At 44.0% G+C, this 143,018-nt stretch overlaps 6 protein-coding genes across 12 annotated transcripts in view; 2 read left to right on the forward strand and 4 right to left on the reverse strand.

Moving 5' to 3' along the window:
- Positions 1-622: 622 nt before the first annotated feature.
- On the reverse strand, positions 623-44,812 carry abca5 (ATP-binding cassette, sub-family A (ABC1), member 5). 3 transcript variants are annotated; one of them, XM_061707635.1, is made up of 38 exons: positions 44,679-44,812; positions 35,957-36,126; positions 34,780-34,972; positions 33,825-33,998; positions 32,557-32,654; positions 30,510-30,736; positions 30,286-30,427; positions 25,447-25,635; positions 25,219-25,366; positions 24,963-25,140; positions 23,621-23,679; positions 23,258-23,544; positions 22,693-22,812; positions 22,483-22,621; positions 21,145-21,235; positions 20,840-20,979; positions 20,565-20,684; positions 20,276-20,477; positions 17,594-17,760; positions 17,386-17,513; positions 17,156-17,293; positions 16,964-17,077; positions 15,430-15,600; positions 15,243-15,356; positions 15,027-15,161; positions 12,840-12,908; positions 12,666-12,757; positions 11,729-11,852; positions 11,478-11,595; positions 11,228-11,319; positions 10,219-10,394; positions 7,320-7,395; positions 7,132-7,226; positions 5,727-5,846; positions 5,496-5,648; positions 4,182-4,261; positions 4,034-4,089; positions 623-3,003 (listed from the first exon to the last, which is right to left on the reverse strand). In XM_061707635.1, exons 1-38 carry the CDS (start codon positions 44,689-44,691, stop codon positions 2,863-2,865), a joined length of 5,049 nt encoding a protein of 1,682 aa, XP_061563619.1. In that variant the 5' UTR covers positions 44,692-44,812; the 3' UTR covers positions 623-2,862. The 3 variants fall into 3 exon arrangements, with proteins under 3 accessions (XP_061563619.1, XP_061563620.1, XP_061563621.1); XM_061707636.1 differs by having other exon boundaries at positions 44,675-44,789; XM_061707637.1 differs by lacking the exon at positions 44,679-44,812 and adding an exon at positions 39,556-39,666.
- A 407-nt stretch (positions 44,813-45,219) lies between these two features.
- Positions 45,220-51,502, reverse strand: asb3 (ankyrin repeat and SOCS box containing 3). Of its 2 annotated transcripts, none has more exons than XM_061707941.1 (10): positions 51,473-51,502; positions 50,728-50,932; positions 49,455-49,625; positions 49,238-49,350; positions 49,036-49,168; positions 48,178-48,355; positions 47,811-48,029; positions 47,416-47,718; positions 45,851-45,984; positions 45,220-45,778 (listed from the first exon to the last, which is right to left on the reverse strand). In XM_061707941.1, exons 2-10 carry the CDS (start codon positions 50,927-50,929, stop codon positions 45,561-45,563), a joined length of 1,671 nt encoding a protein of 556 aa, XP_061563925.1. In that variant the 5' UTR covers positions 50,930-50,932; positions 51,473-51,502; the 3' UTR covers positions 45,220-45,560. The 2 variants fall into 2 exon arrangements, with proteins under 2 accessions (XP_061563925.1, XP_061563924.1); XM_061707940.1 differs by lacking the exon at positions 51,473-51,502 and adding an exon at positions 51,412-51,433.
- A 40-nt stretch (positions 51,503-51,542) lies between these two features.
- Positions 51,543-68,833, forward strand: c19h10orf88 (chromosome 19 C10orf88 homolog). Of its 3 annotated transcripts, none has more exons than XM_061708494.1 (9): positions 51,543-51,708; positions 53,434-53,589; positions 56,736-56,942; positions 57,778-57,847; positions 57,964-58,155; positions 59,179-59,307; positions 62,219-62,309; positions 63,776-63,971; positions 67,950-68,833. In XM_061708494.1, exons 2-9 carry the CDS (start codon positions 53,441-53,443, stop codon positions 68,146-68,148), a joined length of 1,233 nt encoding a protein of 410 aa, XP_061564478.1. In that variant the 5' UTR covers positions 51,543-51,708; positions 53,434-53,440; the 3' UTR covers positions 68,149-68,833. The 3 variants fall into 3 exon arrangements, with proteins under 3 accessions (XP_061564478.1, XP_061564480.1, XP_061564479.1); XM_061708496.1 differs by having other exon boundaries at positions 62,222-62,309; XM_061708495.1 differs by having other exon boundaries at positions 56,739-56,942.
- Positions 68,834-71,358: 2,525 nt separating this feature from the next.
- LOC133419360 (neoverrucotoxin subunit alpha-like) lies at positions 71,359-79,228 on the reverse strand. The gene is made up of 4 exons (XM_061708493.1): positions 79,154-79,228; positions 78,343-78,438; positions 73,688-75,151; positions 71,359-71,992 (listed from the first exon to the last, which is right to left on the reverse strand). The coding sequence occupies exons 2-4, from the start codon at positions 78,431-78,433 to the stop codon at positions 71,439-71,441; spliced, it is 2,109 nt and encodes a 702-aa protein (XP_061564477.1). The 5' UTR covers positions 78,434-78,438; positions 79,154-79,228; the 3' UTR covers positions 71,359-71,438.
- Positions 79,229-107,993: 28,765 nt separating this feature from the next.
- LOC133419332 (neoverrucotoxin subunit alpha-like) lies at positions 107,994-117,353 on the reverse strand. The gene is made up of 4 exons (XM_061708445.1): positions 117,279-117,353; positions 116,413-116,508; positions 110,046-111,509; positions 107,994-108,630 (listed from the first exon to the last, which is right to left on the reverse strand). Exons 2-4 carry the CDS (start codon positions 116,501-116,503, stop codon positions 108,077-108,079), a joined length of 2,109 nt encoding a protein of 702 aa, XP_061564429.1. The 5' UTR covers positions 116,504-116,508; positions 117,279-117,353; the 3' UTR covers positions 107,994-108,076.
- A 5,668-nt stretch (positions 117,354-123,021) lies between these two features.
- The window catches only part of LOC133419028 (uncharacterized), a 44,076-nt gene continuing 24,079 nt past the window's right edge, over positions 123,022-143,018 (forward strand). Inside the window, exons 1-2 of one of the 2 annotated variants that reach the window (XM_061708016.1) lie at positions 123,022-123,207; positions 124,458-124,775. In XM_061708016.1, coding sequence (XP_061564000.1) covers positions 123,132-123,207; positions 124,458-124,775 — 394 coding nt within the window. In that variant the 5' untranslated portion in view covers positions 123,022-123,131. The remainder of the gene's footprint in view (positions 123,208-124,457; positions 124,776-143,018) is intronic. The other variant, XM_061708018.1, reaches the window with a different exon arrangement.

The raw sequence follows: 143,018 nt of genomic DNA on the forward strand, positions 1-143,018 counted from the left end.
GCCCCACCCACCCATATGATCTGGATTAAGGAGGTGCTTTACTTTCTTAAACTGGAGAAGATCAGACTGACCCTCTCTAATAGATCTGATTCATTTGATGGGACTTGGAACTCCTTTGTGTCTTATGTGAACAGCACGGAATGTAAGATCTCTTTAGACTGAAAGGGGACTGTCAACATTTTATTTTGCATGATGCGCATACTATTATTCATGTATTCTATTTTTGCTAAGTAACTCTTCATATTTTGTTTTTCTTGTGCTTGAATAGGGTAGGTGCCAGGGGGGGTGGGGGGAGGGATGGAGAGGTTGAGTCTTGTTTTACGGCTCTGTTATTTTTACAATTGTTGATTTGAACTTGTGAACCATCGTATTTTTATGTGAAAAACCACAATAAACAGATTGTTAAAAAAAAAGAAAGAAAAAGTCCATTGAGAGCTATTGCAGGTGCAACAGTATCGTGGCAAGTCAGACATGCTGACACAGGGCTACTTCCTGTGGAGCATTTCAAAATAAAATACTAGCTTCTGTACAATTAAACACTGATGCGTGGGGTCGTTAATTCAAATGCTTATGTTAAGCAAGTATGGCATGCTTATTTAAATAATTAAATACATGTCAGAAATAATTCCAATATACATTTATTAATGAAAAGGTCGTTCAGTGACCACAAAGTTCTTCACAGACGAGTGTCCGTCCAGACATGGAGATGATACAAGAGTCAAAACACAGCACATGACACCACATACTTTAAAAAATAAAAATCAGTGCACAGAAAATCTTACAAAGATTGCATAATATGAATAACAGTTACAAAATTTCCCAGAAATAGTGCAATTTCACCACCAACCCCAGGAAAATCAACTGAAACTGATTCTCCACCCGTCACCTGATCGCTCCACTTTCCCACAGCGGCTTCGTGTATTTAGCTCATTTTGAAGTGACAACATATTGAACTAAAACACAATTCTGCCGATCTGTAAACAGAAGTTAGAGAAGTGCAATGACAAGGGAGCGGTTGTGTTGTGGACGGGTGCGAGTGGGACCGACGCTTCGGCAACGCCCTGCATCGCATTCACAAAGGAAAAATTAAGTATATACACGAGGAAATTAAAATAAAAGCACTTAATGTTCAGCAGAACCAGTGTTTGCTTGTTGTAGGACGAAAACAGCTTCATGTGTGTAAAAAAAACTTCCATAGAGTGTTTTTAAGGACGCAAATATATTTGTGACGGAAAACAATGTCAGTTGAAGACAAGGGGAGGCTGCAGATGAACGGAGGAAGGCGACTCGTCCCTGACGGTCTGAACGACTGAAAAACCCACCGCCAGGTTTTATTCAAGACTGAGTTCAGACGAATCTGATCCAGTTGTGTCTCACGGACGTGAAAAACACGACTCATTAATACCTTAGTCATTAAATATCCCTTTAAACCAAGGTCGTCTCACCTGGACGTCACGGAAAAATTACAATTTGTTGATAGATATTGCACCGACGTCACCTGGTTTTATAAACACCGGATAATGTATTTACAGCAGACGCACACACGCAGGTAAATAACAGCGGATTAAACGTGGCACTGAAGAGAAAGCATCACAACGTTTGCAGCTTTTTACTCTGAAAAACTGCAGCGGGGTGAGGATTTGAAGCGTCGACCGTCCGAGATTTGAAAATTCAGACTTCAAATTAAACTCCAGTTAGTCGGATCAACCCAGCTGCTCACCGAGCCGAGCTGGATGTGAACATGGAGGTCGTCCGAGGAGGTGAAATAAAAAAAAAAAAAAAAACAGCTAAGCGAGTGTGATGAAGTAAAAAAAAAGTGTTTAAGTTGCATGAAAATCACAAAATTTACTTTTACAAATCTGCAACGATCCAGGAACTGACTTTAGGACGCGCAAATCTGAAAGCCAACAACAAAAACACCTCAACGTCTGACTTAAAAACACAATAAACCTTGAATTAGTGAATTATGAAAAGTAAAAAAAGTACAAACTTGTGGATTTTTGAAGAAAACGTTTTCATAGTTTTCATTTTCATTGACAAGCCGGAGGGTAACAAGAACGGTAAATAAAGAAGAACAAAGAAGTCAAACTTCACGGGCGAAAAATAGCAAATTTAAAAAAGTTGACTTCCTTTTCGGCGTTGAACTGCTAAATAACAAACGCTCCTCAAGGACGTTTATCTTCTCAATTATATACTGCCGTCGTCATGGCTACGGAGGCGTTGACATCCTTCCTCACAGACTGTTGTGCTGGTGAAACCTTGCGGCGCCTCCGGATCATAAACTCCTTCTACTGGTGCAGAAACAACAAACCTCAAACTGGACTAAAGAGGAGGAGGAGGAGGAGTAGGAGGAGAAGAATGCAGCACCAGCAGAGGTGGAGGAGAAGGAGAAGAAGAAGAAGAAGAATAAAGAATGCAGCGCCAGCAGAGGAGGAGAAGAAGAAGAACGCAGCGCCAGCAGAGGAGGAGAAGAAGAAGAACGCAGTGCCAGCAGAGGAGGAGGAGGCAACGGCGAAAGGAGGCGGAGCCTCACACGTGCTGCTTTGGTTCCATCACTGATTCATCTTCAGGTTGACGTTTAAAAACAGTTTCACAAACACGAGAAACAGAAACAGGCGACGGGACGGTGGAGCGTCTCCGTGGACGACGAGGGATAAATGAGTCCGAGGTCGCCGTGGCGACGGCCCGTGGGCGTGGCCTCAGCATGCTGGCGACCGCGTGTTCTCCATGTGACCGCCGGGGGGAGACACGTGCACGGCTCGGTCCTGAACACGCCGCCAGTCCCAGCGTGTGAGCCGCCGCCGTCAGTCCCGGGTACAGTACAGCGGGGGGCGGCAGCCGCGCCGCGGCAGGAAAACATCTTCACAGCTGGTGGACGACGCTGTCGGAGTGGTTGACGGAGGCGGAGCTGTCCGGCTGCAGGCGCTGCCACTGGAAGGTGGTGCTGAGGCAGCCGACCTCATCCTCCTCCTTCTCCTGCTCCTTGGCAAACTCCATGAAGACCTGCAGGAGACGGAGGTGGAGAGGAGGGCGGAGGAGGAGGAGATAGGAGGAAGTAGGATGTGGATGTAGGAGGAGGAAGTGGGAGGAGGAAGTAGTATGTGGATGTAGGAGGAGGAAGTAGGATGTGGATGTAGGAGGAGGAAGTAGGATGGGGATGTAGGAGGAGGAAGTAGGATGGGGATGTAGGAGGAGGAAGTAGGATGTGGATGTAGGAGGAGGAAGTGGGAGGAGGAAGTAGTATGTGGATGTAGGAGGAGGAAGTAGGATGTGGATGTAGGAGGAGGAAGTAGGATGGGGATGTAGGAGGAGGAAGTAGGATGGGGATGTAGGAGGAGGAAGTAGGATGTGGATGTAGGAGGAGGAAGTGGGAGGAGGAAGTAGTATGTGGATGTAGGAGGAGGAAGTAGGATGTGGATGTAGGAGGAGGAAGTAGGATGTGGATGTAGGAGAAAGAGGTGGGAGAAGGAAGTAGGATGTGGGAGGGGGAAGTAGAAAGTGGACGTGGAAGGTGGAAGGATGAGGAGATAGGAGGAGGAGGTAAGATGTGGAGGTAGAAGGAGAAAGTAGGATGTGGAGGTAGAAGGAGGAAGTAGGATGTGGAGGTAGGAGGAGGAAGTAGGATGTGAAGGTAGGAGAAAGAGGTGGGAGGAGGAAGTAGTAGATGTTAGGAGGAACCTCATAACTTGCAGTCATTTCAGATTTCAGCTCAGTTCCAGAAACAAACGCTCTCCGTCGGTTACGTTTATTTACAGGCTTATTCACACTTTTAACCTCAATTCCATAAAAGTTGGTAAAAAAACAAGGACTTTTAAATCTCATAACCCCATATTTTTAGTCAGAGAACAGAAACCATCAAACATATCACCATAAATGTGAACCACTTGCTACTGCCATCAAATTCAACATCTGGAATTTACATTTTCTTTTTCATTGTAGCAAGCTTGAAGCGTGTAGAAGGGTGTTTTCACAAGAACCTGAACTGAACGTGGTTCGGTTTGTGAGCCGGTGGTTCCAGGAGTCGTGGACTTACCTGCTCTAAACTGGACTGGGAGAAGCTGTACTCCTCGAAGTTGAAGCTTTGTTTGGCTGCAAACATTCAGAAGCAAAAACAAACATCGCTGTTAGCAGATGTGTTCCAGATGTTCACGAGTATCTGTGCGTCTCAAGCAGCGACTCACCGCTCTCCAAATCCAAGAAACACTTGGCCAGTGATCCGACGTCCTCCATCGGGATCTTGTAAACCATCAGAGTGGCAAAGCTGCACACACACAAACACACACACGCATTACACATTTTCTATCATCAAAACCTTTGGTTTTAAACCTCGCCACCGTACCGATCCACTTCTCCACTCTTTCATCCCATCGTTAAATGCGCTGTCATTGTTTGTTTGTTTGGACCGGACAGCAGTTTTTTCTATACATACAGGTCTCCTGTGGAGTACCCCAAGGGTTCCGTTTGGGCTCATTGCTATTTTCTTTGTACACGCTGCCCCCTGGTGTCAGAGCTTTGCATATTAAAATATGCAAATTTCTCTGCCAATAAAATCGAATAACTAGGGCCGGGGATTCAAATGTCAAGAATCGATTAGATTCCGATTCCGATTCTTAAGATTAAGAAAAAAGAATCGATCATCACGATTTTTTTCGCTCCGATCCGATATTGATTTGGGTTGGTGTTATTAAAACTGTTTTTTTTAGCTGTTGCATGAATAATATGACTAGTATATTAATACTAGTATTATATTGAGATTCAACAGCAAGTATTGCAGCTAATGATGCTGTAAGGACCAATCAGCTCCCAGAATGCTGATAGAACTGCTTTCAGAAACATCGTGTGGGGCAGAATTATCAAACAGATCCAGCGCAGCAAACAGAGGCCGTATGAAGTCGGTTGTATTTTTCCCCACATTCAGTTTTAATTTTTTTCCGTTTTCGGTGTTTTTCGATTTTCAGCATTTAATGCAAATGTAACCCCCAGAAAGTATGTAAAGTAATGAAATATAGACAATGTATGCAACTATAAAAGAAAATGTTAATGTTTTCATACTTTTAAACACATTTAAAGGCAAAACAAATGGCACTAGTTATTCTCGTCTCCAACAAAGCATTCCTTTTTTGGGCAAAAACAAAAAAATTCCAAGAGTTATTGTATTGTTAACGCTACCGTTACTCTTCGACGCCATGTTCATTGTTTGATAGTTTCACACCACGCGCATGTGCAAATTAAATGACGCGACTACTGGGATTAAAGTTCAGCAGGCGAAAATGTAATGATGAAAAAAAAAAAAAAAAAGATCTTTAAACATACAAATCGATTTTTAGGAATATGAGAATCGATTTAGAATCGGAAAATCGATTTTTTCAACAGAGGCCTACTTATAATCCTGATTCACTTCAGTCATTGATGAAGTGTACGAGTGGCTCCCTGCTGAGACGTAAACTGTGTCAGTATTTAATCTGAATAACGATGTGGCGTATCCCAGGCCTCACCTCTCCTGCCGGGCAGCGTGAGGGAAGATCCGGAGGATCTCCTTGTGCAGCAGCGCCACCTGCTGGAGCCCCGTCAGCTCCTCCCGGAGCTTCACCTCCAGACTGTAACCTCGACCGTACTTCCCTTTCAGATGCTGGATGGAGCCGATGCATCTGTGGGAGAGAGACGGGCACCGGTTAAGGAGCTGCAGCATCCAGAAAAAGCAGACATCCACATCTGTACGTGCAAACCTCAGCTGGCCAGAGACCACGATGGCGACGCGGTCGCACACGGCTTCAGCCTCCTCCATGTAGTGGGTGGTGAGGATGGCTCCCCGCTGGCGGTTCTTGAACGCAGCACGCATGGCCCTCCTGCAGAAAGGAAACGCAGCCAGAGACCCTTTCAGAATAAAACACAGAAGCAGCTCCGCTTATCAAGACCTGTACTGGTCCAAGGTTACTGATGAGGAACTAGAAGAACCTGTGGTTTGAGGAAAAGCACAAATATCCCCAAATACTCTTGAGATACACCTGGTCCTGTCACTTTAATGTTTACGGAGGTTTTTCTTTCAGAAAGTTTTTAATTACTCTGTAGGTTTAAAAAATGTTTGTATGGAGCAGTTTACTGCTGATTGTGACATAACTGAAGGAAGAAGAAAACCAGATCTTCAACTGTGCAGTTATTAATGAGACAGCTTAAGCTGAAAGGAGGAGAAGCAGAAGAAGAAAAAGAAGCTGGAGGAAGAAGTGAGGAGGATGAAAAGGAGGACAAAGAAAAGGAGGAGGAGCAGCAGGAAAAGATGATTTTTTTATTTTTAACTCAACTTTATTTTACACATTTACAGTTTTCGGTTAAATCACTATTTTAAAAACACTTATTTTTCAACAATTTAACTTTTTAAGAACTGAGTGAAATGTAAAAGGTGGTTGTCTTCAACAGTGCATGAAACATCATCATGGCACCAAGTATTTTTAAAAGTTTGTATGTCACAAAACCATGAATGACAAAAACCTTTTTTGAAAACTGTACATTAAAATAACTAAAAACTTGAGTTAAAAGAGTGTGGAAATTTAAAAGTCTCTCACACTTGATAAAAAAAAAAAGAAAAATGGTTTCAGGGTGACCACAAAACGGGCAGGCGTTTGAAACGGCTGGATTCATAACAGAGACCACAGCGTTGCAGGAAACAGCACCATGTAAAATCCTCCATTACAGGTCTGCAGTCTACTTTGATTGGGGGGGTATAAGAGAAGAAGAAGCAGGAATAGAAGAAGAGGGAGGGGGAAGTGAGGAGGATAAAGAAAAAATGAGGAAGAAGAGGAAAACTAGGAGGGTGAGAGGTCGAGGGGAGAGAATTTCTAGGTGTTCCTTTATGTGGAACGCTGGAGGAAGATGTGATAAATAAGGACTTCAGGACGCCACTGAGAGCAGCAGCAGAGCTCCACATCTCCAGGACAGCGACCCCCCCGGTGTGTCCCAGAGACATGCCCGAACACGAGCGTGGACAGTGTCGAGACCCTCTGAGCTAAAAAATAAACCGTTTGTGTGCATGGACGAGAGCAGATCGCCACCAGAACCGGACCCCGTGTTCTGGACTACGACGTCAGCACAGCGGGACCAGAAACTCTTGTTTCCATTGCATGAATCTAGCCTTACCACATGCGTTGCTTGGACTTTGGGTCCATCCCCGACGACGGCTCGTCCAGCAGGACGATCTGCGGGTTCCCGATCATGCTCAGGGCGAAGCACAACTGCAACACACGAAGCAGCCGTCGTTTCATTCGGACCCGATGACACGCGGTCGGTGAGGAGTGAAACAAACTCAGCGCGTGACGGGAACTCACCTTCCGCTTGAGTCCTGCCGACAGGTGCTTGGCCGGTTTGTTCAGGTGGTCCTTCAGCTCCAGAGCGTTCACCACGCTGGCAGGAAAACCAGACACTTTCACCATCAGAACCATTTCATCGTCATAGCACCAGCAGGTCAGACTGCAAATACTCTCATCTACTCTCATCTACTGTGATCCTGCAGTTTGATGGTTTTCTTCTGCTGCAAGTTGCTTCAGATAAAAACCATCTGCTAAAAGTTATTTAGTAAAACTAGTGTTGTTGTTGTCAGCCTGTTTCAATTTTACAATTCAAACAAGGTTATCTTATTATTATATTATTGTTACCTTATAGACTCAAGAATACATTCATTCCAGATACAGAAGACTCTAATTTGAGTTTACAACATGTTTATTTTTCCGCATTTCTCCCCTTTTTCTTTTTCGACGACACATTGGGTTTTCTTTTCCACGTCTATGTAATGACTACCGCCCTGTGGCACTGACCCCGATCATCATGAAGTGCTTTGAACGGCTAGTCATGGCTCACATCCAATCCACCCTCCCCCCCACCCTGGACCCCTTTCAGTTTGCATACCGAGCCAAACGCTCCACAGAGGATGCAATCTGCACTGCTCTCCACCCAGCCCTCACCCACCTGGAAAAAGCAGACTCATATGTGAGAATGCTTTTCATAGACTTTAGTTCAGCATTCAATACCATAATCCCACAACAACTCATCTGCAAACTGGACCAGCTGGGGCTCAACGCCTCCCTCTGCAACTGGATACTGGACTTCCTCAGTGAGAGGCCACAAGCAGTCCGAGTCGGCAACAACACCTCGAGCAGCAGCATCACACTCAGCACAGGGGCCCCACAAGGCTGCGTGCTCAGTCCCCTGCTCTTCACCCTGCTGACTCACGACTGCACACCAACCTTCAGCACCAATCACATGGGGAAGTTTGCGGACGACACAACTCTGGTGGGTCTCATCACCAAGAACGACGAGACCCACTACAGGAAGGAGGTCAACCTTCTGACCACGTGGTGCAGAGACAACAACCTCCTGCTGAATGTCAGCAAAACAAAGGAGATCGTGGTCGACTTCCGGAGAGGCCACACTGAACACCCACCACTGAACCTCGATGGTGCTGCTGTGGAGCGGGTCAGCGGGACCAAATTCCTGGGGGTGCATATCAGTGAGGACCTCTCCTGGGCCACCAACTCTGCATCACTGAAAACCCAGCGGCGCCTTTACTTCCTCCGCAAGCTCAAGAGAGCGAGAGCTGGGGGCACGGTGGCGCAGCAGGTAGTGCAGCCGTCTCACAGCAAGAAGGTCCTGGGTTCGATTCCCGCCGGGGACGCTGTGGGCGCTGAAGTGCGTGTTAGTTCCCCCATGACTTCAGTGCCCACACCCTGGGTGGGGTTGGCGAAAGGATCTTTCTGTGTGGAGTTTGTATGTTCTCCCCGTGTTCCCCTGGGTAGCAATGTGAGCTACCCTCACAAAAACATGCACACAGTCCTGGGCTATACATGCCCCCTCTGGCCAGCCGGGGCGCCAGATGGGGTGGGGAGGATCCGGCCGGAATAACGTGATCCTTCCACGCGCTACGTCCGGCCGGAGAAGCCCCACCCTGTCTGGTGAAAAGATGCAGCCTGCTCACTCCTCAGGTGAAGGAGGAGACCTGAGCTCAGTGTGGGGCCCTCCCGGGGTTGCCCAGGACTGTCAGTAGGTAGGAGCACTGGGTGATAAAATGGGGAAAAAACCGGGATAAAAAAAAAAATATTTTAAAAAGAGAGCGAGAGCTCCCACACCCATCCTGAAAACCTTCCAGGGCACCATTGAGAGCATCCTGTCCAGCTGCATCACTGTGTGGGGCGGTAGCTGTACTGAATACAGCAGGAAAGCACTGCAACGCATAGTGAACACAGCTGGGAAGATCATAGGTGCCCCACTCCCTTCCTTGAAGGACATTTATACCACCCGCCTCACCCGGAAAGCTATCGCGAGCGACACCAGCCACCCCGCACACAGTCTTTTCAGCCTCCTACCCTCAGGTAGAAGGTACAGGAGCCTCCGTTGCCGCACCACCAGACTCAGTAACAGCTTCGCATACCAAGCAGTCAGGAAGCTAAATTATCTCCCCTCACTCCCCCCAGCCAGACCTTCCAGACTGACAGGGAACTGAACTGAAATCCCCCCAAAAACGTCCTCTCGATTCCTTGTATGTCTGACATGTGATGAATCGATAAGGAAGCTACTTTTGACTTGTAGGAAAGTGTATCCAAAGATGGTTCTTCTTCTTCTTCTTCTCCCAGCCCCAGAGCAGATCCCCGCGTGGCCGGCCATCGGCCTCTTCCTCTCTTTAACTTTGTTTTTAATTGACGTGAACCTAGAGCTCTGCGTTAACGGCATCAGCCTCTAACTCTGCAGCTGCATCTTCTGGATCTGATTCCCCGCTGCAGCGTCTGGGATTGAGGACTAACGTCACCCAGCAGAACTAAACCAGAGGAAACTACTGAAAACATGGACATTAAGGATCTTTGGTAGAACATTTCGTCCCGTTTTGGTCAATGAAAATGAAGACACATTTTAGCAGAGTTTTTATTTTGTAATCTACATTTTAATCTCGTTTTTATTCCTCTACGATATTGCATTATATATTTAATTATGGTTATTGTCACATGACTCAGATTCAGTGGATGCACCTCTAATGCCGGCTTAAGAAGTTTCATCTCCTCGGGAGGATGATCTTGAACTTCTACACTGCCATCATCCCATCCTCACAAGACCAAGCTACAGCGTCATTCGGCTGCAACCTCCCATTTCTCCAGGACCCGGAGACATCCCTACAAATGTTTTTGTGACGATGCAGCAGCCATGACGGGGAAGCGGCCTATGAAGGAGCTGGAGACTCACCGTTTGACGATGCCGGGAACGTCCTGCCCTTTCAGACCCTTGATGGCGGCGTAGATCTCCAGGTGCTCCTGCAGAGTGATCCGGGGCCACAGGGGGTTCACCTGTGGACAGTAGCCCACGTGCTCCAGCGGAGCGTCCACTGGGCAGAACTCAGTGCTGTAATCTCCCATCAGCACCTGCACACGGAGCAAATACAGTCTGGCGGTGCAAAACTAGGTCTTATACAAAATAATACTGCAAAAAAGTTTATTTCACTATTTTACTGAAAGTTAACAACTGTGTGCATCTTCGTCAATCTCAGTTTTTCCTGATCTCACAGTGTTTGATAAATTGATTTATCAGGATCATTTATTTCTGTCTTACTTGGTGTAATAATACTACTTCTGATACAAAACATAACATAATAAATTAAGACAAAACCTGCTAACACCTGCTTAGGCGACTTATCTACTGTTTTATAACAATAAATTATCATCTTAGACATGAAAAATACTGGAGTTTTGAAGTTTTTCTAACGTCAGCCCTCTATGACATCACAGAGGGCGGAGTTTCCTTGTATGGTCATGTTCTCCTGGCAGCATCCGCAAGACCAAAAACTTCAGAGGTCCTTTTAAAAAGAAAATTATGACTGCAGTAAGGGTTGAGGGTATTTTGGATGCACTTTTAAGTATTTTTCACTTGTATCCAGGATCTCGGCCAATCACAGCTCAGTGGACCCAGTGTTTCTGTACGGAAGCGTACGAGCGGTGCTGCATCCGCAGAGCCTCCACCATCATTATGGGCCCCCGTCACCCCTCCCACCCCCGACCAACACTGACCTGACAGCATACAACTGGACTGGAGCATGGAAGTATGATTGGTTGCTCTTATTTATTTTTAATCTTCTTATATTTATCTTTAGTCTACAGTTTTTATTATGTTTTGTGCTCCACCTTCTGGTGTTGAACAATCATCCTCTTGTGTATATAACTGTGAAAGATGCAGGTTTGTCTGTGATTTAGAGTCTTACCTGTCCTGCAGTGGGGTCAGTGTCACCTGACAACATGTGCATGATGGTGCTTTTTCCCGACCCATTGGGGCCTAAAAGTCCCAGAACTTCACCTGAAAGAACGACAGGTCGGTTTCCCTCTAAATTAAGATGACGACTGAACGTTTTCCCGTTTGTTTCTCGTTTCTCAGAATGATTTCATTTTGAAATTGAAAACCCCCACCAGAGATGAGAATCTGTTTAAGTTAAGGGGCAAAAAGGGTAAAAGTACCTTTACGAACGCAGAAGGAGACGTTCTTTGTGGCCACTTTTGTCCTCTTGGTGAAGGGAAAATCTTCTTTTCTGCCTTTGTACTGCTTCCTGAGGTTACTCACAACCACCGCTGGTTTCTGGATGGACAGAATAAACGCCTTGTGAATGACCAGCGGAGAAAGATGTATTATGAATAAAAACAAAAGACTACAGATGGAAGTTTGTAAGTTTGTAAAAAGGTAGTTTAAAAGTATCAACGTATTTACTCACCTCCTCACAGGACTGACAGGTGAGGGCCTCCTTCACTCTGGCCTTCTCCATCTGAACATCCTCATCTTCGTTCAGACCTTCATCTGGGATCCGATCCAATTTGGGCTTCGCTTTGGATGAGATCCTGTAAAGGAATGTCATTGATACAGTTGATCAGAACATTATTTCACACAGACTACAACATGTAATCGGGATTAAAAGAACCACTTTATCTTGGTTCAGGTGTTATTCACCGGACAGATTCTAGTTTGGAGTCGAGGAGTCGTCCTCATTCACCAGAGACCGTCATGGTGTTCCACAGGGTTCTATACTCGGACAATTACTTCTGACTGATATACTTTTAATGGGCACAATCTAATCACTAATCACTAATACTACTATGGTCACAAACTATAACTTGACTGAACTGGATTATATTAATTTGACTATATTTAACTTTCCAATTCCCAAAATGAATGCATACAAACTAATTAAATTGAGTTAACGCTTCCATATTTTGCGGTGCAGGACGGCTCACTTGTTTGAGCCGGCGACTCATGTCCTGAGGCTAAAGTCCTCATGCAGGCTCGAGTCCTGGCCCGTGACACTCTGCTGCTAGTCTTTCATGTCTCTGTGCCCAACTTTCTGTCAAGCCATCGTCAATAAAAGCCACTACAGACACAAAATCTTATAAAAATATCCTGTTTGATAATCCCAGTTTTTTATGATTTATGAACATAGATGCGTAAACCCAGTAGAAGATTAGTTCACATGTAGGGATTCACATCGGTGATCATATGTGAAAAATGTTTTGAAAGTGAAAGTATAACAACCTTTGAGTTTTTAAATATTATAAAATGCAGTAAATGATTTTACATATTACGTTTTTTTAGTTTTTAAACTAACTTGTACTGCGGTTTCCCGTAATTCGAGTTATGACCTGAAACCTGACCATCACCTGCAGAGCTGATCGTCCTTCATCGCTCTCCCTCCGTAACGGATCTCCAGCCAGCGAAGCAGGAAAAGCAGCAGGATGCACTGCAGGTAGGGCTGAGCACAGAGGTGCAAACATTTTAGTTAAAACACGTCTCAGAAACTTTCAGCAACATTTTATGGTAAAGGAGGAACATACAGCTACGACTGAAATGAGCAGGTTTTTCCACAAGAAGTTCTCCTCGTAGGAAGACGGCAGGAAGGTCGCCTGTGAATGGATAAAGAAAACATTTTTATTTTAATTTTTTTTAAAAGGATCAATGAGGGAACTCCTGTTCGTCTTTCCATTCAATTCAATTTTATTTACATAGCGGCTATTACAAAATAAGTTGTTTCTAGGCGCTTTCAAGAGACCCGAGCAATTATTACATAAACAATGGCAGATAAAAAACTCCCCTAGTGGGAGAAAAACCTTAAGCCAAACAGTGGCAAGGAAAAACGCAAGGACCTGGCTTATTCAGTCTCATTCAGAACTTCCACATGAACTCCAACAAGCTGAGGAAATGTTTTTTATCCTGAGGACTTTGACTAGACACAAATGCAGAGAACAAGTCTTCTGCACTGGTAGTGAATGGTTAATGATGCAACGGGAGCCGCATCATTAACCTTGCTAAGACAAACAACAACATGCTTTCTTCATTGTGACATTATTTACTTAATAAAAACAAAGCATCATGGGGACAAGTCTAAGTACACCTGACTGCTTCCATACGATGTGGGAGGCTAAGTCACAGCCAGACGCCGTTGATCATCCATCCCCGATCGTCAGCAGCTGTTCAGGCCTCTATGAAAGCAGATGTTTCGGCCACTTACTGGTCTACAGGATTCAAATGTGTGGTAACACATTGGCAAGAGGGAAAAGACATCAGCAATGGTCTCCATCTAAAGTGATGAGACCATTTCAAGATTCTGCAGTAAGAAACATTATTCACGAGTGGCAAACATTCGAGACGGGTGTCAGTCTTCGCAGGAGTGGACGTCTCATCAGTCCAACTGTGTAACATCAGAGAAAGAACAAACTAAGACATAAAATGCTGACTGGGGTTCATAACACTACACCTGAATGGACCAAAAGACGTCTGAAATGTCTTCTGGACCTACCAACTACTGAATCATGGGGGCACTTAGTGTTTCTGGGATTTTCTCTATGCTATTTTCACCAAGTTAATAATTGCACCATGAAAACATTTATATCTTGTTTTTTTTTCTCCACCTGCCTGATCTGACGGCAGGTATCTTTAGACGACTGAATACGGCGTGTGTGATAGGAGAAAAGTGCTTCCCATAATTGATGAAAACAAAACTGCTGAGAGCAGCAGGATGAAGCCTTGGCAGACTACAGGTCCTGACTACTACTCTGCCCAAACAAAGATTAGCGTGGGAACACCAATGTTTTGTCTACTAGAATGAATCATCATCTACTCTTCAAAATCATTATGCTCCTATGTTTCATTGTCATTCTGCATCGAGACGCCTCATGTACCCTTTTCTGGATAATTTCTTAAGTCTTAGGGTGCTTTCACACCTGTGGCCCGTTTGTTTTGTTCCGGTTCAGGGGGTAAATCGATACAGTTGTCTCGTTTATCGTTTGTGGGGTTTGTGTTCACAAGGCAAACGTCTGTAGCGGTTCAAAGCTGTGAACAAATGCCATGCGCGAACCAACTGTTCTCTCATTGGTCAGAAATGAAAGCGGAAGGAGTTTCCTCTTCCACACTCCGGGATAAACAACAAGCCACTTTCACAGAGAGGGCGCAAAGCGCAGACAGCGGCCGTCTTTCCCATCCATTTATGTGCGACCGCAGCTCAGTGGCGGGCGAGAGGGCGTTTGCGCTGCGCAAACCCTGCCCGAATTGAACATTTTTTAATTTCACCGTGCAGCGCTGGGACGACATCTCGGCACGTCCAATAGGAGAGAAGGTGGTGGAGGCTGCACCGACTCTTCTCCTTGCGCCGCGGTTGCACATACACATGAATGGAGTTGTGTCGGTTGCTGTGTCGATTATGTTCTCACTACAAATAAAAAAAATTAACCGCCCCAGGTCTAGAATGGAAGCGAGCCGAGACCACCTCTCTTAGGTGATCTCGGCTCGCTTGTTTTTTGTGTCGCATCCGAGCGCGATTGCTGTGTTCACATATACCAAACGATCAGATTTTTAGAGGGAAATGCTCCCTGTTCCGGAACAACTGCTCCAAACGGGACAGGTGTGAAAGCACCTTTATTCTTGATAAGTTAGATGCTCAGTTTCAGTCCAGTAATTCACCTGGTTGGAAAGAACGTGTTAAAAGAGGTTTAGAAGGTTTTTCCACAACAGCGTGCAGCTCCTACCTTGGTGATGCAGTTGAGGCATCCCATGAGAGGGTACAGCGGGTTGAAGAGACACAAGAAGTTGTGCAGCGTCCTGGTCAGATCAGGGTTTTCATTCATAAACAACTGAACCGCCGAGGCCGACACCACACACACCTGGAGAACAGAACCGTTCAGTCAGGACCTGAAGCTGCTTTTCCCTCTGAACCATTTCACTTTCATGAGTTTCCACCTCACCATCATGGAGATGAAGGAGAAGAAGTCCCTGTTGCTCTGGACTCGTGTGAACCCGAAGGAAAACACGTACGTGAAGAGGATCATGGCGGGGCCGAAGCCAACGGTGCAGAGGACCTGCAGGAGGACAGAGACGGGTCATGAAAGGTCACCTGCATGCGTGCGGCTCATGTGAGGCGGCTGCACGGACCACGGCCGTCAGGTTGCTGGAAGTGAGCAGGTTTCCGGAGTGGAAGGAGAAGAGGACGATGCACATGCAGGACAGGATGAAGTAGTAGAAGGGGATGTCCACGGCGGCCTGGCCGCACCAGTAGGCCGACGGCACCAGACCAGAGATGCGCAGCGTCGAGCGACATTTGATCTAAAAATGACAAAAAAAACAAAAACCAGGCAAAAAAAAAAAGAGATCAAATTACAGGAAAACGTGGTTGACACTTACTGCATTATTCCTAGACTTTGTTTCAGTGTCCCGAATCCTTGAAAAGGCCGGTGGTTATGGGATATATGAAACCACGGAAGGTCCTTTATTTTGATATAATCTGGTGTTGATAAGTTAATAAAAACCCACAGCTCCTCTTGTGTTTGTGATGAACACAGCGAGTTCCAGATATGTGGACACTTAGACGTAACATCAGGCTGGTTGCCCTTGACGACAGTCACCAGAACAGCATGATTATTTTCTGCAGCATGAACGCGGCCGACCTTTACTGAAAACAAGAGACTTGACCGTTTGATGAACTAGTGTTGTTTCTGTCAGCCTGTTTCAATTTTAGTTTTAGTCTAGTCTTTGGGTCACGTTCATTCTCCTTTTAGTCGTGTCAAGTTTCAGTCGATTAAAAGTCTGAGCATTTCAGTCTTATTTTAATCAGAATTGTCCAGGACCATTTTAGTCTAGTTTTATTCAAAGATTGTATTTAGCCAAACCCATTTTACAATTCAAACTAGGTTATCTTATTATTATTATATTATTGTTACCTTATAGACTCAAGAATACATTCATTCCAGATACAGAAGACTCTAATTTGAGTTTACAGCATATTTATTTATCTGCCTTTCTCCCCATCTTTTTCTTTTTCGACGACACATTGGGTTTTCTTTTCCGCATCTATGTAGGAAAGTGTATCCAAACATGGTCTCTTCTTCTTCTCCAGCCCCGGAGAAGATCCCCGCATTTCTCTATGTAACTTTGTTTTTAATTGACGTGAACCTAGAGCTCTGCGTTAACGGCATCAGCCTCTAACTCTGCAGCTGCATCTTCTGGATCTGATTCCCCGCTGCAGCGACTGGGATTGAGGACGTGACGTCACCCAGCAGAACTAAAACAGAGGAAACTACTGAAAACATGGAGATTAAGGATCTTTGGTAGAACATTTTGTCTGGTTTTGGTCAACGAAAATGAAGACACATTTTAGCAGAGTTTTTATTTTGTAATCTACATTTTAGTCTCATTTTTATACGATATTGCATTATATATTTAATTATCGTCACATGACCATTATTTTTTCATTGTGTCTCGTCTCGTTTTCCTCAGGTGATAAAGGTTCGTTGATGACGATATTTAGTCATAATTTTAGTTGACGAAAGCAGCTTTACCTCCAACCGAGGGAACAGAAACATCTGCATCCTCTTCGTGGTCTTGGATGGTAAAATCTCTCCCCGTGTTACAGACGCCTGAAGTTAAACGTCTCAGTCAGAACTAGAGATGTCGGGGTGAAGGAAATTACCTCTCGATCTCGGGTGTGGTCCATGGCGAAGTAGGCGGGCATTCCCGCCGCCAGCATTCCCAGCATGACGGCCTCGATGTAGACCAGGGCGTAGGATGTGGCGTCGGGGATTTGCTGAGGGACGTGACAGTTCACGTTTACTCTCTTCAAACTGCAGCGGACAGACTTTGGCGCCAGGCGTCGGATACTCACGTAGTCAAAGGGTTTGGTCCAGGTCCGGATCTGCCCCGAGCCGTTCAGGCCTCGGAGGAGCGCGTTGCTCAGGATGTTCACGGCCATGGGTAAAGAGTGGACCGTGGTGCTGTTGAAAGCAATGCCGTATCTGAAGACCTGCGAGCACAAAAAACAGCCTGATGAATGACCTCTCTGGGATTTTAGCAACCTCCAAACATAAACACGTCTAGTCGGGGATCGGCGGGGACCTTGCTGGATCCCGACACGTTGATGGCAGCGCTGTGAGGCGCTGCGGACATGTAGTCGCCGTGCTTCATCAGCTCCACTCTGATGTCCTGAGATTCCAGGTTGTGAATGAAGTCGGAAATGTCGGAGTCTGCGGGTGCAGTGAAGCGGAGGGAGGAGCGTTAAACAGCGTTCTTCCATCGCAGCGGCACAACCGACGAAGGGTCTCACCTGAGGAGTTGTGAACCAGGAGGCTCGTGGCGTATCTCCGCGGCGCCTGATTCCTTCTCAGGAGGTAAATGGGCAGAAACTGGCGCTGTGGCGAGTTGATCTGGATGTTTCCCGTGACCAGAGACACGACGAGGACGGCGGCGACAAACAGCAGGAACAACACCAGCCTAAAACAGAAGAGACCCGTTTCACGATCAGGGGCCTGTACTACGAAGCAAGTTCAACATACCCAGGATATCTTTTCCTTATCCAGATTCACTAACCCGGACAATTGCAATCACGCTAAGCGGTCACACGACGGTGGTTATCAACTCGGTATATCAACCCAGGTTTCTCCAATCTGGATATGAGCGCGTGCACATAAAAGGGGCGGTGTTTTCAGCGCATGACCAATCGCAAGCATGGAGAAGTCCGCTGTCAGAGCCGCTTATTTCAGTAGCGAAGAGCAAAGGATAAATTACACTGTGATTTAACTTAATATTTAGACTTGAAATTAAAAGTTCATGTCGTGTTCAAATTAAACGAGGTCTGACATTTCATCCTCTCTCAAATGACTCATACCTTGTTTCTACAGCATATTTACAGTTTGTACATAAAGGTTTATTTGCAAAAGTAGTTTTCTTAGAAAGACGGAGTGAGGGTATCTACAGCAAAGACAAACTCGCATACCTCTCTGTCAGGAGAAAAGAAATGATAAAGTGTTGATACTTGGGTATGAAAGGAATTGCTTAGTTTCTTGACTAATTCAATTTTTGTTGAAAGTCAGCCCACTCTTTTTTTTTTCCTCTCACGATCCGCGCACCGAGCTCCACTGGATTCTCTTCGAAAGGGCATGCCATTTTCCAAGAGAGCTGATTGGTCAGTGGGCGGTGCTTTTATACCCGGCGATCTGTATCTCGAACATAACCTGCTCCGGAGCAGGTTAGCTGTTCAGCTCTAAGTTACCATGGCGATGTACCCCGGTAAGAAGTGAACCACCGTCGTAGTCCTGAAAACCCAGGGTTAAACCTGAAGTTACCTCGCTAACCCCAAATCCCGCTTCGTAGTACAGGCCCCAGTTCAGTCGGACATAAAACAGCTGAGCGGTGTCTCGCTGCGAGGCTCGCCGCTCCAACCCACGGGCCGCCGGAGCGCCGGCTGTCCTTCTGCTCCGTACACATAATAAAACATCTAAAGCGAACCTTTCCTCGTATGGGTCGCTTTTCCTTCAACCTGTGGGCCACAGGTCGATTTGATGTTGATGTTTTTGTGTTGACTTCCTGCCAGCTGTAGAGCGCGAGGACGACAACCGCTTCTAAAGGAGCCCACACTCAGCGACTGAAGCTCCGGGGGTAACGTTTAATACGTATCGCAACTCTTTAGTGTCGTCTCAAGCAATGACGTGATTGGTGTCAACAACCAATAGGAGCCCCGTTGTCCTTCGATTGACACATCTGGTTGGAGATGCTTCATCAGTGACGCCTCAACCAAACCTCTGACTTTTAGTCTTTAACCCTTTATGACCAGCTGGAGCGCCGGTGCTCCCATTTGCATATTGATTTTCACTTGCATATCCTGCATTTAGTGTCCCACAGTTTTAATCCATTGAATCGTTGAAAAAAAAAAAAGAAATCACATAATCCAGTAAAATTGCGGAAATCTTCATAACTGACATCCCGGGTTATTTATAGATCTGGTACGTGTTCAAAAGCACGTACTACGTTGACGTACGTTGACACGTACATCATCACGTTGTCAGCGTGTCGTCAGGTTGGTGACGTCAATCCTCCGGGAAACTAGTCGGTTTGAATTTGCGCTCTTGTTCGTGCTTTTTATCAGAGATTTTCACAAAAGATTACTCAGCGACACACACACCATACACACACTATACAAGCCCACACACACATATTACTGATCCACCAAAGTCCATGTGCTTGAAACGGTATAAACGGTTTACTGTGAGCAAAGCCAAGTTCAGCCCCGGATGAAGACGCGATATATAAATGCGATATATAAAAAATGATTTATCTCAAAAACTAAAGTATGAATTCATTTCCTGTGGAAAGGCTTCTGTGTTACTTTTTTCCATTGACAGTTTTGATGGATCTAGCTATGAGATTTCTGTATTTAGAATAATATGTCTAAAATTAAAAAAATTATTTACATTTTTTCGGTCGTAATTTGCACTTTTTAGCAATTTATTTAGTTAGTATGGACTTGTAACATACAGATTATTAAAGATTGGCTTATATGGGTTCTTTTGATGCATAGCAAATAAAAATACTCCATAAAATGGCAGTATAGCATGTAAAAATGTAAAAAATATGCTTAGACTTGTTCTATGGTGGGTCATAAAGGGTTAAGTGAGAGAGTGTCCTGTGTTAGTATTTTAAAAATCTTTGTATAGGTTGTCTAGTCGCCTGCGGTCGGCGTAAAAGATGTCAGAGGCTGTCAACCTTCGTTTTCGTCCTCTTAGCCTTCGTTAGCTTCATGCTCAGCGTGAGAGATGAGGTTGAAGAGGTGGATTAAGTTAGTTGCTTGTTGGTCCTTCGGGAGTTGTTTTGACCCGACTGGCTGCACGGATCGATACCTTAAAGTCTTCTGTACTCTGAACGCGTTTGACGTCTGAATTAACCAGCTTGGTGGACGCTCCTGGGTTTCTGTGTGACCGGCAGGCCGGAGGAGCATCTCCTGAACACTCACGTGTAGGCGAAGGCCTTCCACTCGCGGCGCATGTTGAGCATGTGCAGCCAGGCCACGGCGCTGAACTGCTGCCGCCACAGAGCGTGGCCCGACACCACGTCCGACTTGCCGGCCGGGAAGGTGAGCAGCCGCTGGTCCGTGTCGTCCAGGGAGACGTTGTCGCTCTCGTCCTCCGCCGTCTCTCGGTTAAAAACGCTGTAGTCTGGAGACAAACGCGGGTTTCACCCAACGTCCAACTTCACGTTTTGTAACTCTAAAAGCATGAGTGGGACCTCGTCGAGACGCTCACCAGCTTGATCTACTTCAGCCTCCGCCTCCAGACGGAGGAAAACATCTTCTAACGTTGTCATGGAAACCCCGTAGTTACTTATCCCCATCTCCGGCTTCGAGTCCAACTCCGAGAACAAACCTGCAGAAGAGAAACAGAATCATCCGGTCAAGTGAGTCGTGATGAAGTCGGAGGACAAGAACCGCGGGGAAGGTTTAAGCCCCAGGGAATTGTGGGAGTTTACCAACACTGAACCGAAGCGTTTGACGGAAACTGTTCAGGTTCTGTTAGCTGACCTGAAAAGGTGTTCATGCTCTCGAAGGGCAGCGTGAAGGTCAGCTCTGCTTCGTGCTGGCGGGACAACTGGGCTTTGGGGACGTGGTGCTGGACCAATGCGCTCATCTTCTCCGCATCACATCCCTCGCCGATGGACATCCTACAAAACAGGAGCACATCTGCTGACCAAAACCCGTCCGACCGACACTTAAACGGGTCGATGTTCAGGCTTGTTGCCGCGACAACCCCCCCAGCAGGTCAGAGCAGCATTTCTACCCACGGTATGTACTGTTATCCTGCATTTTGAAGAAGTAATTTTACTTGCCGGAGATGATATCCGACTCCACACTTGATCTTGAGGTAGAAGGAGGAGCCGACACATTTCAGTTGCCCCTGCGAGATCACAGCTTTACGATCTAGAGGGGAAAAACCGAGTTACAGACCCACAATCTGACAAAAACAAGACCACCTCTCCTCCTCCAGGACTCAAACTGGCTGTTACACACATCCATCCATCCATTATCTATACCCGCTTTATCCCTTGCGGGGTCACAGGGGTCTGCTGGAGCCTATCCCAGCTCATTACAGGTGAGAAGCTGTTACACACAATCCTATAAAAAGATTAGGAGGTTTTCATGTTCAAACATGACTTTTGATTGAATTTGAAGGAATATTTGGTTACTTTTGGTTCGAATCAACCATCCCCTGCCATCATCAGGAAGCAGAATTTTGTCTCGCATCATCAACGATGAATCGCCATGGCAACTGAGGCTACGGTCACACTGCAGGTTTTTATGCTGAAATCCGATTTTTTTTTAAAAATGCGGTTGTTATTTTAACGCGACATTCATCGCCTCGTAGCGTCTCGTAGCACGTAGCAGTGTTTCTCAGACGTAAACATGGACGCTTCACGTGTTCGTCTAGCAATCTGGAGGAACCTGAAGGTCGGAAGCAACAAGATTGAAGCAATGAAGGAAAGGAGGAGGGCGAGACAATGGAGGACAAAAAAGAAGATTGTAATTGACCCTTTGTCAGGTCGGACAGAACTGTCATCTCTCCCGTCCACTTCCACTGTAAAAATGGGGTTTTACATCACTTTATTTCTAATTATTGGACCAAAGAAAATCAACAGCAACTAGATATAAACATATCTAGTTGTCCACATAGCTTTATTAGAAATAGACATTTTTCGTAATTTTCCGTTGGTTTTGGGATGAAATGTATTCCTGTGATTCTCTCTGGGTAGTGGCTGTCACTTTTACAACTTTTAAACACCGCTTAACCATTGTAAGATAAATAAATAAATGCTTTTGCAGTCGTAGCTATGGGTTGTAGCTGCTGCCGATCCAACTTTGTTTTGGAAGTACGGATCGGATCTCTGCCAGTTTGGGGATAAAACTACGCTGCACTCTCACTGCACTGTGTGCAGTGTGTTCTCGAATGTTCCTTTTACTAATACGAAGTTTAAAAAAAATAATCCAGTGATTGAAATGTTGATACAAGGCAAGTAAAAACTAGGCTTTTTCCATTGATGTGAAGGAGAGAGACGGCTGTTTTGTCCAACTGGATATTCTGACCCGGATGGAGCAACAGAGGATGATGTTTCTGTTTGGTCAGTCAGGGACCAATCAGAAGGCTGACGAAGGGTCAGATGAGGTCGTACCAGCCAGGATGTCGGCCTCGTCCATGTAGTGCGTGCTGAGCACGATGACTCTGCCGGCTCGGCGAGTCTTCAGCAGAGACCAGACCTGGTGTCTGGAGCAGGGGTCCATGCCGGCCGTGGGTTCGTCCAGCAGCAGGATCTGTCACAAACAAACGTGTTGAAAGCAGCGCTGCAGCGGCGTCAGAACACTACAGTTAAACTGAAAACAACCTTGGGATCTCCGAGGATGGCGATGCCCACGGACAGCTTCCTCTTCTGGCCCCCACTCAGGTTTTTGGCCTGAGCACTCATGATCTTCTCCAAGTCCAGGTCCTTCAGGACTTTGGTGACCTGTCAACGAAACAAAAACCAACATTAAACCCCTCCTCTCAAGTTTTGTTTTCCGTGTGCATATTTAATTAATTTGTTTATTATCATATTTATTCATTTTAAAAAAACTAAAGAAATCTTTTCTTTCTAAAATATCACTTTTAAGGTGCTTGCTTATATTCACCGTTTTGTCTCAGAGTCGTCTGACGGCTCGGAATTTAAACACTCGTTATGTATGAAATGTATCAAAGACTCCTCCAAGACGCGGCTCAGATCGATTATAGATCACTGATGAACATTAAACAACCCAAAACATCTGGAGCCGACTCGTTTTCCACGCGTTTCGTTGATGTCATGGAGTTTTAGCCATCGGCCAGGTGACTGACCCTCCATCGGTGAGCGATCACATGATCACTTTTCCCGTAGAGGGGAAAAGACGGCAGACGGGTTCTGATCATCACTTCACCTCAGAGTCTACGTCCGCCGGCGGGATCCCTTTGATGGCGGCGAATATCCTGAGGTGTTCCTCCACGGTGAGGACGTCAAAGATGATGTTGAACTGAGGGCAGATTCCCACCAGCTGCTTCATCTCCGAGCCCTCGGCGATCTCCGCCACGGGGGAGCCGTAGATGCTGGCGGCCCCGTTGGTGGGGGGGCAGATGCCACACAGGATGTTCATGAGGGTGGACTTCCCGGCGCCGCTGTGCCCCAGCAGAGCCGTGATCTGGCCCTCGTAGATGTCGAACGTCAGGCCTGAGGAGGAGGAGCGGCGATTAAAAGACTGCGGAGGGACCGAGCAACCCGACGAAGCCGACGGCGTGGAACTCGCCTCTCAGAGCCTCCACCACGTTGTCCTTGTCTTTGTAAACTTTACGGATGTTGTGGATGCTGTCAGAGCAAGAAGACAAAGTCATCGACTAATCAAAGCTACGTTTCAGTCGCTGGATTCAGTTCTCAGCCCCGAAGGTTTTTAATGTTTCAACAGCCAGGTAAAAACCAGAACAAACCCTTTAATCCGGCCGCTCGCTTCACACAAAAACCCTCCGACTTAATGTCGTGATTAAGAAGGAAAAAAAAGTAAAGCATGACAAAATGAAGGGCCTTTTTTTATATTAAAGCACTTGAATCTTATCCAGTCGACCCACACAAATCATATCATGCTGTTATTGGACATAATATGAAAAAAACAATAATGTCTCACTTCCTCAGTGTTCGACTATATTGTGCACATTTATATCACTATGTTGTCAACATGTTCAGAGAAAGGTTATTGGCTATCATGGAAGTCCACTTCATTATTCCCATAATAGGAATCCAAAGTAGCTTTTGCTGTTTTTTTGCATGTTTTTACCTAAAACTATTAAAATATTCCTACAAATGGAAAAAAATAAAAATCTACATGTTGTGACTGTACATTGGCCTTGTTTAAAAACATCTAATTAGTCCCATAAACAGATGCATATAAATATGTAGGTTTTAATGTTGCGGCTGTTAGATATCATCTTTCACGGAGTATCGCGATCATTTAGTCGTCTTCTCCGGGAAAATGGGATTCCCGTCTGTTTATATCGATATCGATATATCGATTATATCGTTACCTAGCAACAGCGCTGCTGCTGCCGCCAATCAGTGCACTGGGGAGGCGGAGTTTCGAATAAATATAGTTCCTTAATGCATCCGTTTGTAGGATTGTTGCCTTGTTGTCTTATTTTATGTATTTATTTCTGTAGAAGTAAAAGTCCCATCATGTAATTAAAAACACACACTAAAGTGGAGACGATTGTTTTAAGAGACACGTCTTTTTTCTTCGTATTTGCTCTTTTAAAAAAAAACTAAAATCCAACAGTGAAGCATTGCGGGTTGTTTTGTTTTACAGATTATTTTGTTTTTATCGTTTATCCTGTAAAGCTGTTTGTATTAAATACTACTTTAGGAACTTTGGGTGGAATATCAGTGGAAAAGTGTTAAAGAGGTGTTTTGTATGTATGTATGTATGTATGTATGTATGTATGTATGTATGTATGTATGTATGTATGTATGTATGTATGTATATATATATATATATATATATATATATATATATATATATATATATCAGCGTGTCTTTTCGTCTGCAGCTCCGGTAACGGCTCGGAGCTGGCCCCGGGAGACCTCCGGGAGCGTGTTTTTACCGGATGGCTTCTTTGCCCCTGAACTCGGGGGAAACGGGTTCGACGGACTCGTCTCCAGCGGCGGCTCCATTCGACTCGGCGTCGTACACGGAGCTCACTTCAACGTAGCGCCTCCTTTGTTTGGACCAGTAGGACGGCTTCAGGAAGTAGACCAGGGACCTCCTCAGTCCGAACTCACCTGAAGGGGAAACGCGGGTCACACGTGACGACCACGGTCAGATTACAGAGGAGATGTGGAGGCTGTTTTTGTGCTCACCGGGCAAAACCTGGTCCAGGTAGACTGCCAGCAGGAGGTAGAGGACGCAGTCCACCACCAGCATGATCAGCGGGACGTACAGCGGATGAGGGCCGTTGACCAGGGAGGAAAACACAGCGCCGTCTCCCTGCGCCTCCAGGTAGACCACCTAACACACAGATCTGGTTTCAGACACTCGAGTGGGTTAAAGTGAAAGGAGACGTGAACTGAGCCGCGGCGTGGGGCGACCTGTGCGATGCCGATGGAGAAGGCGCTGGGGGACAGCAGGCAGAGCAGCCAGACCAGCGGCTGGGGGAAGTCCTTCATCAGCACGGTGAAGAGCGACAAGCAGCCGAACACCACGGTCAGCATGGAGCCCACGGTGCTGGCGAACTTGGGCTTCTTGAACAACGGAGTCAGCATGAAGGAGAAGAAGATCTGAGCAGGACGGAGACAGACGGAGGACAGAGTCTCAGGCTGAAATAAAAACCAGGAACAGTTCACAGAGCATATTTGATCATTTCAGAGAGTTGGTCAGGGTTCGACCTTCAAGCTCATTTATTATTTTCTCTGTAAGTCATCTTCCTTCCTGTCAAAACAAAAACTTTCATTTGTCTTCAGAGAGAAGTGCTAAATAAATCTCAGAGATGTAGAAGTCCAGTTCTGGGAAAATAAACACCACTGCTGAGCTGTATGGAGCTACAACCATGGGCGTCAGTTTGATTTCAGAAGTGCTGGGGACATTTACCATAAACCTGAGTAAGGTTTGAAAAGTGCTGGGTACGAGCTAGGTCCATTACTTCCGAATTGAGGTTTCATGATAAATAATAGGCATTGCATTAGATGATGCGTATTGACGCGATATTGTACCCATATTAAAAGCCATCTGCGCTTATTTAGGTCGTCGGAAACATCATATAAATATTGCAAGCCTTTTATTATTTTAATATTGCTGATCATGGCTTACAGTTTAAGAAAACTCAAATATCCTATCTCAAAATATTAGAATATTCTGGGAATCTTAATCTTAAACTGTAAGCCATAATCAGCAATATTAAAATAATAAAAGGCTTGCAATATTTCAGTTGATTTGTAATGAATCCAGAATGTATGACATTTTTGGACTCCAGAAAAATAAAGGACTTTATCACAATATTCTAATTTTCTGAGACAGTCCTGTAAACTTGTTTGTGTCGTTGTGCTGAACCACTTGGGAATATCCACGGTTACTTTGTGTTAACGGAGCAGCAGAGAGCAGTGTCTTGCTGGTGCAGGAAACTGCGCGCTGGAAGCAGATGAGTGACGGACACTGGCTGATTTATGGTTCCGCGTTGCACCAACGCAAAGCGTACGGCGTTGGATACGCAGGGTTGCGAACGTACGGTACGCGACGCTGCGTAGGCTACGCCGTCGATTTAACGCGGAACCATAAATCAAGCGCATTTGTCAGTTTTTTTAGACTTTTCGTCTTTTCAACTGAGCATGAAGACACATAAAATGAGGGTGCAATGCATGCTTATGCACCCTCGTAGAACCGGGCCTGCAGAACGCAACTTTTAATTCCCAATTCCCAACTCCTACCTGGAGGTGAAGCCTGAATCCTCCCCGCAGCGCTGTCTGGCACACACATAAAGATCTGGGCACAGACGCAGCAGGTTCTGTTGTCCCGCCACTAAGATTTTGCTGGCCTTAATGTTTCCTGTGTTTTATTTTGTTCATTATTGATAAATTTAGTGTTGATGTGTGTGTGTGTGACAGACGTGTGTATGGGGCGTTAATGAAAATACGGGACAAATCGCGTCTTACTTAATTTTTAATTTTTTATTTTTTTTTTTAAGTGGTGGGGACAAATCTGCTCGTCAGACAAAGTGGTGGGGACGCGTCCCCACCGTCCCCGGCGTAAATGACGCGCCTGGCTACAACAGTCTCAATAGTCACAAATGCACAGGATGATTCACCCCTGCGTAGGACAGGATACACAAATATATTTCTGACGCACAAACAAATATAATCTGATTTACAAATGGTTGGTGGTCTGTGGTTCGCTGCATTTGTGTGTGAATTTTAAGACTCCCCTGACTTGCCTCAATCCACAAACAATCTGCAACCAATCAGATATCTTCCTTGTTTCAGACAATCATCAGAACGCACCCCCCATGAGGGACAATATACTCATAAGCCAATCACATTATGCATGTGCATTTCAGTCAGTTCAACATGTCTTCCAGCAAGGACAGCGGAATGATGAGTCAAACATCTAATTTATCTTGTTTGCTATGAGAAATGTTTAGTTATTAATCTCAATCGCTTTAATTGTGCAACTCCTGTCCTGATACAATCCACAAATTGAAAAACAATTTAGAGAAACTGAGGCACTCAAGAAGATAGAAAAATATAAAAAGCCTTTATTTGGGCCCGAGCACTTACAGCGCAAAGGCCCTATTGTATCTGTAGGAATTCTTTATTCTTTATTATTCTTCTTTATCCTTCTAACGAAAGGAGGGCCTTTTTGCCCCCCTAAACGTGCCCCAAAAGTCACCAAATTTTGCACGCAAGCCAGGCCTGGCGAAAAATTTGATATTTAATGGTTTGCATTAATGGGCGTGGCAAAATGGCTCAACAGCGCCCCCTAGAAAACTTTGTGCCTCAAGCCCCACAATATGGTTTGACATACATGCACGAAAGTCGGTACACACCTGTAGTTAATACGGCCCGAACCGTAACGTGCACCCAGGTGTGTTATACATCAAAATGTGCATCTCCATCCTGTGACTACGCGCATTACTTTTCTCTATCAAAAGCGTTACGTGGCGACGCTAGACGCCAAAAAGCCCCTTCATCTGATTGGTCCATATTTGATAGTTCCCCAAAAGTCACCAAATTTTGCACGCAAGCCAGGCCTGGTGATAAATTTGATATTTAATGGTTTGCATTAATGGGCATGGCCTAATGGCTCAACAGCGCCCCCTAGAATACTTTTCTCTGCCATAACTTTTGAATGGGTTGTGATAAAGACATGTGTGTGGTGTCATCAGAATCTGTATTGAGTCCTTGACCTTCATTGGCCTGAATTAGCCCCGCCCCTTCTTCTGATTGGTTGTCCCTATTTTCTGTTATAACTTTTGAATGGTTTGACATAGAGTTGTGGGTGGTGTCATCGAACTCGGTTTTTAGTACTTGACCTTCATTGGTGCAAATTAGCCCCGCCCCTTCTTCTGATTGGTCGATATTTCATAGTTCCTATTTTCTGCAGTAATTTTTGAATGGTTGGACATAAAGACTCGTGGGTGGTGTCATCGGACATGGTTTGGAGTCCTTGGCCATAATTGGTGCAAATTAGCCCTGCCCCTTCTTCTGATTAGTCGATATTTCATAGTCCCTATTTTCTGCCATAACTTTTGAATGGTTTGACATAGAAAGTCGTGGGTGGTGTCATTTCTGATATGCTTATGGGGGGCGGTGGCCATGAGTGCGAGGGCCTGTTTATCGCTGCTTGCAGCTTTAATTTATAATTATATTTTTCTATCTTCTTCAGTGCCTCGGTTTCTCTAAATTGTTTTTCAATCTTTTTGATCCCCATGCCGATGAGCACCTGAAGTATACTTTTTTGTTTCTCACACCCAGCAGCACTCCATGCATTTGTAGTTAGACTTACAATCCACATATTATTGTAGTGGCAGCTGTCCATCCTCTGTCAGCTGGGATGGTGCAGGGACTCATGGGGTGCCATATTCCTTTGGAGGTGGTTTTATGTTTGTGGTTTTGCCATTTTTTGTTTTTTTATTGTTGTTTGGTCTCCCAGTTGCGATAGTTTTCCCAGGGGATGCTCTGGTTGCTGGTGCACCATGAGTGAGATGAAGGATTCAGGCAACGACAACACAGAGATATCGTGAGTTGCTGCACTCATCTCAGAGGAGGAGCTCCTCAAACCAAGCTGCATCGCTGGTTGGTAATCCCTCATAGTCCCCACCGGTGCTGGTCTGGAACCAGTATCTGAGCCAGAACCAGCTGAGGTGCAGAGCTGTGGGTTCTGGCACCAGTTTATGAACGCCAGCTGTGTTTCCTGACTGCGAGCCGGCGCTTCCGACAAGATGAACCGCCTCTGGACCGCAGAAACATTCACATCACAACCTCTACACAATAATCCTGTCAGTCGGCTTCACTAGTGACATTTAGAGCTCTTGTGTGAAGAGTTGAGCTTCACTCACAGGAGTTTCCTCACACGTGGCGAATACTATCGCTAAAGCTTTCAAAAAAACATTTATTTTAAGATTTAATTCCTTTTTCCACAGGAAAACTAAGGTTTATAGTTTACAATTTGTATCAACTCTAAGAGAGTGACATGTCTACTGTTGTCTGTGTTGGTGCACATGTTGTGTTGTACACATTTATTACCACGGGAAGGCTTAAGTTACATGAGTCTAAGACGTCCGTATATATAATACCGTATTTTCCGGACTATAAGTTGCGTTTTTTTTTCATAGTTTGGCTGGGTGTTTGCAGTGACACGGATGGTTTGGTAAACTTCTTAGCATGTTATTTATGCTATAATTATCTGAGTAACTCTTAATATGTTATGTTAACATACCAGGCACGTTCTCAGCTGTGTCATGTAACGTAAGCATACCGTACAATTATTCAGCCTGTTGTTGCCTCTATTCTATTTTTATTTTAAATTACCTTTCAAGATGACATGTCTGTTCTTGGTGTTGGATTTTATAAAATAAATTTCCCTCCAAATGTGACTTGTACTCCAAAGCGACTTATATATGTTTTTTCCTTCTTTATTATGCATTTTATGGCTGGTGCGACTTGTACTCCGGAAAATACGGTAGTCTCTAGAGTTTGAAATATTGCACTTTGCCTCAGCCTGCAATAAAACAGTCAATTCATGATACTTTCTCATCTCGTAATTTTGATACCTAATAATACGATGTCAGTGTTGTGTACATGAGACAACAATATTGAAGAATTTATGGATTTCACACTGTGATCGGCGACCGACAGATACTGCTTTTGGTGGTCGGTGATCGGCCCTCAAGATCCTGATCGGTGCATCTCTACAGAACATCAGACAACTCCACTTACAGATGATATTCCATAGAGGAATATGAGGAGGAAGATGACGAAGAAGTCGCTGTTGGGGAAGAGGGCTGTGAAGGTGGAGATGACGGCCATCAGGATGGACATGGCGGTGACCAGAGCTGCGTACAGGAGGCCCCACGATAACCTGCCGAACCACACAAACACACACGTTAACCAGGACGCGGATCCCTCCACGCACGCAAGCGGTTCGGGCGCCGGCTCCTCACCAGAAGGAAGTGTCATACAGCCCCATCATAGTCATGGTGTCCTTGAGCCGATGCTCCTTCTCGGCCGCCACGTTGACGATGAGGAAGGTGACGAAGGGCGTGAAGGCCAGGACCAGGTAGATGGAGATGAGGGCGTGGGGGAACTTGTGCACCTCCACGGAGCCCGGCTGACCCATCATCACCACGTTCACGTCCAGCTCGCTCCACACCGAGCGCTTGGTGTGCATCTGCACGCGACAGACGCACCGTCAGCAGATCAAGGGGTCTCAAAACAATCAGGAAGTAACATCCACCTCACTTTATTCTTTCAAAAACTGTTTCTCTAAGACGATTGCTTTTGTCTTTTCCTTTTGGCATTATGTTAACGAACCTTTCAGAGCAGAAAAAACATGTTTTTGTCTAAATCTGTTCTCTGATGATGATGATCACCAGGATTCAGGTTACCTTCTTAAATCCCAAGGAAGCAGTAAAGGGGAACTTAGCGTTGCCCACCTGATTTTCATTCTTGTTTATTGTTAAAAGGAATCTAGTCTTCCTGGGGTCCACAAAACAAACAAACAAACGAACAAACAAAAAAAATAAATATATCACTTAATGATAATGTTAAAGCAATAAAACATTTTAGCATCATTATAAACATCATAAGAAATTATTATAATACAAAATAAGTTATTAGATTCATTATTATCTTCATTCCTTACTCACTAATTTAAATAGTGCATCCTCAAATGACACCTAGACCCAAGATATTTTGCTATTCAGTTCACATGTATTCAGTGGGCAATTATTCCAATGATTGATGGCTCGATAAATAACGTTTTTCTTTGACGCATTTGATTTTGGACGCGGTAATCAAATGAGAATGAACCTGACAGTTTGATTTTATATAAGAAAACAGCTTGAGAAGAAAAGATGGTGCTTCTGAAAAATGCAGTCGTATCGACCGCCCGCGCGTCCTCGCCCGGACTCATACTAACCTGGCAGCTCTGTTTTTGGGTGGTTTCTTTAGTTGACCTTTAGATGCAGATTCCTTGAACATAAAATTAACGATTTAGCCACCTGACTCACAACATGTGTAGGGACACAAAAAAGACAAAAAGGTAGATGGACGCTTAGTGGGTTGAGCGGGCGCCATTTGTAGGGGCTGTAGTCCACGTGCAGTTCGCGCGGGTTTGAGTCCCGGCCTGTCGCTTTATACTGCAATGCTGCCCCCTCGCCCATTTCCTGTCTACCAACTTTCTCAATAAAGGCCACTAGTAGGGCTGCAATGATTGTAACTCTGTTACAAAAAATAATGGAAGAATTTGTTCTGCCTCAAAAAGCCTCATTTAAATAAAAAATACATTTAAACTTCACGTTTCAAAGAGGTTGTTTTTCATGGGACACGACGTGCCAACACGTATAAACTGGAAGACGGGGTCGCGCTTTTCCTAACGTGTGTGAACAGTTTAGCTGCACAGACGCCGGCTGGGACTGAAAACAGTGACAGCAACGATGAGAAAACGCAGCAAAGTGAAAGTAATAAGAGGAAAAGAAAGAAGATGTCGAAGGTGTGGTATCATTTTAAATTAAAAAGAAATAAAAACCAATAGAAATAATAAAAAAGGTCCACATGGTGTAAGACTCTGGTTCCAAGTCTCGGTCCACAGCCAAGCATCTTTGTTTAAACATGTTGGTTCTGAATGCGAAGTTGCACAATTTAAAAGCTGTGTTTAGAATATTTTTTATTTTTGATTCTTGGAAAAAATGTGTTGTTTTTTTTATGTTTCAGGAAATGTTAAGTTTAAAATAATATTTTTATTGGAAAATTTACAGTTTACTAGTTTGCATAATATGTACATAAATGTCAATTATTCTCATAAAAGAAACAAATTGGTTGTTTTTTCTGTCTTGTTTTCTATTGCATATTTATAATTGGGCTTTAATAAAGCAAAAGTAAGTTTTATCCGATTAACTGATGGAATATTTCATAGAACAATTGATCACCAAAATATTCGATAGCTGCAGCCCTAGGCTGAAACCTAGGCCAAACTTCAGCGTGTTTCACCTGAATTATGGCAGCGTCGATCTGAGACTGGAGCCGGATGAATCCAGAGTACCAGTAGTTCGCAGCTCTGCAGTTCACCGACCGGTCTATGCAGTTGGCTGGAGGAGAAGAAAGAAGAAAAAACACAACGGTAGGAGTGACGCCAGGTCCGGGCCGCTCGGTGGCGCAGTGGGTTAAGCAGCGGCTCATATACTGACGCTACAATCCTCCTGCAGTGGTCGCAGGTTCGAATCCCAGCGCACCCTCTCTCTCTCTCTACCCCTTTCCTGTCTGCAACTTGAATAAAAGGGCCACTACAGCCCAAAAAAATCTTTAAAAAAAAAAAAAAAAAAAAGGAGTGACGCCAAGTCCGTCACATGGGCGAGTCTCACTATAAAAAACCTTGAAGCTGGATTAAAGCAAAATATCCAAATCAGACCCCTGAACGCGGATGTAAACAAAACAGACCAACGGCTGCGACAGCAGAGGACCAATCAGAAACTCCGCTGCTGCATCGACGCCACAAGAGAAACAACATGAAAGCTTGAGGATCACGTGATGTACAGCGGGTTTGGTTTCATGTGCTGTGTTAAGAAATTTGTTTTAGAAATTAATTTCAGTCATTCAATATTTAAAAGCAGAATTGTGACATTTGGTATTCAAATGTGAAAATATTTAATTTATTTTTATCATTTATTTTCATGACATTTTGAAATGTCGCTTGTCAGTCTGTTCAGATCCTGACAGCGGGAGGTGTTTATGGAGAGCTACAAAACTCACACTTTGATTGTATTTTCTCACTATCACACTGTAGGAATAAAGTGCAGCAAAAAAACCACCTCTGTGTCCATCCTATTGCTTTGTGTCTCGCCGTGGCTTCCTCTTTCCAGGATTATTCATCTAACCAGGATGAAACGAGTTTGTTGGGTGTAAACAGCCATGATTCCCAGCGGCTGCTGAGCTGTGATCCCTCTTGCGGACGTAACAGTGGAGTGTTTTCTGAGGGAATTTATCCTCCTTTATTCTGTAGAGCATGTAGGAGGTCAGACGCTGGTGTTGTACCAGAGGACCCGGCCCAGTCTCTGTTCCAGTCCCCCTCAAGGTGCTGGACGGAGTTGAGGTCGGGGTTCTGTGTGGACATCGTCCCCAACGTCCCGTCGTACGGAAGCTGCGGTGCTTTTTCAGATTTGAGCTTGAGCGGAGAAACAAGTTCCTCTCGTCTCTGAAGTGAGGAACTGACTGAAACGGGGACTGAAAGAGAAACCAGATGAAATGAGGTTGGTTCTCACCGATGGACTCGGTGTAGTCGCTGGGCAGCGGCAGCTTGTTGTACGGGAAGCGGAGTCTGTAGGACGTGGCAGAACCGTCCAAGAACACCACCCCGATGTAGCTGGACGGCTCGTAGAGGCTGGCGTTCTCCAGATCCTCCTCCGTGGCAAACATCTCCAGACGATCCTGCATGTCTGAAAACACGAGACGCAGAGAAGGAGCACTGTGAAACAGCCGTTCGGTGACGCCGGCGCAGCAGGGGATTCACGCACAGCTGAGTCTAGAGTTGTTTCTGGCAGCCTGTCTCAATTTGAGTTTTAGTCTAGTCTTTGGGTCAAGCTATCATTTTAGTTTTTATTAGTTTTAGTCACGTTCATTCTCCTTTTAGTCGTGTCAAGTTTCAGTCGACTAAAAGTCTGAGCATTTTAGTCTTATTTTAGTCAGAATTGTCCAGGACCATTTAAGTCTAGTTTTAGTCAAAGATTGTATTTAGCCAAACCCATTTTACAATTCAAACAAGGTTATCTCAATATTCTATAATTGTTACCTTATAGACTCAAGAATAAATTCATTCCAGATACAGAAGACTCTAATTTGAGTTTACAACATATTTATTTTTCCGCATTTCTCCCCCATCTTTTTCTTTTTCAACGACACATTCGGTTTTCTTTTCCAATTCCGTGTAGGAAAGTGTATCCAAAGATCTAAAGACTAAACTGGTTTAAAGACTAAATCAGAGGAAACTACTTAAAAAATGTACATTAAGGATCTTTGTTATAACATTTCGTCTCGTGTTTTAGTTTTTATTTTGTAATCTACATTTTAGTCTCGTTTTTATTCCTCTACGATATTGCATTATATATTTAATTATCGTTATCGTCACATGACCAGCATTTTCGTCTCGTCTCCCTCAGGTGATAAAGGTTCGTTGACGACGATATTTAGTCATAATTTTCGTTGACGTCCTAGACTTACTTATGACCTGCGCCACCTCCTCCATGATGTGGCTGGTGATGTTGGTGATGGGCGTGTATCCCAGGCCCTTGATGTCCTTGAAGTGGTCGTCTCTCTCCAGCGCCACCGTGCTGACGTCTCCGTGGTAAACGTGGGGGTTCAGGGTGCTGATGAGTATGAGGAGCCCGAGGAGCAGCAGGGGAAGGATCAGCTCCTGCACAAACACGCAGAAGGAACTTCATTGAGTGGATAATGATAAAAAGATGAGGTAGAAGCTGGAATGAGGATGAAATATTTCTAATCTTTACTTTATTTAATGCAAAACAGGTAACAATACAAGTGCGGAAAACAAAAACGCATACAGGTACAGGACAAGAGAGGCCACTAGAAAACAAACAGACAAACGAAACTGTACAAAACAACAAAATCCTTGTTTTTTGCTCATATTTCTTCTATATGGCCGTGTATGTGGGTGTGTGTGGTGTGTATGAGTATGATGTTTTTCTAGAATGATGGTTATTTTAGGAGAAAGACAACAGCCAAAAAATAAATAAAGCTAAATAAAGCTAAATAAATAAATAAATAAATAAATAAATAAATAAAAAAAGGGTTTAAAAGGGGGAAGATATGAGACAGAAAGGCATGGGTGGGGAGGGGCTTTAATCGACCTAACGTAGATGTTTTTGAAGAAGAAACAGAGATCTGGACTCCTCTGAGCTTTGGGCCAAATGAAAACCTGCTTCAAAGACGTGTTGTGTGTAAAACTCATTTAAGAATTTCCCTGATCGCCACACCGAGTCCAGGACAGAGGTGACGGTAACAGCTCTGGGACGGAGCCAACGAGGTGCAGCAGAGCTCACGACGGCTCGCTGGGTTCCAGGACGCCTCCCGTCATAAGAGAGGCTGATACACGGGGGCATTAAAAATGCACGAGGGCAACTTAAAGCCAAATAAAAAATGCATGGTGTGACAAAGAAGAGAAAGGAAGGAGGGAGGGAGAGGTGCATCCTGGGATAAAACTGGGGTGCAGTGAGTCACGGCGTACAGGAATAACAACGTGACCCTGAAAAGGCCCGTTACAGAGGCGCCACACCTCCATTTCTACTTAAATTTACATTATTGTTCTTAATTTCAAACCAATCGTGTACTTTTCAGATAAATATGGATATAAATGGAGGGCTGACTGGTGTGCGAGCACCTGGAGGCTCTGCTGCTTGGTCCTCCACTTGATGAGCAGGTTCTTGTAGAGGAGGCTTCTGGTCTGCAGCCAGACGCCGGCACCTCGTCTGCCGGCGGGCTGCATGCTGCCGGCATTCCTCATGTGGATGATGTACGGACGGGAGGTCGTCTCGCTGATGCCGGCTTCAGCTGCCGAGACGGGGGTTACAAACACAAGGGCAGTTAGAGAAGTATCAGTGTTGTCATGGTGACAGCAGTACATGCAGATGTGTTGTTTTAAGCAGTTAATCTTTTTTTTTCCTGACAAAAATAGACTAAACTTGAAAGACATTAGCTAGATCTTGTGCTCGGCAGACGGGTGGAGGACGACGACTGCTTCACTCGCAGGGAAATCAAGTGAAGCCGTTCGTCTTCCTCCACAGAAAACTTTACTCCTTACAGGAGGGTTGTGAGGTCATCAGTTACATGACTAACAACTGCTGAGGTTCACTTGACCTTGTGAAATAATTGACGTTGACTCCACACAGACACACACAGACACACACATGCACACACACACACACCCTCGCCCACGGCGGAGGAATCAACAACCTGAAAACATTTTAACCAACGTTCCTGGCAGATACAAAGTCCTCCTACGTCCTTATTTTGGTCTGTCAGACAACATTTCTCTGCCGACTTGCAGCCGGCCCACGTCGAGGCATTTTTAACATCTCAACAGATTCTCCAAAAAATGTAAAACCCCTCAAACAAAGTTATAGACTGAATTCACTCGCAACTTCACTGTAAACGACGACGGAAGAGAGGAAAAGACAGCAGTGTTTACCAGGGCTGAGGATCAATTCAACTGTCAAAAGATTCGATTCCGACTCTTAAGATTCAGAATCGATTATCAGGATTTGATTCCAATATTGATTTAGGTTGGTGTTATTAAAACAGTTTTTTGAGCTGTTGCATGAATTATATGACTAGCATATTAATATTAGTATTATATTGAGATTCAAAAGCAAGTATTGGCAGCTAATGATGGCTGTAAGGATTATCAAACAGATCCAGCGCAGCAAACAGAGGCCGTATGAAATCTATTATTTTTTCCCACATTCAGTTTTAATTTTTTCTGTTTAGGTGTTTTGAATTTTTGATAATTTGGTTTTTATCATTTTATGCAAATGTAACCCCAAGAAAGTATATAAAGTAATGAAATATAGACAATTTCTGCAATTATAACTGAAAATGTTTTCATACTTTTAAACATATTTAAAGGCAAAAACATGGCACTAGTAATTCTCGTGTCCAACAAAACATTCCTTTTTTTATTGTATTGTTAACGCTGCAGCTACTCTTCCGACGCCATGTTCATTGTTTGAAAGTTTCACACGACGTGCATGTGTGAATTAAATGACGCGACTACTGGGATTAAAGGTCAGCGGGCAAAAATGTAATGATGGAAAGAAATTGATCTTTAGACATACAAATCGATTTTTAGGAATTAATCAGAATCAGACTTTAAAGACAACGTTTGAATACATCAAACAGGGAATTTGACTTCGGTTAACACCGTCGGCGACATAGTTGTTATAAGGGGGGGGGGTTCCCGTCACGGTGCATCCAAGTGGTCTAATGTCTTAGAAATGTATTAATACTCACTCCATATTTTTGGGGGACGGTTAATCGCAGTAGCCTAGTATTGATTCAGTTTCAGAGACCTGAAATAGTTGCTGTTTATGTCTCTGCCCGTTCTCGTGTCTGTTTGTTTGTTTTCTCTCTTACAGATTTCAAAAGCTTGTGTGCCGGTTGTGCGTTTCCGTGTGTTTCTCTCATTTCAGACTAGCAGTGGATGCCACTCCCCCAACCCCCTCTCACATATGTTTATATTAAAGGGGATCTATTATTAAAAAAAACGTTTTTTTCTTGCTTTAACATATATAAAGTGGTCTCCCCTCAGCCTGTCAACTCAGAGAAGGAGGAAAGCAACCAAATTCTGCAGTGTCTGTACAGCCGCCCGGATGAGCCGTCCAGTGTCATGTGACTTCTACGAGCCGTTCAGATTCTGCTCCTGTCGTTACGTAACAACGGGCGCGATTTACATAGGTTGGCCTCCGATGCGTGAAACCACGCCCACAACTAACTCCGCCGTATAATAGGTCCCCTTTAAGCGGAATTGGATAAAGCCGATCAAACCTGTTTTCGACGTAACCTCAATTCGGAATTACTATTTCCATGTAAACTTGAAGGAAAATATTTTAATTCGGAATTATTTAATTCGGAATAATTAATTTGGAATTAAAAAACATCATGTAACCGTGGCCAATGTGCTAACACGTATAAAGTGGAAGAAGACGGTGTTGCGATTTTCGTAACGTGTGTTAAGTTTAGCTGCAAAGACGCCGACCGGGAGTGACAACGTTGACAGCAACAATGAGAAGAGGAAGAGACAGAAGATGTTAAATGTGTGGGATTATTGTAAATTAAAAATGTTGGTTCTGAATGTGAAGTTCAATTTAAAAGCAGTGTTTAAGAATATTTTTTTATTTTTGATACTTTTTTTTTTTTTTTTAATGTTTCAGGAAATTTTAAGTTTAAAATAATTTTATTTATATTTATTGGAAGATTTAACAAACAGTTTACTAGTGTATTATATGTAAATAAATGTCAATTATTCTCATAAAAGAAACTAACTGGTTGTTTTTAATGGAGTAATCTGTCTTGTTTTCTATTGTATATTTATAATTGGGCTTTAATAAAGCAAAAGTAAGTTTTATCCGATTAATCAACGGAAATAATCGATCACCAAAATATTGGATAGCTGCATCCCTAGAGTAAAGGGTACAAAGCCCACCCTCAAACGGGTTTCCTCTGTACGGCGGCTCTCCAGATAAGACAGAAGCCAGCCATGCAGATCCGGGACTCTCAAGGACTTTTAAAGCTTATAATCAGTTATCAGGAGTTATCAGGGAGCCGTCTCAAAAGAGACTCAACAAAAACACGCACTGATGTATCGGCTGTAGAGCCTGCTCAGTCCTCCGGCTGCCGTGTCGTTAAACACAAGACACGACGGAGGAAATGAGGAGGGCGTCGCAGCCGGGTCAGACAGATGGCCCGGTCCATCTGGAAGCAGCTTTCCAGGGGTCTCAGTCTGCTTGTTTGGCATCCCGAGGTTGAAGCGGCAGCTTTCACATATGTTCAACCTCAGCAACATTTTCCTTTTTCCTGCCGCAGATTTCCGTCTCTTTGCCCTCATTCTTACTCTTGTTGGCCATTTTGTGTTTCTGAGGTTGTTTTAACAGTCCGTTTATCTTTTACACTTAATGGATCTTTACAGGCGTTATAGTTTCCTAGTTTTAATGCAGGAAACAGTGGTATTATCCTCTAAAATCCACCATCAGCGTCGTTTACTGGTGGAAACAAGATCACTTTTATTGGTGTCGTTGGAAAACAAACAAACAAAAGATCAGTGACAATAAAAAGTTTTTCTGTAACCTGCTTTAAAGACTTTTCAGTTGCCCCCGACTCAACTTTCCATCAAAACAGAGAAAAATCTCTCCTCAACGTGACTCCCAACCGAGTTTCTCTGCTACAATTCTAAGAAATTCCAGATCACCTGTTTTTATTTCTTACTTTTTTCCTTGAACTCAGTCGGAGGTCGACAGTTTTACTGGAGGATGACAAATATCACATCTTTAAATCATGGCAGTTTCAAAAGGAAGTTTAAGTTTGTTTCACTTTCAGTCACAAGGATGGAGACCACCAGGGATGGGGACCACTAGGGATTAGGACCAGGGATGGGGACCACTAGGGATGGAGACCACTAGGGATGGAGGTCACCAGGGATGGAGACCACTAGGGATTAGGACCAGGGATGGAGACCACCAGGGATGGAGACCACCAGGGATGGAGGTCACCAGGGATGGAGACCACCAGGGATGGAGACCACTAGGGATGGAGACCACTAGGGACGGAGACCACTAGGGACGGAGACCACTAGGGATGGAGACCACCAGGGATGGAGACCACTAGGGATGGAGACCACTAGGGATGGAGACCACTAGGGATTAGGACCACCAGGGATGGAGACCACTAGGGACGGAGACCACTAGGGACGGAGACCACTAGGGATGGAGACCACCAGGGATGGAGACCACTAGGGACGGAGACCACTAGGGATGGAGACCACCAGGGATGGAGACCACTAGGGATGGAGACCACTAGGGATGGAGACCACTAGGGATCGGGACCACTAGGGATTAGGACCAGGGATGGAGACCACCAGGGATTAGGACCACCAGGGATGGAGACCACCAGGGATGGAGACCACCAGGGATGGAGACCACTAGGGATGGAGACCACCAGGGATGGAGACCACCAGGGATTAGGACCAGGGATGGAGACCACTAGGGACGGAGACCACTAGGGATGGAGACCACCAGGGATGGAGACCACCAGGGATGGAGGTCACCAGGGATGGAGACCACCAGGGATGGAGACCACCAGGGATGGAGACCACTAGGGATTAGGACCAGGGATGGAGACCACCAGGGATGGAGGTCACTAGGGATGGGGACCACCAGGGATGGAGGTCACCAGGGATGGAGGTCACCAGGGAGGGGGACCACCAGGGATGGAGACCACCAGGGATGGAGACCACTAGGGATGGAGACCACCAAGGATGGAGACCACTAGGGATGGAGACCACTAGGGATGGAGACCACCAGGGATGGAGACCACCAGGGATGGAGACCACTAGGGATGGAGACCACCAGGGATGGAGACCACTAGGGATGGAGACCACTAGGGATGGAGACCACTAGGGATGGAGACCACTAGGGATGGAGACCACCAGGGATGGAGACCACTAGGGATGGAGACCACTAGGGATGGAGACCACTAGGGATGGAGACCACCAGGGATGGAGACCACCAGGGATGGAGACCACTAGGGATGGAGACCACTAGGGATGGAGACCACTAGGGATGGAGACCACCAGGGATGGAGACCACCAGGGATGGAGGTCACCAGGGATGGAGACCACTAGGGATTAGGACCAGGGATGGAGACCACTAGGGATGGAGACCACTAGGGATGGAGACCACCAGGGATGGAGACCACTAGGGATGGAGACCACTAGGGATGGAGACCACTAGGGATGGAGACCACTAGGGACGGAGACCACTAGGGATGGAGACCACTAGGGATTAGGACCAGGGATGGAGACCACCAGGGATGGAGGTCACTAGGGATGGGGACCACCAGGGATGGAGGTCACCAGGGATGGAGGTCACCAGGGAGGGGGACCACCAGGGATGGAGACCACCAGGGATGGAGACCACTAGGGATGGAGACCACCAAGGATGGAGACCACCAGGGATGGAGACCACTAGGGATGGAGACCACCAAGGATGGAGACCACTAGGGATGGAGACCACTAGGGATGGAGACCACCAGGGATGGAGACCACCAGGGATGGAGACCACCAGGGATGGAGACCACTAGGGATGGAGACCACCAGGGATGGAGACCACTAGGGATGGAGACCACTAGGGATGGAGACCACTAGGGATGGAGACCACCAGGGATGGAGACCACCAGGGATGGAGACCACTAGGGATGGAGACCACTAGGGATGGAGACCACTAGGGATGGAGACCACTAGGGATGGAGACCACTAGGGATGGAGACCACCAGGGACGGAGACCACCAGGGATGGAGACCACTAGGGATGGGGACCACTAGGGATTAGGACCAGGGATGGAGACCACCAGGGATGGAGGTCACCAGGGATGGAGACCACTAGGGATTAGGACCAGGGATGGAGACCACTAGGGATGGAGACCACTAGGGATGGAGACCACCAGGGATGGAGACCACTAGGGATGGAGACCACTAGGGACGGAGACCACTAGGGATGGAGACCACCAGGGATGGAGACCACTAGGGATTAGGACCAGGGATGGAGACCACCAGGGATGGAGGTCACTAGGGATGGAGGTCACCAGGGATGGAGGTCACTAGGGATGGGGACCACCAGGGATGGAGGTCACCAGGGATGGAGGTCACCAGGGAGGGGGACCACCAGGGATGGAGACCACCAGGGATGGAGACCACCAGGGATGGAGACCACCAGGGATGGAGACCACTAGGGATGGAGACCACCAGGGATGGAGACCACCAGGGATGGAGACCACTAGGGATGGAGACCACCAGGGATGGAGACCACCAGGGATGGAGACCACCAGGGATGGAGACCACCAGGGATGGAGACCACTAGGGATGGAGACCACCAGGGATGGAGACCACCAGGGATGGAGACCACTAGGGACGGAGACCACCAGGGATGGAGACCACCAGGGATGGAGACCACCAGGGATGGGGACCACCAGGGATGGAGACCACTAGGGATGGGGACAACTAGGGATTAGGACCACCAGGGATGGGGACCACTAGGGATTAGGACCAGGGATGGAGACCACCAGGGATATCTGGGATTAATTATTGATGGGGAGCTTACATTTAAAGCACACATTAAAAATTTGGTCTCTAAACTAAGGGTGAAACATTCTCTGAATGTAAGACGATTTACACACTGGATGACTCTGATTAATAAGGCTCTTCTTGGCTTGATTCCTTGTTATTTATGTTTATTTCTTCAGAGAACTAAAAGCCATTATGCTTTAAAATCAAATTACATTTTGCACCTGGCTGTTCCTCATGTTCGGACTAACTTGGGGAAAAAAGCTTTTAGTTTCTCTGCACCCTCTGCTTGGAATATCCTCCAATTTGAACTGAAAATGTCTCAACTTATTTCACTTGAAGCCTTTCACTCTTTTCTAAAAGACCGACAACGAGAATCCTTTCGGCAGTGCCTGTGTTTTTAAATTATTACTGAAGTTGTTGTTTCCTACATGTTCCTGAAGTCAACACTACTGCACTTTATTTGCTAAAACAGTTTGCGCTCTCATTTTAATGTTTATTTAGTGATTGCTGTTATTTGTGTTATTTGTGGACGTATGCTGCTGCCTTCCTTGGCCAGGTCACCCTTAAAAGAGGTCTTGATATCAATGGGTCAATGGATCCTTCTTTCCTCCTGCTCTCTCTTTCCTTCTCCCTTCCTCTTTTCTCCCTTCCTTCCTTCTTTACTCCCTTCCTTCCTCCTTCTTTTTTCCCTTCCTTCCCTTTCCCTTCCTCGTTCCTTCCTTCTTTCCTTCTTTTCTCCATTCCTTCCTTCCTTCCTTCCTTCTTTCCTCCCTTCCTTCTTTCCTCCCTTCCTCCCTTCTTTCCTTCCTTCCTTCTTTCCTCCCTTCCTTCCTTCTTTCCTCCCTTCTTTCCTTCCTTCCTTCTTTCCTCCCTTCCTTCCTCCTTTCCTCCCTTCCTTCTTTTCTCCCTCCCTTCCTTCTTTCCTCCCTTCCTTCTTTTTTCCCTCCCTTCCTTTTTCCGTTCCTTCCTTCCTCCCTTCTTTTCTCCATCCCTTCCTTCCTTCTTTCCTCTCTTCTTTCCTTCCTTCCTCTCTTCTTTCCTTCCTTCCTTCCTTCTTTTCTCCCTTCTTTCCTCCCTTCCTACCTTCTTTGTTTCCCTTCCTTCCTTCTTTTTTTCCCTTCCTTCTTTTTTCCCTTCCTTCCTCCCTTCTTTTCTCCATCCCTTCCTTCCTTCTTTCTTTTCTCCATCCCTTCCTTCTTTTCTCCATCCCTTCCTTCTTTCCTCCCTTCCTTTCAACCTTCCTTCTTTCCTTCCTTCTTTCCTCCCTTCTTTCCTTCTTTTCTCCATCCCTTCTTTCCTTCTTTCCTCCCTTCCTTCTTTTCTCCCTTCCTTCTTTCCTCCCTCCCTCCCTCCTTCTTTTTCCCCTTCCTTCCCTTTCCCTTCCTCCTTCCTTCCCTTCCTTCCTTCTTTTTTCCCTTCCTTCCTTCCTTCCTTCCTCCCTTCTTTCCTCCATTCCTTCCTTCTTTCCTCCCTTCCTTCCTTCTTTTCTCCCTTCCTTCCTTCCTTCTTTTCTCCCTTCATTCCTCCCTTCCTTCCTTTCTTTCTTTCTTCCTTCCTTCCTTCCGTCCTCCCTTCTTCCCTTCCTCCCTCCTTGACCTGAAGACAGCACAAGGGTTAAATAAAGGTGAAATAAATTGTTTTTTAAATGGGTACCAGGGATGGGAACCAGCAGGGAAGAAGCTGCACCTGCTCCAGCAAGATCTCTTTATCTTCTAGTCCATGAATCACCAGTAAATCAGAACTACATTTGTAATTTCCTCAAACAGCCTTCACTTACGTTAGACTGAATCTTTAATTGTGTTTTTGCACTTTAATTTTAAGTTTGTGATCAATGCAAATGATTGAATGAGAACCTGATTATCGATGAAGTTGCTCAACAGAAGATGCTCTGGTTGTGATCCCTAAACTCCCGGCCACTATTCTCAGGTGGAAAGGTGTTTCCACCTTCTATAAGGCGAGTTTGCAGGAAAACGTGGAGAAATTAAAGCAAATGTTTAGTTTTTAAAGGGTTTCATCAGCTGCTAGCGGCCAGGCTGCTAACACATCCCACTTCACGCTTTAGTCTTCTCGCCTGTGTTTTTAACACTGGATGGAAATGAGAGAAAGTGTAATCATTTATATAAAAGCAGCTCAAAATTTAACAGTCAGGACTCAAATGTCTGTTATCTGAAGCGAATGCGCCGAAATGTTAGCAAGGAACAGCAACACAGTCGATACCTGTGGAGAAAAACACAGCTATCTGAGAAAAATCAAGTGTTTCACATACTCACGTATAAAATACATTAAGGCATATCCTTCCTCGGCTGTGGCTTGGTGGCCTCACGTGGAAAATGTTATTTTATCGCAAGCAAACGACCGAAACAACCCCGCCGTCGCCAACGTCGTAACTTGCTGTAAACTACGATTCCCAGCATACTTAGCGGCGACCAATCAGATGAGCCCTTGCTGTGATTGACAACTGCCCAACCAATCAGAATCCGGCCACGTTACCATTATTTTTCATATCGTGGTGGAAAGTCAATGATGATAATAATATTATATACAAAATTGTTTATAAAATTTGTTTTCCATATTTTTTCCTCCCTGTTGATTTTTTTATAATTCTTGTGTTTTTTGCTGCTCCAGAAGACGTTTTTATTACCATATTTCTATTTTCTATTGTATTAAGTTACTGATTTTATTTAATACCTATTTTTAAATGCTAGTCATGAGAACCAGTTTTCATTCTTTCACGAGAGGCGAGAAAAAGGAACAATAAAAAAGGTATTTTTTTAGTTATTCGTATTTATTTATTACTTTTATTTTTGTGGTATTTTAAAAAGACAAAAACTGAAAACATTCAGTAGAAAACAGACTTTATGCAAAAATCCCAAAATAATTTGAAATACATACAGATGCATGTTTAATTAAATAGAAAAAAAATACATGACAATGTTTTCCTTTTGTCTTCATTTCTTTTGACATTTTCAATGCCGTTGACACAAGTTCACAGTTTAGTTCAGAGTGTCATTCCCTCGTTTCCTCTTCAGTTAGTACTTAGTTTTGCTTTAGTCGCCTCCGCAGCTCTGTGAGTTGGTCTCATCTTCGATGACATCTTGGTCCGTGCAAACACAGCCGGTGTGAAATAAAGACTTCCACACTTACAAAAGCGCTCAGATAACGTGTCTGTGCTGGTGCGTACTGTACTGTTCTATTATCCGGTATGCATCTGGAACGTGTGAGGGCTCCTTGATGTCCCCGAATGTGAGGAAGCGGTGAAGCAGTGGAGGGACAGGCAGCTCCTGGACCACGTCGGTCCTCATCAGCAGATCCGGTCCCAGCACTTCTCGGACCTGCAGCCGGCAGATGTGGGAGAGGCGGGGCATCGACTCTGCAGGGAGGAGCTGACAGATCAGTACTGCACCCAGGACGAACCCAAACGCTTCACTTAAAAACACCCTACCGAAGTGGGAGGGAGGATCCCAGGTCTTTGCCGCCCGTCTTTGATCCAGGACAAGTTTCAGAGGAGGAGACAGAGTCGACCAGTTTACAAACTCCAGCAGGTAGTTCAGCGTCTCGCCGTCCGTATGTTCCAGCCTGCAGCAGAGGACATGGACAAGCTGTGATGGGAAAAAAGTGCTTCCCACAATTGATGAAAACCAAACTGCTGGGAGCAGCAGGATGTAGCCTTGGCCGACTACAGGTGCTGATTACTACTCTGACCAAACAAAGATTAGCGGTGGGAACACCAATTACTGCGTTTACATGCAGTCAATAACCCTTTTAAAACCGGAATATTAGCAATTACCCGGTTTTGCAAAGCCATGTAAACACCAATAATCCCTTTGAATAACCGGAATTTGCTCATATTCTGGTTTTTAACAACCCTAATATGACCCCTGGGTTACTCCTTTTATAACCCGAATATTTGGTCATGTATGGCCTTTCGGGATTTCCCCATCAAAAGGAACAGGAATTTGTTTTCTGCGCATGTTCTTTTCACAAGGAATCTTGGTCTTTTGAGTCCAGGAAGTTCTTATAAACACGGAGAAACGCAAGACCAGGAGGAGACTAATCACTTCATAAATGTACGGTAATGAAAGATAGGAACATTTTTTCATTTGTAGACGGTAGAAAGTACCGGGATAGCGAGATTTACAAAAAGGTGAGCGAAAAGTTGCGCAGAGCAGGATTTGTACAAACGCCAGACCAGATCAAGCACTGCAGTTTTTACCACGGTAACCTGTCACAGCAGCGGTAGCAGCGGTAGCAGCGGTAGCAGCGGTAGCAGCGGTAGCAGCGGTAGCAGCGGTAGCAGCGGTAGCAGCGGTAGCAGCGGTAGCAGCGGTAGCAGCGGTAGCAGCGGTAGCAGCGGTAGCAGCGGTAGCAGCGCTCCGCTCCGCTCTTTCCCGTTTATTCTGGCCGAAACAAGATGACTATAATAGCATTAAATAAGAATATTATAATATTAATATTATATAATAATATTATACTTCTGACATATACGCATCACAACCAAACGCCGCTGCATTGCATTGTGGTAAGTTTCTGCTCGGCTAGTGTCCATCAATCCCCACTAAAAAATTTCTCTGGAATGAGTATGGATAGTACATACTATTGAGTATGTTCTAATGTTTCGGACGCACTAAAAAATCTTGCACACTCATTTTGCATACTCATTAGGGTGGAAGTATGCGTTTTCGGACGCAGCCGTAGTCAATGTTTTATCTACTAGAATGAATCATCCTCTACGCTTCAATATCAGTATGCTCCTCTGTTTCATTGTTATTCTGCACCGAGACGCCTGATGTATGTTCTGACCCTTTTCCATGCAACTGTTTAATTAAATCTACTAAAATCTGGATCATTTGTCAAGTCTTATTCTTGATAACTAAGACACTCTGTTTCAGTCCAGTTATTCACCTGGTTGGAAATAATGTGTTTCAGGGGTTTAGCAGGTTTTTCCACAACACAAGCTACAAGGATTGAACAAAAAAATGTGTAAAAAGAGGCGAACTGGCAACTTACATGTGGGGCTGGAGCAGCAGAGATGGGTCCAGTCCCATCCTCAAAAGCACCGGTAACCAACAGGAAGCAAACGTCACCTCACTCAGAGCCACACAGAGCATCTCCCTCAGCTCCTGCAGTTTGAGCAGCCTCTTGCCAACATGATGTGTTGTTGAACATTCCCTGGTGATGACCTCTGGCCGAGAGATCCATCTCTGCTCAAGTATGAGCTCCAGCAGCTCCGTCCTGATGGTGGTGAAGGCATTACACCACTCCTCCTCACACAGAGTTGCTCCTGCAGCGAGCAGCAACTTCACCAAATCGCTGAAAGAGATTGGAATTGGATCAGAGGCACTTTCATTTCCTACGCCTCAAGAGGTCCGTGTGCGTCAGCGGGACTCTTGTTTTGGACAGACCTGCATGGTTGGTTGCATGTAGAGTCCAAGGCCAAGGAGAGCGGTGAGCGGAGGCCCAGGGAGCGAGTGCACTCCTGAGCATCTGGGCTGTAACCCTCCTCCAGGAGCGTCTCCACACTCTGGCTCTGATGACACTGGATGGCCACGTACAGCGGACTCACCATGGCATCGCTGTGACCGCACCGTCGGTCGGTGACGTCTATCAGCCTCCTGAGGATACTGCACACAGATTTGTTTTTAAAAAGATAAAATATGTGAGTGAATGCTTCCAGCATCTCCTGCCTGCGTGTCTCTAAACATTTATCCATCAGCACGTCGGATCACTTGGTTGTGAACGTTAAACAAACTCTGAGACACCAACTGGTACCTGATGTGGCCGAACTCAGCCGCGGCGTGAATTGGAAGCTGAGGCCACTCGTGGCTGCAGGACATGTTGGGGTCGGCGCCGTGCTCCAGCAGCAGATCCACACAGGCCCGGTGGCCCTCCTGAGAGGCGATCAGCAGCGGGGTCGCCAGATCCACCGCCTGCGCGTTCACACTGGCCCCTGGAGCGGAAACCAGAGTCACATGAAAGGGTTAAAGTTGCTCTTGTTCTGCGGCATTTCTGATTAAATAAGTTAGAAGTCATTTGCGGTTTAAAAAAGGTACTAACTTAATCCTGTTTTTGTAATGTGTGTAAAAAGATAAAAGGTCCTGTGATGGTAGATCTCTGGCATCAGAAGAACATGATCTTTTCATTGTGCTCTTATTTAGTTTAACTAAATGATTTGTGAGGATTATGAAAAACAGCCGTTTGGAGAACTGACAGTCAAGCTGGAATCTTATAAATGTGATATTTTATTTAGATGTTTCATGACATTGGTGAAATATTATTCTACATTTTAAGGAACTCCACTGCAGTTTTCTAAGATATATAACTGACAGATGGACACTGAAGGGGACGTTTCTCATTTAGAGGCGAGCAGGTGTTTAGAAATAGAAATAGAAAGCCTTTATTATCATTATACTGGTACAGTGAGATTAGGCAGCAGCTCCGTAAAAGTGCACACATGCAAAGACTATGTAAACAAAGACTGTGTAAACAACAAAATGAGAAACAGGAAACATAAATATATATACACTATAAAAATGAGTGAATGAGAGAATAATTTTGCACATAATGGATAGAGAATATTGCACATAATGGATAGAGAATATTGCACATAATGGATAGAGAATATTGCACCGGCATTGATCAGCATCTCCAGGCATTCCTCCCGTCCGTACTGCGCAGCAACAAACAGCGGGGATATGTTGTGGTCGTCTTGTGCCTCCAGGTTGCAGACATTGATGAGAACACTCACGATTCCCCGGTGACCCTGAGGAGAGGCGGGACACTGAGTGGCAGCTCTGACGCAGCCGCTGGCTTCGTCGGCATCATCATTTACCTTGTAGACGGCTTGATGGAGGCAGGTCCAGCAGGACGCCGTGTGGGTCCCGTTGACCTCTGCGCCTTTACTGACCAGAAGCTTAACAACTGCCTTGTGTCCGTTGTCCACAGCTGGCGGAGACAGATTTAATGTTATTATCAAAAGAGGAGACTCATCTGGGCGTTGGCGGGAGTGATGTCGTATGTAAGCGCCGGGATGGAAGTGTTATAAGTACCTGCATATAAAGGACAGGACAAGTCGTCAGTCAGCTGGTTGATGTCGGCGTGGGCCTTCAGGAGGAGTCGGACCACCGGCAGGTGTCCATTCTGCGCTGCCAGGTAACATGCAGACTTCCCCTCATGAGTGAGACAGTTCACGTATGCACGAGCACTTGTGCCGCTATCGCCTGCAGACGCATGAATGGGCAGGAAAAAAAGAACAAAAGTCTGACTGATACGGAGGAGTCAGTCACAAAAGTGATGATGCAACTAATCACAGAAGACACGAGACTGTGGCAATCGCAAAGTTTGTTCTGTGGAAACATTTCAAAATTGTCCTGGTGTGTTGACCTTGAACAGCCTGTTCAATGCGCAGTGTAACACGGCCGCATCATCTGTCTCGTTACCAATTTATAAACTCTGACACTCTGTTACTGGAATGAAGGGACAGGAGGATGGTGGCTAAGCTGTCCTCCATCATGGACAATGTCTCCCACCCACTTCATGAGACTGTCAGAGCCCTGGAGAGCTCCATCAGTGACCGGCTTCGTCACCCGCGATGCACCACTGAGAGGCATCGCAGGTCCTTTACAACCAGGCTGATCACTGTAGCTAACGGACAATAATAACATGCAATAATAACGTGCAATAATCATAATGTGCAATAATCATATGTGCAATATCCATGCAATACCTGTCTACCTCACACTCATTTTACCTGCTGGTTTGCACTGTTTTTCTTCCTTTGCACTATTTTTTTTATCTTATATTTTTTATCTTTGTATCTCCACTGCATTGTGTATATTGTGTATTGTGTATATACTGTCCATATTTTTTAATTATATATATCTTTTACTTTTTAAATTTTTAGCCCCTTCCACGCATGCGTGTGTGTGTGTGTGTATATGTTAAGTGTACTGCTGCTAACACAGGAGTTTACCCCCATTGAGGGAATAATAAAGGATTATCTTATCTTATCTTATCTTATTCAGTTTACAGTGTGGAACAAATCCCAGATAAAATATCGCAAACATTCAAGAGACTCAGACGAGGGGAAACAGCAGCATCCTCACCCATGACTCCTCCTGCAGTTGTATATTATTAAAACATTAGAGAAATCTGAAGGAAAAGTGATGTCAGCAGTCTCCTATTTGGTTAAATTTACACATTTAAAGCTCAGTGTTTCTGCTTTTGGCGATCACACTAGTTTCTGTTTGAGTTTTCAAGCAGTTAGGACCAGAGAAGAAGACGAGAGGCATTTGAAAGGTTGTAGGCGACAGCATTTCTCACCTCTGACAGCAGACAAGATTTCCTGCACGCAGCCTTTGTTGCCAGCCGCCGCCGCCTGGTGCAGAGCATTCCAGCCGCGGTTGTCCCTGCAGTCCAGACTGCAGCCTCTCTGTATCAGCTCCCTGACCCGCCTCCGATGGCCTGATCGGGCTGCAGCAGCAACCGTGGACACCGAGTCTGCGTAGCACTCAGTGAAGTCCATTTCCTGATCCAAGAACAGTCACACATTAGTCTCCCACAAATCTTTTTTTTTTTTAACCTATTTTGTACAACTTCAGCATGATGCAAGTAAAAATAATTTATATTTTGCATTTTGAATAAAACCTATCTCTGTCAAATTTAAATGGTTCAAATCTTTAACCATTCAGAATCAGAATCAGGTTTATTGGCCAAGTCAGGTCAAACAAGACAGGGAATTTGACTCCGGTTAGATTAGACAAATGACAGCTCTTATTAACATATATACATTTTTTTTTTGTCTTGATAGATTTGGTCTCGGTGTAGGTGGTCTTGACTACGAGTCTAGCTTTTGATTTATTTACTAAACGTGAGTTTTATGAGGGTTGAAGGTTTGTTTACATTTAAATTTCTACAAAACATCAGAAAACGACTCGAATCATCACAGTAAAGTTCGTCAATGACATTTAAAAGGAAACCAATACATATATTACCAATAACACATACGGGTTTAATTGTGTAAATGCAGGATATGTATTCTTTTTAAGTGAAATAAAACATTTCTCACCAAAACACGTCCAGCGGTCGAGTGGTGATGACGTCAGCACGGCCAGTGACTGCGCATGCGCAGTGTCGGATTTATGGAGTCAGAATTTCTGCTTTTTTTTTTCTTGTCGTTTTGTTGTTTTAAATCGTTTTTGTTTCAGATATCAGATCGCCAGCAGTTTTGGCCCTCGCGGAGACATGGGGAGAAGGAAACCCTGACAGAGCTCGAGCATCGGTGACATTTGAAGTGGTCTCACGGTAAAAGTGTTTCAGACTTATGTTGTTTAACTTCCTGCAGCAGCTGGATTTTATTATTCTATGTTTTACGTTAGAAACCATCAAAACGTCCCAAATCACCCAGCTGTAATGCTGCTTTTTAATCGATTTTCGTAATAATCTTGGTGCCCTCGTCAGTGAGAAGATGATGGGCTATTTGCTGCAGGACTGTTATCTCTTCTTATGCTGTTTGTTGGCAAATTAAATCAGTAAATTGACCCTAAACAACTCACCGCGGTTGAATTGGTTTGATATTGGATATTGGATATTCGACATTCGAATTCAACACCCATAAAACTTGTGATACATACGACTGATTTTGTTCAATCCACTTGTGATGTGTTCATGGTCATCTAGACTATATATCACAAAACAGTAATTATTATAAAATCATATTATGGGCTGATTTAATGAGGTTTAATGAATTCAACACCCATAAAACTTGTGATACATAACACCGATTGTTTTCAAACCACTGATGTGTTCATGGTCATCCTAAACCTCATTAAATCAGCCCATAATATGATTTTATAATAATTACTCTCTTGTGATATATAGTCTAGATGACCATGAACACATCACAAGCAATATGACCAAAATCAGTGGTATGTATCACAAGTTTTATGGGTGTTGAATTCATTAAACCACATTAAATCAGCCCATAAATCAGCCCATATATATGATTTTTTAATAATTACTGTTTTGTGATATATAGTCTAGATGACCATGAACACATCACAAGTGGTTTGACCAAAATCAGTGGTATGTATCACAAGTTTTATGGGTGTTGAATTTGAATGTCGAATATCCAATATCAAACCAATTCAACCGCGGTAAACAGCTCTGCAGAACAGATGAAACAACGATGGAAAATGCATTTCTATAACACTTTTAAAAACAGCCTTGATGCAGATGAAGACAGAGGAGAAACACATAAAAACAAAGATGTCAAACCAGTGGTTTCAACGTTTTATAACTTTTTTTAGTGGTTCAGGCTGTTCTTACAAAGCCAGCAGGTCCAGGTGAGCTTCTGGGTTAAAGGTAAATTACGTGAGTTAAACCTGGGCCGGCGATGAAGAAGTGATCAGGATTATGGACCCTGAATCTATAATCTATAAGGGCCAAATGAGCTAAGAGTAAAATTGAGGTACTTGGGCCTCATCTAACAACCAGATAGATCCCAAACACAGGTAGAACCTGCAAACACACCTGCCTGAAGGTCCTAAACACTGGCTGAGTCTTTGAAAAAGTGAGGTTCAAGGTTTTTATTCATGCACAGAACTGCAGGGTGAAAACAAACGTTAGAAACCATCAAAACGTCCAAAATCACACAGCTGTAATGCTGCTTCTTTAATCGATTTTTGTAATAATCTTGGTGCCCTCGTCAGTGAGGAGATGATGGGCTATTTGCTGCAGGACTGTTATCTCTTCTTATGCTGTTTGTTGGCAAATTAAATCAGTAAATTGACCCTAAACAGCTCTGCAGAACAGATGAAACAACGATGGAAAATGCATTTCTATAACACTTTTAAAAACAGCCTTAATGCAGATGAAGACAGAAGAGAAACACATAAAAAGAAAGATGTCAAAGCTGAACCAGAAACCAGTGGTTTCAAAGTTTTATAACGAGGAGGGCGAGGGGTCAGAAAGCTTGAGCTTCACTGTCGTCAACGTCTCCGCTGACTGTCGATTGTTCTCCAAGCGTAGCCTCACCATGGTGGACATCTCCGTGAAAAGCGAAGCTGCTTGGGTGTGTCAGACTCCGGGACGTCGTCTGGCTGACGTTCTACTTCCTGTCAACCTCGGTAATGAAGACGGCGATGAGGAAGAGCTTGGTGCTTCGGTCAGGAAGGACACGGGCGGGTGAGTGTGTAGGATAAAACAAACCTTGTGATCGTAGTGGGGCTTCGTTTCAGGGGATACTACTTCAGGTGATCGGCATTGAACTTTTTCACTCGCCCCATGTTTAGTGAACACCAAGGAAGCCTAAAAATAAGACCAAGGACCCCCGAGACCCAGCAGATGTTTGCTGTCCGGCTTCATCTGAGTCTTTTGGAGGAATCTGGTCCATTCTTTTACAACATTTTAAGGGTTTTTGGACATTCGCATCTACACGCCCTCCCTGAAGCCAGTCTTCATCCGTCAGACACATTTGTCTCTAGAAGACTCTGGTCTACAGAGGAGTTCACGGCCCACTCAGGGACTGACAGGTGTCCAGGTCCAGACCAGCATCCCTCCACCACCGTGCTTGACAGTGGCTCTGAGGTGTTTCTGTTGGTTTTTACTCCAAAAATGAGTAATGAGGGCATGAAGACCAAACATGTCAGCTTTGGTCTCATCTGTCCAGACGACATGGTTCCAGATGTCTGCTGGTTTGGGAAATCCAGTAGTTCTGAAATGGGTTTAATTATAACCCTTTGTAGCAGTTGCTTCTCCAAACCCATTGCTGATGTCTTTCCCTCCCGGCATTGTGTTAACACGCACCTGAATACCCTTAGACCAGGAAACTGCTGGAACATCTGCTTTTGTGGAGGCCTGGACCTGCTGATGACCAGCAGCATGTGTGTATGTGTGTATTTATATATTTATTTATGTACATACATACATACATACATACATACATACATACATACATACATACATACATACATACATACATACATACATACATACATACATACATACATACATACATACATACATACATATACAGGACTGTCTCAGAAAATTTGAATATTGTGATTTTCTGTAATGCAATTACAAAAACAAAAATGTCATACATTCTGGATTCTTTACAAATCAACTGAAATATTCCAAGCCTTTTATTATTTTAATATTGCTGATCATGGCTTACAGCTTAAGAAAAAACAAATATCCTATCTCAAAAAATTTGAATATTCCAGGAATCTTAATCTTAAACTGTAAGCCATAATCAGCAATATTAAAATAATAAAAGGCTTGTAATATTTCAGTTGATTTGTAATGAATCCAGAATGTATGACATTTTTGTTTTTTTAATTGCATTACAGAAAATAAAGAACTTTATCACAATATTCAATTTTTCTGAGACAGTCCTGTGTGTGTGTGTGTGTGTGTGTGTGTGTGTGTGTGTGTGTGTGTGTGTGTGTGTGTGTGTGTGTATATGTATGTATGTATGTATGTATGTATGTATGTATGTATGTATGTATGTATGTATGTATGTATGTATGTATGTATGTATGTATGTATGTATGTATGTATGTATGTATGTATGTATGTATGTATGTATGTATGTATGTATGTATGTATGTATGTATGTATGTATGTATGTATGTATGTATGTATGTATGTATGTATGTATGTATGTATGTATGTATGTATGTATGTATGTATGTATGTATGTATGTATGTATGTATGTATGTATGTATGTATGTATGTATGTATGTATGTATGTATGTATGTATGTATGTATGTATGTATGTATGTATGTATGTATGTATGTATGTATGTATGTATGTATGTATGTATGTATGTATGTATGTATGTATGTATGTATGTATGTATGTATGTATGTATGTATGTATGTATGTATGTATGTATGTATGTATGTATGTATGTATGTATGTATGTATGTATGTATGTATGTATGTATGGATGGATGGATGGATGGATGGATGGATGGATGGATGGATGGATGGATGGATGGATGGATGGATGGATGGATGGATGGATGGATGGATGGATGGATGGATGGATGGATGGATGGATGGATGGATGGATGGATGGATGGATGGATGGATGGATGGATGGATGGATGGATGGATGGATGGATGGATGGATGGATGGATGGATGGATGGATGGATGGATGGATGGATGGATGGATGGATGGATGGATGGATGGATGGATGGATGGATGGATGGATGGATGGATGGATGGATGGATGGATGGATGGATGGATGGATGGATGGATGGATGGATGGATGGATGGATGGATGGATGGATGGATGGATGGATGGATGTATGGATGTATGGATGTATGTATGTATGTATGTATGTATGTATGTATGTATGTATGTATGTATGTATGTATGTATGTATGTATGTATGTATGTATGTATGTATGTATGTATGTATGTATGTATGTATGTATGTATGTATGTATGTATGTATGTATGTATGTATGTATGTATGTATGTATGTATGTATGTATGTATGTATGTATGTATGTATGTATGTATGTATGTATGTATGTATGTATGTATGTATGTATGTATGTATGTATGTATGTATGTATGTATGTATGTATGTATGTATGTATGTATGTATGTATGTATGTATGTATGTATGTATGTATGTATGTATGTATGTATGTATGTATGTATGTATGTATGTATGTATGTATGTATGTATGTATGTATGTATGTATGTATGTATGTATGTATGTATGTATGTATGTATGTATGTATGTATGTATGTATGTATGTATGTATGTATGTATGTATGTATGTATGTATGTATGTATGTATGTATGTATGTATGTATGTATGTATGTATGTATGTATGTATGTATGTATGTATGTATGTATGTATGTATGTATGTATGTATGTATGTATGTATGTATGTATGTATGTATGTATGTATGTATGTATGTATGTATGTATGTATGTATGTATGTATGTATGTATGTATGTATGTATGTATGTATGTATGTATGTATGTATGTATGTATGTATGTATGTATGTATGTATGTATGTATGTATGTATGTATGTATGTATGTATGTATGTATGTATGTATGTATGTATGTATGGATGGATGGATGGATGGATGGATGGATGGATGGATGGATGGATGGATGGATGGATGGATGGATGGATGGATGGATGGATGGATGGATGGATGGATGGATGGATGGATGTTTTTACACAAAATACGCAGGATTAGATAGCACGGGCCCCGGCCATGGTACACAACTGTAGAAAGTGAAAGACGAAACGTGAAACGTGAACACGCAGGTTTTCCTCAGCAGGGCTGGTCCGGTTCTGCTGGAGCGGCTGGAGGACGGGGAGCCCTGCGTCCTGACGCTCCGCTGCAGCCCCACCGCCTCCTCCTCCTCCTCCATCCGCCGCCTGCTGCTGGTCACCGAGGCTCGGACCATGGAGGTGTACGACCGGGCGGGGGAGTACTGCGGGACGGTGCGGGGCACCAAGGACCAGAGCATCCAGCCGGACGGGTAAAAAAAAACTTCCATCTCAACCAGCCCTCACGTTTGTTAGAAATCTGTGAATACCGCTCACAGACGATGTCTCAGCCAGCTAATTCTTTAATACTTTATTTAACAAGAACAATGACAAACTCAGATGTGAACATAAGTACATCCGATTTAGAGAACAATTACACCTCTTATTAAACTGAGATTGTATAAAGGGAAATGAAGAAAATAAATAAATGAATATAAAAATAAATAAATAAAAAAGAATGAAGAAAAGATAAATCAACAAATGAATGAAAAGCAAGTACTTAAATAATAAATAAAGAGGGGAAATCATATTGACAAGTACAAGGGGTTCAGGATAAATTGACAGATGGAATCAGAGTAAACAATTCTACTGCAAGGGGAGTATTTATGTGTTTTAGACACTGTTGAAATAAGGAGATTTCATTTTTAAGAGCAGTCCATGAAGGGGGGGATTTAGCGAAGCGACACTTGTGAATATAGTATTTTGTAAGAATGATCAAATTATTCACTAAAAATTCATTTTTTTATTCTTAAGAATTACACCAACTTGAATTTTTTTGAAAAGACCAGACATCTATGTTAATGGAGCTGGACATTATTAAATCATGGAGAGACTTCCATATATCTTGAATGATCTCACATCCAAAAAACAGCTTCTCTATCGTTTCTACATTCATTTTGCAAATATAACAATTATCTACAACTAATTTAAATCTTTTGTTCATTAATAAATTTGCCTCAGCCAGCTGTTCTTCTGCGTAAAAGCGATTGTAATCCCCAAAACCCAAACAAGTGTTGATGCAGCTTCTGGTTTCTGTGTGCCTCCCAGAGCAGACAGAGGTCCGTTCTACAGGAAACAGCTGACGCTCCAGCACCCGTCCTCGGCCTGCGACGTGAAGGTGAGACGTCCTCCTGGCAGGAAGTCGGTCTTGTACCTCTGCCGAGTTTCTCCGCCTGACCCAGTAACGTCTGTGTTTGATGAGTCTGCTCCTCGTCCCTCTGGCCGCTCCGCCAGCTGCTCTCCCTGGCAGGTCGAGGCAGCGTCCAGGTGTGCAGCGTCGTCGTGGGTCTCCAGTCCCTGCAGCCCGGCCCGGACCGAGGCCCCGGCATAGATCTGCAGCAGGTGCAGAGTCTGGTCCAGGAGATGGGGACCAGTCTGTCTCCCGCCGCCCAGAACCTCATGGACATGGTCCAGCACCAGCAGAAGGTGCCACGTCTTTTACCTTCACTAAAGTTTGATTTTCAGAGTAACATCAGCTCTGGAGTTTACATCTGCCACAGATGCATTTTTAAGCTTTTTAAATTGTTTCATTCACAACAGAATCAGCATGTATACAGTATTTTCCGGACTATGAGTGGCTCCAGAGTACAAGTCGCACCAGCCATAAAATGCAAAATAAAGAAGGAAAAAACATATATAATTCGTATTGGAGTATAAGTTGCATTTTTGGGGGAAATGACATGTCATCTTTAAAGGCAATTTAAAATAAAAATAGAATAAAGGCAACAACTATGGGCTCAAATTAAAGCTTTTGAAAAAAAGTTTGTAGCTTTTGTAAAAAAAAGTTTGTAGCTTTGTAAAAAAAGTTTGTAGCTTTGTAAAAAAACTTTGTAGCTTTGTAAAAAGTTGGTAGCTTTGTATCTAGAAGTACAAATATTTTTTGCAAGTACAAATATTTTTTTCACACGCACAAAATATTTTTACAAGTACAAATATTTTTTGCAAGTACAAATATTTTTTGCACACGCACAAAATATTTCTACAAGTACAAAGTTTATTTACAGATACAAAATACTTATGGCATTAATTTGAGCCCATAAACAACAAGCTGAATAATTGTTACGTTACATGACACAACTGAGAACGTGCATATAACAGACCTCTTCAAGCTCCAAATAATTAAATTCCAAGGAAATCTTCATCCTCTGTGTCACTTTTAAACAACTCCGCTAACTCCGGAGGTAGAAGATGCCTCTTCTACGTCGCTTACGTCAGACTCATCTTCAGTTGCAGTTCACCCTCTTGCAGTTTAGTGTGAAAATAACATGTGAAATGATAAACCGGTAATAATGTGTTAATAATTTCACACATAAGTCGCTCCAGAGTATAAGTCGCACCCCCGACCAAACTATGAAAAAAAACGCGACTTATAGTCCGGAAAATACAGTACTTAAAAATTAAGTAAGGGAAAGGATCTGACATCTGGTGTGTGGGTTTGTGTTCCTGCAGAATCAGACCGGCTCTCTGGGAAGCTTCCTGCCTCTGCTGATGGGCGGCGGCGCTCTGTCGGCGCTGGCCGGAGGTCTTCACGCGCCCCCGGCGGGCCTGAGGAGTCAGCGTCAGCCCGCGGACTTCACGGTACCGGCTGTAGGACCTGTTCACTAGAGCTGGCAGGACCGGCGTCTCTGAGCAATCAAACTGGATTTTAAACACAAGAATAACCAGAACCTGTTGAATTAAAGCAGTGACCTGTCAGTTTGTAGAAAAGTCTGATTGATTGATTGATTGATTGATTGATTGATTGATTGATTGATTGATTGATTGATTGATTGATTGATTGATTGATTGATTGATTGATTGATTGATTGATTGATTGATTAACAGCCAATGACAGAGACAACGCTTTTCCTGACCTCTGAGCTGTGATTTAAGACCCAACAGAACACATTCAGATTTTAACCCTTGTGCTGTCTTCGGGTCAAAATGACCTAATTCTCCTTCCTTCTTCCCTTCCTCTTTCCTTCCTTCCTTCTTTTCTCCCTTCCTTCCTTCCTTCCATCCTTCTTTCCTTCCTTCCTTCCTTCCTTCCTTCCTTCCTTCCTTCCTTCCTTCCTTCTTTTCTCCCTTCCTTCCTTCTTTTCTCCCTTCCTTCCTTCCTTCCTTCCTTCCCTTCCTCTTTTCTCCCTTCCTTCCTTCCTTCCTTCCTTCCTTCCTTCCATCCTTCATTTCTCCTTTCCTTCTTTTCTCGCTTCCTTCCTTCCTTCCTTCTTTCCTTCTTTTCTCCCTTCCTTCCTTCCTTCCTTCCTTCCTTCCTTCCTTCCCTTCCTCTTTTCTCCCTTCCTTCCTTCCTTCCATCCTTCTTTTCTCCCTTCCTTCTTTCCTTGCTTCCTTCTTTCCTCCCTTCCTTCCTTCATTCCATCCTTCTTTTCTCCCTTCCTTCCTTCCTTCCTTCCTTCCCTTCCTCTTTTCTCCCTTCCTTCCTTCCTTCCATCCTTCTTTTCTCCCTTCCTTCTTTCCTTGCTTCCTTCTTTCCTCCCTTCCTTCCTTCCTTCCATCCTTCTTTTCTCCCTTCCTTCCTTCCTTCCTTCCATCCTTCTTTTCTCCCTTCCTTCTTTCCTTGCTTCCTTCTTTCCTCCCTTCCTTCCTTCCTTCTTTCCTCCCTTCCTTCTTTTCTTTCCTTCCTTCCTTCCTTCTTTCCTTCCATCCTTCATTCTTTCTTTCCTTCTTTTAATTTTTCCTTCCTTCCTTCTTTCCTCCCTTCCTTCTTTTCTTCCTTCCTTCTTCCTTCCTTCCTTCTTTCCTCCCTTCTTCTCTTCCTCTTTCCTTGACCCTAAAACAGCACAAGGGTTAATGTTTGTTGAGTTTCCAGTTTTACTAGAGGACGACTGTGACTGGTTGTGGGTCGGTGTGGACGGTTCTGAGGAGGAAGTTTGGTTTCCACTGAGCAGCAGGGCTCAGTCTGGGCCGGCACCGCTCAGTCTGGGCCGGCACCGCTCAGCTTGGGCTGGGTATCGCTGAGTTTGGGTCGGTACGGCTAAGTTTGAAGAGGAGAAGATCTTTGTCAACCATCAGCTGGCTGCAGTGTTTCTAGCTTCACTTTACAGTTTGCAGGGTTCTGGTAGGACATGGTTCTGGTAGGACAGGGTTCTGGTAGGACGGGGTTCTGGTAGGACATGGTTCTGGTAGGACAGTGTTCTGGTAGGACAGGGTTCTGGTAGGACAGGGTTCTGGTAGGACGGGGTTCTGGTAGGACATGGTTCTGGTAGGACAGTGTTCTGGTAGGACAGGGTTCTGGTAGGACGGGGTTCTGGTAGGACGGGGTTCTGGTAGGACGGGGTTCTGGTAGGACAGGGTTCTGGTAGGACGGGGTTCTGGTAGGACAGGGTTCTTGTACGTCAGGGTTCTGGTAGGACACGGTTCTGGTAGGACAGGGTTCTGGTAGGACAGGGTTCTGGTAGGACAGAGTTCTGGTAGGACAGGGTTCTGGTAGGACGGGGTTCTGATAGGACAGGGTTCTGGTAGGACACGGTTCTGGTAGGACAGGGTTCTGGTAGGACGGGGTTCTGGTAGGGCGGGGTTCTGGTAGGACACGGTTCTGGTAGGACAGGGTTCTCGTAGGACAGGGTTCTGGTAGGACACGGTTCTGGGAGGACAGGGTTCTGGTAGGACGGGGTTCTGGTAGGACAGGGTTCTGGTACGTCAGGGTTCTGGTAGGACGGGGTTCTGGTAGGACAGGGTTCTGGTAGGACAGGGTTCTGGTAGGACAGGGTTCTTGTACGTCAGGGTTCTGGTAGGACAGGGTTCTGGTAGGACGGGGTTCTGGTAGGACAGAGTTCTGGTAGGACAGGGTTCCGGTAGGACAGGGTTCCGGTAGGACAGGGTTCCGGTAGGACAGGGTTCTGGTAGGACAGGGTTCTGGTAGGACAGGGTTCTGGTAGGACAGGGTTCTGGTAGGACAGGGTTCTGGTAGGACAGGGTTCTGGTAGGACAGAGTTCTGGTAGGACGGGGTTCTGGTAGGACGGGGTTCTGGTAGGACGGGGTTCTGGTAGGACGGGGTTCTGGTAGGACAGGGTTCTGGTAGGACAGGGTTCCGGTAGGACAGGGTTCCGGTAGGACAGGGTTCTTGTACGTCAGGGTATCAGAGCAGGTGGTTGTTGTTTCTCATTTTTAGTTTGAATCCATATAAAAACAGAAACAGTCACATGGCCCTTCTCTTTAAAAACAACGGTTCGTCATCTGACCCGGCTAAATCCAGTATTTACGATTTCCTCAGTAAACAGTTCAAGGTTTCAGTGAATAACGTGGGAGTGGCTCTTGGACAGGCCTCTGATACCGGCGGGTCAGATCAGTCCCGTCTCCAGACACCAGAGCAAAGTAGCACCCGGCAACTGCTTATATTTGTTTTCACGTTTGTTGAAAGCTTCAGGAAAATGAAGAGGACCTGTTTTTACGATTATTCTGACATTTTTACAAATAGAGTTTTCTGAAACAGCAAATGTTGTTTTTTTTATCTTTATTGACAAACGTAACCGTCTTTGTCTCTGTCAGCAGCCTGCAGACCAAACTCCACCGTTTCAGAACGGAGGAACGTCGGAGGACTCCAGCGCCGCAGATCTGTCTCCGTCCAGCGCCGACACCAGTCAGTACCATCGATTTTTTTTTTTTAAAAGAAAAAAAAACTGTATGAAATGGCTCACTTGTGCAGTCGTCTTCCCTCTACTGTTGCATCCTGTTACCTTGACAACAGAACACAGGTGCCTTGTGTTGCAATGTCATTTCTGACCACATGGTGGAAGCATTTCCCCATGAAGGTCAGACCCAGACAGTATCTGTTGCACATTTTAACGTGAAAGTCAGAGAGGATATTTCAGAGGCGGCCCCTAGTGGTCAGTAGAGGAACGGCAGGTCTGGATCCAGACCCTAGTGGTGGATAGAGGAACTGCATATCTGGATCCAGACGTCAAGACGCTGGATCCACATAAGCGTTGGCGCTTATGTGGGAGGTCAAAGTTCAAAATGACCTAATTCTCCTTCCTTCTTTCCTTCCTCTTTTCTCCCTTCCTTCCTTCCTTCCTTCCTTCCTTCCTTCCTTCCTTCCTTCCTTCCTTCCTTCCTTCCTTCCTTCCTTCCTTCCTTCCTTCCTTCCTTCCTTCCTTCCTTCCGTCCTTCCATCCTTCTTTTCTCCCTTCCTTCTTTCCTTCCTTCCTTCCTTCCTTCCTTCCTTCCTTCTTTCCTCCCATCCTTCTTTTCTCCCTTCCTTCCTTCCTTCTTTCCTCGCTTCCTTCTTTCCTTCCTTCCTTCCTTCCTTCCTTCTTTCCTCCCATCCTTCTTTTCTCCCTTCCTTCCTTCATTCCATCCTTCTGTTCTCCTTTCCTTCCTTCTTTATTTCCTTCTTTTCAATCTTCCTTCTTTCCTCCCTTCCTTCCTTCTTTCCTCCCTTCCTTCTTTTCTTTCCTTCCTTCTTTCCTCCCTTCCTTCTTTTCTTTCCGTCCTTCCTTCCTTCCTTCCTTCCTTCCTTCCTTCCTTCCTTCCTTCCTTCCTTCCTTCCTTCCGTCCTTCCTTCTTTCTTTCCTTCTTTTAATTTTTCCTTCCTTCCTTCTTTCCTCCCTTCCTTCCTTTCTTCCTTCCTTCCTTCTTTCCTCCCTTCTTCTCTTCCTCCTTCCTTGACCCGAAGACAGCACAAGGGTTAATGTTTGTTGAGTTGCCAGTTTTACTAAAGGACGACTGTGACTGGTTGTGGCAGCGTTTCACCATGAAGGTCAGACCCAGACAGTATCTGTCGCACATTTTAACGTGAAAGTCAGAGAGGATATTTCAGAGGCGGCCCCTAGTGGTCAGTAGAGGAACTGCAGGTCTGGATCCAGACCCTAGTGGTGGATAGAGGAACTGCATATCTGGATCCAGACGTCAAGACGCTGGATCCACATAAGCGTTGGCGCTTATGTGGGAGGTCAAAGTTCCCCTCGAGTGGGGCAGCGTGGTAACGCAAGACCCGCTGGACCGTCACCACTCGTGGTCAGACGCTGCATTGTTATTTAGCGTCTTTAAAAAGGCGATCGATCGAGTGTAAAGGACCCGCCACAATGACATGTCTCCTGTTTCCAGCGAGCAGTGAGGGTGGAGTCCCGGTGAGCCACGCCCACCTGGCGGAGATGGCGTCGCGCTTCCTGAAGGGGCGGGACCACGGACACCTGGGCCCCGAGCTCCTGCCCATGCTGCAGAGCGTCTGCGGTCAGGTGACGCAGCTGCGGCTGGATAACGCGGCAGAGGCGGAGAAGGAGAGGATGGAGAACGGCACATGGTGAGCCGAGTTTACAGTTTTATTGAGTCGGTACGAACTTCAGATGCTAAAAGCAAAAGGGAGGTGAAAGTGACTGTTTGATCTTCTTGTTCTGTGACTGATCTGGCTGATGACGGTGAAACCGTGATGAGTGTTACAGGTCTTTTAAAATGTTATTTGAGACTAAAAACACAAACCATGGTGTTTTGGAGCTTCTGAGAGTAAATGAGTTCATGACGTCCAGTCCTAGTTTAGTCATGTAGCCGGAGGCCACACCTTCACCGTTACCTGTAACTACTGTTGTTTTTGTCAGCCTGTTTCAATTTTAGTTTAAGTCTAGTCTTTGGGTCAAGCTATCATTTTAGTTTTTATTAGTTTTAGTCACGTTCATTCTCCTTGTAGTCGTGTCAAGTTTCAGTCGACTAAAAGTCTGAGCATTTTAGTCTTATTTTAGTCAGAATTGTCCAGGATCATTTTAGTCTAGTTTTAGTCAAAGATTGTATTTAGCCAAACCCATTTTACAATTCAAACAAGGTTATCTTATTATTATATTATTGTTACCTTATAGAATCAATAATACATTCATTCCAGATACAGAAGACTCTAATTTGAGTTTACAACATATTTATTTTTTCCTGTGATTTTGTGGCCGCAACTGGGATTGAGGACTAACGTCACCCAGCAGCAGAACTAAACCAGAGGAAACTACTGAAAACATGCAGATTAAGGATCTTTGCTAAAACATTTCGTCTCGTTTTGGTCAACGACACATTTTAGCAGAGTTTTTATTTTGTAATCCACATTTTAGTCTGGTTTTTATTCCACTACGTTATTGCATTATATATTTAATTATCGTTATCGTCAGATGACCAGCATTTTCGTTGCGTCTCGTCTCGTTTTCCTCAGGTGATAAAGGTTCGTTGACGACGATATTTAGTCATAATTTTCGTTGATGAAAGCAACTTTACTTGTAACACGGTTCCCTGACACGTGGAGCTCTTCCAGCAGGTGGGAATCCCACAGGAGACCAAACCCACATTGGTCCTGGTCACCCACAAGGCATGACCGGTGAAGTCTGCACGGAGTTTCACACCGAGTTTAGGCCACACCCCCCGTAATTAGACCGGATTAGGTCTAATTAAGTCTACACCTCTCACTAGGGTGTGAGGCGGCAAAGATGAGAAACCGCTCCTCCAAATATCAGAATTAGAATTAGAATTAGAATGTCTTTATTGTCATTTGTACAGGTACAACGAAATTGGATGCTATGTTCTTAAGGTGCATGGTTTAAAAAATAGATATATTTAAACAACAACAACTATAAAAATAAATAATCTCTAAAAGGACACAAACAGGAAGACAACATACAGGTATTGCACGATTCCATGGCAGGTATTGCTCGGTTCGGTCAGTATTGCACATGGAAAAAGTCAGTTTGAGTATTTAGCAGTATTGAGTGTAGTTATGGCTCTGGCATAGAAACTGTTCTTGAGTGTGTTTGTGCGTGATTTCAGTGTCGTGGAACGTTTGCCTGATGGCAACAGTTCAAAGAGTTAGTGTCCGGGGTGAGATGGGTCCTTGATGATTTTCCTGCAGCCCATTATTTTTTGGGCCATTGTGACGACCCTCTGACGACCCTCGCGGTTGTTATTGGTCAGGAAAAGGGTGGAAGTCCCTCTGCCCATCCCTCGCCGGGTTGGTGAGGGATGGGCAAGAGTCCCGAACCAGCTCCAAACCTCAGAAACCTCAGAAAACATTCCTGGCATTTGCACCGCAGCCTCGTCTCATTGTTGTCGTGCGGGATCGGGGGGGCGGCGGCGCCTGGGAGAGACAGAGACGCGTTTCTTCAGGGGAACAATAGTTCTGGTTGTCTGACGTCAGTCTAGAGACGCCCAGATGTTCCTGGGATTCGCTGACCCGCTGAAATCCTCCGGTTCTCACATCTGCAGTGTTTAGGTCACAACTATTATACACAAATGACAACATGTCATGATTTATTGAACGAGGCCTGAGACGAGACAGAAAACCGGCGCCTCTTTCCTGCCTCCATCACGTCTGGGAAGGTAAGTCGCGTCCAGGCCGAAGGTCGAAGCCCTTCGATGATTCAGTCATCGGGTTGTTCTGGTGTTCAGACATCCTCCGAAGCAGATGTTTTGGTAGCTTGCTGGCCGGAGCGGTCGGGTATGTGATGTGGAGACACAATGCATAGCGCATATGACATCAGCAATGATCCTAGAGAAGCAAAAAGCTCAATTTTCTCAGCTCCTGAAGATGTCGTCACTTGGAGGTGGAAAGTTTTGAGCTTATCAGCACAGATGTTTTCTTGTCACCTTGTGTTCCTTAAAACAGCCCCCCCCCCCTCGTTAAAGTGCTGCTAAAACTGCACCAAAACAAACTGAATCATTCATTTTGTTGTAAACTTTGATGCAAACACTCAGACGTCACATAATTAGCCTTTGAGCGGGCGCCGTCGTGATGCAGCAGCTGATAAATGAGGTTCTTTGTCAGAGCTGAGACGACGCTGAGGGGAGCGCTGCGGCTCAACGGTACATCTTCTACACCTAAACAGTTTAATGTCTTTAACTAGATCCTGAAATATGGGAGAAAAGTAACATCAATTGAATTATCAGCACTTGGATCTAAAGTTTTTTTTGAAGAAAAATTATCACTTTTCTTTGGACAGACTGTCCGTCTGTCACTTTAACTCATCTGTCGTCATTTCTTTAACTTGCTTTTTAGAAACGAGCTTCTTCCTTTTAGCTCGCGTCTTGGCAGCGGACCAGCTTGACCTTATTTTACAGAAAGGTTTTTATTTAATTTCTTAGCCGACCTGGGAACGAGCTGGAGGCTGCTCAGGCGCTCTTTATGCTTTTGTGTAGATTCGTTCATCTGTCTGCTCAAAACATTGTTGTTTTTTGTTTTGTTTTTTTGTCTCTTTTGTTCTTAACAATATTAATTGGGCAATACATTTTACTAAGAAACAGCCCAAATGTTTTATTTTTTTTCTCTAAAATCCAAACATCGTTTATGTCGCTACCCCGCATCCCTCTGTGTCATCTGCATTCGGATGGTTGCCAAGCAACCCATCCACCAGGGGGCAGTGACGAGTCAACCTCTGATGGCGGCTGCGGTGGAAACAAAAACAGATAAACGCAGAGTTTTATTGTTTAATTTAACCGACAATTGGAATTTAGGATATTTTTTAGGATGTTTGTTTTTTTTATGGATTCAGCTACTCAGTGCTGCTCCAGTGTCGTCATCTTCACAAAAGGTCTTAGGCTGTTGCCTCGGTGACCTGACGATGGATGGATGGATGGATGGATGGATGGATGGATGGATGGATGGATGGATGGATGTGGCTGCCTCAGCATCATACTCCAGCTAATAAGACTATTTTATTTGTATAAGATGTGGAGGAAGCTGCTCGGCTCCACATGTCAGTGTCCTTATTCTGCTCATTTTAATCTGTTGTACTTTTTTAAATTGTTGTTTGTTTGGACATCTCTTTTACTCTGCATTCAAACTCTTCCTGTTTTAAGTCCACGTATGGAAACACAAAAACTCCTTTCCCTTTTAATGAATAGTTTTTGAATATTTCCAGGTAACAAGTTGTTTTGTCTTTAATTCCACAAGACCTGGTAATTTGAGCAGTTTAGACCGGAGGAATAATACGTTTGTATGATCCCTATATCCTGCCCTATAAATGATCCTTATGGTTCTCTCTTGCAGAGTGATGAGTGGATGTAATTATATAATAATTGTTGCCCCAAACCTCTGAGCTAAGTTAGATATGGTGAAACTATTGAACGGTATAAAATGTGGTGTTTTTTAATAGTTTTGTGCTTAATTTAATGAAGAAATCTGATTTTGTTGACTTTTTCGATCATCTTTTGATAGTTCCCAAAGATTTTTACTCTACTTTTGCTTAAATTTAAATGTATTTATTTAAATTTGAACATGAATATATTGAGTAGCTGGTGTTTGGTCCTCACTCTGCAGGGAGCTGGATTCAGCCATGGAGCGGCGTCTGGAGGAGATGGAGAGGAGGCTGAAGGAGCACGTGGATCGTCGCCTGGATGCTCTGGAGCAGAAGCTGGAGAAGGTCCTGCTCAGCGTCCTGCCGATGGCCACGCTCAGCCACCAGGCCGGGGTCAAGTCCCCCGGGGGGGCGTCGGAGCAGGTCACCCCGACACACTGAGCTCAGAGCAGCTGAAGGACTAACCGAGATGTGACCTTGAGGCTCAAACTGGACTTAACCGCTAACAGAGACGCCATAAAGCATCACTAAAACGTCAGACTCACTCCTAACTATTAGCAGCAGGTTGCCCTCTAACGGTTTCTGCTCAACTCTTATCCCCGGTTAAAAAATGCACACGAATGCAGCACTGTGAGGTCTGAACAGATGGCCCTGAACGCACCACGGAGCTTTGACGCAATCATTCTTGTTAGAAGCCGATAGAAAGGAAAAACATAAGTTTGGCTACAAGAAAAAGTGTGAAAAAGTAAGTAAAACTAAACAAAAAGAAACTTATCTTATCTGGGGTTTTAACACCAGCTGATGCAAGTGGTCCAGCGGTCCCTCGAGCTCTGGACGCCAACTGGACTTCAGCGTAACGTAACACGTCTTCACGTCTCAACGAGTCAAAAAAAAGCTTGAACACACTTTAAAGAGTGAAGTTGTGATGAAGTTGACCTCTAAGACGCTGATCCGGAGTGAACGGTCCGATCTGCTCGGTTCGGATGAAACCGGTTCAGAAGAAACACACTCCAGTTACACCAGTGAGAAACTGTGTTTTATTATTAATGTTTTTAATGTTGTTCGTGTCTTGACCTGTGATGTTGAACTGCACTGATGTAACAAATAAAGCTGTATTTATAGACAACGATGTCTGCTGACTCGGTTCTGTCTTCGAATACAAGCACTGTTCTGCTGTGAAGTGAACGCTGGATCTGCCATAAATCAAATGATTATTAAACCCCAAAGAGAGTTAATTAACTGCTAGTTCAGTGAGCTTTAGTCTGCGTGTTCATCCTCGCAACATTACAATCTATGGAGTGTTAGCTTTAAACTGCAGGCTAGTGGAAATAATGGATGGATTGTTGGAAAATGTTCAAATATTCTGATTTGTCAGGTAAAAAAAACACTGAATAATGAAGACTTCCATATGTCTGTCATAAACCTTTGCCCAAAAGTTGCAGAGAACTGACCCCAAGAAAAAGCACTCTTCAAAATCTGGTGCTGATACAATTTTATTGTTCAAAGGATTTTTATCAAGAATAAACTGAAACAAAAGAGAACATTTTAGTCATCCTCACATCTATTCATGACAAGTTTTCACCAATCATTCATGTACATCCTTGCAGACTAAACCACAAGCCTGGACATCCATCCTAAACTGGGCTATTAGTAAGTATTCCAACACCGTGCCGGATCTCTGGCGTATGGAGTTTTTTTTTTTCTCGGCGTGCAGAGTTTGACTGATTTAAAAAAAAAAAAAAAAAAAATGGAAAGATGAGTAACTTTAACGTTTACATTTAAATCTGTGTTGATAGGCTATGGCAGGGTTCGGCAACCCAAAATGTTGAAAGGGCCATATTGGACCAAAAACACAAAAAACAAATATGTATGGAGCTGCAAAAAATGAAGTCTTGTATAAGCCTTAGAATGAAGGAAACACATGCTGCCTGTATCTATATTAGTTATAACTGGGGGGAGATTTTTTTTTTCATTATGCATTTCGAGAAAAAAGTCGAAATGTCGAGATTAATGTTGAAGTACAATCTCGAGAAAAAAGTCGAAATGTCGAGAAAAAAGTCGAAATGTCGAGATTAAAAAGGAAAGGAAAAAGGAAGAAAAAAAGAAGGGAAAGAAAGAGGAAAAAAAGAAGAAAAAATAGAAAAAAAAGAAGAAGGAAAAAAAGGGTCAAACATTTTAAAAATGCTCCAGGAGCCACTACGGCAGCGCTAAAGAGCCGCATGCAGCTAGAGCCGGGCGTTGCCCGGGCTATGGGATATTGTCAGTTTGAATCAACTGAGTTTGTGTACCAATGGAATGAGAGGAAAGCAGCTCTGGCGCTCAACCAAACTAACACTAGCCAATCAGAAGTAGAGCTGGGGCCGGTCTTTGACGGCAGCAGGGCGCAGAGCGGGGCGTTTCAGCCCGCCGTAACACTTGCGTATCACCGACTTCAAGATGGAGAAAAAATTAATGAAGCCTGTACAGGATGATTTGGCTGAAAAAAAAAACCAGAAAATTAAATGGCGCTGGGCATGAATGAAGAAATGGGCTGAGACGGCAGGTGTTTTGGTAGCTAGTGCCAGAAGGGAGCCAGGTGCTTGCTTTTGCACGCTCTGCTCTAAAAAGCTATTGTATGCCAGTACTGGGGAAAAGGTTACACCTCGCCACGAAGGAGATGCCGCTCATAGAGCTGCTGTCTCTTCAGCACAGCCACAGCTGGCGTACCGGCGCACACGGCCCACCGGGTTTGTGATGCTAACATCCGTGTGTGCTCGTTCATTGCTGAACATGATGTATCCTTCACTATTGCTCAACTGCTTGTAAATCTATGTAAAAAAATAGTTGATAAAAGAGCTTTGACGAACCTGACCATTTCTAATCAGCATGCCAGTTATATGAATACACATGGCACAGCACCAGAGTTTAAAAAACGGCTATCAGAGAAGCTCAAAAAGAGTTTTTTCATTAAACATTGATGAAGCCACCAGCCGGAGCATGGACAGAATTATGAAAGTACTTGTTCACTTTTTTGATGACGATACGGCCAGAGTAACAACTCAACATCTGGCAAGCAGAAAAGTGAATCTTGCCAATGCTTCAGTACTCCTGCTGGAACTAGAAGATGTCCTGCAGTCTTATGAGCTTGAGTGGAAACAAGTCACAAGTTTTCTACTGGACAATTGTGCTGTTATGAAGGGAAAGAGGACTGGACTTGAGACACAAGTTAGGAGGGAGAACCAGCAACCACCTCCTCAGGGCCAGCCAGGTTCTTTCCTCTCTTATTCTTCAACTGTTGCACTGTAGGTGTTTTGCAAATTATATATATATATATACTGTCCTTTACTGAATTAGATGGTTGCTAATCAACAATTCCCCCAATTAATTACCCTGCCTGAGTTTCACCTGCCCTTATAACATTATGACCTTTAGTTTAAAATATTCACATTGATTGTAGGTCCTCTTATTCCCTGTCAAACACAATGACAACTAACGAAACTTGATATCAAAAGCATCCATAGTGAAAAGGAAAATAATAGTCAAAGGATGTGCCCCCGCTCCTGGAAAAAAAGTTCAGGCTCAGGATTTTTTTTTACTTTAAGGGCTGCCTAAATCATTTCAGACAGAAATACCTCATATAGTCCCTCTGGACTGGACTTTGAAGGGTGGGGGGTGGGGGCGTCAACCTGTCTGTCTATTTTCAGCTCATGCGGGACCCACAGATAAATGCTGGCTGGGTTGTGGGTCCAGGTTTACAGACAGAGGTGAATTAAGGTTTTTTCACCCTTCAACTGAAGGATTAGATAAAGAGGCTCAGAGAATGTGGTCTTGTAGGTGTGAAAGTGAATCAGTTTGTCACCAATGACTTTGTAGAAGGACAGAGTCCCTGCAGACCAGTCCAGGTACACTCCCAGCTGGCCGATGCTAGTTTTGGGATCATTATCCACATAGTCAGCGTATGAACTATGTAATACATAGTAAGTGAAGGAGCCTCGTTCAAACCTATGGCCAAAAGACCAAGACATGTCATTGCGTCCTACACTGCACTTGTAATGGTCTCCTTTACATGGAGCTCCACCGTAGGTCACACCCACATCTACACCACCCTCACAAGTAACGCTCCACTCCACCTCCCAGTAATGACGACCAGTCAGCTCCTGTCTGCCCAGAACCTGAACATAATGATCGTATCTCTGAGGGAGGTCGGGATACGACTGCTCTTCTCCTTGTGTCGCTTTCTTGTCTCCTTCAGACAGGAGGATTCTGGGATGTGCCGTGTCTGGATCCAGGGAGAGATCAGTGGCATCTGATGGAAAGAAGAAGACCAGATCATGATCAGCCTCGATTTTTATTCCCTTGTCGGCATATATATTAATGGTTAATACCAAGTTAGGTAAAACCTAAAGCATACATGCATTTTAATCTTCAAACTAATTTTGTTTTTTTTTTTGTGTAGGTGTGCATGGATGTGTGTGTGAGTGTGTTTCCTTCAGTCTTCTTAGGAGTATACTATATTTTATTGCTTCCTCAAGAAAAGGAAGAAGAAAAAAAAAATTCTGACAAAGTGGACTAAGATCACCAAAAGTGGAGCGTGAAAAAGTAGGAAAGAAAAGACAGTGATGGGTGCAGTTTGGTGAGTGTGTGATGTGTTTTAGTGTGTGAATAAATGTATAATGTGAAAAGAAAGAGACATAAGACAGACAGGTATCTATGAACAGAGGACAGAAAAGGGGGGGGGGGGGGCGGGGGGTGTTGGCATTCGGTTCATTGAAAACAGTTGGTGTGTGTAGTGTGTTGTGGATGCATGGGCTGATGATCAGGCTTCATGATTAAAACTGATTTTCATTTTGTGTAACAGATAACGTTGAAAAAAAAACGTCAGAATTTTTTTTCAGAAATGTTTTTTAAATTATGCTAATTCAACACTTGCTGCTGTTACAACAGTCTGAATCACACCGCACTACTGGGCTTCCGGACAATGAGCTTGCAAGTTAGCCACCTTAGCAACCTTGCCACTATATTTTTCAAGTTTTCAGACCCTTCTAACTTTTTCTCAAAAAGTCAACATACGACAAATCCAGTGATTTTTCAGGGATTATTAAAGACTTCTGGATACTCAAACATGAAAACTGGGATCATTGTCACTCTGCTCAGCGAGCAACCGGTGTTGCTGTGGGACTTTCTTATAGACTTTCTTATAAAGGAAGAAGTATCTTTCAATAAAAAAATGATAAAGCTGTAAGAAATAGATTGAAAAAATAAAGGTCAACTGCTTTATTATTTCACTAAAGGGGGCCACAGCAGCACAGACTGCCCACTAAGAGGAGTGACCAATATACCAATAGACCAAAATACCAGCTTTCATGTTAGCATCTCCAAAACTCTTCAATAATAGTTGAGAAAGTCACTTGATTTGTCGCTTTTCTGAAAAAAAGTTCCAAAGAGAATGTCTGAAAACTTTCTAAATATAGCGAAAACAATGAAGATAGCTAACCCGCTAGCTTACTGTAGAGAAACAGATTAGTGTGGTGGGATTGGGTTGAATTAGTGTAATTCATATATTGATTCTTGAAAATTTTGACTTATTTCAGAATCCGTAAGAATGATCATTTTCATGTGAATCGACTCTTTTCAACACCTCTAGTGCTAAGTGCTGATCACTTGGGATCAGATTTCTCTGTGTACAGGTTAATATCAGGTCTAAATGGGCCAAAGATTGGAATATGGTCATCTGATAATTATATACTCTGAATATGACCTTATTCATGACAAAAACCCTCAGAATATCATAGCTACATCATCACTGAGGAACAATGGAGTATTGCTGTAAACATACCTATTGGCTACTGGTCAAAAGAAAGTTTGTTTTGTTTTTTTCCTGAGAATAACCTCCCTAAAATAAATTGTGATCAGTGAAAGTCTGGTCCAGTCAGGTTTGTGTTGGAAAGTAACTACACTCCATTTGGTAGAAAGTGAAAACGATGTACGAAAAGTGACTTACACCACATTAGATCTCTTTTGTTGGTTATGTTTTCCACATTGGTGACATCAGGCTTTGAGAAGTCATCAGTGAGTAGGACGATGTTCCTGTAGTGGTAGATGCTTGCTCCTTCATATTTGTCATTTGATATAACTGCTATAAGGAATCTGTATCTGCTGTTGTTCTTCAGAGCTCTGTGAAGTTCACCGAACTCTTTGGCTTTTTCTCTCATTTTGTTTATCACGTCTGCTGAGAAGAACCACTTGGTGGATGGACTTCCGTCCCTGGCAGCAGTTGAGGGCAGCGGATCCAGGTAATCAGACATTTCCTGAAGATAGGGGTCAGTAGTTTCCACAGAGGTGAAGACAAAGCACAGAACATCTTCTACTTCTGGATCAAGAAGCTCTCTGTCCAACTCTGCCTGATTCCTGACGATCTTTGCTCCCTCCGTCATCTCCACACAGGAAGTGATGACGCTGACTTCTCGCTCTTTATCTTCCAACCATTTCTTTAATTTCTCCAAACTGAATGGGGATGTTTCTTCACCATCAAAGGCAGCTTTGAACCCTGTCTCATCTTTGCCTCCTGCCTTGAGGGACTGAAGAGTCTTTGCCATTTTCTCCTTGACTCCAGCAATGTACTTGTCACATAGATTTTGGAAATGACTCAACCTTTCATGAATCAGTGGGAAATAATTGTTTTCTTCCAGACAATCGTTGCATCTCATTTTCAGGTCCTGAAAACCTCCCAGAAGATCTTGAGCTCTTCCTGTAAGTCCAGGACTGATCTCAGGCGTCACCTCTGCAGCGCTTGAATCAAAGTGATTCAGCGGCATCATCCAGACTTTCATAGGAACCCCGTTTTCTCTGTCGTCTCCCAGTAGCTTTGGCAGCTCTATGTAGGTCTTCACGGCATCTTCAAAATTTGCAGGGTTGCTTTCAAGAATGAAGTCTCCGTAGAATTTGCAGGTAAACTTATTGGCCGTGTCCTTTTCTTCATCACTCAGCTTGATGTCAACTTTGCCCTCAACATTAAATGAGGGGATCTTATTGATCACAGCCTGCATGCTGCCCTCGATCTTCTGAACATTGCTGCTGTCTAACTTCTCGCTGTCAAACACAAAGAAAGCGTTTGCACCATAAAGGATGCCGGTGACAACGTGAGTGGCCAACGTCTTCACAGAATCATCGATCTGCTGGATGTTCTTGGAGTCAAGAGCAGTCAGCTGTTTGAAGACGGTGGTCGATTTGTAATGACACGTCACTCGGCTCTGACGGTGGGACTTCTTCGCATCGTTCAGATATTTTGCGGATCCGTTAACTTCAATCAGTCCACTCATGAAACTGGCCTTCAGGGAGGCGTCAACATCCAGCAGAGAAGACTTTTCTTTGAAAGAATCAGATGCAGCGATTTGAAACTGACTGCTATGCTGAGGATTCTGAATCATCTTCTCTTTAAGAGTCGTCTCATCCCACAATGTGATACCTTTAAGACATGAGATCAAAGCAGGGTTAGAATGAAAAACCAGGTCCTCAGAAACATTAACATACCTGTATACATGTTGTATGTCATCTATATACTGCTTGTCAAAAGACTTTAAAATAAATCACGTGTTTGGAAGTCACAGAAAAACGCTGGTTAAGCGTCTCGGCGAAGGCGGTCACTTTTCTTCCCTCGCTCCCCTCCCTATCTGTCCTGCTGCTGCTCTCTGTCTTGTCTTTTTTTCACCTTGTCTGCACACATATTAATGGTTGATACCATGCCGGTACAAACCTAAGGCATATATATGTGCATTGTTACTATATTTAATATATATACATATATATATATATATATACACGCATACATACGCATACACATACATATATATATATATATACACATACAAACACATACACATACATCCACTGCCAATCCAGGAAGCAAGAGCACACTGAGGCACACGTCGAGCACTGGAAATCTGCAACAAAAACCACAAACGAAACCCCGCCACCCGAGAGACCAGAGGCCGACAAGGGAGAACCCGGAACCCAGGCCACCAGCAACCCCACAGAGGGCGACAAAAGGGGGCGGGAGGCAACTCCACGACATAGGAAGAGGCAGCCAGGGATCCCGCGGAGGCGGAGCTCTATCCAGGCGATCCCCGGCCACCCGGTCCGGGCTGGACATGCGGCCAGGAGGCCCTCACCCCCCAGGCCAACGACCCTCACCCGGCGAGGGGCCAGCCTGCCCGGAGAGACAGAGCCGCCCCAGCCGCCGACGCGGGCAGGTGCACCCGCCCCCACGAAAGTGGCCCTCCAGGACCAGAGGGGCGCCCCGCCGCAGAGGCAGCGGGGGGGACCGGAGACGGGCCCGGAGAGAGGGAACCCCCCAACAGGGCGACACCCGCGCGGGCCCGACAACAGAGGGTCCCAGACCCAGGCATCCCATTCATCCATCCATTCTATCTATAATAATACTAATAATAATATAATATACTAACAACAATAATGATGATAACAATAATAATAATAATAATAATAATAATAATAATAATAATAATAATAATAATAATAATAACCATCTTTGTATAGTAATAATATCAATAAATTATTAAATATTATTGTCCTGCCAATGGAGGCCCAAATCCTCCATGGCAGACGGCCCGGTACAGTTCTGAAAACAAGCCACAGATGTTTTGAGAGAGGGGGAGGGCAAGTGGGGGCAGAGCCACTTGTTTACATTCAGCAACAGCTTGGGCCAAGCTGCTCTGTCAAGTTCAGATTATAGAATTAACAATTGTATTGAAAGAAAGGAAACAGGCAGACTCCAGTAATTTTCCGTCTGCCGTTAAGTCTCTGATTCCTCAATGGCGACTCCAAACAGACGAATTTGTGATCAATTCCCGCCGAGCCGAGCTTCCAGCTTCTCCAAGCTTTTCTCCATCTTGCCAATGAGCTCAAAGACCGCCGCCAGCCTATTAAATAAAATAGCCAACTAATAAATGGTAACTCTGAGATATCCAGATCATTGCAAAACACTTGCTCTGAGTCCAGTCATTGACTATCTAAAGAATGATTTTTCGATCATTTTACAATGTACTGTAATTTATTGGCTATGAAGTAATACTGGAAGTTAGGTAACTCCAAACCTCCACATTCTTTGGATTTTTGCAATGTCTTCAAACTAATACGTGGTGTTTTATTCTTCCACAGAAATGTTGATACATATGACCAATGACTTAAACCAAGAATGAGGGGGTTTGGATGGTATCATTGAGAAAAAATAATTTACTTTTGGTAAAACCATCATTTTAATGGGGACTTTTCTTCCCATGAGAGAAATGGGAAGAGACTTCCATCTGGAAAGATCATCTTCTACTTTCTTTAATAGCTGAACATCATTTAATTGTATTAACTCTGACAGCCTAGGCGAGATATTTATGCCTAAATATCTAATGTTCCCTGATTGTAATTTAGTATTGACTATATTGCCAAAATTGCAGTTAACACACAAAACAGTGGATTTAGACCAATTAATAGAATAGTCAGACAAGATAAAAATCCCTCTATAAGTGCAATTGTCTGTGATAGTGAAGTTTGTGAATTCTGGAGAAAGAGTAGTATGTCATCCGCATAAAGACTTATTTTGTGCTCTAATGTTTTGCATTGTATACCTTTAATATATTGAAGTTGCTCACTGTCTTGTCATTCTATTGGAGGGTCTCTTTTCACATCTTCCAAAAACTTTCTAAAATCATAGAATTGGTTAACTGGTCTCTTAACGCAATTGACCAATTTTTCTTGACGAGAAGACCGGGCAGAGCAGAGCCCTCTTGCCCCGATCGAACGTTTGATGCTGGATACACAATGGACTCCTGGAAAAAGTGGAGCATCATGTGTCTGTCCATACTGTCGGTCGAGGATGTTGAAGATGCCTTCATAATTGGATTTCTATAGCAGGATTTTGCTTTTTAGAGTTGTTGGTTACCTGGCATATGGACAAATTCAGAAAACATTGGCAGCTTTTCTGGCTATTTTGAGGCTGCCTGGTGGGTGTAATGGATATGTTACGCTATCAACACTCAGACTCAGACGCTGTGTGAACAACATCTCAAACTGGATGCAAATCTTGAACAAAGTCGCAGGCTGTCTGTGGTTTTCGAAATCATTGGCAGGATATAAAAGATCTTGGAGAAGTTGCAAGCTCTGCTTGGTGGAAATTGACCACAAAATCGGCTGTTTGGAGATCGCCAGTGAGATGTACCAGGGATCTTCTAAAAGTAGGATGGGAGGTAGAGCACAAGCCTACACGGAGTTGATGTTAGTCCATCCCGACGGGGAGATGGAACATGACATGTGGAATCAGACATTTTTTGTGTTTTCTATTGAAACCACTTTTTTCTGTCAGTTCCTGTCAGGTTGTCTAGGCTACATCATGTCAAGTAAAATGGACTTTTAGTCATATGTTTCCAAATTGTATAAAGTCGTATTTGGATTAATGTGTGGTAATGTCCAAACAAGGCTAAACTGTTGTAAGTTTTATTTTATTTTATTTTTTCCAATTCCAATCCAAAAAAGTTTTAATCAAACCATCAAAACTCTGACTGGCAAACAGATGAAATGATGAAAAATAAAAACAGTAACAAACAGGAGAAGTGATTTCTCAAAGTCAGAACTCGAAGATCCTGGTCTTACCTGGGAGGAGTTTATCTTTCTGAGCATCGTAAAGCATCCCCAACGTAAAAGGTCGACCCAGACTTGCTACTTCCATCATCGGTGAGGCCATGTCTCCTACAGGAAGAAAAACACCCACATACATGAGATGGATGGATGGATGGCACTTTCAAAATGAAAATGTCTTCATTTGTACACACTCTATTTCTTTCTTTCTCTCTCTCTCTCTCTCTCTCTCTCTCTCTCTCTCTCTTCCTCTCTCTCTGACACACACACACACACACACACACACACACACACACACACACACACAGAGATCAAGTTAAAGTAAGAACTAAATTAAAGTGCATAAATGATCACCAGTACGTCGCAGTACTTGCAGAAAAAAACTGATTATCCACAAGTTGAAACAACAACCTGTGAATTTCTCCAAATTTACACCAAAGTCAGACTGCAGCGTTGTGAAACACAGAAAGCTTCATAAAATCGCTGCACCTCGGACTCACTGATCATGTTAAATGTTAAAGACCATGACAGCACAACTTGAAGAAGACTGAATCAGTAAAGTTTGGAAGAATTTTCAGGAGAAAACCTCTAAAAAGGTCGTGTACTGTAGGCTCGACTGAGGTTCACAAAACTGCATCGGAACAAATGAGCAGACTTCTGGAAACATGTCCTCTGGACAGATGAGACCAACGTGGAGATGTTTGGTCTTCATGTCCAGAACCAAGTTTGGAGAAAACCAAACACAACATTTCAGGGGATGGCGGTGAGATAATCAGCGGGACTGGAAGTAAAGAAACCTCCTCCACGTCTCTCTCTTTGTCCTCACCTGGTAAAGTGGTGTCACTCAAACAGTCAGCAGGTGGATCTTCTTCCCTTCAACCTGGAGCGTCCTGGAATTTCCTGGAGCTTCAAGGTTGCTAATGTTACAGAGTCATTTATACGGTTGAAATATCCTCCCTCCTCCCAGACCACGCCCGCAGCTGGATCACTGGCACAGTCCTGTCCATCAGTGCCCAACTTAACTAGACATGATGGATAAACTGGACTGTCGGTTAACTTGTGAGTACCTTTGACATGTGTAATAACTTTAATGTTACTTTGAATGCATTGAACAAAATTTTATACATTTTATATGTTCAGAACTCAGGAGTTTGATCATGTCAGTTCAGGATGTCGTTGTCGGAATCAGGGCGAAAGTTGTGAAATCTTGACTTTGATGGAGTAACATGTCAGGACACGCAAGTCATCATGATTTATGTTTTGGAGTTCTCCATCTGACAGTTTATTTGGTTTCACAATAAAAGGTGTGTCTTTTGACACAAAATTTAAGCAACATTTCTTAATATCGATGACATTCAAATTTGAGGTGGCCGTGTTTCCATGATGCAACACAGTCATGTTTCAGCCATGATGTTTAATATAAGAATATAACTTACAAACAAGAAAGATTTCTGGCTTTCACAGACCTGTAACTTCTTTTTAAAGAGGCTCCTCTGTCCTCCATTTGTTACCTGTATTAATTGCACCTGTTTTTTTTTAACTTCTTTTTATTTCTTTTAACAAGTTCAGACATACAGTGTCATATAGCCAAAGATACAGCAAAGGTGCCAGCATGAAGTAGTCCGTGGGTTTCTGCATCTGTTCATTGTCCATGTGTCACATAATCCCTATGAGGATGAGTAGTCCATAGGCAGAGGGGTATGAATACAAATTGCACCTGTTTTAACTGGTTATCAGTATAAAAGATACCTGTCCACAACCTCAAACAGACACACTCCAAACGCCACTATGGCCAAGACCAAAGAGCTGTCAAAGGGCGTGAGAAACAAAATTGTAGATCTGCACCGGGCTGGGAGGACTGAATCTGCAATAGGTAAGCAGCTTGGTGTGAAGAAATCAATTGTGGGGGCAATTATTAGAAAATGGAAGACATGCAAGACCACTGATAATCTCATTTGATCTGGGGCTCCAGGCAAGATCTCACCCTGTGGGATAAAAATGATCACAAGAACAGTGAGTAAAAGGCAAGGCAAGTTTATTTTTATAGCACAATTCAACAAAAGGTAATTCAAAGTGCTTTACATCAACATTAAAAGCAGCAAGACACAATTAAACAGTAACAAGTCAATTAAAAAGGGAAATAGAAATAAAAAATAATAATACCGTGCCAGACTAAGAGTGGTTCACAAGCATATCATGGAGGAGGAAAAATCGAGGACCGGACCACCACGTCGCCTGGATCGGCGTCACCGGGTCCCCTCCCTGGAGCCAGGCCTGGGGTTGGGGCTCGATGGCGAGCGCCTGGTGGTCGGGTCTTTGCCCATGGGACCCGGCCGGGCTCAGACTGAAATGGCGACGTGGGCCTGCCTTCAAGTAGGCTCACCACCCGTAGGAAGGACCGCGACAAGCCGGTCCCATGTGATCTGGGTAGCAGTCGTGGCGGGGTGCCTCGACGACCCAATCCTTGGACCAAAACCCTCTCAGTAGGGACATGGAATGTCGCCTCGCTGAGGGGGAAGGAGCCAGAGCTTGTGCGTGAGGTTGAGAGATACCGGCTAAAGATAGTCGGGCTCACCTCCACACATAGCTTGGGCTCTGGAATCAGCTCCTTGAAAGGGGCTGGACCCTCCACTACTCTGGAGTTGCCCAGGGTGAAAGGCAGTGAGCTGGTGTGGGCTTGTTTATAGCCCCTCAGCTCAGTCGCCCTGTGTTGGAGTTTACCCTGGTGAACGAGAGGGTCGCTTCCCTGCACCTTCTGGTCGGGAAAAAGTTCTCTCACTGTTGTTTGTGCCTACAGGCCGAACAGCAGTGGGGAGTACCCGGCCTTCTTGGAGTCCCTGGGAGGAGTACTTGATGGTGCTCCAACTGGGGACTCCATTGTTCTACTGGGGGACTTCAACGCTCACTTGGGCAATGACAGTGATACCTGGAGAGGCGTGGCCTCCCCGATCTGAACCCGAGCGGTGCTTTGTTGTTAGACTTCTGTGCTAGCCACAGTTTGTGCGAACACCATGTTCAGGCATAAGGGTGTTTATCAGTGCACGTGGCACCAGGACACCCTAGACTGGAGGTCAATGATCGACTTTGTTGTCGTTTCATCTGACCTTCGGCCGCAGGTCTTGGACACTCGGGTGAAGAGAGGGGCTGAGCTGTCAACTGATCACCACCTGGTGGTGAGTTGGATGCGCTGGCGGAGGAGGAAGTTGGACAGACCGGGCAGACCCAAACGGATTGTGAGGGTCTGTTGGGAACGTCTGGCTGAGGCCTCTGTCAAGGACGGTGCATGTTGGACTCCGACAGGGCTGTCCTTTTTCACCAGTCCTGTTCATAATTTTTATGGACAGGATTTCTAGGCGTAGCCAGGGGCCTGATGGGATCCGGTTTGGGAACCTCAGGATTTCATCTATCCTTTTTGCAGATGATGTTGTCCTGTTGGCCTCATCGGACCGGGACCATCAGCATGTGCTGGGGTGGTTTGAGGCCGAGTGCGACGCGGCAGGGATGAGAATCAGCACCTCCAAAACCGAGGCCATGGTTCTCCACCGGGAAAGGGTGGTGTGCCTTCTCCGGGTGGGTGGAGAAGTCCTGCCTCAGGTGGATGAGTTCAAGTATCTCGGGGTCTTGTTCACAAGAGGGGACGATGGAGCATGAGATTAACAGACGGATCGGTGCAGCGTCCGCAGTTATGCGGTTGATGTACCGGACCGTCGTGGTGAAGAATCCGAGTCGAAAGGCGAGGCTCTCGATTTACCGGTCAATCTACGCACCTACCCTCACCTATGGTCATGAACTTTGGGTAGTGACCGAAAGGACAAGATTGCGGATACAAGTGGCCGAGATGAGTTTCCTCCGCAGGGTGGCTGGAGATAAGGTGAGGAGTTCGGTCACCCGGGAGGAGCTCGGAGTCGAGCCGCTGCTCCTTCACATTGAGAGGAGTGAGCTGAGGTGGCTTGGGCATCTGTATCAGATGCTTCCTGGACGCCTCCCTAGGTGTTCCAGGCATGTCCCTCCTCCCTAGGGAGGTGTTCCAGGCATGTCCCACCGGGAGGAGACCCCGGGGAAGACCCAGGACACGCTGGAGAGACTATGTTTCTCGGCTGGCCTGGGAACGTCTTGGACTCCCCTCGGAAGTGCTGGAAGAAGTGAGAGAGAAGTGAGACTGCTGCACCACGACTCGGTTCCGGATAAGTGGCGAAAAATGGATGGATGGATGGAATACAGTGAAATAAAATAAAATAAATACATAAAATGACAAGACAAGAGGTAGAAAAGAGGGGGCGGCAGTAGCTCAGGTGGTAGATCGGGTCGTCCAATGATCGGAAGGTCGGCGGTTCGAATCCCGCTCTGTCCCAGTTTGCTGTCGTAGTGTCCTTGGGCAAGACACCTTACCCACCTTGCCCCATGTGAATGTGTATGAATGTGTATGAATGTTGGTGGTGGTCGGAGGGGCCGTTTGGCGCGATATGGCAGCCACGCTTCCGTCAGTGCCAGGGCAGCTGTGGCTACAAAACATAGTTTACCACCACCAGTGAGGATGTGTATGAATGAATAATGATCTCTGTAAAGCGCTCTGGGTGCCTTGAAGGGCGCTATATAAAACCAAGTAATTATTATTATTATTATAAAAAAAATAAAAAGCACAAGTTGTTAAAAAATAAGGGCAGTAGAGTACAGCAGGTAAATATTTAATTTAAGAGTACGTTTAGGTAAACATGATGATGTGTTAGATGCGTTTCTTGTTCCACAGTCAATGTAGTGGTTTATTAAAGTGGGTTTAAGTTCACAGTTTGCTTTCGCTTTATGACTGACATAAGGTGAGTATGTACCAGTCTGTTTCATCAAATCAAATCAAATCAAATTTGTATATAACACATTTCCAACAATAAAATTCAGCATAAAGTCTAAAGTATCTTGTCTCTTCTCCAGATAAACAACACACCTGTCAGGACACGCAAGTCATCATGATTTATGTTTTGCAATTCCCCATCTGACAATTTATTTGGTTTCACAACAAAAAGTGTGTCTTTTGAAACAAAATTTAAGCAACATTTCTTAATATCAATGACATTCAAATTTGAGGTGGCCCTGTTTCCATGATGCAGCACCGTCACTGTTTCAGTCCTGATGTTTAATATAAGTATATAACCTACAAACAAGCAAGATTTTTGGCTTTCACAGACCTGTAACTTCTTTTTTAAGATGCACCTCTGTCCTCCATTCGTTACCTGTATTGATGGCACCTGTTTTAACTGGTGTAATGGAAAATTTTGGTATAACACTGTCTGTTGCCTGTTTTCATTCCTATGCCAAGGTCATGTTCCTTTGACACAGACCCTGGCACGGTTGCCAGGGTGATGGGTGATGTTTTGTCTTTTCCAGCTCCCAAAGTATAAAATAACTTGGCTCTAATCTTCTTCAGCGCACTCAGGACTGACGGTTTATGTGACCGGTTGGACTGTGTGGCTCCGTTCAATTGAATGTTTGTCCTCTTTTCATTAAATCTTCAGAAAGACAGCTGAGGTGTCCTGACATTCTTTTTGAACAACAATTTTTGCCACCACAATTTGGCGACCCAGATGGGACCTCATCTGTGCCGGATTTTTTCCTTCTCTCCTCCGGAATCGAAGGTGTTTTAAGCATGCAACAACCTCCTACTCCCCCATCAAGTGAAGGTCGAGTGAGGGCCTCTCGTCCGGAGGGGGGTTGGGAAGGTCCCCGCACCGACTGGGGTCGAACGAACCCGGTGGCTTCAGAAACGCCTCGCTGTTCTTTTGGGTGAGTTTTGGAAAGAAAACGGCCGAAATAAGGTGCGCGCTAACGTCTCCTCTCTGCCTATTCAGCTGATGTTGCCAGTAGTCCAAGTATTTGGTACCGGGGAGGGCTGGTCCAGCCAGGGTCTGAGTACCTGGGCTGTACTGGGACCCCATTCAGTTTGCGAGAGGAAAAGCCCCTGGGCTGTTTAAGGCAGGGTCTGAGTACCTGGGCTGTTTATTACTGGGGCCCCATTCAGTTTGCGAGAGGAAGGCCCCTGTGCTGGTCCAGCTGGGGTCTGAGTACCTGGGCTGTTTGTTATTGGGACCCTATTCAGTTTGCGAGAGGAAAAGCCCCTGGGCTGTTTAAGCCAGGGTCTGAGTACCTGGGCTGTTTGTTACTGGGACCCCATTTAGTTTGCGAGAGGAAAAGACCCGCTCTTCGGTGCGACATCAGCTGTAGGTCGCCAGACGTGACGGATCACGAGTGCTTCTGTAGCCGTGGTTTGAGAGTGGAAGACTACTTCAAGTCAGGAGGACTTGAGGGCTCTGGATTCGGGGAATCCGAGTGGGCCAGACGGGGTCTGGGGGCGGCCTGGAATGCCTAATCCGATTCTAGGAAGAGCTGGAGGATTTGTGTTTGTGCTCTGAGCTGTCTGTTAATGTCTGGCTTACAATCTTGACTGTCTGGAGGATAACAAATAATTTTGAGAAATAATTGGAGTTGGAATGTTTTCCTGTTGATTATGTCGTGGGCTTCTGCGTCTAGAATCCGGTTTGAGTTAAGTGGGTAATCCGAAGTATACCTGGTAGGATTTAAAAGATGCAGCATTTGGAAGCAAACGGGTAATCCGAAGTACTACCTGCTTCTTTAGGATTTAAAAGATGCAGGACTCCAGTCAAATCTGAACCGTGACTTTTTCTAATATATTTTTAATCCAACTTTCTCTGTGAAAGAGCTGCGCGAGTGTTTCCGGCTGTTGTGACGTCACAAACCCTGATAAGCGGAAGACCTTGGTTAGCCATGGTGTTGTTTTTTTTGTGTTTTTTTTTTTTTTTCCTCTCCTTCTGGAAATTTAGACTCGCAACACGTCTGAGAGGATCAAATAATCAGTTGTGGAGGCCAGTTTTTCAATAAGCCTTCTGGGAGTAATTTTTCCGAAGGACCAGATTTTTCAGCACTAAATGTGAGATATATGATAGTTAATTATGGAAAAGAATAGAACCCACAACCTTTGTCGGAACTGTGGGTCAGACAACTTAAATTCCCAAAATAAAGAAAACACAAGAAATAGAGAGCCTGAGCGTTAAGCAGCTGGAGGCTTAAAAAGAAAAATTAAAAACAAATTTAGATAGATTGGAATGTTGCTGAGTGAGGCAGACACCCAAACAGACTGTGCCCCAGTGTGTGAAGCTGGACCCGGTCTGGACTCTGCGCCCCCCGCCCCACCCGCCCCCCCAACTAGCGCCGGGACCTCAGGCAGAGCTCACCAGCGCCTGGACTTCAACCAGTTGCGTCCGTTTGCCCCCCTCTGCCCCCAACCCCACCCGTGGGAGCACCCCTCCCCCATCTTCACCCGTTTCACCCATCGGAGAGATGAGGAAAAGTGCTGGGAAGACTGGCTGTCTCAAGGACATTTTTGACTGGCAGAAAGCCTGCGTTTCGCCAGTAAAATTGTGAGACTATTGCTGCAAAAGGCTGAAAGAGTGCAACGGGGGGCCGGACTGTCTAGGGGTGGCGAGGAGAGCCGGTGAGGTGTCCGGTGGACACGCGGAGGCCGCTGTGAAGTCTGCAGAACACGTGAGCACCTAAATACTAAATACACATACACACAAGAACCTTGTTTTTCATTTAATAGGTCTGGATTTTATGTTTAATGTCCGAAGGGAAGGGAATGCAGCACTTGTCTGTTTAAGATTAGATTATGATTTAAGATTATAACGTAATTTATTAATAGACGTTGGAATTGAGTATTGTGTCAGGAGAGGTTATTCATGACGTGTGGGTACGCACCCCAATGCTGTTGTAGCTGCTTTCCCGTGATTAATATCTTCTCAGACGTGGTTATTAATGAATAAAGAACTTCAAGTTACGTGAATGCAATAGTAAAATTAAATAAGTATCGTTAATTTTACTCATGCCGAACTGTTAGTGAGTTAAAGGCTTCATTATAATACTTTCAGCTGTTAGAACAATTGCAGGGGCTGGTTTATACTTTTTGTTTATTCTACAGCAGGAAAACTCTTGCATCACATGCCAGACTGGAACGCCTCATTCCCGGTTAATTAAAAATGAGGTACAAATAAGATGAAGTGATATAAATGGACTAGAAGCGAAATGGATTCGACCTGAATTCACACGCTATTTTCTCTCAGGTTCCGGTAGTTTTATTTATTTTTCCTCAGCATTCCAGTCCATCCTAACAGTCAATTTTGTTTGCTGTTGTTTTGATGGTAAAATTTTGTTTGCTGTTGTTTTGATGGTAAAATTTTGTTTGCTGTTGTTTTGATGGTAAAATGTTACACTGTTGTTTTGATGGTAAAATGTTACACGTTTGTTTTGATGGTAATATGTTATACGTTCACTCGTGTGGGGTCGGCTCGACCGGGGGTCAAGAGACCTGGTGACCAGCAGGAGTCTGGGAGACCCGGTGACCAGCACAGGGGTGATAGCGCTCCGGCGTCACGCCGGATTTCCGGCATACCGAGGTGTTTGCGAGAAGGAAAAAAAATCAGATTTGCCGTTTATTTTTCTTATGACATGAATTTTTCATATACCGTAATACCGGTGAGTAGCGCACACAACGTTGGGAACGCTGCGCGGCGCGGAGGAACGTAGCGCCGCTGGACACTGTTTGTGTGGGGACTGTTTAACGAGGGAGCAGAGCCGGCAGGGAAAAGTCAACAGTGCCGCGTGTCCGCGTGTAACCTAAATCTACCATGGCCTCAGCGTTAGGGCTAGGCCAAGTGAGGCTTTATAAATATATGGGCTTTATACATGTATTAAATATATGAGCGCGGAGTTGGCGAGGAGCTGCGCGCGGCGACAAGTACGAGCCGGGCTCACAGTGAGTCGGGCTGTGAAGCCTGATTTTTGGTTCTGCGTTAAATCGACGCAGAGCTTTCGCCGTAGGGTGCGCCGTAGTTCGCGTAACCCACGGCGTAGGGCCTGCGTTGGTGTAACGCGGAACCATAAATCAGCCTTAAACCACACCTGCAGCTCATCAAGAGGTTAAAACAGCTGCGAGTTGTTCATTGCTGGTTAGTTTTGTTAACTCTGTGAGCTTTATTGGTTTGTTTGTTAGCTTGCTGGTGTTTTTTTTCTCTCTGGGAGTTATTTATGAAGAAGTTCTGAGTTCCGTGTGAGCAGTATTCGAGTTGAGGGGGGGTGAGGGGTGATGTGATGCCGCCCCCCCCCCCCCCCCCCCTGAAATAAAAATGGTCCAAATCATCCCCCCCTGAAATAAAAATGGTCCAAATCATCCCCCCCTGAAATAAAAACGGTCCAAATCATCCCCCCTGAAATAAAAACGGTCCAAATCATCCCCCCCTGAAATAAAAACAGCCCAAATCATCCCCCCTGAAATAAAAACGGTCCAAATCATCCCCCCTGAAATAAAAACGGTCCAAATCATCCCCCCTGAAATAAAAACGGCCCAAATCATCCCCCCTGAAATAAAAACGGTCCAAATCATCCCCCCTGAAATAAAAACGGTCCAAATCATCCCCCCCTGAAATAAAAACAGCCCAAATCATCCCCCCCTGAAATAAAAACAGCCCAAATCATCCCCCCTGAAATAAAAACGGTCCAAATCATCCCCCCTGAAATAAAAACAGCCCAAATCATCCCCCCCTGAAATAAAAACGGTCCAAATCATCCCCCCCTGAAATAAAAACAGCCCAAATCATCCCCCCTGTAAAACTGCCATCCCTCCTTTCCATCCCTTATGTCATTTCATCAATGAATGTGGTTTTACTGCTATTTCAACATTTAGAGTCATCACCAGAAAAATAACACCAGAAAAATAACTTATTTGACAATTTTCATCTGTTTCAAGTAAATTTTCACTTGAAATAAGTAGGAAAATCTGCCAGTGGGACAAGATTTATCTTCTTATTACAAGCAAAAAAATCTTGTTCCACTGGCAGATTTTTCTACTTATTTCAAGTGAAAATTACTTGAAACAGACTGATTTATTGCTTGTGTAGTTGAAAAATAGATGAGAACAGGACCTTGAAAAAAAAATAATCACATATTAAATCGCAAAAACCGCACTAGTGTGGACATTAATGTTTTTCTACAATATTTCCTCCTCATGACAGTAAAATAGGCCATTCTAAGCCAATTTACTGCAGCAATTCCTTTCCAAATCATTAGAAAATGTGGTTAACACCCAGTTGTGCATGAAAAAAAAACAAAAAACGTGATATACCGTGAAACCGATATCATTTTGAAAAATACTGTGATATAAATTTTTGGTCATACCGCCCAGTACTACGTTCGCGTAGATCCGAGAGACGCTTTCACTCAAAACCACACCAGTAGCCATACTTAAGCCAATCGGTAATAGTGTAGGGGGTGGTCTTGGGTTTTGGCCAATCAGATTGATTCTAGCCTCGCGTCACCAGGCTCCAGGCTGTTAACCGAAATCACCAAAATAAATGTGTTCACCTACAGTATGTTGTTCAATTTACTCATTCTGTTTTCTATGGGCTACATGTGGTGAGCTTGAACAACAGGACCATGGGTCAATTTACACCAGATTTACACTTTAAGAGGACAAAAAATGACAATTGTGTTGATCGGGGCATACTGTATATCTTGGCTTAGGGGCTCGCTTACCTCCCAGGGAAAAAAAGTTCAGGCTCAGGATTTTTTTTTACTATCACCCCTGCCAGCAAGGAGGAGGGGTAACTGATGTAAGAGACACTCCTCTCGATGGATCTAGTGGAATGGGAATTTTTGTTTGCCTGTTTTGGCTAATGGTTCTCCTGTCCAATGTTTTTGTCTAGTGTTCATGACTGGAACTGTTTATTGAATTGGGATTCCTGTAAATGCATTAAAGTGGGTTTGAGTCCCACTGAGGGGTTGAGTTGAAGGTCAGGGACCTTCGGGGGTCTGGGACCCCCCCCTTTTTTTAGCTAGGGATTTAAATTGCCAGATCAACTTGGATGTTGATGGCGTGGCTTCGTGAAGATACTATGTTGATACTTTACTATGTTGACATGAGCCTGAAAAACATAAACAGAGATGTTGAGATTGTGAACCCCCTCATGTATGTGAAATTCAGCATTAACTGCTGATGTGCCTGTGCTCTGTGTGTGCGTGTGTAAACGCGTGGGTGTGTGTAAGCTCCGTGACGCCTGTCTGACTGCGCGTTCACGCAGGGAGCGTTCACGTGAGGCTGCGTGGATGGGAGAGAGATGTTATCTCATTTTCCTTTCTGTTGACATTTTTTTTTTTTTTTTTTTTTTGTTAATTTGATACAAGTAAAATAGTTTTTTACTCGTTCTTTTCCCTCTGTGGGGAATTGATGATGTGGAATTGTCAGAATCGGGTTGATTTACCGTTTGAATGGTTGCAGGTTACTTTTGTGATACTGTATTTGAACCGGATTGTGGGTCAAGGACGTATAAGGCCTTTGAGTAGCCCATTTTTGAAATACTTAAAATAGAGATATTTTTGGCCATTTTCCAAACATTTTAAATGTAGTGTACACATACATGTATGTGAAAGCTTCAAACAAAGGTATTTTAGTGTTTTTAAACCTACATCTATAGGGCAACGACCCTGGTTTTTGTTGTATGGAAATGGGATTCTTGCCGTTGAGCTGTGTATGATTGTGTGGATTGTGAAAAGCATGTTACATATCAATCATTTTCCTTTATTTTGTCTGTCGTGAAGTCACGTACTGTTGATTGACGGTTTCGTCAGGAGTGGGTTTCGTCCCGTAAAATGAGTGCCCTGTGTTTTTTTTTTTTGGATATGGGTCAATGACAAATAAGGCTTCCGAAAGAAGGTATTTTAAAAAAAAACTCTGTTGTATCTACAATATTTTAAGATTATTGCATTCCAGTGGCCAGGTATTTAGTGTCTTTAGCGTCCAATTTTACATTTAAAGACGGAATAATAATTATACAAATATACAAATGAATGCATTTAATACAATATCTATTCACATCATAGTTGTCAACCATTTGTTCACCTTAACCTATTATTTCTTGGTTTAAATGAATGTTTTATGTGGTCGCACCACCTGACATCAGTTGTGCCACCTGACTTTTACAGCTAATTTTAAATTAGATGGGCTTCTACTTGGACACCTGTATTGGCTACCTTGGCTGTCAAGTTCATACATATCATTTTTAAATAGAATAGAGAGTTTTAGGATAAAATCACATTTTCCTAGTTTTACATTGGTTGTACCATTTGACATTTTGGGGGTTTGAGATGCCAAAATGTAAAGTAACATATATAATCTGAATGTACCTGAAAGGTATTCAAACTAAATAGGTTTTATAGAATAAAGTGATATATGTCATAAATTGATTAAAATTATTTTAAAGGGAAATAATGCACCCGGACACCAAAATATGCATGCCATGTCGTTGACCCATATAGTGTTCATGAGCCTACTGTCATTGGCTCTGAGGGGCAGTTTGGAAGTGCTTATTGCAGTATGTTGTTGTTATCTTGGTTGCGAGTGAGTCCTGAGACGTGTGCGTTAAAGCTTCTCTGGACCTGTTGACCCATTTTGGCTGAACAGGGGCATCAAGCCGGCCTGTCCGAACTGCAGTTTGTTGCCACAAGGGTTGCGTTTCTGAGTCATGTCATTTCGGGGGAGGGCAGATCCCTCTCACCTGGCAGAATTACGGCCATTCAAAAGGAGAAACACCAGAACTGGTCATTAAGAAACAAATTATGTAAATTCTGGGCTCCACCAGTTATTGTCGACAGTGGGTCTCGCATTATGCGGAAATTGAGGCACCATTGGCAGCAATTGCCCATGGAGAAGGCCTACAAGCATCAGACCCTGGTACCTGGATTGACGAGGCTGACGACGCCTTCACTGACCTGAAACTGACGTTACAGACGCCTCCACTACCTGGACTGCCTGACTGTTCACGACTTTTCGCCCAGACTGTGGACGGAAAGGGGGGTTACATGACTTCAAGTGCTACAGCAATTTCTTAACCCTTACCCTTTTGCCAACAGCGGATGATGGAGAACCACTCGCAACGCTAACATCCATTTGTTCCCCAAGACCTGAATTTGAGTGATGATGCTGTTGTAATGATGTTGTCTTTGTTCCCCAAGACCTGAATTTGAGTGATGTTGCAATTGACAATGCTGACTTTGATCTTTTTGTTGTTGGTTCTGCTTCCAGGGCTCCTGCTACGTGAGTTAACATTGCAGGTTTTGCTTTTGGGGCTTTTGTCCCTGATACGTTTTTTATTTTTCCCATAGCGCATCACATGGATACAATGTTCCTGCCTACACAAATTGCTGTGTGTAAATGTGATGATCACACTAACAATCTGATTTTGTCTCTCAATGAAATGTTCAAGCTGACGCAGCTGCAAAGGAAACTGCGTCCAAACAACCTTTGTCTCTCAAAGTACGATCTGTCTCCCTGCTACTTCCGTCCTCGGCTGTGACCTCGGTTGAGATTGGTGAATTGTAACTAAAGGGCTTTGCACACTGAAATATGGTCCTGGGAGGATGCAGACTGCAGGGTAATTAACAGGGTGTGAATGGGGCCCGACGGCCGGCCATGTCTCCCCAAGAATTTTTTCCCTCACTTTGCTTAATTGACACACGGTTTCATGTGTCAAGGGGTGGGGGATGGTGAGTGAAATACGCAATAGGAGTGAATATGAAGACACAACTCGCCCCCACCAGACAGACTTTTCAACATTTACAGATGGATTTCATTGACCTTACACCCAGTGAAGGCAAAAAGTTTGTTTTGGTTATCATTTGCATGTTTTCTAAATGGATTGAAGCTTTTCCCACAACAAGACAGGACTCCGCCGCAGTGGCCGGGGCTTCGATGCACCTGATAATTCCCAGGGATTCCCGGGGGATTCTGGCGAAAAATCAGTTCAGACAATGGCGCTCCGTTTGTGAGCGCGGCACTGAAACAGGTCGGTGAGTACATGGGCATAGATATAAGACAACATTGCTCCTACCACCCAGCTTAATGTGGTGCTAATGTGGCGCGCCAGAGAAGCAAAGATGGCCTGAGCCCCTTTGAAATCCTGTTTCAAGAGACCTTTAAACAGGGATTGGGCCCGTTTAAGAGGCAGCAGCAAGAGACTGGCCTTTGTGAAGACGAAATGTTACGATATTGTGCAACCTTGTCGTCTGTTTTGTCTGTTATCAACAAGCAGGTTAAGACAGCCCTCCCCAAACCGGCAGAGACGAAACTCCATGACCTCGGAGTGGAGACTACATCGTGGTCAAAGACTTCAGACGTAAACACTGGAAAGCTCGGAGGTGGAACAGACCGTTCCAAGTGCTTCTGGTGACGGAGACAGCAGTCGAGGTTGCAGAGAGACGTACCACGTGGATCCACGCCAGCCACTGCCAACGGGTTCCTGATCCACGCGCACGCCATGCACCTGATCGAGAGGCCACGGCCGTACCATCCCCTTAGGCAGTTCGGATGCGGCCTAAGGGTGGCGACCAGTGTCCTGCTGGTCGTCTCCATAGGAGTGAGGTTGCTTCTGCTGCTGTTGGAGAGCCTGCACGATCACACGTCACAGACCAACTGCACGACAATCTCACCTCCCCCAGACCACGATTCTGAGGCGGCACTTGCCCCTCATTGGCTGGTGAGAAGGGCTGCGGTTTACACGAACAACACAACATATGGTTCCGTACCATGACCACTGTGACGAGGCAGCTGACCAACGAGATCGATGTGACACATGTTGTCGGACACCTGAATGAATTGTTGCATTTGCAGAGGAGGTCCTGGTTTTCCATTTCAGGGTGGGAAACTGCACTGTTCAACCTCTCTGCCCCTGAACTGACTATTCTTTTGGGTTTGTGTGTTTTTCTGTGTTTTATTGTGCCATGGGTGAAGAAACTAGTAGCTTCTGCCATTCCCACCGCACCTGGACGGTTTGACCAGGAGATGGACCGCGATGATGAGTGGGTTCCTCCTTCCATGGAGGATCCAGAGCTACTTTAATTTATATTCTGCATTAATCCTTCCTCAGGTTGATGATGTTTTTTTTTTCATTTATGCTGTTTTCAACTGATTATGAGCTGTTATGTCCTGTTGACAGGTTGTGAGGGAATCAAGCATTAGCCCCGTGGTACGGTGGGTTTAAAACATGGAGGGTTTTGCCAGGACATGTGGAGAATTTTGTCATTTATTATTATTATTATTTTACATGTTATCTCATTTTCTCCTTGAACTGCATAGTCACACAGTGCCTTTGATTTTTTCTCTTCTCCTTTTCCCTTCATGGACTATTGTGCTGAATGTGATTTGTTTTGGTATTGTTTGAAGTAGATTAGTTTATATTCCATGATGGGTTTTTCCCCTACTGGGGTTTTTTTTTCCTTCTTTATCTATGATAGGGTAGCTAGACAGATTGAGTCTTTTGACTCTCCCCTTTGTCTAGTGAAGGGAGAGGTTTTGGCTCTTCTGTACCCGTGACTTAGATCCTCTGTCGGGGTTTCTGTAACTCCCGCGTTGGAGAAGGGGTGTGCTAGCGTTTGGCTGGTGCGCGACAGAGCATATTGGTCGCGGGATAGGTTATTGCAAAATTTCCTATTTTATTATGGTTTAGCATAAAAATGCTAAAAGGGGTGGAATGTAATGGAAAATTTTGGTATAACACTGTCTGTTGCCTGTTTTCATTCCTATGCCAAGGTCATGTTCCTTTGACACAGACCCTGGCACGGTTGCCAGGGTGATGGGTGATGTTTTGTCTTTTCCAGCTCCCAAAGTATAAAATAACTTGGCTCTAATCTTCTTCAGCGCACTCAGGACTGACGGTTTATGTGACCGGTTGGACTGTGTGGCTCCGTTCAATTGAATGTTTTTCCTCTTTTCATTAAATCTTCAGAAAGACAGCTGAGGTGTCCTAACATTCTTTTTGAACAACAATTTTTGCCACCACACTGGTTATCAGTATAAAAGACACCTGTCCACAACCTCAAACAGTCACACTCCAAACGCCACTATGGCCAAGACCAAAGAGCTATCAAAGGACGTGAGAAACAAAATTGTAGATCTGCACCGGGCTGGGAAGACTGAATCTGCAACAGGTAAACAGCTTGGTGTGAAGAAATCACCTGTGGAAGTAATTATACAGACATATACACACACATAGCCACACGGACATATACATACACAAATACACACACACAGCCACACACACACACAGCCACACACACACACACACACACACACACACACACACACACACACACACACACACACACACACACATAGACAGATACCCGGCTCGTTTACCTGCATGCTTGCGCTGTAGTTTTTGGGGTTAGTTAATCGCGGCAGCTTAGCTCAGATTGTGATTGGATCTTGAGACTTGGGACGGTTTCTGCTCATGTTTCGGCCGATTCCGTGCCTGTTTCGCTTCTGTTCTGTTTTTTTTTTTTTTTTTTTTTTTTTTTTTTTTTTGCAGATTTCCAGTGCTCGACGTGCGCCTCTATGTGTGTTCTCGCATTCCTGGATTAGCAGCGGATGTCACCCCCACCCCCCCCAAAAAAAAGGGTTAAAAAAAAGGGGTGTGTATATATATATATATGTATGTGTATGTGTATGCGTATGTGCGTATGTATGTGTACATATATGTATATATATTAATGAGATAAATATATTAACAATGCACTAGGGGTGTATCGTGCCACGAACTTTCGCGATACAAAAACGTCACAATACGTGTCGTGGAAGTGACAAACTGTATCGCAATATTGGGTTATCAATATTAATCTATTGTGTTGACTAGTAACGCGCATCCGACCACGCGTGGCGACCACGCCTCGACCCGCGGACCAAAATCTTACTCCGCTCAGGAGAAAGTAGTACCGTTTTGCGGTCCCGATCACGGGACTCTTGGGGGGTTTTGAGCTCTGAACTTTGAAGTCTGGTGTAGAGTTAAGCCTAACCTTATTAAATTAAACCTTTTTGGGGTCGTGAGTAGGATAAACACGGGGACAACTTCTGCTGAGTTCCAGTGTACTTTAATGTCCCTCAACAGTGTAGGATTTTAGAACATCAACACAGCACCTAGTGCCGCACTGTCGCGTATCACTCCGCCCAATCTAAAACATACTAAGCACTACAGATAAAGTGTAATTATAGTCCCTAATTTACATCAGAATATAAAGAATATATTTATAAAATAATGAACCCTGAATTACCAAAATAACCTTCTTAACAAAAATAAATCTCCTCTTACACTTATAAGGTGAGCATGAATCAATCTTTTTTATGATGTAAAATTGTATGTATTTATTTACTTTTATTTATTTATTTAATTTTAGTTGTAAAATTTGTGGAAAAGAAAAAAGTCAAATCATACATGAGAGAAACTATTCAGTTTGTGGCAAAATATTTTTACTTGTATGAAACTGAAGATGCATAATGCAAACCTGACATTTACTTTTAGTTCAGTTTGTGGAAAATGGTTGGCCTGTCAGGGTTTGACACTTCCCCCCAGTTTCTGAGTTTCAGTTCTGTCCCTCCTGTGTCCCATTGGCCCTGATTGTCTGCTGTGTCTCGTTGTGTCTCGTTATCCCCTGTGTATATCTGGTCTTGTCATTTCCTTGTTCCCGGTCGGTCCCTACTGTTTCTACCTCCATGTCTCCTCGTAGTTTTTCATGATCATGGTTTTTGTTGATCCTGCTCTGCAGCGCTTTTAGTTCTTGTTTTTTTGTAAATAAACCCTTTTTGTTGACTCCGGCCTCCTACTCTCTCTCCTGCGTTTGGGTCCTCATCTAACCAATCATAACATGGCCTGGCTTTCTCTTTAAAACTTAAACAGTTATCAAGCATTACAAACTGTAACAATAGAGAAAATGCACAGCATTGTTTTGTATTTTGTGTCTTTCAAATAAAAGACAAATTTTTCCAGTCATATGTTCCTCATTCAAGGTTGTTAAAAAAATACTGCTATAATATTGTATCGTTATCGTGACCACAATATCGTGTACTGTACCGTATTGTGAGATTAGTGTATCGTTACACCCCTACAATGCACATATACAGTATATGCCTTAGGTTCTTAAGGCATGGTATTAAGCATTAATATGTGTGCAGACAAGTAAAAAAAAATAAACTGAGGGAGCATTATTAGAAAATGGAAGACATACAAGACCACTGAAGAAAGAAGAAGAAGAATGGTGAGTAAAAGGCAAGGCAAGTTTATTTGTATAGCACAATTCTATAGGTAATTCAAAGTGCTTTACATCAACATTAACATCAGCAATACACAACTAAACAGTAACAGGTCAATTAAAAAGGGAAATAGTAATAAAAAATAATAATACAATGAAACAAAATAGAATAAATAACAAATAACATTATAAGAAAGGAGGTAAAATAATAAAAAAACACAAGTTAAAAGGTAAGGCTTGCAATATTTCAGTTGATTTGTAATGAATCCAGAATGTATGACATTTTTGTTTTTTTAATTGCATTACAGAAAATAAAGAACTTTATCACAATATTCTAATTTTTTGAGACAGTCCTGTAAATTCATCTTTTAGTTTGGGGAACATCTGTAGTTTGAGTTCAGAGTTATTTAAACAGAGTTTCTATTTCTGTTTCAAACCCCTCCAAAATAATAAAAAGGGGACATCATATTCCAGGTCGAATAGGGTCACAGTTTTACAAAAATTCAGCTCAGAAATGAAACATAGATGCATTCAGGAAAGCTCGGTCAGTCAAAAAGACGAGAAAACCAATCTTCCCCACTGCGTTTCCACCAACTGACTCATGTGACTCATCTGTTCGGAGCCTCGAAGTGTAGCTGGCTGATTTTTTTGGCTTTACTGGTAAAGTGATATTTTGTGCAACAACCATACATGTATGACTACACATGCAGATTTGACTTCATGTCCACATGCACCTTATATTCATCAGTATTATTAAAATCCACGAAAGCAGCAAAGCAAGCACTTTGAGATGATTGGAAAGAATTTCAAAGGATTTCTTTTCTTTTTTTTAGCTCGGCATGTGTTGAATGTTAAGACAAATAGTCACATTCAGCCTATGGTTAAATAGCTTTGTTGATCATGCTTAATGTGGATACGTTATGGCTCTGAGTGCATGAGTGTTATTTTTCACTATGTTCGGTTATGTTTTTGTGATGTTTTTTTAGGACACGCATAATGTGTGGTTATTTTATTACTTATTGTAGGAGCCGCATTTAAGTTTATTTACTATTTTTGTTGTTTAGTAGAAAAATATTAAGTGTGAGCCTTCGTCCCTCCTCAGGTGGGGAGGACAGCGCTAGTCTTTAAGTTGGTGGTATGATATGACGGAAAAGGCAGGTACAGCAGCGAAACCGTCATTGACCGCAGCTTCAGGATCAGCAGGGGAATGGGACCCTCTGACAACCACTGTTAAAACTCAAGGACCCTAATTGCATCTTTATTTAAAGTTTGTTATTTTTACAATAAAGTCTAAGCATCAGTGAATCACAACGCTCTTTGGATTTTTTTAAAGGACAGCTGGGAGTCTGACACACTGCGTAAGCCTTTCCATGTGGTAAAACAATAAGAAAGAATGGACTGAATGTATTGAAAGAAAACTCATCATTAGATTTTTGCCACTACACTTATTATTATATTATATATATTATTATACTTATATATTTTTTATTTTATTTGAGAGCACGTCATATGTACTCTCAAACATGGATATATTTTTATTACTGATGAGAGCACACATAACGTGTGGATATGTTGTTTTGTACTGTTAATAATGTTGGATATACATGCATTTGAATGTTTGTGGAGGTGTAACGTCCAGTTTTGTTGAAAATAAATGTGGCACACCCAGTCTTTACTGGTGCACACCCAATGTCTCTACTTAACAGGAAATTCACTAGAAATCAGTTATCTCACACACACACACACACACACACACACACACACACACACACACACACACACACACACACACACACACACACACACGCATTCACATGTGTATATCCTCCAGGGAGCCGCACTGTTGTGCAAGCCCATACTTCTCATGAACTAGTTCAAATTTCAGTTCACATAACAGTCCACGTTAAAAAAGACGTTTAAATGAACCGTAGTTCATTTTCATTTTGAACTACGGTAGTTCAAATTCAGTTCATTTCAATATTTTTTGGTGAGAAGAACAAATGAAACGCCAGACTATCCTAAAACTGTTCACTATATACAATCATGTATTGTCCTAGTGGAATATCATGCTATTTAGCATATGCATGTTCATACTCTGCAAATAAAAGCCACAACAAATTATAGTGTTATATCTTGTAATCAATTATACGAGACCTTACATTCTATCACACAAAATTGATTAAGTTATTGCATATAGCACAAAGGATGTCGACAAAGGACTATTTTTGTTTTGTTTTATTCATCTGTTGCAACAATATTGTTCCTCTAGAAAAATAATTAATTTAAGACACATATCAAAAGATTATTCCAGTGTAACAGAAGGTCATTTTTGCTCGAGGTACTATTAACTTTTCAGATTACCTCTTCCATGAAATGTTAAAAAAAGGGAAAAAAATCTTCCTCCACTAAAATATTATTTTTATTTTTCTCCTGCCTTGCCCTAATACTATTCCGTACTTCTGACTTTCAGCAAGTTCTGAAATATGACACCTTCACAAATGTGCTTTGGTGTCATACTGCATTTCAACAACATAAAAAAATAGTTTGAGTCACCAGAATGTTTTTTTACTCTTTAGCAACTACAACAACCCCTGTAGAACTAGGTGTTCATCTGTAATGGGAATGTGAACACTTCCCCAAAACAAACATAAAATACATGTGCTCTTATTTTTCTATGTTCACCAGCAAGGAAAAAAAATGCTCCATAGTCCTGAAATATTGTTTAGACACTTTAACAAATTATTATTACTTAATAATTAATTAATAATTAATTAATTAATTTAATTTAATAATTAAATAATTAATTAATAATTACTACTAAGGGCTGTCCGGTCTCTATATGATCGGAGCAGGAGTCTGGTTCGCATTGCCGGCAGTAGATCAGACTTGTTCCCGGTGCATGTTGGACTCCGGCAGGGCTGCCCTTTGTCACCGGTCCTGTTCATAATTTTTATGGACAGGATTTCTAGGTGCAGCCAGGGGCCGGAGGGGATCCGGTTTGGGAACCACAGGATTTCGTCTCTGCTTTTTGCGGATGACGTTGTCCTGTTGGCTTCATCAGACCGGGACCTTCACTATGTGCTGGGGCGGTTTGAGGCCGAGTGCGACGCGGCAGGGATGAGAATCAGCACCTCCAAAACCGAGGCCATGGTTCTCCATCGGGAAAGGGTGGCGTGCCTTCTCCGGGTGGGTGGAGAAGTCCTGCCTCAGGTGGAGGAGTTCAAGTATCTCGGGGTCTTGTTCACGAGTGAGGGAACGATGGAGCGGGAGATTGACAGACGGATCGGTGCAGCGTCCGCAGTTTTGCTGTCGATGTACCGGACCGTCGTGGTGAAGAAGGAGCTGAGTCGAAAGGTGAAGCTCTGGATTTACCGGTCAATCTACGCACCTACCCTCACCTATGGTCACGAACTTTGGGTAGTGACCGAAAGGACAAGATCGCGGATACAAGCGGCCGAGATGAGTTTCCTCCGCAGGGTGGCTGGACGCTCCCTTAGAGATTGTATAAGATGTGGAGGAAGCTGCTGGGCTCCACATGTCAGTGTCCTTATTCTGCTCATTTTAATCTGTTGTACCTTTTTAAATTGTTGTATGTTTGGACATCTCTTTTACTCTGCATTCAAACTCTTCCTGTTTTAAGTCCACGTATGGAAAAACTCCTTTCCCTTTTAATGAATAGTTTTTGAATATTTCCAGGTAACAAGTTGTTTTGTCTGTAATTCCACAAGACCTGGTAATTGGAGCTGTTTAGACCGGAGGAATAATACACTTGTATGATTCCTATATCCTGCCCTATAAATGATCCTTATGGTTCTCTCTTGCAGAGTGATGAGTAGATGTAATTATATAATAATTGTTGCCCCAAACCTCTGAGCTAAGTTAGATATGGTGAAACTATTGAACGGTATAAAATGTGGTGTTTTTTAATAGTTTTGTGCTCAATTTAATGAAGAAATCTGATTTTGTTGACTTTTTCGATCATCTTTTGATAGTTCCCAAAGATTTTTACTCTACTCTTGCTTAAATTAAAATGTATTCATTTAAATTTGAACATGAATATATTGAGTAGCTGGTGTTTGGTCCTCACTCTGCAGGGAGCTGGATTCAGCCATGGAGCGGCGTCTGGAGGAGATGGAGAGGAGGCTGAAGGAGCACGTGGACCGTCGTCTGGATGCTCTGGAGCAGAAGCTGGAGAAGGTCCTGCTCAGCGTCCTGCCGATGGCCACGCTCAGCCACCAGGCCGGGGTCAAGTCCCCTGGAGGGGCGTCGGAGCAGGTCACCCCGACACACTGAGCTCAGAGAAGCTGAAGGACTAACCGAGATGTGACCTGGATGCTCAAACTGGACTTAACCGCTAACAGACACACCATAAAGCATCACTAAAACGTCAGACTCACTCCTCGATCTCTAACAAACTATCAGCGGCAGGTTGCCCCCTAACGGTTTCTGCTCAACTCTTATCCCCGGTTAAAAAATGCACACGAATGCAGCACTGTGAGGTCTGAACAGATGGCCCTGAACGCACCACGGAGCTGTGACGCAATCATTCTTGTTAGAAGCCGATAGAAAGGAAAAACATACGTTTGGTTACAAGAAAAAGTGTGAAAACTAAACTAAACAAAGAAACTTATCTTATCTGGGTTTTTAACACCAGCTGATGCAAGTGGTCCAGCGGTCCTCGAGCTCTGGACGCCAACTGGACTTCAGCGTAACGTAACACGTCTTCACGTCTCAACGAGTCAAAAAAAAACTTGAACACGCTTTAAAGAGTGAAGTTGTGATGAAGTTGACCTCTAAGACGCTGATCCGGAGTGAACCGTCCGATCTGCTCGGTTCGGATGAAACCAGTTCAGAAGAAACACACTCCAGTTACACCAGTGAGAAACTGTGTTTTATTATTAATGTTTTTTTTTTTTTTGTAAATTTTATTTATGAAATGCAAGTCAGAGGCAAACAATGTATACAAATGAACAGTGGTTTACTTTTTTCTTTTTTTAAACATAAAAGAACATCTCCCTCCCTCCCTCCCCCCTCCCAAACCCCATAGACCTATCAGACAACTAACATGTTACCTCAGGCACGACATGGCAATGTAACATGCGAGAAAAGTAAGACAAAATAAATACCACAGGTCTAAACATAAAAAAATAAAAAAAAAAAGACAAAAACAAAAAAAACAAAAAAAGAAAGACAAAAAAGGTGCTTGTCAAACATCGTGCAAAATGAGAGATGGTGGCTGCTTACTCCTCGGTCAACGTAGCAGAGTGGTTATATTGGGCTATTCTAAGGTGGCTGAATGGGCGACCACTGGTGGGCTGGCGTGAAGGGGCGAGTTCCACTTAAGCCGTGAGGTGAATCCTCAACCAGAAACTTCCCGAGCTGGGAGTTTATCAAAGTAGTTAAGTAGGGGTCTCCAGTGTGTATAAAACCTGTCAGATGAGCCTCTGAGTGAGAACTTGATCTTCTCCAGTTTCAGAAGACATAAGATGTCATTCAGCCAGGTTTTAATTGATGGTGGCTGGGGAGATTTCCACAACAAGAGAATTCTCCTACGAGCAACAAGGGAAGAAAACGCAATAACATTATTTTGGGTGGCTGTAGTGCTATGATCGTCTGGGGGTTTGCCGAAAATAGCAATATGTGGGTTTGGTCTTAAATCTAGGCCTAATATATACGAGATAGCTTTAAAGAATGATTTCCAGAATTCAAACAATTTGGGGCATGACCAGAACATGTGAGTAAGGTTGCACGGAGTCTGTGAGCATCTATTACATTTATTGTCTATTTTGTCTGGGTAAATCTTTGAGAGTTTTTCTTTACTGTAATGGAGTCTATGAAGGGTCTTGAATTGTATGAGGGAGAGTCTAGCGCAACTAGATGATGAGTTAACAGCACTCAGAGCCCCCTCCCAAAAAGCTTCAGAGAGATTTATTTGAAGTTCTGACTCCCAGCCCATTTTAATCTTATTTAAAGTCGATTCGTCAGACGGAGAGAGTAAATTATATAAAAACGAGATACGTGCCTTTGGTAGAGTTTTGGCTTTGAGCACCAGATCCATCCCGCTAGGTGTTGGTATATGTGGGAAGGAGGTCGAATGCGTCTTAGCGAAATTGCGCAGCTGTAAGTACCGGAAAAAAATCAGAATTTCGTAAATTAAAGACAGACATTAACTGGTTAAAGCTCGCAAACAAACCATCAATGTACAAGTCTCCCAAGCTACACAGACCCCTATTTCCTAAAGCAGTATAATTAGGGTCAATCTTTGCTGGTATAAATAGGTGGTTATTGCAAATAGGAGTAGCCAGGGGGAGGGTGAGCCAACCAAAGTGACGTCTTGATTGAGCCCAGATCTTCAGTGTGCCGGTCACAACAGGGTTGGCGGTGAAACTTGGCAGAGAGAGAGGCAAGGTGCTACATGCTAAAGCCAGTAGTGAAGAGGAGCAAGACGCCGACTCAATCTGGCACCAGCTATAGTGAGGTGAAGCAAACCATGATATTATTTTATGAACATTGGCTGCCCAATAGTATCCAATAAGATTGGGTAAGCCCAGCCCTCCAGCTGACCTGTTTCTACAGAGCAACATTCGGCTTGCTCTTGGACGCCTCCCGGCCCAGATGAAAGATGAGATCAAATCGTTTATAGTCGTAAAAAAGGATTTGGGGAGGAATATGGGCAGGCATTGAAAGACATATAGATATCTTGGTAGCACATTCATTTTCACGATCTGCACTCTCCCCGCTAAGGACAAAGGCAGGAAGTTCCATCTTTGTAAATCTGATTTGACCACTGCTGTTAACAAAGTTAAATTTTGTTCTCGCATCGTTTTCATGGATCTTGTTATTGTAATGCCAAGATATTTAATTCCTATTTCGGCTATTTTAAATGGTATAGTAAGCGGTGGTATGTCTATAGCCAGTTGGTTGATTGGGAGGTATTCGCTTTTAGCAATGTTAAGCTTATATCCAGATATTTGACCAAAGGAATCTAACAGAGTAAGAATGTGTGGGATGCTTGACAAAGGATCCCTCACATAGAGAAGCAGATCGTCTGCATATAAAGAAACCTGATGTTCCACACCCCATCTTTCAATTCCCTTGAAACCCCTCTCCTTCTTTAGAGCAACTGATAGTGGCTCAATTGAAAGAGCAAAAAGTAAGGGGGACAACGGGCACCCCTGACGTGTGCCCCGAAAAAGAGCGAACGGTGAGGAATGCTGGTTATTCGTACACACTGAGGCACTGGGTGAAGAGTAAAGTAGTTTCACCCATGAAATGAAATTAGTGTTGAAGCCGAACTGTCGCAGGGAGAAAAGGAGATAGTCCCATTCCACCCTGTCAAAGGCTTTCTCCGCATCCAGCGATATTACCACCTCTGGGCTATTGGGCGAGGATGGGGTGTGGATGACATTGAGAAGTCGTCTTATATTAAAGTAAGAGTGTCTCCCCCTTATAAATCCGGTTTGGTCTTCTGAAATGATTAGGGGCATGACAGATTCTAAGCGTCGAGCTAAAATTTTTGCGAGTATTTTAACGTCGACAGGGAGAAGCGATATTGGACGGTAGGAGGCGCAATTTAAAGGGTCCTTACCCTTTTTAAAAATTAAGGAGATAGAGGCCTGCATAAGTGTAGGCGGTAGGGTGCCCCCTTTGTATGAGGAATTAAACATTTCAAGCAATAGAGGGGCCAGTTGGTCTGAAAATCTTTTAAAGAACTCAACCGGGTACCCATCGGGACCTGGAGACTTTCCACTGTTCATTGACCGAATTGCGTCTTTAATTTCTGAAAGTGTAATGTCAGCGTCAAGCCTTAGGTTATCTTCAGGCGACACTTTGGGCAGTCCCAATCCTTTGAAGAAATCATGTAGACGGTTTTCATCACCAGGGGATTCTGAGGCATATAAACGGGAGAAAAACGACTTGAAAGTGTTGTTTATCTTCTCTGGATCCGAGGTTACAGAGCCTGATCCATCTGTTATTTGAGTAATTTGATTTGACGCTGTTTTAGCCTTCAGCTGATGAGCCAGGAGGCGACCCGCCTTTTCACCATGTTCATATACCAACCCTCGAGAGCGCAGAAGGAGTTTTTCAGCTTCAGTAGTAAGAAGTAAATCAAGTTCCGTTTTAAGACCCATTCTTTTCTTACACAAATCTGGTGTGTACGAAGACGAGAGTAAATTATCTAGATCTGCAATAGCTTCTTCTAGCACCTTCTGACGCGACCTCCGCAGCTTATTTGCGTGAGATGTGAAAGAGATAATTCTGCCCCTTATATAGGCTTTGAGAGTGTCCCAGAGTAGAGATGGGGAGGTCTCGCCGTTTTGATTAGTCTCACAGAAAAAGTTAATCTCTTCAGAAACGTGCTTGCAAAAGTCAGCATCCGCCAGTAAAAGAGGGTTTAACCTCCAATGTCTGAATCCCTTCGGCTTCATATTAAAGTGAAGGTCTAATACCACTGGGGCATGATCCGACACTGTAATAGGCAGGTATTGAGCAGAGACAACTGCTGGAATAAGATTTTTATCTATCAAAAAATAGTCTATACGTGAAAATGAACGATGTGCGTGGGAAAAGAAGGAGTATTTTCTTAAAGAGGGATGTAAGAATCTCCAGGGGTCAACAAATCCACATTGATCCATAAATACAGAGAGAGCCTGAGACATTTTCATAGGTGGAGTTCGTCGTGGATTAGACCTGTCCAGTGCTGTGTCAATAACACAGTTCATGTCTCCTCCCATTATCAGTTGATGCGAGTCTAAATTTGGAATTGAAGTCAGCAATGAGTTCACAAAATTGTAGTCGTCCCAGTTGGGAGCGTACACGGAGGCTAGAATTACAGGCTTTCCATACAGTATGCCACTAACAACAACGTAACGACCGTTGGGGTCTGCTACTACCTTATCTGGCGTAAAATGAACATTTTTCCGGATCAATATAGCTGTGCCCCTAGTTTTAACAGTGAATCGAGAATGAAAACTTTGGTCAATCCATGGTCTATTTAATTTCTTATGGTCAGAATTACATAAATGTGTTTCCTGGAGAAACATAATTTCAGCATTTAAGTTTTTGACGTGTGTCATAACCTTAGTGAGTTTGATCGCTGCGTTCAGCCCACCAGTGTTAAGGGAAATAATCCTCACGGTCCGTCCACCAACCGCGCCCCCATTGGTCACACTAGCCATGGTTCAGCGCTCTGCAGTAAGATCGTCCAGCCAGCCTCAGGATGTAAGCAGCAAAAAGTGAGTAAGTCACCTGCACATTGACATCACAGCGCAAGGTAAATAAAGTCACAAAATAAAATACAGCAAAAACAAAAACAAAAAATAAAAACAAATATAAAAAAACCCCACAATATCAGGCAAAAAGGTCATTTCCCATTTCTTCCCCGAAATCCCTTTCCACAAAACCAAACTCAAATATCCATACTTCCCTTTCTGCATCATCTGTATTCTTCTTCTTTCGTCTTAACTCTGGCAGCTTATTTAACTCAGTTTAAACCCCCATCATAATGAATTTAAATCCTGAACATATTACCCATAACGTTAACGGCATAACATACGTAGATATGCAAAGGCGAACCCCAAGAATAAATTAGGAAACATACCAGGCATTATCTACTCAGATCTAGACATCATGTGATGGTAGGAACTGCTCCTCTTCATTACAGCATTAATTTAAAACAATCTATAAATTGACCTCCATTCAACTTAAATAAAGTGACATGCTGTTCAAACTGAAATAAAGTCAAAAGTTAAAACAATTACCTTTGGAAAATCTAACAAAGTGCAACCTTTAGCACCAACATCTTGACTTTTATAATATAAAAAATATAAAGTGAACAATTCAACATTGTTAAAAATTAAACATATCGTCCTTGTGAAGCAACGAGTGTTAAGGCTCCGCCAGTCCTTGTTTTGGTCGTAAAACTCACCAGTGAAACATCCTCTCCTCAGGAGAGCTGGCAAAAATTAGCATGTTAGCACGTTAGCACATTAGCCGCAGGCTAAGTGCTCTCAGGCCTCGGCGTTTGTTTGTAGCTGGCCGCGAACGCGGCAGCCTCCTCGGGCGACAGGAACCGCTTCCTCGTCCCGCTCTCCAGAGTAATCTGAAGACGCGCCGGAAAAAGAAGCGATGGTCTCAGAGCGAGGTTGTAAAGCTCAGCCATCACCGGACGATACTTAGCTCGTTCCTCGGCAACCTCCGGCGTGTAGTCCTCAAAGATCTGGATCTGGGACCCACGGTACTGGAGCTTCCCTCGTCTCGTGCGGGCCTCCCGGATGATCAGCTCCTTCGTCTGGAAACGATGCAGGCGGATAATCACCGGTCTGGGCCGCGAGCCGGGCGGAGGTTTAGCAGCTAGCGATCGGTGGGCCCGGTCCAGCTCCGGGGAGGATTGAAGAGTCTGGTCGCCGAATACTTCCACCAGGAGGTCGGCGAAGAAGGTCGTGGGTCTGGGTCCTTCTATAGATTCTGGTAAGCCGACAATCCTGATGTTATTTCTCCGGCTACGGCTTTCCAGGTCGGCGGTCTTCGCCGCTAGCTTGGTGTTGCTAACGGCTAGCGTCGCACATCTCTCCTCCAGCGCCTGAATTCGCTGGTCCTGCAGCTCGGCGTTAGTTTCTAACGAGTCCATACGCTGGCCGTGCTCCGTCACTGTCGTCTGTATTTTTTCAAGGCTCCGTTCCAGAGCAGCGAACGTCGCTTTAAAGTCGGCTGCGATCCCAGCTCTGTGGTCCTCTAGCAGGCTAGCAATGTTAGCCAGGGGGGCATCATCCCCCTCAGGAGCGGTGTCAGCTGCGGCCTGTTGCCTCGAAGCTTTCGGGGTCTTTGTTGTTTTGACATTCTACCAAGGCATATATGATTCTCCTTTAACTTATTTAACGCCCAGTCAATAGGGGTATTAGTGGAAAAGTACGTTTTTAAAGGTACCGCTGCCAGAGCCAGAGACGACGCGGCTCCTCACATGCTCAACCAAACCGGAAGTCTATTAATGTTTTTAATGTTGTTCGTGTCTTGACCTGTGATGTTGAACTGCACTGATGTAACAAATAAAGCTGTATTTATAGACAACGATGTCTGCTGACTCGGTTCTGTCTTTGAATACAAGCACTGTTCTCCTGCTGTGAAGTGAATGCTGCCTATGCCATAAATCAAATGATTATTAAACCCCAAAGAGAGTTAATAACTGCTAGTTCAGTGAGCTTTAGTCTGCGTGTTCTTCCTCGCAACATTACAATCTATGGAGTGTTAGCTTTAAACTGCTAACAGGCTAGTGGAAATAATGGATGGATGGTTGGAAAATGTTCAAATATTCTGATTTTTCAGGTAAAAAAAAGGACAACACTGAATAATGAAGACTTCCATATGTTTGTCATAAACCTTTGCCCAAAAGTTGCAGAGAACTGACCCCAAGAAAAAGCACTCTTCAAAATCTGGTGCTGATACAATTTTATTGTTCAAAGGATTTTTCTCAAGAATAAACTGAAACAAAAGAGAAGACCTCATATAGTTCCTCTGGACTGGACTTTGAAGGGTGGGGGGTGGGGGTGTCAACCTGTCTGTCTATTTTCAGCTCATGCGGGACCCACAGATAAATGCTGGCTGGGTTGTGGGTCCAGGTTTACAGAGAGAGGTGAATTAAGTTTTTGTCACCTTTTAACTGAAGGATTAGATAAAGAGGCTCAGAGAATTTGGTCTTGAAGGTGTGAAAGTGAATCAGTTTGTCACCAATGACTTTGTAGAAGGACAGAGTCCCTGCAGACCAGTCCAGGTACACTCCCAGCTGGCTGATGCTAGTTTTGGGATCAGGATCATAATAATCACTGTCTCTACAGTGATCACCATAGTAAGTGAAGAAGCCTTGTTCAAACCTATGGCCAAAAGACCAAGACATGTCATTGTATCCTACACAGCACATGACACTGCCTCCTTTACATGGAGGTCCACCGTAGGTCACACCTACATCTACACCCTTCTTATAAGTAACGCTCCACTCCACCTCCCAGTAATGACGACCAGTCAGCTCCTGTCTGCCCAGAACCTGAACATAATGATCGTATCTCTGAGGGAGGTCGGGATACGACTGCTCTTCTCCTTGTGTCGCTTTCTTGTCTCCTTCAGACAGGAGGATTCTGGGATGTGCCGTGTCTGGATCCAGGGAGAGATCAGTGGCATCTGATGGAAAGAAGAAGACCAGATCATGATCAGCCTTGATTTTTATTCCCTTGTCGGCATATATGTTAATGGTTAATACCAAGTTAGGTAAAACCTAAAGCATTTTAATCTTCAAACTAATTTTGTTTTTTTTTGTGTACGTGTGCATGGATGTGTGTGTGAGTGTGTTTCCTTCAGTCTTCTTAGCAGTATACTATATTTTATTGCTTCCTCAAGAAAAGGAAGAAGAAAAAAAAATTCTGCCAAAGTGGACTAAGATCACCAAAAGTGGAACATGAAAAAGTAGGAAAGAAAAGACAGTGATGGGTGCAGTTTGGTGAGTGTGTGATGTGTTTTAGTATGTGAATAAATGTATAATGTGTTGTGTTTGAAAAGAAAGAGACATAAGACAGACAGGTATCTATGAACAGAGGACAGAAAAAGGGGGGGGGGGGGGGGTGTTGGCATTCGGTTCATTGAAAACAGTTGGTGTGTGTAATGTGTTGGGGATGCATGGGCTGATGATCAGGCTTCATGATCAAAACTGATTTTCATTTTGTGTAACAGATAACGTTCCAAAGAGAATGTCTGAAAACTTTCTAAATATAGCGAAAACAATGAAGATAGCTAACCCGCTAGCTTACTGTAGAGAAACAAATTAGTGTGGTGGGATTGGGTTGAATTAGTGTAATTCATATATTGATTCTTGAAAATTTTGACTTATTTCAGAAGAATGATCTAAGAATGATTTAAGAATGATCATTTTCATGTGAATCGACTCTTTTGAACACGACTAGTGCTAAGTGCTGATCACTTGGGATCAGATTTCTCTGTGTACAGGTTAATGTCAGGTCTAAATAGGCCAAAGATTGGAATAAGGTCATCTGATAATTATTTACTCTGAATATGACCTTATTCATGACAAAAACCCTCAGAACATCATGGCTACATCATCACTGAGGAACACTGGAGTATTGCTGTAGACATACTGTGGCAGGGTGGAGGAGCTGCAGTCACTCAGGTGATGGGACACAGGTGTGTCCCATCAACCTCTCCACCCTGCCTGCCTTATAAGGCATGGCTGGACAGCAGCAAAAGGGGGGGAAGTGCTGCTGCTGAGACTGGGAGAGAAGTGTCTGCTGGTCGTGGGAGAAGGTGCTTGGGCACGTGTGAGAGTGGTTTGACAAATAAACAGTTTCTGCACGAGAACTCCGTGTCCTCTCTATCCTGTCGGTCGGGCCCCCGTAGCACTCGCCCTGCTACACATACCTATTGGCTACTGGTCAAAAGAAAGTTTGTTTTGTTTTTTTTCCTGAGAATAACCTCCCTAAAATAAATTGTGATCAGTGAAAGTCTGGTCCAGTCAAGTTTGTGTTGGAAAGTAACTACACTCCATTTGGTAGAAAAGTGAAAACGATGTACGAAAAGTGACTTACACCACATTAAATCTCTTTTGTTGGTTATGTTTTCCACATCAGTGACATCAGGCTTTGAGAAGTCATCACTGAGTAGGACGATGTTCCTGTAGTGGTAGATGCTTGCTCCTTCATATTTGTCATTTGATATAACTGCTATAAGGAATCTGTATCTGCTCTTGTTCTTCAGAGCTCTGTGAAGTTCACCGAACTCTTTGGCTTTTTCTCTCATTTTGTTTATCACGTCTGCTGAGAAGAACCACTTGGTGGATGGACTTCCGTCCCTGGCAGCGGTTGAGGGCAGCGGATCCAGGTAATCAGACATTTCCTGAAGATAGGGGTCAGTAGTTTCCACAGAGGTGAAGACAAAGCACAGAACATCTTCTACGTCTGGATCAAGAAGCTCCCTGTCCAACTCTGCCTGATTCCTGACGATCTTTGCTCCCTCCGTCATCTCCACACAGGAAGTGATGACGCTGACTTCTCGCTCTTTATCTTCCAACCATTTCTTTAATTTCTCCAAACTGAATGGGGATGTTTCTTCACCATCAAAGGCAGCTTTGAACCCTGTCTCATCTTTGCCTCCTGCCTTGAGGGACTGAAGACTCTTTGCCATTTTCTCCTTGACTCCAGCAATGTACTTTTCACATAGATTTTGGAAATGACTCAACCTTTCATGAATCAGTGGGAAATAATTGTTTTCTTCCAGACAATCGTTGCATCTCATTTTCAGGTCCTGAAAACCTCCCAGAAGATCTTGAGCTCTTCCTGTAAGTCCAGGACTGATCTCAGGCGTCACCTCCGCAGCGCTTGAATCAAAGTTATTCAGCGGCATCATCCAGACTTTCAGAGGAACCCCGTTTTCTCCGTCGTCTCCCAGTAGCTTTGGCAGCTCTATGTAGGTCTTCACGGCATCTTCAAAATTTGCAGGGTTGCTTTCAAGAATGAAGTCTCCGTAGAATTTGCAGGTAAACTTATTGGCCGTGTCCTTTTCTTCTTCACTCAGCTTGATGTCAACTTTGCCCTCAACATTAAATGAGGGAATCTTATTGATCACAGCCTGCATGCTGCCCTCGATCTTCTGAACATTGCTGCTGTCTAACTTCTCGCTGTCAAACACAAAGAAAGCGTTTGCACCATAAAGGATGCCGGTGACAACGTGAGTGGCCAACGTCTTCACAGAATCATCGATCTGCTGGATGTTCTTGGAGTCAAGAGCAGTCAGCTGTTTGAAGACGGTGGTCGCTTTGTACTGACACGTCACTCGGCTCTGATGGTGGGACTTCTTCGCATCGTTCAGATATTTTGCGGATCCGTTAACTTCAATCAGTCCACTCATGAAACTGGCCTTCAGGGAGGCGTCAACATCCAGCAGAGAAGACTTTTCTTTGAAAGAATCAGATGCAGCGATTTGAAACTGACTGCTATGCTGAGGATTCTGAATCATCTTCTCTTTAAGAGTCGTCTCATCCCACAATGTGATACCTTTAAGACATGAGATCAAAGCAGGGTTAGAATGAAAAACCAGGTCCTCAGAAACATTAACATACCTGTATACATGTTGTATGTCATCTATATACTGCTTGTCAAAAGAATTTAAAATAAATCACGTGTTTGGAAGTCACAGAAAAACGCTGGTTAAGCGTCTCGGCGAAGGCGGTCACTTTTCTTCCCTCGCTCCCCTCCCTATCTGTCCTGCTGCTGCTCTCTGTCTTGTCTTTTTTTCACCTTGTCTGCACACATATTAATGGTTGATACCATGCCGGTACAAACCTAAGGCATATATATGTGCATTGTTACTATATTTAATATATATACATATATATATATATATATATACACGCATACATACGCATACACATACATATATATATATATATATATACACATACAAACACATACACATACATCCACTGCCAATCCAGGAAGCAAGAGCACACTGAGGCACACGTCGAGCACTGGAAATCTGCAACAAAAACCACAAACGAAACCCCGCCACCCGAGAGACCAGAGGCCGACAAGGGAGAACCCGGAACCCAGGCCACCAGCAACCCCACAGAGGGCGACAAAAGGGGGCGGGAGGCAACTCCACGACATAGGAAGAGGCAGCCAGGGATCCCGCGGAGGCGGAGCTCTATCCAGGCGATCCCCGGCCACCCGGTCCGGGCTGGATATGCGGCCAGGAGGCCCTCACCCCCCAGGCCAACGACCCTCACCCGGCGAGGGGCCAGCCTGCCCGGAGAGACAGAGCCGCCCCAGCCGCCGACGCGGGCAGGTGCACCCGCCCCCACGAAAGTGGCCCTCCAGGACCAGAGGGGCGCCCCGCCGCAGAGGCAGCGGGGGGGACCGGAGACGGGCCCGGAGAGAGGGAACCCCCCAACAGGGCGACACCCGCGCGGGCCCGACAACAGAGGGTCCCAGACCCAGGCCTCCCATTCATCCATCCATTCTATCTATAATAATACTAATAATAATATAATATACTAACAACAATAATGATGATAACAATAATAATAATAATAATTAAAGCTGCAAGCAGCGATGAACGGGCCCTCGCACTCACGGCCACCGCCCCCCATAAGCATATAAGAAATGACACCACCCACGACTTCCTAAGTCAAACCATTCAAAAGTTATAGCAGAAAAAAGGGACAACCAATCAGAAGAAGGGGCGGGGCTAATTCAGGCCAATGAAGGTCAAGGACTCCATACAGAATCTGATGACACCACCCACGACTCTCTATGTCAAACCATTCCAAAGTTATAGCAGAAAATCGGGACAACCAATCAGAAGAAGGGGCGGGGCTAATTCAGGCCAATGAAGGTCAAGGACTCATTACAGAGTCTGATGACACCACCCACAACTTCCTATGTCAAACTATTCAAAAGTTATGGCAGAGAAAAGTATTATAGGGGGCGCTGTTGAGCCGTTAGGCCACGCCCATTAATGCAAACCATGAAATATCCAATTTATCGCCAAGTCTGTCTTGCATGCAAAATTTGGTGACTTTTGGAGAACTATCAAATATGGACCAATCAGATTTCAAAATGGCCGACTTCCTGTTCGGTTTCGGCCATGGCTCCAAGAGACTTTTCTTTAAGTTGTGCCATGATACAGGTGTGTAGCGATTTTCGTGCATGTACGTCAAACCGTATTGTGGGGCTTGAGGCACAAAGTTTTCCGGGGGGCGCTGTTGAGCCATTTTGCCACGCCCATTAATGCAAACCATGAAATATCAAATTTATCGCCAGGCCTGGCTTGCGTGCCAAATTTGGTGCCTTTTGGGGAACTATCAAATATGGACCAATCAGATGAAGGGGGGGTGCGCTTGTTTGCGTCTAGCGTCGCCACGGTAACACTTTTGAAAGAGAAAAGTAATGCGCATAGTCGCAGGATGGAGACGCACATTTTGATGTATAACACATCTGGGTTCACGATACGGTTCGGGCCGTATTAATTCTCGAAGGAATGGCATATATTGCTCCAAAATTACGCGATTAATTCAGAATGTTCAAAATGGCCGACTTCCTGTTCGGTTTCGGCCATGGCGCCAAGAGACTTTTCTTTTAGTTGCGACATGATACAGGTGTGTACCGATTTTCGTTCATGTACGTCAAACCGTATTGTGGGGCTTGAGGCGCAAAGTTTTTTCTATCTGAACCGATCAGATGAAGGGTGGGCGCACTTTTTGGCATCTAGCGTCGCCACGGTAACGCTTTTGAAAGAGAAAAGTAATGCGCGTAGTCGCAGGATGGAGACGCACATTTTGATGTATAACACACCTGGGTCCACGTTACGGTTCGGGCCGTATTAACTGCCGAAGGAAGGCATCAATTTCGCCAAAATGACGCGATTAATTCAAAATGGCCGACTTCCTGTTCGGTTTCTCGACATGACGCCCAGACACTTTTCTTTAAGTTGTGTACTGATACAGGTGTGTACCGATTTTCGTGCATGTACGACAAACCGCATTGTGGGGCTTGAGGCACAAAGTTTTCAAGGGGGCGCTGTTGAGCCATTTTGCCACGCCCATTAATGCAAACCATTAAATATCAAATTTTTCGCCAGACCTGGCTTGCATGCAAAATTTGGTGACTTTTTGGGCACGTTTAGGGGGGCAAAAAGGCCTTCCTTTTGTCAGAACAATAAGAAGAAGAAGAAGAAGAAGAATAATTCCTGCAATTACAATAGGGCCTTCGCACTGCAAGTGCTCGGGCCCTAATAATAATAATAATAATAATAATAATAATAACCATCTTTGTATAGTAATAATATCAATAAATTATTAAATATTATTGTCCTGCCAATGGAGGCCCAAATCCTCCATGGCAGACGGCCCGGTACAGTTCTGAAAACAAGCCACAGATGTTTTGAGAGAGGGGGAGGGCAAGTGGGGGCAGAGCCACAGATTATAGAATTAACAATTGTATTGAAAGAAAGGAAACAGGCAGACTCCAGTAATTTTCCGTCTGCCGTTAAGTCTCTGATTCCTCAATGGCGACTCCAAACAGACGAATTTGTGATCAATTCCCGCCAAGCCGAGCTTCCAGCTTCTCCAAGCTTTTCTCCATCTTGCCAATGAGCTCAAAGACCGCCGCCAGCCTATTAAATAAAATAGCCAACTAATAAATGGTAACTCTGAGATATCCAGATCATTGCAAAACACTTGCTCTGAGTCCAGTCATTGACTATCTAAAGAATGATTTTTCGATCATTTTACAATGTACTGTAATTTATTGGCTATGAAGTAATACTGGAAGTTAGGTAACTCCAAACCTCCACATTCTTTGGATTTTTGCAATGTCTTCAAACTAATACGTGGTGTTTTATTCTTCCACAGAAATTTTGATACATATGACCAATGACTTAAACCAAGAATGAGGGGGTTTGGATGGTATCATTGAGAAAAAATAATTTACTTTTGGTAAAACCATCATTTTAATGGTGACTTTTCTTCCCATGAGAGAAATGGGAAGAGAGTTCCATCTGGAAAGATCATCTTCTACTTTCTTTAATAGCTGAACATCATTTAATTGTATTAACTCTGACAGCCTAGGCGAGATATTTATGCCTAAATATCTAATGTTCCCTGATTGTAATTTAGTATTGACTATATTGCCAAAATTGCAGTTAACACACAAAACAGTGGATTTAGACCAATTAATAGAATAGTCAGACAAGATAAAAATCCCTCTATAAGTGCAATTGTCTGTGATAGTGAAGTTTGTGAATTCTGGAGAAAGAGTAGTATGTCATCCGCATAAAGACTTATTTTGTGCTCTAATGTTTTGCATTGTATACCTTTAATATATTGAAGTTGCTCACTGTCTTGTCATTCTATTGGAGGGTCTCTTTTCACATCTTCCAAAAACTTTCTAAAATCATAGAATTGGTTAACTGGTCTCTTAACGCAATTGACCAATTTTTCTTGACGAGAAGACCGGGCAGAGCAGAGCCCTCTTGCCCCGATCGAACGTTTGATGCTGGATACACAATGGACTCCTGGAAAAAGTGGAGCATCATGTGTCTGTCCATACTGTCGGTCGAGGATGTTGAAGATGCCTTCATAATTGGATTTCTATAGCAGGATTTTGCTTTTTAGAGTTGTTGGTTACCTGGCATATGGACAAATTCAGAAAACATTGGCAGCTTTTCTGGCTATTTTGAGGCTGCCTGGTGGGTGTAATGGATATGTAACGCTATCAACACTCAGACTCAGACGCTGTGTGAACAACATCTCAAACTGGATGCAAATCTTGAACAAAGTCGCAGGCTGTCTGTGGTTTTCGAAATCATTGGCAGGATGGAAAAGATCTTGGAGAAGTTGCAAGCTCTGCTTGGTGGAAATTGACCACAAAATCGGCTGTTTGGAGATCGCCAGTGAGATGTACCAGGGATCTTCTAAAAGTAGGATGGGAGGTAGAGCACAAGCCTACACGGAGTTGATGTTAGTCCATCCCGACGGGGAGATGGAACATGACATGTGGAATCAGACATTTTTTGTGTTTTCTATTGAAACCACTTTTTTCTGTCAGTTCCTGTCAGGTTGTCTAGGCTACATCATGTCAAGTAAAATGGACTTTTAGTCATATGTTTCCAAATTTTATAAAGTCGTATTTGGATTAATGTGTGGTAATGTCCAAACAAGGCTAAACTGTTGTAAGTTTTATTTTATTTTTATTTTTTCCAATTTTCAACGTTCCAACTGATTTATGGTTTAAAGTTTGACTGGTGTTTTACACTACAAACCACATTCACGCAGTTTCAAAGTTTTAATCAAACCATCAAAACTCTGACTGGCAAACAGATGAAATGATGAAAAATAAAAACAGTAACAAACAGGAGAAGTGATTTCTCAAAGTCAGAACTCGAAGATCCTGGTCTTACCTGGGAGGAGTTTATCTTTCTGAGCATCGTAAAGCATCCCCAACGTAAAAGGTCGACCCAGACTTGCTACTTCCATCATCGGTGAGGCCATGTCTCCTACAGGAAGAAAAACACCCACATACATGAGATGGATGGATGGATGGCACTTTCAAAATGAAAATGTCTTCATTTGTACACAAACTCTATTTCTTTCTTTCTCTCTCTCTTTCTCTCTCTCTCTCTCTCTCTCTCTCTCTCTCTCTCTCTCTCTCTCTCTCTCTCTTCCTCTCTCTCTGACACACACACACACACACACACACACGCACACACACACACACACACACACACACACTCACACACACACACACACAGATCAAGTTAAAGTAAGAACTAAATTAAAGTGCATAAATGATCACCAGTACGTCGCAGTACTTGCAGAAAAAAACTGATTATCCACAAGTTGAAACAACAACCTGTGAATTTCTCCAAATTTACACCAAAGTCAGACTGCAGCGTTGTGAAACACAGAAAGCTTCATAAAATCGCTGCACCTCGGACTCACTGATCATGTTAAATGTTAAAGACCGTGACAGCACAACTTGAAGAAGACTGAATCAGTAAAGTTTGGAAGAATTTTCAGGAGAACACCTCTAAAAAGATCGTGTACTGTAGGCTCGACTGAGGTTCACAAAACTGCATCGGAACAAATGAGCAGACTTCTGGAAACAATGTCCTCTGGACAGATGAGACCAACGTGGAGATGTTTGGTCTTCATGTCCAGAACCAAGTTTGGAGAAAACCAAACACAACATTTCAGGGGATGGCGGTGTGATAATCAGCGGGACTGGAAGTAAAGAAACCTGCTCCACGTCTCTCTTTGTCCTCACCTGGTAAAGTGGTGTCACTCAAACAGTCAGCAGGTGGATCTTCTTCCCTTCAACCTGGAGCGTCCTGGAATTTCCTGGAGCTTCAAGGTTGCTGATGTTACAGAGTCATTTATACGATTGAAATATCCTCCCTCCTCCCAGACCACGCCCACAGCTGGATCACTGGCACAGTCCTGTCCATCAGTGGCCAACTTAACTAGACATGATGGATAAACTGGACTGTCGGTTAACTTGTGAGTACCTTTGACATGTGTAATAACTTTAATGTTACTTTGAATGCATTGAACAAAATTTTATACATTTTATATGTTTAGAACTCAGGAGTTTGATCATGTCAGTTCCGGATGTCGTTGTCGGAATCATGGCGAAAGTTGTGAAATCTTGACTTTGATGGAGTAACATGTCAGGACACGCAAGTCATCATGATTTATGTTTTGGAGTTCTCCATCTGACAGTTTATTTGGTTTCACAATAAAAGGTGTGTCTTTTGACACAAAATTTAAGCAACATTTCTTAATATCGATGACATTCAAATTTGAGGTGGCCGTGTTTCCATGATGCAGCACAGTCATGTTTCAGCCATGATGTTTAATATAAGAATATAACCTACAAACAAGCAAGATTTCTGGCTTTCACAGACCTGTAACTTCTTTTTAAAGAGGCTCCTCTGTCCTCCATTTGTTACCTGTATTAATTGCACCTTGTTTTTTTTAACTTCTTTTTATTTCTTTTAACAAGTTCAGACATACAGTGCAGTCATATAGCCAAAGATACAGCAAAGGTGCCAGCATGAAGTAGTCCGTGGGTTTCTGCATCTGTTCATTGTCCATGTGTCACATAATCCCTATGAGGATGAGTAGTCCATAGGCAGAGGGGTGTGAGTACAAATTGCACCTGTTTTAACTGGTTATCAGTATAAAAGACACCTGTCGACAACCTCAAACAGACACACTCCAAACGCCACTATGGCCAAGACCAAAGAGCTGTCAAAGGACGTGAGAAACAAAATTGTAGACCTGCACTGGGCTTGGAGGACTGAATCTGCAATAGGTAAGCAGCTTGGTGTGAAGAAATCAATTGTGGGGGCAATTATTAGAAAATGGAAGACATGCAAGACCACTGATAATCTCATTTGATCTGGGGATCTAGGCAAGATCTCACCCTGTGGGATAAAAATGATCACAAGAACAGTGAGTAAAAGGCAAGGCAAGTTTATTTTTATAGCACAATTCAACAATGCCTCAGTCGCTTTCTGACTGACATAAGGTGAGTACGTTCCAGCTGGCTTCCAGTCTGTTTCATCAAATCAAATCAAATCAAATTTTTATATAACACATTTCCAACAATAAAATGCAGCATAAAGTCTAAAGTATCTTGTCTCTTCTCCAGATAAACAATACACCTGTCAGGACATGCAAGTCATCATGATTTGTGTTTTGCAATTCCCCATCTGACAATTTATTTGGTTTCACAACAAAAAGTGTGTCTTTTGAAACAAAATTTAAGCAACATTTCTTAATATCAATGACATTCAAATTTTAGGTGGCCCTGTTTCCATGATGCAGCACCGTCACCGTTTCAGTCCTGATGTTTAATATAAGTATATAACCTACAAACAAGCAAGATTTCTGGCTTTCACAGACCTGTAACTTCTTTTATAAGATGCTACTCTGTCCTCCATTCGTTACCTGTATTGATGGCACCTGTTTTAACTGGTTATCAGTATAAAAGACACCTGTCCACAACCTCAAACAGTCACACTACAAACGCCACTTTGGCCAAGACCAAAGAGCTGTCAAAGGACATGAGAAACAAAATTGTAGACCTGCACCGGGCTGGGAAGACTGAATCTGCAACAGGTAAACAGCTTGGTGTGAAGAAATCACCTGTGGAAGTAATTCTACAGACATATACACACACATAGCCACACGGACATATACACACACACACACACACACACACACACACACACACACACACACACACACACACACACACACACACACAAAGACAGATACACCGGCTCGTTTACCTGCATGCTTGCTCTGTAGTTTTTGGGGTTAGTTAATCGTGGCAGCTTAGCTCAGATTGTGATTGGATCTCGAGACTTGGGACGGTTGCTGCTCGTGTTTCGGCCGGTTCCGTGCCTGTTTCGTGTCTGTTCTTTTTTTTTTGCAGATTTCCAGTGCTCGACGTGTGCCTCCATGTGTGTTGCCGCCCCCACCCCCCCAAAAAAAGGGTTTGTATGTGTTATTAACAATGCACATATATATGCCTTAGGTTCTTACCAGCATGGTATTAACCATTAATATGTGTGCAGACAATTAAAAAAACAAACTGTGGGAGCATTATTAGAAAATGGAAGACATAGAAGACCACTGAAGAAAGAAGAAGAAGAATGGTGAGTACTGTATTTTCACGACCATTCGGCGCACCGTGTGGAAAGGCACACCCTCAGTTTTGTGTGTAATTTTTGGATTTAAAACACACATACGGCGCACCGTCCCAAAACGCGCCGTCTACAGACACGCACACGCGCCGCAAAACACACGCGCGCGCTGCAGAACACACACACAAGCACACAAGTGTGCTTATTTAAAAATAGAGCGGGAGCAAAACTTAGTTTGATTGTATTTTATTTCAGTTTTTACATTAATCAAACCCTTCAAAGTCCTCATCCTCTGTTTCTGCATTAAAGAGCTCCGCTAAATCAGCGGTGCCAGTCCGAATTTCTTCGCTGTCAGAGTCACTTTCTGTGCCGTGCGGCGCCTCTGAAATGCCGGTTTTTGCAAATGCCCGAACAACAGTCCCAGCAGACACGTTAGCCCACGCATGATGTGTGAAAAAAACCACCGGGTCGCCGCACATAGACCTGCCTCAGCCACTCGATCATCTCTTCATCCATCCAGCCCTTTTCATTTGCCTTTATAATGACTCCGGCTGGAAAAGTCTCTTTAGGCAAAGTTTTTCTTTTAAAAATCACCGTTTCTGTCCATCAGTGTGGCAGCCAAGCACAACAGTAAATGACGACTTTTCATACCCCGTTGTGCGGATCCCAACCGTGCTGGTCCTGGTCCTCTCCACCGCGCTGTTCCCGTCCTCTCCACCGCGCTAGCCTACGGCGTAGGGTACGGCGGCGACGCGCACCCCCGTCCTCTCCACCGCGTGATTCACCGGGATGTGGAACGTGAGCGGCACCTCGTCCATGTTGGTTATATGGCTGGGCTGGATGCGTTTGTCGGTGATGTGTCGGCTGCAGAATGAGCGGAAGCTCTCCATCTTTTCCATATAATCCGCCGGGCGCTGCTGCACTGGCACCGTGAAGCGAAAGCACCAAGACTGACCTCCATGAAAATGTTAAATTTTAATTTCTTCCGCCAGCGCTACTGCTTTCAGTCGAATGGTGCCCGTTGAAACGCTCCTTCCACCCGCTGTGCTTCACACACCCCCCTCTTCCCCCTTTAACGTCTGTGGATGGTCTCTATCACGTCCACAACTCACGGGTGCTTCACACGCCCCCTTCTCCCTTTACCGTTCTCATGGTGGCCGTCCGCCTTACATTACCGTAATACAGGTAATAGAAACGGCGCACCGTTTCATTGGGCGCGCGGCATATTCTTTAAAAAAAAATAAAAAATTATGTGCGCCTAATGGTCGAGAAAATACGGTAAAAGGCAAGCCAAGTTTATTTGTATAGCACAATTCAACACAAGGTAATTCAAAGTGCTTTACATCAACATTAAAATCAGCAAGACACAATCAAAATAATAATACAATGAAACAAAATAGAATAAATAACAAATAAAATGATAAGAAAGGAGGTAAAATAATAAAAACCACAAGTTAAAAGGTAAGGGCAGTAGAGTACAGCAGGTAAGTATTTAATTTAAGAGTATGCTTCAGTAAACCGTAATGATGATGTGTTAGATGTGTTTCTTGTTCCACAGTCAATTAAATGGTTTATTAAAGTGGGTTTAAGTTCACAGTTTGCCTCAGTCGCTTTCTGACTGACATAAGGTGAGTACGTTCCAGCTGGTTTCCAGTCTGTTTCATCAAATCAAACTTTTATATAACACATTTCCAAAAATAAAATGCAGCATAAAGTCTAAAGTATTTTGTCTCTCCTCCAGATAAACAATACACCCTGACAAATTTTGTGACCCCCGTTTACTGCGAAGAGATAACATGATTTTGGATTTTTGCTTTCCTGTAGTGGAGACATATGATTGCATTTAGAATTTTTACTTTGTCTCCCTCTGGTGGATAAATAAAGCATTAGTTAAATTGATTTGTCTCCCTCTGGTGGATAAATAAAGTATTACAGTTGAATTGATTCGTATTTCTCTGGTGCAGTGGTTTTCCTTCCAGGTCCTCAAGAGCCGCTGTGCTGCATATCTTAGATGTTTCCCTGCTCCAGTAAATCCTGATACAGATGACTGTGTCACCAACAGAACTGTGCAGACCTGCAGGAAACATTGGTGATGACCACTAATTAGAATCAGGTGTGTTGATGCAGGGAAACATCAAAAACATGCAGGACAGCGGCTCTCGAGGACCAGGAATGAGGACCACTGCTCTGGTGGATGAATAAAGCATTACAGTTAATCAACTATGACGGCTGCTAGTGGATAAAAATAATCACATGGGAGTCCCGTCCTGACTACAAACTTCCAGTCAGCCACTTTAGATGTCAGTGTTGGAACTCTGGTTTGAATTATATTCTGCGCGCAAAACTAATCAGTAATTATTTCACTGTGTGATTTATCAAGTAGATATTGATTTTTGAATGAAGAAACTCTAAGTCGAAAATCCTCAATCCTTATATAGGCCTACAGGTGTTGAATTTAAACACACGACAACCAGGAGTTTACAAACAGAAGAGGTAAGAGAGAAGGGGAAGGGTTTTCTATTCACCATTGTTTAATCTTGGTGTGTGTAGTGCGTGTGCAGGGTGTTTGGGATGCATGTAAGCCTGTGAGCATATTAAGTGTTGGGGGGCAGTAGTGATAAAAGTTAATGTATAAAAGACATACATAATGTATGTTCAAGTATCTAACTGCTCATATATATTTAGGTATCCCAAAATAAAGTCATATACAGATACATGCAGCCAGATAGTACATACACAAAAATCTACACACACACCCACAGACATAAATACACACCCGGACAAGCACACAATTACACGCACACATATACTATGTATTATGCACACACATACAGTACACATCCATACATATACCTACATTCAAGCATACACACACATATCTACACATACATTAATATATACATACACACAAATACAGTTGTTATCAGTGGCGGCTGGTGCTAAAACTTTTTTGGGGGGCGCAATTGACCATGGCATACAACAGGGTGTAACGGTACACAGAAGTCACGGTTAGGTACAAGCTTGGTACAATGAGGAAAAAAGAAAGGTAGAAAATAATATTTTGGTCCTTTTTAATTTTGAAAAATGTAACCATCCAACAATGGCTTATTGGTCATAAGTTTTAGTGAAGCAGTTCAGTTCTGCTGCAGTGGAAAAAGAAAAATGAACATAAAGTAGGGGTTTCACATTTCAACAAGTCCACTGTTAGTTTTGTATTTTTCTTCTTCCTGGTTTGGGTTCAGTTTATTTTACACAACCCAGGAGATCCCCGCCCCATGCAGCCCGCCAATCAGGCAGAGAGAGCCGGTTTCACCTGTTTTTGAAGATAAAGTACAGTTAAAGATACAAGCGACGTTGACCAAGGAGAATGAGGAAAAAACTGTCCATCAGGAGTATGATCTTACTTTCTAATGGAGCAAAAAATAATCAGAAATATCAATGAAGCGTTCAGCTGAAGGAAGGAGATGAAGAACATGAACTGGATCATCAGTTTCATGCTTTACGGTCTGTTTTTTCGTTCCTCTGTGTTCTCTAATGCTGGTGAGTAAGGTATAAAACCGTCTTATATCCAAATATTGCCAGTGTGAATATAAAATACGGGTAAGCGTCAGTTTTTGTTTATTAAATCTGTAAATGTCTACGGTGCTGTGAAAGTTTTAACTTTGTGGTAAGCATCTCTGGATCTGAGTCAAAGTCCAAAATACAACATTGCACAACGCAACGCAGGAAAAAGCAAGTTGTTGACACAACAAAGTAAAGTCCAGCTGTTCTTGTGCATTTGATAAATCAGGGATGTGAGCTTAAGCAGAGAACACAAACAATAAAGCACAAAAACTTGTGGGCGAAAATAGTGAGGAGAAAAAAGGAACTGAATGAGAACGCGCACATGAGAAAGGGTTGAGGGTTTTTTCTTTTTCCCCATGGTAATGCATTAATCAAACATTCAGCAACTTCAATCCATAAACATATGACAAAAAGTCATTCCATGCAAAAAAAAGGAGTAGGAGGAAAAAATTCTTATGAGCCCCTACCCCAATCTTTTCACAAAATAAAGAAATCACACCTCACATCCATGCTTGAGAACTAAAAGAATAAATAATCTGAACTGATAAATAGACAAAAAGTATTTTTAATCATTTTCCAGAGAGTACCAATGTTTCATTGACTGCAGCCACTGCAACACACATCAGTTGTACCTTAACATAGATGTCTTTAACAGAACCTCCTATCCTTATACATTGACTTAAAGAAAACTAAATCATTAAATCTGTTTCTGCTCAGAGAGAGGCCACATTAACTCATCGATCCTTCATCTACACCTGCTTCCTCCAGCTCAGGGCTGTTTGGGTTTGAGGCAGGATTTTTCCCCTGGGATGGAGGGAAACCAACAGAAAGAAAAACAGAATATGATATGACCCTGGGAGTTATTTCAGGCAGGCAATCTCTGCAGTGCACCTGCTTATTCACCCCTCTGAATGGTTCGTTCCAGTTACTCAATTTGTTCCCCGACCTATTTAAGAAGCAAGAAGTATTAGATGCCTTTGGATGTCTCAACCAAGCCTCCTCCACCTTGGCTTCCACCTATGGGCTCCGATTGAAAAGGGGGGGGGGGGTAAACTTACTGCAAGAGTTGTTTGACTGATTTTATCAGTTGGACAAATAGTCTGTTTATTTATGTTTATAACTGCATGATAACATTTTATATAGGTAAAAGAAAACTGTGTGTTCCTCAAAGTGGCTGAGTTTCCTGTTAATGTCTTGTTCTGAATCTTCATCTGATGTTTCTACAGATACAGAGGTCTCCTGTCAGGTACACAAGACTTGTATCTTACCCTGCAGTTTCACAGCCCATGATGACGTTGTCATCCACTGGATTCAAGAGACTCCACCAGAGTCCCGGGTTCACTCCTACCATCACAAACAAGACCGACTGAGAGAGCAGGCCCAGAGGTTCAGAGGAAGAACATCACTGTTTGAGGACCAGATCTCCAGAGGAAATGCTTCAATGCTGCTGAGACGAGTGAAGGTTCAGGACCAGGGCAGATATCTGTGTAACATCAGCACCATCACTGGAAATAAGGAGAACTTCATCAACCTGAATGTGAACGGTATGTGGAGAATAAAACCTCAGCAGATTCAGATGTTTAAGTCTGTTGCTCATGTTGGTTTTTTGTAATAAACAGAATAGAACAGATGTTGGCCGCGTTTCCCAGATTTGATCGTTCTTAAGGACTTAAGAAGGCTCTTAAGAAGGGTTCGGCTAAGAAGGAGCGCTAAGATAGGGGTGTTTCCCAGACACGTTCTTAACTAACTTCTTAAGATCCCACCAGAGAAGCTTTTTAAGAAGCTCTTATTGAGAATTGTCCACCATTCCCACTGCTCTGCTCAAGTCTGCAAACTGCGCATGTGCAGTATCAGCAGGAGCTACATGTGAAGTGTGTTATGCGGTGAAAAAAAGCAGCAGGTTAAAACATGGCGAGTAAGAAATCAAAGGTTTGGAAACATTTTGAAGTTGTGAAGGATGACCCTAAAAAGGTACAGTGTTTGATGTGTAAGCAAGAATTTGCTTACCGTTCAGCAACGACAACCATGGGAAACCATTTGGCGAGGGTAAAAAAGGAGCTGCTCAAAGCTGCTTAAAACAATATTCATATTACTGTTGCATGCACTGTATGTTGACATGGTTTAAACAGCCCTTGGGAAAAAAGCCAAATTGATACAGAGGCGGGGGAGGGGTACTTAAAAAACGAGCCGTCGACGCGTTGCATTAAACTCCCCGACTTGAGTCGACCAGCTAGATCCTGCGTCGGGGACAGCCCTAGTCAGGTCATACCCCTCTCCTCCACAGTCACTAATCTGGGAGTTATTTTTGATCCTCACCTGAATTTTAATGACCATATAAAACACCTGTGCACAACCTCCTTTTATCATCTTAGAAACATCTCCAAACTCCGCCACACTTTAACCCTGTCAGATGCAGAGAAGCTTGTCCACGCATTCATCTCCTCTAGACTGGACTACTGTGACATTAACAGTGTTGGGACTAGCGCGTTATTTAGTAACGCGTTACAGTAATGCCGTTAGTTTTTAGTTTAGCGGTAACTAATACTCTAATGCATTTGTTGGGTCTAATCAACATTAAACCCAGCTTTTAACAAAGAAAAACACCAAAGACTGTTTGGAAATGAGTTTTTAAATGCGCTCTTGCAAGAGGGGAAGCAAAGTCAAAGCTTTCACAGCAACGGAGGCTCTCTTGTGAAAGCTGCTGATTAGTGCTTCGGTTTCTCCTCTGTGCATCGCCTTTTTATTGTAATTTCAAACAGGAAAATTACCATTTTAAGACAACCAATGGTAGACAGTGGATGGACAATGGGAGGCAACAAACAGATAAACAGGACATTTCAGTTGAAAAACAACTAATCTTTGCTGTGCAGAACAAACAGACATAATTTCTGTTGAGGGTGTTCCAACAGAATTGTCCAACTGAAATGAGACAGTTGTGGACCAGCCCAAACCCCTGAGTAGTTTAGGGAGTGGCTGTTGTAACTGGTAACATGTGATAAGCATGTGGACTAACAGGCAGTTCTCCAAACTGACTTGATTCTGACAGTTTTCATAAAGACAAACTTAATTCAGAACTTTGATTAATCTCACATTTCCCTCCTGTTGTTCTTATGAAACTTCAACTAATATCCGTCCACCAGGCTTAGGATATGAGCATCATACTATAAGTTCAACATTTGAGAAATATCAAGGGGAAAGCTTATAACATACTTAATGCAAATTTGTTAATGCAACTATTAGTAAACAAAATGAAACAGTTTACATTCCGGTGCCATCATGGACTTTCTCGTCATTAATTCTGTTGGGGTAGCCACATTCCTCAATTAAGGTTTGTTGGAGTTGCTGGAAATGGAATGGAGATGGAATGAATACTGGACTAATGAAGTTTGGATGGACCTTTGGACCATTGCACGGAGACACGGAATGATACAGGCAGTGAAAACACAGAACAGTACCAGAACAGTGATAAATGGAATCATAATTTTAGTGATTATGTCAGTCCAGTGGCCTGAGATCAGCCAGGACCAAAAGGTGGTACCAGCTGAGCGTCTGTCTTCTGACACGACTTTGGCCAACTGACGTAATTCAGCTATAGCTGTGGTAATATTACCTTCAGTACCGGTTTCATCAGGGATGAATGTACAGCAGTGTTCCCCAATCATTGCACAGACTCCACCATCCTTAGCAGTTATCAAATCTAACACAGTTCTATCTTGCTAGAGCTCCATTTCTCTAATGGCAGCCATTTCAGTTGCCACTCCTCCTAAGGCTTTAAGAGTGGAGTTAATGAACAGACCCATGCGATAATTTATAGTCTCAATCCTTAACATGGTCTTTGCGACTCCCAACTGGGGAAGGGCTGACAAAACTATCTTTTGGCTTGTTGACCAGAGTTTATGGTCATCGGGGACATCTCTACCCCAGAGTCATGGGGGAGGATACCTATGGCACGTTTAGTACGTGCGGGAGTATGGTGTCCACGAAACACAAATGCGTCTTGGACCAATCTTACCATCATACATCTACCTACCCATCCTGGTGGGAGGAGTAGATAGATTGAGTTGCCACACATCCAAGAGATATCATCTTGTGGGTCAGTCCCAACTGCATCAGGAGCTGCATAGTACTCAGTACAAGTGGCATTCGTGGGCAAAAATGTTTTGTTAAATTTGGTCGGGTCAGCTGTGTTCCGGCCGCAAGCGGCTAGATTAATGGAGCACTTAGAGATTGGGACTTCTCCTATGAATGTGGGTTTCCCAAAATCTATTTCGTTGCTGTAACAAACTGCTTTAAGGTGTTGTGGGAACGGTATTTCCTGTATCATGATTGGGGACGACCAATCGTATGATAGGAGATGGCTAAACCCACGGCCTTTATTAGCTGGGGCCGTGCTGTTGAATCCTTTAACGTAATTTAGCAAATAGCCTGAGCTGTACCTGGATTTCAATATATCAGGGTAGTACGAACCATTGCGTGGGTGTTGGACCACCCCAGTGATCATGTGGACTGTTATAAAGGTTTATGAACATTTTGTGAATGTATACCGTATTCAAACGTTGAAACCCTGGTCAACCCCCCCCGGCCTGAAACTGGCTTTAATGTGCCTCATAAAATGGCGACTGTGCCATGAACTACAATCCCAGCATGCCTTGCGGGATGGGGCGGCGCCTGAGAGCGACGCGCACCCAATCCCGAGCGAGACACTGATGACGTCATCGCAGCGCGCGGAGATACAAAACTCCGTGCTGCACCGAGACTTTTCTCTCTTCTTCCTTCATTCAACTGGTGGTTAGCACGTCCTTTTGGCTCCGGGCCAAAGGGACCGCGACCTTCCCCCCCCCTAAAGGGGGGCACAAGAGGAGAGGTCTGCAGCATGGTCTGGCCGCAGGATCCGAGGACCCACGGCGCGCGCCGCTTCCCTCTCTCCTTTTTCCTCTCTCTTCCAACAACATCTCGTCCTGGAACAGCTGGATCTTTTTGGCTCTGGGCCAAAGATCCCACCTCTCTCTCCCCCGGGATGGGGGGGGAGCCGGAGACCCGCACCGGACCGGGCCCTGCGGGGTCCGGCCGTTGAAGCCGCGGTCCCCCGGGAGGCTCCGATTTCTCACTAAACTCTGTTCCTCTTTAAGTTTCTGCAGATCCGAGCTTCGGATGCCCACGAGCTCCCGGCATCAGATCGGGACACAGCTGCGACTGATCTCTCAGACTGAACCCCCCTCCCAGCTCCGAGCCCCTGTCTGCGAATCGCGCAGGGGATCGGGGACGGACGGCCGGCGTCTCGCCCGGCGTGAGCTCTCCCGGGGCCCGGACGGCCGCGCGTCGGCGACCGGCGCAGAGAGGGAAGCACGGCAGGAGAGACCGGTCCCCCGCCGCGCCTAGGAATGCGTGTGAGCCTCCGTTTTGGTCCGGAACCACGGCCCGGCACGAGGCGGCCCCGCCGCTGTCTAATCCGTTTCAGGGGAAGGGACGGGACGCGATAGCCTGACTGCGAAACCCCAGCAGGGCCGCGAACCCAGTCGACAAAACCCGCAGGCACCCGATTCCGGATCCCAGAGGAGACGTGAGCCCGCGTAGCAGTGATCAGTAGGATTTAAGAGTGTTCAGAACTGTGTGTGAGATTGTGAGACCTGGGTTATCAGTGACTTAAGAGTGTTACAGAGCTAAATTCTTTCACGCATTCTCTTCTGGCTCTCAGCGAAGGCGGACGCTTTTCTGCTCCTCTCCCTTATCCTTATCTCCTGCCCTGCTACTGCTTTTGTCCTGTCTCATCTTCAGAGTCTCTTCTTTTCACTCCTCCGAAAACTCTACAACCATGGAATTGATTAACTGGTCTCTCAGCACAATTGACCAAATTTTTGCAACAAGAAGACAGGGGGTAAGGGAGCCCTCCTGCCCTGACGGGACATTCTTTGCCGGCTATTCGATGGACGCGTATAAGGCGTGGAAGCCGTTGTGTCTGGCAATTTTGTCAGTCGAGGATGCAGAAGATGCCTACATATTTGGATTTATGATCGCAGGATTTCTCCTGATTATCTCCTTGATTGGAGGAGGCGGTCTCCTGATGTATCGACAAATGCGTAAGTCGTCGGCGGCCTCTTTCAGCCACTTAGAAAGGCTGCCGGACGTGGCAGAAGGATCAAGCAAAGCGATCAGCACTCTGACTTTTACGCTGGGAGAGCAGGCCCGCAAGCTGGATGTGATTCTCGAGCAGAACCGCAGGCTGGCGGGGGGCTTTGAGAAGATGGATAACAACATGGAGAAGCTGAGAGCTCAGCTTGGTCGGAATGATTGATTGATCACTATTTCGTCTGATTGAAGCCGCTGAGAATGATCAGAGACTGGAAAGGCAGACGGAAAATTACTGGGCTGCCTGTTCTCAAAACAACCGCTGATTTACGAATTTGACCTCGAGAGAGCGGCTTGGCATGACCACTCCTGCTCACAATCTCCTGGAGGAATGCAAACAAGATAACTCTGTCTCCTAGTCCTTCCCTCTCCCAAAACACCTGAAGATCCGCCCCCAGAACTGTACGGCCGCCCGAAACATCAAGGACGCTTGGCTCTTTCTGGGTGAAAGGTCTTTGGACTTATAGTCACAGACTCTCACACACACACTGACACACACACTCACCCCCCCTCTCCTCATCCAACCGTCTTCCTGGCTCCTCTCTTATCAGCCCCCCCACCACAGTCAACAGGTTTGAGAGCCGCGCCACTGGCCGCGGTGCTCACTTGGGGTACTGCGTCGGGATCCCCCCCGCCCCTAGATCCACACCCCCTACACACATGTGCAAGGCTTGTGATGATGATGTTAAATTGTTATGTTGCTTTCTGTGCTGGAGTGGTTTTTTTTGCACTTTCACACTGTGTATTCATACACAGTATGAAGATGCTTTTTTTTCCCCTCTTCCCTCCCCATGTCATCCTTTCTCTGATCTGATTTCGCCAGTTTGACTCATGTCTCATGTTGTTATTGTTTTTGTCTGTTGTCTTGATGGGTTGTACTGGTTCAATCTCACTGTGCTGGGCCCAGCCCAGCGACAATAAAGGCTATTCATTCATTCATTCATTCATAAATCTGTGTTCAGAGCTGAGATTACACCAGCACCATTATCATGACTGTTGTCATTAATTTGTAGTCACTACTTTCTGCTAGTCATTCATGTTTTAAGGTGCTGTTTTCTGCCGTAGGCACGTTTTAAATGCTGCGTTTGCCATCCGGTCCGATTGCACGTGGCGAGGGCGCGTCCATCTTTAAATACCACAGAAGCCCCGCCATCTTTGTGCAGCCACAATGTTTTAAACCGTAGATGTTCTTTATCATTTTTGTTATTGCTTTGATTCTTTTTTCCATTCCATGCATTTAACTTTCATGTCATATTTTTCTATTGATGTTTTTCTAGTTAATTAATTGTTTTATAATACTTAAGCCATTTCTGCCATCAGGTTTATTTGGGGTGTTGCGTTTATCATCTTTTGACACCTGTATGTAAATAAATCCTGATTGATTTTTTAACGAGTGGTTGTTGTTATTTCATGCAAGATTTGGTCACAAATTGATTTGTTTAAGCAGAGCCTAGTGTTCGGACATCACGCCTTCACTGTTATTCTGTAAGATATAATAAGATTTGCTGTTCTGCAGGATAATTCAAATGATAATGAGACTGATTTTCTGCTGTTTAGTTATCCAATTTCTCCGGATTTAAGGCCCCCGGAGTGGTGCCCCGAGGATTTTATTTATCATATTGGTCATTCAATTTGATAAATAGTCGACTTTATTAATTATTAATAATTATTAATAATATTCATTTATGGCCTTGGATAACTAATGAGCCAAGCTACCCGAGTCGCACAACATGGGTCTATGGGAATGGGGTGTACTGGTGGGCTACCTGCTGACAAAGGCATTCGGCTACACACATAGCAATTAGACATGTTCTGTTCCTTAGCTATAAACCCAGCAAAATTGTACCACATGTTCATTTCAAACCGAGTCTTGGGTTGTTTGACTTCATACCACTTGCGGATTGGTATGGCCGCTACTGATCTCTTCACTCGGGGCTCCTCTTCATTCTTCTCCAACAGGAGCCAGATTGTGGTCAAGAGGACCACAATGGCCATGATGATGAGTGGAATTCTCATGATGGCAGTGCAAGGGGGCACGACCCGTGGCTGGTGAGTAGGCGTCAGATGAGTTCTTCGGCGGACAAAGGTTTTGATACCGTCCGACTTCCGGCCTACTCAGGGTCTGGAAAGTTTTTTACTAGTTTGCACTGTGACTGGTGAACCCACGTAGATCGTTCAATCTTTACTGCTGTCGGGGTCGTGATCTGGACGACAAAAGGGCCGTCCCATCGGGGTGATGACCACGTCTTTCGTTTCACCACTCGAACCAGGATCTGGTCACCTGGTTTCAGCAATTCCTGCGTAGAAGGGAGAGGAGAAAGCGGCAGCTTACAGGAACTTTGAACATCTTTCTCAGCAAACAATTTACTCATCCACATCGAGAGTGGATCTGCCTCTTCTGTTCTCTCTTGCCACGGTTCTCCCTCCCATAGAGGGAGTTGGAACGGGCGACCATGCACTACCTCAAAGGGTGTGAGGCCTGATGGGTTTGGGACGATTCTCATGTACATTTTGACTAATGGCAGGCATTCAGGCCATGGTTTTCCAGTTTCTTCCATGGTTTTTCTGAGCCTTAGCTTAACAGTGCCATTAGTTCGTTCCACTAGGCCTGCACTTTGTGGGTGATAGGCACAGTGGTTCTTTAGATTGATACCTAGGTGTTTAGCCATGTTTTGGACTACAGTGTTCACAAAGTGTGCACCATTATCGCTCCAAATTAATCTTGGAATGCCATGTTCTGGAATTATGTGTTTGCAAATGGCTTTAGCTACTGTGAGTGCGTCAGCTGTTTTGGCCGGAACTATTTCAACCCATTTGGATAGGGAGTCAATTAACACTAGGCAATACTTGTATTGCCCACTTCTGGACAGCTCAATAAAATCCATATGGATAACTTCAAATGGATATGTCCCTTGGGGACACTGACCTCTTTTAGGTCTCACATTGCCTTGCGTGTTGTGCCTGCAACAAGTTAGGCAGCTCCTACAAAAATTTTTAAAGTAGGTATTTAGACCTGGTGATGTATGGAATATTTCATGTACCATACTTTGCATCCCTCCTGTTGAGACATGGGATTTCCCATGGCTCAATTTAGCCACCAGGGGGAACAGATTTTTTGGGAGTACAGGTTTGTTTTGCACTACATAGAGGCCTTCTAAAGTTACAGTAGCACCCTCATTCAGCCAAATGTCTTTCTCTCTTTGCGGAGCATTGTTTTGCATGTCAATTAAGATTTGAGTTGGAATGGTGTCCATTTGTGTGCTGGTCATGATGTCAGTTGTGGTTTTTTGAGCTGCTGCTTTGGCCGCTTCATCTGCTTTAGCGTTTCCTTTGGTGATTCTGTCGATTCCTTTGGTGTGAGCCCTGCATTTGCATACTGCTATTTCTTTGGGGAGCAGTACTGATTTGAGGAGTTCTGTCAATAAGGCTGCATGTTCCACTGGTTTCCCTGTGGATGTCTTCATTCCTCGCCGGTTCCATTGGGCGGAGAATACATGGAGGACCGAGTGTGCATATTGGCTGTCTGTGAATATTGTGACTATTTCTCCTTCAAACAGTTGACAGGCTTTTGTCAAGGCTTGGATTTCTGCAGATTGAGCTGATTGATTGGATGGCAGTGTTTCAGCATGCAGAACTTCGTCATCCGTGACTACTGCATAACCGACTTGGTTCTTTCCTTCAGGTGATTTTGAGGCTGATCCATCTACATAGACATATGTGCTATCTGGGATGGGCGTGTCTAGTAGGTCAGGTCTTGGTTTGCAACAACTGTCTGTTCTTTCCACACAGTGGTGCGGGTCGCCGTCTTCTTCTGTGGGGAGAAGTGTGGCTGGATTCAGAGTGTTGCATCTCTGCAACGTCAGGTGTGGTTGGGATAGCAGTGTTGCATTAATTGACAGGTGTCTGGCAGGCGACATGAACGACATTTTAGTGCTGGTGATTAGCATATCAACAGCATGTGGCACTTTTAGGGTGAGGGGGTGAAACAACACCAGTTCAGCTGAGGCCTGGATGGCCAATGCAGCTGCGCACACTGCTCTAACACAAGAAGGCAGTGCAGCTGCTACTGGGTCCAACCTTTTGGAGTAGAACGCTACTGGCCTTAGTTTGTCCCCAAATGTCTGTAGTAGCACTGAGGTCATGTATGTACCTTTACAGTCTACTGTCTGGATGAATGCCTTGTTGTAGTTTGGTAGGGCCAGGACTCCAGAGTTCAGAATCACAGTTTTCACCTCCTCAAATGCTTGGGTGCCTTCTGGGGTCCATGGAATGGGGTCTTTCATTGACATTTCCATGGTGTAGATGAGATCCAACAGTGGTTGTGTGAGCTCTGCAAAGTTTGGGATCCAACTTCTGCAATAATTGGTTAATCCTAGGAATGCCATCATCTGCTTTTTGTTAGTGGGTTTTGGACAATTTCTGATGGCTTTCCTCCTGTTCTCGGTCAGGCTCTTTCCTGCTTGAGAGACATTGTGTCCAAGGAAAACCACCTCCTTCTGGCAGAATTGGAGCTTCTTTAATGAGGCTTTGTTTCCAGTTTCCTCTAGGTGCTTGAGCAGAGCAATTGTTTCTTCTTTGCATTCTTCTTCTGTTGGACTAGCTATTAGAATGTCATCTACATACACCAGAATCTGGGTCATTGGTGAGTGTTGATGTGTACTCAGACATGCCATTATCTCCTGAGAAAAGATTGTTGGGCTATCACAAAAACCTTGGGGAAGACGGGTATATGTGTATTTGTGGCCTTCAAACGTGAAGCCGAACCAGTGGCGGGCCTGTCGGTTCAGCGGGATGGAGAAGAAGGCGTTGCTGAGGTCTACCACGGTAAAATACTCTTGCTGGGGTTTTAGCTCGTTCAGCAACGTGTATGGGTCTGGTACACAGGGGGCCCTTGACTGGACAGCAGTGTTGACATGTCTGAGGTCATGGACTAGTCTCCATGTTCCAGTTTCAGCCTTCTTGACCGGAAAGATGGGGGTATTGCACTCACATGTGGGATCTTCAACTAGCACACCCGCTTTCACCATGTCTTCAATTACTGGTCTTATTCCTTCAATTGCATCTGGTTTTAATGGATATTGTTTTAGTCTAGGTCTATGAGAGGTCTTAGGTGTGATGACTACTTCCTTGGCTGTAGTCATCAGTCCTACATCGGTCTTTGATGCTGACCACAAGGTGGCTGGGACACCAGGGAAATCTTCTGCAGTATGGCAGATGAGATTCTGATGTCATTCTATCAAATGGGTCTTCGTCTGTGCCACAGTGGTCCAGCTGAGGGCTGTTCTCTTTACTAGGCCATATTCTCTGGACTCATATTCAGCAGTTTTTGGTCCAGTTTGTGTCCACTTCTTTTCTGGCATGCTCTTAAATGTGAATGCTATTTGGCCTAGGTCTTTCCAGCGTCTCCCTGGTTTTTTGGAGAGGGAGATGTGTGGTGTGGTGTTTGACCAGAAACACCACAGGGTTCTTGCTTTGGTGGGCATACTGACTGTAACCCATGCATCTCCACCGGTGGTGGTGAACAGGTGGTTAACTGTGAGCGTTTGGGGGCCCAAGTGTTCAAACTTGTGGTCGTACTGCTCATCTCCAGGTCCAACTCTCATGGTGACGTGGAGAGGCCACTTGGTTTGATGTTCACCTTGTACTGCACTGATTTTGTCTTCCAAGGCGCTTACTACTGAACCGGGACCCCCAGAAATGGGGTCCAAGGTGTAGAACTTTTTTGGTTCTTCAGTCCCTTGGATCACATGGACGTTGGTCTTGTCACCTAGATCATCAGTGCCTTTCCTAGCCTCTATCCCATCGTCAGTCGGGATTAGACTGATCTTTAATTTCAATAGGAGATCTCTCCCTAGAAGGTTTACTGGACAGTGTGGACTTAGCACAAACTCAGTTGTACTAACATCTCCGTCTTCGTCTTCGAAATCAATTGGTTTGGACCATTTCAGTAAACAGGTGTGCCCCCCCGCGGCGACTACTGTGATCAGCTTTTTTCCAGGCTCTACTCCTGGAGCTTTATCTTTCAGAACTGATTTGTCGGCACCGGAGTCACACAAAAACCTTATGGCTTTTCTTGAGGGGCCTAATCTTAGGGTGTAATATGGCTTCTTTGGATCTGATGAGTTCAGAGAGCACAAGTGGGTCAAGTCAAGGATGTCAACAGGGGTAGGGGTCTCGTTGTCATCATCCCCTTTTTTCTCCACTGGATCCTTTTGACGTCATTCTTGGTGGTCACCGTGATGCGGGTTATGTGGTGGTGGACGCTTTTCTTTGGGAGGCTCAGGGCAGTCTTTAGCGTAGTGACCTAGTCGGTGGCAGTTGTAGCATTTGCCACGCTCAGGGCAGTCTCTAACGTAGTGGCCTAGTCGTTGGCATTTGTGGCATTTGCCATTAAAACGTATTGGTCCTCTGAAGTGTCCTTCTCCGGGGCGATCAAACTCCCTGGGGAATCTTTTATTTTCTTTATAAAGAACTTCTTCTTCTTCTTCTTGATCTTTTTCTGAATGGGTCAGGGCTACTAGAGCTTGGGCCAGGGCGTGGACTTGGGTGGTGGGGGTAGTTTTCTTCTTGTGGACTGACTCAGCATGAGCAGCCCACTCCATCATTTGTGCCATGTTCTGGGTACGATAGGTGACGCAGTGTTTGGTGATGAAACCTGAAATTCGTGGGAGGAAGCCTGCCATGATGCTTTGCTGTAGTTGTCTTTGGTAAGCACCTTCAGGATCCTGGTCTTCCTCCAGCCCACTGTGGGCTTTGAAGATCTCTTCCATTCTTCCTCTGAACATATGGACATCTTCATCTTCCCTTTGGGCGGTGGTATTGATTTTACCATAATCTGGGGCGGCAGTCCAGGCGTTGCGGACTCGTCTCATCACTTCATCCACCCGTCCTCTGAGGGCATCTCCTGGTTGTAAAATGTCGTTTTGGTTATCCCTTGGATTAAAATTTCCTTTAACCCTCGTCCAATTGTGGCCCAAGCTGGTTCTGAAAGCTCTTTCTACCTCGATCCCATTTAGTCCATATGAATCACAGAGTAGACGGAAATTTTCAATCCATTTGCCGGGGGTGGCAGTGGGGTCCCCCAGGCCTTTGCAGGCATCTCTGCATTCGGTCTCAGTCCACGGGCGAAAAACTCTCAGGTTCCTTTCCTGGTCATTGTCGAGACCATAGTGGGGGTTTGCGACCTGGACTAGGGGGTAGAGCTGGGATGGTGGTGGCCCAGGTTGAAGTTGAGCGGGTGGATATGGTGGTGGGTCTTCATAACCACTTGGGACGGTGAGTAGAGGGTAAAGCCTGTCTTTTCCCTTCATCTGTCGCTGATTTCTGGTCTGTACTGGTGACCAAACATCGTTTCTTTCATGGGTTGTGGCTCCCTCTAGTGTGCGGACTACAACTGTAGGTGAGGCGTCATGTTGTGGAGGTGGGGCCAGTACTGGGATTGGCAGTGGGGGCGGAGCCAGCACTGGGACCTCATCGGGCTGGGCGGTACGTGAGCGTGCGCCCGTCTCCTCATCCGCTCTAATCTTCATCATAGCTGCAGTATAGCTTTCTTTTTTCAACATCTTTCTTTCTTTCTTCGCTTCACGATCTGCTTCTCTCTGTCTTGCTTGTACAATCCACACTTCAATATTCTTCAACTGTTTTCGTATTTTATCACCTGCTTTGCCATTCTTTACCCTCTCTTCATGCTGCAATGTTCTTTTTATTTCAAGCAGTTTAGAAGTGTCAAATTTACCATCAAAACCATGTTTTTTCTGCCACTTTTTCACAGGTTTGCAACTTTCAGGAAATCGTTGCATCATAAACCGTGTATCTGGTGGTACCTTTTTGCTGGACTTTTGTCCCATTTTTTTCAGTCAGTTTTGCTTTCAGCCTTAACTTATTTTTTATCTTTTAAGTTCCGTATTTTTTTGCGCAATATTTTGTCACAATCTTTTATTCACCTATTTCAGGGACGTCCCGTCAACTAAGAGTTTTTTTTTTTTTTTTTTTTTATATTTACTTTAGGTTCACCATAAGTTTTAGTTTAACCACATATTTGTTATTTTAGCGATCTTTTGTTTTAGCTTTCTTTCAGTTCATAAGTTTTGTTTTAACAGTTTGGTTTTTAGCGCTGATTTATTTAGTGAGCAATTTAAACTTTTACTTCATATTTTTAAAAACCGCAATATTGTTAATGGACAGTTTCAATCATGAACATTTAAACGAGAAACATTATACAAGACAAACATTAGACAAACCCATTAAAAAATAATTCCAATAGAAACCTCTTCTCGTTTTTTCTGTCGGGTCCTAAACCCCCGGGTCCTAAACCCCTGTGGTATTGGCCTTTCACACTTACGCCCTAGGCTAGTGTCTTTTAAAAGTTCCTCACTTCAAAAACGGGCCCCAGACCCCTGCCAACACCTTTTTTTTCCTTACACAGAATTTCACTTGTATTATACACAAAAATACTTCAATACCCTAAGTATTAAGTAAGAAGAGGTTTCTCACCAGTCTCGGCGTCTTCCCGGCTCGGGTACCTCGTCACTGGACTCTGGAGCGGCACAAAACCAACTTCTATTGGCCCTGTCCCTAAAATCGGGCCCCAGTTCTCAGGTGGCCTCTTTGATCGTACGCCGTTCCAATCGTCACAGATCTTGAGTCCCGGGATTTTCGGCACCAAAGAATGTTGGGTCTAATCAACATTAAACCCAGCTTTTAACAAAGAAAAACACCAAAGACTGTTTGGAAATGAGTTTTTAAATGCGCTCTTGCAAGAGGGGAAGCAAAGTCAAAGCTTTCACAGCAACAGAGGCTCTCTTGTGAAAGCTGCTGATTAGTGCTTCGGTTTCTCCTCTGTGCATCGCCTTTTTATTGTAATTTCAAACAGGAAAATGACCATTTTAAGACAACCAATGGTAGACAGTGAATGGACAATGGGAGGCAACAAACAGATAAACAGAACATTTCAGTTGAAAAACAACTAATCTTTGCTGTGCAGAACAAACAGACATAATTTCTGTTGAGGGTGTTCCAACAGAATTGTCCAACTGAAATGAGACAGTTGGGGACCAGCCCAAACCCCTGAGTTTAGGGAGTGGCTGTTGTAACTGGTAACATGTGATAAGCATGTGGACTAACAGGCAGTTCTCCAAACTGACTTGATTCTGACAGTTTTCATAAAGACAAACTTAATTCAGAACTTTGATTAATCTCACACATTACTTTTTTAATTCAGTAACGCAATTACCGTTACCAAACAGTGCGTTACCCCGTTATTCCTGGCTCGATTAAAGTTTTTTTTCCCCACATGCGGAGAACCGGGGGAAACGTAGTGTGTGTGCTTTCAAAAACATGAGCGGTCATGAGCCAAGAAAATGCGAGTTTCACAACGTGGAAATATTGGCCGGGTTTCCCAGATCAGTTAAGAATCTCTTAACAGCAAAAGGCTTCTTTCAAACCTTCTTAAGGAGCCTGTGAAAGAAAAACGCGTTTCCCAGAGTGGCTCTTAGCTTAAGAAGCTCTTTCATTAAAGCAGCACAATGTAACTTTCAACTTTTGTTGAGTTTGGCAGCTCCTTTGGACAAAAGCGGTAGTGCTTTACCAGAAAGAACACTACGTTTCCTATGAGCACCAGCGCGTTACTGCCGGAAAACTCCTGTCCCCTTCGCGTGCATTTGTTTTGATAATGAATTAGAAAAGACGTGACGGACTTTCAAAACTACTTTCTGTTTTCAGCCGTCATTTGCAGGATGGATAGCGAAGAGGTAATGAATCTATTTTTGGCTAAACAATATAATATGACGATGTTGAAAATCACTAAGTTCAACTTGGTTTTATTAGTGAAGTCCTTTTTCCTGTCACGTTTTTTTTGAGGGACTTCGTCATTAATTAGTAGTCCAACATACTTACTGACAAAATAAAAAAATACTTTATAACCTGTGAATAACTCTATGCCCATTCCTTATATTTTGAAGATCAGCCCTGCACAATTTTACAGTTCTCGGTAAAAATACTAGAAATGTTCTATACATTGGCAAGGTTTCCCAGATCAGTTAAGTAGCTCTTAACAGCAAAAGGCTTCTTTCAAACCTTCTTAAGGAGCCTGTGAAAGAAAAACGCATTTCCCAGAGTCGCTCTTAGCTTAAGAATCTCTTTCATTAAGAAGGAAATGTAGACACTTAGGCCGGGTTTCCCAGATCCGACCTCTCTTAAGGATTTAAGAGAGGTTCAGAGAAGGTTTCAACTAAGAGAGAACCCTAAGATACGGGTGTTTCCCAGATGACTTCTTAACACCGTTCTTTAGTTTCGCCCTTTCAGAAGCTCTTTGGAGGAGCTGTCCGGTTCTGAAACCTAATCAATCGATGCCAGGCAAATCGATCACCGATCACTATCAGCGCATTTTCACACGCAGCACTGCTACCTAACGCACTAATTCCCTGCTGCCTGTGCGTTATGTGTGTTATAATGAAAAACTAAGATGATAAATATACTTCAATGACCCTTTTTCATGATGAAAACAAGACTGCAACTAAATAAGAAGTAGTCTTGGTAAGAGAATAATGAGGAAATTTATTTTTTATTAAATGTGAAAGATGGACGAAAGGACAAATTAACTTAACGATCAGCATATAGGACACACAAATATTCTGAAGTTTATTTAGCTGCTTGACCTTTTTCACTATTAAGCAGAATCTTGCATTCATCAACGTTGTATTTGCGGGTGTGTGGAGACACGCAGCGCTGCTCCTCAACACCAATCACCCGGGGGATCCCAGCCATGGCATGGAATCCTTGGTGGACCTGGCGGATCTCCTCCCTTGTGGTAGGCTTCTCGATGTGCGCTCGGGCATGGCGCAGGAGGATCGGTGTCACGGCTGCCACACTCCGTGACACCGACGCCTTGCTCAGTCCGATGCCGTCCCCCACCACCTCCAGGAAGCTCCACACTGCGTAAAAACACAGTGCAGCCAGCAGTGTTGTGCATGAACGAGTTCAAATAAACGCGTTCATTTCTGTGAGAACATTGAACTGAACGCAACATATTTACAAATAAATAACTTAAACGTGAACTTGTTCATTCTGCAGATCATGAACTGGAATTTGAACTGTTCAGATTATGTGAGTTTCAGCTTCACTGCTTAGGTCCAATTATTATGGAATAATCTTTCTCATTTCACCAGCGGGCGGCGCGCACATTTAAAATACTCAACGAGCCCGTTGCAGTCTTTACAAATGAAGCCTGAATTATGGTTCCACGTTAAATCGACGACGTAGCCAAGCCGTAGGGTAACGCGGAACCATAATTCAGCCTTGACAGGTGAAGAGAGACGTCGCGGACGCAGCGTCAGCGAGCCGATGATCCATTTATCATTATCTGCAGGAATTTTACACATCGTCTCCCAAGGAGTCCTACGGTAGAAATTTAACCTTTCTGTGCAAATTATGTCCACCTGCGCTGAGAAAACAAGTCTGAACATCTGCCTCGTCAACTTCAAATTTGAAACGTTGTGTGGAGTTAAAGCATCCGTTCAGTGTGAGAAAATATCTGCAAGTCCTTAACAATCAAAAAAGTTCCCAGAAAGACCAAGAAGACCCAACAGCCCCGAACGATCCCAGTCCCACTGCTGCACCTTCAGGGATCTGATTTCCCAGCAATAGGGAGACACATTGATAATGGACTACAATGTTGGAGATTTACAGCCTCTGAGTAAAGTTGAAAAGCCACTAGTACAATACATGATTGTACACAGCAGGGTCTCCAACCCTGGTCCTCGGGACCCCTGTCCTGCATGTTTTAGATGTTTCCTTGCATCATCACACCTGATTCTAATTAATGGTCATCATCAGCTTGTCATCCAGGTCTGCACAAGTCTGTTAATGACGAATGAATAAAGTCTAAAGTATGAAATAGATCAAAATTTGTGCGGGGTGCATTGTTTTAATATCTCATTGCTTGGTGTGATATTGATTTGCCTGACGCGCCTGGATCTGTGAGTCTTTGTTCACTAAGATGGTTGTAAAGACTGGGTCAGCAGCATCTTTCATTTCCTTCTTAATGAAAGAGATTCTTAAACTAAGAGCGACTCTGGGAAACGCGTTTTTCTTTCACAGGCTCCTTAAGAAGGTGTGAAAGAAGTCTTTCGCTGTTAAGAGCTACTTAACTGATCTGGGAAACCGGGCCTTAGACAACACAGTCATCATCGGAGGAGACCTCAACATGGTTCTGGACTCTGGAATGGACAGGCTCAGTAACGCAGGCGGACACAGGAGTTGGCAGTCAGCAAGTATTGTTAAGCAATATATGAATGATCTGGGTCTTTGCGATACATGGCGTTCTCTCCACCCAACCCTCAGGGACTACACTTTTTTCTCAGCTGTTCATCACTCATACTCTAGGTTAGATTATTTTTTAGTCAGTAGCTCTCTGATGAGAGATATCTCAGAATCCCAAATTCACCCAATTAATATTAGCGATCACGCACCAGTTTCTTTCACTCTGGGGAAGAGAGGGAGCGTATCATCCTCCAAAAATTGGAGATTTAATACATCATTGCTCAAAGACCCCGACTTTATTAATTTTTTTAAGAAAGAATGGGACATATTTTTGCGAAATAACGATCAGCCGGAAATATCAGCGAGCGTTCTATGGGAAGCAGGAAAAGCAGTAATGCGAGGCAAAATAATTTCCTTTTCCTCAAATAAGAAAAGGAAAGATAACTTAAAAACAAAAGAATTATAATGCGAAATTAAAATGCTAGAGGAGGCCTTCCGGACCTCTGCAGACGAACATATCCTTAATAGAATAAGGAAAACTAGGGCCGCTTGGTGGCGCAGTGGGTTAAGCAGCGGCTCATATACTGAGGCTACAGTCCTCCTGCAGCGGTCACAGGTTTGAATCCCGGCCTGCGCACCTTTGCTGCATGTCATCCCCGATCTCTCTCTCTCTACCCCTTTCATATCTGCAGCTTGAATAAAGGGCCACTAGAGCCCAAAAAAATATTAAAAAAAGAATAAGGAAAACTAAAATAGAATGAAATAAAATAATTGACGCAAAAACGCAGTTTCTAGTACAAAGGCTCCGCCTGGAAAACTTTGCACACGCTAACAGATCAGGAAAATATTTAGCCAATCAATTAAAAATAAACAAAGAAAAAACAACCATAACATCTATTAAGGACCAGTTAGGGGAAGTTACACATGATCCCTGTTTAATAAATTCAGTTTTTAGATACTTTTACTATAAACTATACTCATCACAAATCGAACCATCCGACCAATCCATCAATGAGTTTCTTGGAGAAATTAATCTGCCGAAGTTACATCAGGAACAGGTTACGAATTTAGACTCACCGCTCTCAATAGGAGAACTTCATGAAGCTCTTCAACATATACCTAATAATAAATCTCCGGGCCCAAATGGTTTCCCAGTCGAGTATAACCAGTATAAGGAATTCTGGAGCATATTAGCACCAACATTTTATAAAATGATCCTAAATGTTAGGGAGAATAAAAGCTTACCCTCAAATATGAACTCTGCTAATATTAGTCTTTTATTAAAACCGGACAAAGATCCCTTGCTCCCATCGAGCTACCGCCCAATATCATTGATAAATGTAGACCTTAAAATAATTAGCAAGGCTCTTATCAAACGTCTGAAAAGAGTCACCCCTTCTATT

This window comes from Cololabis saira, chromosome 19, assembly GCF_033807715.1.
Source record: "Cololabis saira isolate AMF1-May2022 chromosome 19, fColSai1.1, whole genome shotgun sequence".
In the NCBI taxonomy this organism is placed as follows: domain Eukaryota; kingdom Metazoa; phylum Chordata; class Actinopteri; order Beloniformes; family Belonidae; genus Cololabis; species Cololabis saira.

What these genes read in the sequence shown, in the direction of transcription:
- LOC133419360 (XM_061708493.1), bottom strand. Translation starts at nt 78,433, where the DNA reads ATGGCCTCACCGATGATGGAAGTAGCAAGTCTGGGTCGACCTTTTACG. An exon ending in GAAAGATAAACTCCTCCCAG is followed by an intron (nt 75,152 to 78,342) that starts GTAAGACCAGGA and finishes CATGTCTTAAAG; the next exon opens with GTATCACATTGTGGGATGAG. An exon ending in CAAAAGAGATCTAATGTGGT is followed by an intron (nt 71,993 to 73,687) that starts GTAAGTCACTTT and finishes TCTTTCCATCAG; the next exon opens with ATGCCACTGATCTCTCCCTG.
- c19h10orf88 (XM_061708494.1), top strand. Translation starts at nt 53,441, where the DNA reads ATGGTGGACATCTCCGTGAAAAGCGAAGCTGCTTGGGTGTGTCAGACT. An exon ending in GTCAGGAAGGACACGGGCGG is followed by an intron (nt 53,590 to 56,735) that starts GTGAGTGTGTAG and finishes GGTTTTCCTCAG; the next exon opens with CAGGGCTGGTCCGGTTCTGC. An exon ending in TCCGTCCAGCGCCGACACCA is followed by an intron (nt 62,310 to 63,775) that starts GTCAGTACCATC and finishes TCCTGTTTCCAG; the next exon opens with CGAGCAGTGAGGGTGGAGTC.
- asb3 (XM_061707941.1), bottom strand. Translation starts at nt 50,929, where the DNA reads ATGGACTTCACTGAGTGCTACGCAGACTCGGTGTCCACGGTTGCTGCT. An exon ending in GGAGATGCTGATCAATGCCG is followed by an intron (nt 48,356 to 49,035) that starts GTGCAATATTCT and finishes TTTCCGCTCCAG; the next exon opens with GGGCCAGTGTGAACGCGCAG. An exon ending in CTGCTGCTCCAGCCCCACAT is followed by an intron (nt 45,985 to 47,415) that starts GTAAGTTGCCAG and finishes CCTCTGCTGCAG; the next exon opens with GCTGGAACATACGGACGGCG.
- abca5 (XM_061707635.1), bottom strand. An exon ending in TCCTCTATGGAATATCATCT is followed by an intron (nt 25,636 to 30,285) that starts GTAAGTGGAGTT and finishes CGTCCTGCTCAG; the next exon opens with ATCTTCTTCTCCTTCATGCT. An exon ending in TGCTCATTTCAGTCGTAGCT is followed by an intron (nt 12,758 to 12,839) that starts GTATGTTCCTCC and finishes CTCTGTGCTCAG; the next exon opens with CCCTACCTGCAGTGCATCCT.
- LOC133419332 (XM_061708445.1), bottom strand. Translation starts at nt 116,503, where the DNA reads ATGGCCTCACCGATGATGGAAGTAGCAAGTCTGGGTCGACCTTTTACG. An exon ending in GAAAGATAAACTCCTCCCAG is followed by an intron (nt 111,510 to 116,412) that starts GTAAGACCAGGA and finishes CATGTCTTAAAG; the next exon opens with GTATCACATTGTGGGATGAG. An exon ending in CAAAAGAGATTTAATGTGGT is followed by an intron (nt 108,631 to 110,045) that starts GTAAGTCACTTT and finishes TCTTTCCATCAG; the next exon opens with ATGCCACTGATCTCTCCCTG.